The sequence below is a fragment of the Biomphalaria glabrata genome, chromosome 12 (assembly GCF_947242115.1).
Source record: "Biomphalaria glabrata chromosome 12, xgBioGlab47.1, whole genome shotgun sequence".
Taxonomy (NCBI): Eukaryota; Metazoa; Mollusca; class Gastropoda; family Planorbidae; genus Biomphalaria; species Biomphalaria glabrata.
Window position 1 is genome coordinate 36,084,102 of NC_074722.1, and position 144,179 is coordinate 36,228,280.

Below are 144,179 nucleotides of genomic sequence, written 5' to 3' on the forward strand. Positions count from 1 at the left end.
TATTTTTTTGTGCATGCAATTTGAGAATATGTTTTCAATGTTTATATAACATTTAAAGAAAATTTTTTTCTGATTTTATAGAACATTTTGTAATTAAAAATATTTGCATAACAATGGTTGAACGTCTTGAAGCTTGATGTGCAAGATAGATTTAGGAGTATTATAATTTACAGTTTAACAGCATCTTGAAATAATGAAATAAAACTTTTTTTTTTGTTAGCAGCCAAAGCTTCAACACAAGTTTCATGTCACATTAAACATGTTCAGAACAAGATTGTGTACAGCCTGTGGGTGAAGTGAAGGAGGATAGTCAACAGATTGTGTGTGGTGCCCCAACAGTCCAACAAAAGAACAGGTGAGGGTGTTGTGATGGAAAGTAGTGAAAAGATGATCAATTATTTTTTTTTCCAAAGACAAGTATTGCTTCAAATGGCATGATTTATATAATTTAGACTTTAAGTTTCTTTTGATGCTTGCTTAATAAAGAATAGGCAGGCAATTGGTAGATATAGATATAGAGAAGCACAGTAAGTAAGCTTTCAGTTTTTTTTACTTTGTATTGTTACTGCATGCTAATTAAATTTGTTTTTAATATTAACATAACACTTCGTATACTTTTCTGTTATCTTAGTTTTTGGTAACTAGTTTTAAATATATGCATGTTAGAGAAGCCTCATTACCTTGATGTATTATTTATGAGATAGGTAAACTCAGGTTTAGCCTTACTAATTTGGTAATAAAGTCAGTATTTTCAAAACAAAATCTTTCTCTTTGCAGCCATAACATTCTATCCACATTCTCATATTTTATAACATTTTCAGTTCCAAATGCAGTTTACAACCGAGTGATTTAGAAATGGAGCACAAATACAGATTGAGAACTAGGACTAAAAGACATCTGAGAACTATAAAGCACAATTAATCAGAATTGTAGCAAGCTTGTACCAAATTTTTCTTATGGCAAGTGGTCCTTTCCAATGTTACATTTAACTACTTTTAATTTAATTAAGTTCTTGTCATGTATGTTAAATAAGAACCAGTTTCTTACTACAGATCTATCAAAGCAAGTATATTTTTTCTATGTGTTTGTATATTTTGCATTTTTTTTTTTTTTTTTTTTGCTTTTTTTATTGCATGCTAATTGAAAATGTTTTAAATATTTTCCTATCAAAATCTCAAAATACATGTTTTCTGTTATCTCTTAGCCTTATGGTAATTAGTTTCAAATGTATACATAACAATAAAACTTATTTTCTTCACTTTAACATTTAGAGAGCTAGTTTTAATTGGGGATTATCTCATTATGAAGTTTAGTCAAAATCTCACTTAACTAAGACTTGTATTTGTGTTTATCAGCCTGTACACACTTTATTACAACTTTCAGGTTAAGATGCTGAGTATAGCTTAGTGCTCCTCAGATGTAGGTAATGAAAAAAACTACAAGTTATGGGGAACAGGAAAAAGGAGTGTAGCAAGCTTATCCAAAAGTTTTTTTTTAGTCAAGCCTATTTCATTCCTGTGGTTCTCTAGCCATCAAGAATTCTGGACATACTTTCCATTCATCTGTGTATTGAGCTTAAAAGGCAAGTAGTTCATTTAAATGTTAAGGATTTACCTTTTTTTTAACATAATGTATACTGAAGTGATAGGCAAATTATGAATATTGTAATGCTTATTTTTAAATGTTTCATTTGAATTCTATCTTTTTGTGTTAGTGCTTGCATTGGTGAATGCATTATCAATGTTAACAATTTTCTTTTTTTTTTAAGCATTTGTGCTTTTTACTAAGCTTTTTCATCATGGGTACCCTTGGGCTCAATATTAGATAACATTTTGAATATTCTTTGTCCTCTTGGTCTTTAGTAATTGCTTTGAAATTATTTACATAAAAACACTCATTTCTGTCATTTAGCATTTAGAGTTAGGTACATATAGTCATGATTATTGTAACAAGTTAAATACAATTATATTTTCACATTTTTCAGATTAAGATGGTCAATAGATCTTATTCAAGAAATGGAGTGCCAATACAGATTATGGAAACCATCTACAAGTAGTTAATATGAAGAGCAGGACTAGGAGACTTGACACAAGGCAACATATGTGATAGTACAACCCTGCTTTTTTTTTTTTCTGATCTACTTTCTTGTCTATTATATGTAATTATTTTCAATATATATTTTTTTAAATACTTTTTTTCCCCCTCTTTTTCCGTGGTCAAGACAAAGTTTATTCTGAATAGAACATCCTACTTGAAGCACAAATATTTCAAAACTATGAAACTACAGATATTGCCTTACAAGTGTATAGTGATTACTTTTAATCAATTTTTTTAGATTCAATTTATTTACTTAAATGCTCAGCTATTTGATATCTGGTTGAATTCAGATGATAACAATTGCCTCTTAATCTTTAATTATAAAATTATTTATTTAGCTTGCAGTGTTTTTTTTTAAATAGTTCAAGATTTTGAGTATTGATTCAATTTTTAGCCTGGGAGATAAATAGCCAAAGCTGTAAATAGACAGGCCAGGTAATTGAAACTAGAGGTAAACATCATGGGAAGTCCAATTATAAGGCAAGTATTTTTCCTTCATATCTTATTTAACATAATTAGTCAAACTATGTAATACTTATAGGCTTAACTATTGTTTCCATAGAAACGTTTTTTTTAAATACCATGAGATATTGTATTTAAGAGATATTCTAGCTCAGTATATGATGTTTCCATGTATCATCAGCTTAACAAGCACACATTCTCTGCTGCCAATAGTACCAATTTGTCAACCAAGCAACAAATATTCCTTGGTAATCTGCTATCAGATAACAGTTTTCTCGTTGGCATTTTTATGAATTAAAGCTTTCAAGGCTTAAGTAAGACTTAATTTTTTCTTTTCTTTGACTGCTAATTCTAAAATAATTTATCATTGCATGTTAAAAATAATAAAGAACTTTTTATACATATTTCTCTACCATTTTTCAGTGTTTTGGTCAAGTTTCAGATTTGTTTAGAATAATCCTGTACAAATGTTTGGTGTGTCTAGTTCATCTCTCTCACTATGAAGATGGCTACACAGTGAGTACAAAGTTTTATTTTCATTCTCAACACAAATTTTACTATATATAAAAAAAAAAAAAGCTATAGGTATTTAGTTTGCTAAACTAAACAACCTTCTTGTTATAGTGATCAAGTTTATTTGATGCATTACTAAGCCTTGGACAATGCATCATAACTAATATAATGTTAAGAGGCATTTATTAGTTTAAAACTTAGGTCAATCCCAATAAGATAATGTGATTTAAACTGTTTTCTGGGTACCAGCTATCTGCAATGCACCCCTATGATATACAAGTCTTCATTGCCAAGTCACTCTGCCAAACAGTGTGTACACCTTTCTTGCAATGGTAGTACTTTACTGTACTTCAATCACTTCAGGAGTCTGGATATGTCAGCCCAAGGCCAAGGAGATCAAGTTTGTTTCCAAGGTTACTTAGGTAATTCTCTAAGAACAATAGGTGAGTTGAATTCTAGTGTACTAGTCAAATATCTTATAGCAAAATGAAAAGAAAAAATTTTTTATGACATATAAAAAATCTATTATAAAGACACAATGTCTAGAGTTTTAGAGTACTCGATTCAGACCATCTGATCATAGGTCAGATAGTGTTAAGCTCAACTGTTTCTATGGTCAATGGTTAACCATGGGTTGTTTGGCCAGCAAATTTTCAGATATTGCTCTAGTTTTAGGTTCATAAGATACATTTTCTTCTAAAGGGAATCAATTAGGACCAAAATGTAAACTTTTATAAAGTGGTGTACTTAATCACTCAAGAGCTGCTTCACATTTACTGTAAGAATGTTTGAATAGTGCATACATTTTCATAACTTACCCTCTGATTTGTAAGGTTGACATTTTATTATATATATATTTTAGTTTTTAAAAAGTATGCTGTATTATATAAAAAGAGCATGCATTGTCCTATAATTCTATACCAAAATGTAACGTTTTCTGATTACAAACAAAAATGTTATTGAAGTTTAATCATAACAGGGTGGAATTGAAGCATTAACAATTCTGTCAGAATGTGGAAAATAATTACAGAGAAAAATTTATACACATGGGCAAGGGGAGTTACTCTGTTTCCTTTTCTTAAAAATATATTATTGACATTTTTCTTTCAATTTGTAAATTTGCTTCAACATTTCAGGTTTTTTTTTTTAAAGACAGACACTACATGTTGCTGATCTGTGGGTTAGTGGCTCAATCATTGTGCACTGATTCTCCACTGATGCCTTGATTGCCATAAGTTTATCTACTGACCTACAGATCAAGGTAATAAATATTTTTCTACTCTATAACCCAAGAGCTTCTTCTTTAGGATACATTTTTTTAACACTATGCGCCTAATTCTGTTGTATGTTTTAGGACCCTAGCAATAGTTTCTTAAACTTTCAGACAATCAGAGCTAGTTTAGAATGAAAGCACAAAACAAAAGCCAGATCTGTAGTGTTTTTTTTTTCTGAAAATGTTTTTAAAGAAAGGTCCAGATATAGCAGCTTATAAGGCCAACTTGGGAAATTAGGTATTTTTAAAACTTGTACTTATACTAAAGATATTTGAAGTATTTTTAAACTAGCTATGTTTTTCAAGTTTTTTATTTGTTTGTTTGCATTAGATTAAAATTTTTTTTATTGATTACCCCGGTATTTGAAAAAAAAATTAGTTGCACTATTTTATCAATACTGCATTATATGGTAATGCATTTAGATGTGGTATATATCTGTTAAACAGTGAGTTTTTTTCAACTCAGGGACTAAATGGTCAATTAAACATCAGGTCAAGGAAAAAGGATGAACATTTCAAGGCTGCAGGAGGAACATTAAACATCTCTCTCACTGTGAAAAGATTCTATCGATCTACAAATGGTCAACATGTTTTATCTAAAGTTCATCTGCCATTTCTTCAAATGGAGCCATAGTCAGAATAAGGTAAGAAATATTCTTATACTTCACAGCATTTATTTCTTTGTAAAGCGGTGATCCTGCATTAGTTGTATGTTGTTTGTGCATGTTACTTTAAATATCCTGCATTAGTTGTATGTGCATGATACTTTAAATATCCTGCATTAGTTGTATGTTGTATGTGCATGATACTTTAAATATCCTGCATTAGTTGTATGTTGTATATGTATGCATGGTTCCTGTATTTGTTTTGTATATTATGATGTCAGTAATTACTTCACAAACACATAACAACTTCACACACAACTTGTAAGTTCACCTGTCTAGTTAAAGAAATTTGTATTGTATTTGTTTTAGTAGTGTCTAGTTATGAAAGTAAACTGAATTTTCATTTGTTAAACTTAGTGATATACCATTTTAATTTCAGTTAAAATATGTGGATGTTCCTATTAGATTTTTCAGAAAAACTGAATTGCTCTGAAATAATTCCAACTGTATAAATGTAAATATATTTCAACAAATAATGGAATTGGATTCTTTGTCATTTGGATTAATTCAATAGTAATGTATTCTAAATATGGAATTCAAACACAAAAATGAAAAGTTGTGAATCACCATCAACTTTCACTTTGCCACTTGGAGATTGGGATGATTCAAGTTACTATTGTAGCAACTATGTGTTAATGTGCATGGTCTTAACACCCCAGTACTTAATTGGACAAAAAAAAAAAGGATCTACAATTCACAGTGATATGATGTACTATTGCATAAACAAGTTGACTTGACTTATGTAGATCTTTAACTAAATAAACTGTTTCAATTCTTCAGTATGTGATAGTGTGACCAAAAACATTCATGGTTTCTTGTGTTTATGTGCAATATAATGACATATTAAGTTGACTTGAATACTCTTAAACTGTTTCATTTCTAAGGTGTGGAAAAATGTGCATTATATTTTCATGGTGGGAGTTAATGTGAAAAAAAAAATCTACTATTCCATGTGATATGATATACAATTGCATGCAAAAAATCCTAACCCTAACACATTCAATGAACAATCAGTATGAACTTTTCCACCAAAGGAAATGTTGCCGCTCATGATGCATCTATTTATTTGGCTCCAGATATTCAACTGATGCACATTTGCAAAACAAATGTAAAAAAAAAAGATTTAATCCATTACATGTATATAATTGTACAGGAACATTTGGGATTGTCATTTGTATCATATTCATCTCTCATTCATTGAGACTCTACACTTAATGTTGTGATCAAAATGTATTTGCAATTCCCAGTGAAATCCTTCTTTGAGTGCTTAAAAAAGAAATTCATACGGATGTATAACTGTGTTAGACGTCTTCATTTATGTTCCAATTGAACGTTTGTAACATTAAATATAACAACAAATGTGTGATAATTAACAGGTCTTTGACCTCTGCACTTAATGTGGTGATCAAAATGTATTTGCAATTCCCAGTGAAATCATTCTTTGAGTGCTTAAAAAAGAAATTCATAAGGATGTATAACTGTGTTAGACGTCTTCATTTATATTCCGATTGAACGTTTGTAACAATAATTAAGTCACACTCAAGGAACATAAGAACCTGTCCATCAAAGGAAATATTGCTGCTCGTGATGCAACGCACACTAATCAACATTTGCACTTGCAGACCAACTAAATAGTTGCGGAGAAAACACATTTAATTGATGACATTACTTTTTTAGCTTAGGACTTTTCAAAAGCGAAGACTGGACTCTTTAGCCATCTTCGTGTTTATAGGAATGATTAATGGAGGAATTTTAAAAGCGAAGACTGGACTCCTTAGCCATCTTCGTGTTCATAGGAATGATTAATGGAGGAATTTTAAAAGTGAAGACTGGGCTCTTTAGCCATCTTCATGTTAAAAGGATGTAGTTGAGGACTTTTTCAAAGAAGATCGGTCTCGGTGGCCATCTTTGTACTTATAGGAAAGGATATTGTATTATGTTTTAAACATGAGGATTTTTAGCTGAGAACTAGATGTAGTAATATAGTCATCAATTGAATTGTTGATCCAAGACAAAATAGTTGGTTATGTCTGTGTGCATTTGTAGACAACCCAACAGTGCACATCCTTTTTCTTGTTTTGCTTTTTTCACGTGCTACAATGCCTTGGACAAAGCATCATCATAACTTGGAATGTTTAAAGGCATTATAAAAATATCATAGAAGAATGAGTTTGTGAAATAACCGGTTATTTCAGTTCAGTTGAATAATAGTTGGGACATAATTAGTTGAGTGCAAGCTTTGAGGCTGATTCAACTCACTCAACATTAGTTGAGTGCGAAGTTTGTGAGGCTGATTCAGCCCTCAAACCGGATGCTTGTAGACCACCTTCAATAGATTTAACACGACGCCATCGTAAAAATTCGTTGCAGTCAGTTTATCAAAATGAAGTTGTCGGTCGACAAGCTCAAAACAGGAGTCAGCCGAAAATGCAAGCCTGAAACTTTTTATTGGGCTCCAGCTATTCAACTGATGCACGTTTGCAAAACAAATGTTAAAATAAAAAAAGGATGAAAATAGAAGCCATCAGATATATGATGATTGTGCAGGAACAGTTGGGATTTGTGTCGTTTGTATCACGCTCATCTCTCATCCACTGAGACATTGTGAAGCGATGTAACCAGTGATGTTTCGAAACATCTCTATTTAATTGTGATGAGGATATCTACAAACGTTTGTGTACAAATGTGTGATAATTCGCAGATTTTTCATCTCTGCACTTAATGCGGTGATCAAAATGTATTTGCAATTCCCAGTGAAATCATTCTTTGAGTGCTTAAAAAAGAAATTCATAAGGATGTATAACTGTGTTAGACGTCTTCATTTATATTCCGATGGAAGGTTTGTAACAATAATTAAGTCACACTCAAGGAACATAAGAACCTGTCCATCAAAGGAAATATCGCCGCTTGTGATGCAACGCACACTAATCAACATTTGTACTTGCAGACCAACTAAATAGTTGCGGAGAAAACACATTTAATTGATGACTTTACTATGTTTAGCTTAGGACTTTTCAAAAGCGAAGACCGGACTCTTTAGCCATCTTTGTGTTCATAGGAATGATTAATGGAGGACTTTTAAAATCGAAGACTGGACTCCTTAGCCATCTTCGTGTTTATAGGAATGATTAATGGAGGAATTTTAAAAGCGAAGACTGGACTCCTTAGCCATCTTCGTGTTCATAGGAATGATTAATGGAGGAATTTTAAAAGTGAAGACTGGGCTCTTTAGCCATCTTCATGTTAAAAGGATGTAGTTGAGGACTTTTTCAAAGAAGATCGGTCTCGGTGGCCATCTTTGTACTTATAGGAAAGGATATTGTATTATGTTTTAAACATGAGGATTTTTAGCTGAGAACTAGATGTAGTAATATAGTCATCAATTGAATTGTTGATCCAAGACAAAATAGTTGGTTATGTCTGTGTGCATTTGTAGACAACCCAACAGTGCACATCCTTTTTCTTGTTTTGCTTTTTTCACGTGCTACAATGCCTTGGACAAAGCATCATCATAACTTGGAATGTTTAAAGGCATTATAAAAATATCATAGAAGAATGAGTTTGTGAAATAACCGGTTATTTCAGTTCAGTTGAATAATAGTTGGGACATAATTAGTTGAGTGCAAGCTTTGAGGCTGATTCAACTCACTCAACATTAGTTGAGTGCGAAGTTTGTGAGGCTGATTCAGCCCTCAAACCGGATGCTTGTAGACCACCTTCAATAGATTTAACACGACGCCATCGTAAAAATTCGTTGCAGTCAGTTTATCAAAATGAAGTTGTCGGTCGACAAGCTCAAAACAGGAGTCAGCCGAAAATGCAAGCCTAAAACTTTTTATTGGGCTCCAGCTATTCAACTGATGCACGTTTGCAAAACAAATGTTAAAATAAAAAAAAGGATGAAAATAGAAGCCATCAGATATATGATGATTGTGCAGGAACAGTTGGGATTTGTGTCGTTTGTATCACGCTCATCTCTCATCCACTGAGACATTGTGAAGCGATGTAACCAGTGATGTTTCGAAACATCTCTATTTAATTGTGATGAGGATATCTACAAACGTTTGTGTACAAATGTGTGATAATTCGCAGATTTTTCATCTCTGCACTTAATGCGGTGATCAAAATGTATTTGCAATTCCCAGTGAAATCATTCTTTGAGTGCTTAAAAAAGAAATTCATAAGGATGTATAACTGTGTTAGATGTCTTCATTTATATTCCGATGGAAGGCTTGTAACAATAATTAAGTCACACTCAAGGAACATAAGAACCTGTCCATCAAAGGAAATATCGCCGCTCGTGATGCAACGCACACTAATCAACATTTGCACTTGCAATTAAGTAGTTGTGGAGAAAACACATTTAATTGATAAATTTACTGTCATTAGCTTAGGACTTTTCCTTTGTGGGTGGTGAGTCCTTAATGTTTGGCTGCACACTTGGCAGGTTTTTCCTATCTGAGCTTGAGTTATTGCCATAAATGAGATAAGTGAAATTAATGTTTTAGTTTTTTTGTTACTATAAATAACTGACATTTTTCTGGATGTAAAGACATGCTCCAATGTGATTCCCTTTTTTGTAATTCATCTAATTTTCTTTGTAAAATTTCTGTATCTTCAGTTGTTTTTATTGTTTTATATATTATTCAATTGTCTAGAAACTATCTGACTTTTGATCCTGAACTTATGCAATTTGGTAAATTATTTATGTACATTAAAAATAGTACTAAACCTAAGACTGAACCACATTTCCATCGACATGAATATTGATCATATAATTGACTTTTTTTTTTTTTTATAATTATAAAGTTCCATTCCAGATCTTTTCATTTTTCCAGTTATGCTACCACACAAAAACTTCAGCTTCTTTCAGCCTTCTCAAGTTGCAGTGTTAACTTTTTATGTTCCTTTGTCTTCTTCATTGCTTATCTGAATTAGCTCTTTCTACTTTAGAAGTAAAATAACTGTTTTCTCTTACTTTATTTACAAATTCAAATTCATTCTTTAATAACATATAGCCTCTAATTAACTTTTAAAAAAATATTGTTAAAGGACTCTTTGGATTGCATCCAATTATCAATTCAAATGGAGAGTAGCCAGGAGTAGTTCTATCATCAATTCAGTAGTTATCATTGCCTTTGTAAGTGACCTCTAGCGTTCTCACTCTGAAGCTGCATGCAACCATGTGCTCTCTTCTGTGTCTTATAAATAGAGAGACTTCTTTTGGTCTGACAGTTATGCTGGGCAGGGCATGTATTCCATATGGGGGATGAACGTATGCCAAAAGAGGTCTTTTTTGGTGAGGTGAAAGATGAACATGGTAACAGTGAATATTTCCAATAATCAGGGGACAAACATTTTTCATCACCATAGCTGTGATTCTTTCTGTTATCCATGGGCAGTCAATAAATGCTATTGGACATGATATCTTGTTTTGCCAGCATAATTTTCTTACTGTTACCCATCATATTTTCTTAGTTTTACCTGTCATATTTTCTTAGTTTTACCTGTCATATTTCCTTAGTTTTACATGTCATATTATCTTAGTTATACCTGTTATATTTTCTTAGTTATACCTGTCATAGTATCTTGTTTTAACATGTTTATCATTTATAATGTCTGTGGTATATTTCACTAGTACACCATTAACATATGCTGGAAAAAATTCCAGTTTTACTTCAATATTATATACTGTAGGTTGGAACTTCATTTGTATTAACATTATTGCTTTGTTACCTATTCTGATTTCCAATTCCTTATCTATTTCTTGGTACATTATATTTTTGGAGAATTAGATTCTTGTCTTTGATGTTGATAATAAATTTCTCTTTGGTGATCTAGATTCCAATAATATTGCTTTTAACAGGATGCATTTCTTTCTTTGTTCTCTCTATTAATGAGTTATTAACACTCAAAGTCTTGCCTCTTAGTTTACATATGAATATATTAGAACAAGTATCTTCATTGTAATTGCAAGTTTTACAGATAGTCTGAAAATAACTATTTATTTCATCAGTTTCTTTAAGGTCCCTCATTTTTTGCCTATAAATATTCTCTATATGTTCACGCTTGGTAGTTTTTTTGTCTCCCTTGTTTTGAATTGCAGCTTTTATTTTTCAGTTGTTTTTTTTTTAAATTTCTGATTCTTTGTCTAGTTTTGCATCCTTTTAATTTCTTTCAGCATCTAGTTGCATTTCTCTCTTCTCTTTGTACTTTGTAAATATTCTCTATATGTTCACGCTTGGTAGTTTCTGTTTTGTCTCCCTTGTTTTGAATTGCAGCTTTTATTTTTCAGTTTTTTTTTTTTATTTCTGATTCTTTGTCTGGTTTTGCATCCTTTTAATTTCTTTCAGCATCTAGTTGCATTTCTCTCTTCTCTTTGTGCTCTCCCCAACTCTTTCAATATCAACTTGATTTTCTTTCCTTTCCATTTATGTCAAAACATCTTTCTTTTCTTCATCTTTAAGACCAAACGATTCAGCAACTTTCTTTAGTTCAGTATATCCATCCATGTATCTATTAATACTTATCAAAAGTACAATGGCATTCTATACTTTTTTATAGATAATAATGATATCTAATATCTTTTATAGTTTACAATCACTGACAATATTATCAAGCCAATACTATTGTGATTAACATAACACACTAAATTGTCAACAATCTAATAATCAATGTCATAATCAATTATTATGTTTTTACAATATATTATTTGGTCATATAGAAAGAGAAAACAAAATTAATAAAATATTATAATGTAAAAAAAAAATGTAACAAAGTTTATACCAAAATGTTACAATTATATAAATGATGATATGATGATGACTCAGTGCACTGAAAACTTTGATTAAATTGAGGAGCATTCGAGCAACACATTGACCTCACTCTCTTACCCTAAAGCACATCCTGTTCCAAAAGCAAGATTTGGTCAATATATAAAAACAAACAAGCACAGCAGGAAAAAAAAGACAGAAAATTTTCAAGAAATACTACATATACTTACAAATATAAATAAAAATGACTTAAAGACCCCAAGAAATTGTGCACAATATTAATACAATGTAAACATTAAAATAAACAATAGTCTAAACACAAAAATCTACTAGTGTTAAATCTGCGACCTCTAAAACCTTATGTTCTGATCATCTATATATATTTTTTTTACACATTGAAAAAAGACAAAATTTAACAAGGACACAATATCAGTGATACCAAATTTTGACAAGAACAATACTGTCAACAGCTTTCTAAATATAGAACATAAAAATTAAAAATGAAAATCAAAATTATCAGTAATATATTTCAATACTGATTATCTTCCTGTAATGTCATTGAATATTAGCACTGATATAGCTCATCACTTTGAAGAGTGCTTCTTAATCTTTTCACTGTCCAACTTCAATAGAATGTATATATAAATATATATACTTTTACTGCACAAAATGACTGACTATTACTTGAGATGTATAATATACATCAGCACAAAATTACTGCCTGTGTCCAAATTTACAATTACTGTCCAACTTCAATACAATTATATATACTTGTACTGCACAAAATTACTATTATTTGATGAGATATATAATATACACAAATGTACTGTCTGCCTGTGTCAAAATTTACAATTACAGTTCAACTTCAATGCAATATATATATTTGTACTGCACAAAATTACTGACTATTACTTGATGTATATAATATACATTTGCATAAAAATATTGTCTGCCGGTGTCAAAATTTATAATCACTGTCCAACTTCAATATACTATTTACTAATTAATTGTTGGTGCACCTGAAGTGTCTGGTCGATTTTTGGGGCACCTTTTTCATCCTTCAACTGTCTACGAGTGTTTACATACTATTTACTAATGAGATATAAAATATACACAAATTTACTGTCTATGGTGTCAAAATTTACAATTACTGTTCAACTTCAATGCAATATATATACTTGTACTGCACAAAATTACTGACTATTACTTGATGAGATATATAATATACATTGGCATAAAAATATTGTCTGCCTGTGTCAAAATTTACACTGTCCAACTTCAATATACTATTTACTAATTAATTGTTGGTGCACCTGAAGTGTCTGGTCGATTTTTGGGGCACCTTTTTCATCCTTCAACTGTCTACGAGTGTTTACACACTATTTACTGAGATATATAATATACACAAATTTACTGTCTGCCTGTGTCAAAATTTACAATTACAGTTCAACTTCAATGCAATATATATACTTGTACTGCACAAAATTACTGACTATTACTTGATGTGATATATAATATACATTGGCATAAAATATTGTCTGCCTGTGTCAAAATTTACAAGCACCTGAAGTGTCTGGTCGATTTTTGGGGCACCTTTTTCATCCTTCAACTGTCTACGAGTGCTTACATACTATTTACTAATGAGATATATAATATACACAAATTTACTGTCTGCCTGTGTCAAAATTTACAATTACAGTTCAACTTCAATGCAATATATATACTTGTACTGCACAAAATTACTGACTATTACTTGATGAGATATGTAATATACATTGGCATAAAAATATTGTCTGCCTGTGTCAAAATTTTCAATCACTGTCCAACTTCAATATACTATTTACTTATTAATTGTTGGTGCACCTGAAGTGTCTAGTCGATTTTTGGGGCACCTTTTTCATCCTTCAACTGTCTACGAGTGTTTGATTTGTGATAGGGCAAAGCAATTGTGAATATATAATATTAAAAATAGATTTTTATTAATTTATGTAAATGTTTACTATTTTCACCATCTGAGCTGTGAATGAATCTTGTTTTTAATGACCCAACTGTATAAAACTTAGCTCTTTAGCTATGAAGGGGGAATAACCCTTGAGAGATTATGGGCATGACATAGCCTTAATTGTGCTGATGTGCCAAAAACCAAAAATATCAATACCTTCCAACTGTTGGGCACCTATATGGTCATCAATTGTTGGAATACTTCATCCCTCATACCAACTGTTGGGCACCTCAAGTGTGTCCTGTCAGCTATTGGGGCACCACAAGTGTCCTAACGACTGTTTGGGCACCTCAAATATCCTTTAACTGTTGAAGCACCTTAGGTATCGTATCTATTGTTGAAGCACTTCAAATGTCCTATCATTTGTTGGGGCATCTCATTTATCCTAACAACTGTTGGGCACTTCAATAATCTTATTTTTGGGCACTCCAAGTGTTCTATCAATTGTTTGGGCACTCCAAGTGTCCTATCAATTGTTAGGCACCTCATCGATCATACCAACTGTTGTCCACCTCAAGTTTGTCCAATCAGCTGTTGGGGCACCACAAGTGTTTCAACACTTTTTAGGCACCTCAAATGTCCTTATAACTGATGGGGCACCTCAATATCCTATCAATTGGTAGGGCACCTCAAGTATCCTATCAATTGGTAGAGCACCTCTAGTGTCCTATCAATTTGTAGGGCACCTCTTGTCCTATTGTTTGGTAGGGCACTTCAAGTATCCTATCAGTTGGTAAGGCCCCTCTTTTTTCCTACCAACTGTTAGGTAACCACAAGTCTCCTCTTAACTGTTGGGGTACCTAAAGTATCCTATCATGGGGCATCTCATTCATCCTAACAACTCAATGGTCTTATTGTTGGGGCACTCTAAGTGTCCTATCAATTGTTGGGCACCTCATCCATCATACCAACTGTTGTTCACCTCATGTTTCTCCTATCAGTTGTTGGGGCACCACAAGTGTCCTAACAACTGCTTGTCCTTTTAACTTATGTGGCACCTCAAGTGTCCTATTAACTGTTGGGGCACATCAAGTATTCATTCAACTCTCTCTCTCTATATATATATTATATTATATTATGTTAGTTTTGATTACCATTATAAATAAATAAATAAATATATATGATTATGGTTATTATATATTATATATAATCTGCAGTGTTTTTACAAATGTGTAGTCCTGCTTATTACTCCCAGAAAGCAACATATGAATTTATATATTTGAAATGTTTAATCACACTTCTTTTTACTGAAGTTTAATTTTTTGTTAACAGATATCAAGCTACAAAATTAAATTCCAATTTTTTAGGTTCTCACCTATATCTGCAATTTATATCTATATATTAAGTTTTGTTACCTTGAACTCTTTCAAGTCTTTGTTACACAACTTTATATTTAAGATTCTTTTTGTTCTTCCTTAGGTTCAAATGTATCAGTTGTTTTTGTTGACAGATATCAAGGTACAGAAATAAGAATCTAATTTAGAGTTTTTTAAAGCTTGATTAGTCATAATATTTGCACTATTATTTCCAATATGTGCCAGAGTGTCTGCTAAATGTAACTAGTATGATTAAAAACATGGTCATTGCAAAGTCTAACATATGGACAAGTAGGATTCTTGGGGCTTGATTCAGTGAAAGAATGTTGGACAAGCAGAAGTGTTATGGAGTGTGTGTGTTTTTATGGTGACTGTGGTAAGAGGTAAGCGATTGGATGTGAATGATGCAAAAGTGGCATTGTCGTCACTGGGTCTTAGTTAGGGGAGACAACTCCAGAATGTAAGACTGAAAGGTTGTGTTATTGTAGTGAGTTAGATTATAAGAAATTTTATTACTTAAGTCTACTACATTTATTTCATGTGATCACAAGTATTATAAATGTTATATTTAGTTTCGTTCACTGGGAAGTTGTTCAAGTTCTTATTAGCTAAGATATATTATGCCTTTAACAGTTTAGTTGCCTACCAGCAGTTTGGTGCTACAAGTCAACAACAGTCAGACTAAATTAAATAAAGCCATGTCTATTTCTACATGATTTTGTTGCTACTAACCTGGTGTTACTAACAACTAACTTGAAAAGGGAGAGGAGAATTATCATATTATTCATGCTCTAACTCTTCAAATTCTATAGAATTGCAGAGAACTGACATGAAATAAATCATTAACAAAATGTGTATTATAATTGTCACTTTTCCTCTACTTAGCATTTTTTTTCTCCTAGATTTTCATAATTTTTTGTTGAAGTCATTTCAGTTCTCAATTATTTTGTGCACCAGGTTACAAGAAAAATTCAAGCAAGAGAGGTCACTACACTAAGACTTTGTCTTCTCATAAGAATGGATGGCTGCCTGGTCATGTGATATGTGCACTGGACTGTGTGGTCATCTTGATGCTCATATCTTGCCTGATGACATTTATTCTGCTGGACATTTGGTCAAGGAAGTAGATTCTCTTCAGCTCTTGAACATGTCAAACATTTGACAAGAATATCAAGCAAGTGCAGTGTACATGTAAGTAATGTTGAAACATTATCTGATCTCATTTATGCATTCTAGAGGACAATCTGCAGCCACTAAACCAGTTACATCAGATCTGGATAAAGTGGTCGCTTCCTCTTCATTAAGGCTAGAACAGAAAGATTTTATAACTCTTTTACTCCACTTTCTGTCAGTGTGTTTCATGGTCATTAGTCACATCACAAAGAGGTTTAGTTTATTAACCAGTGGTTGTGTATGACTGTGTCTTTGTATGTTTTGTGTGTGAATGTTGTTCCTGTTTGTATCTATATTGTCATTGTTATAGTGGTAATCCTCCGGGTAATCATAATCAAACTAAATTTTCATTTGTTTGGAACTTATCTGGTGGAAATTTTAAACTTAGTAATCTGCTCTTAGCTTACTTTTTGATTTTTAAGTACATTCTAAAAGAAATACAATAGATAAGGATAGAAAAAGAAGAGCAAACAATAAAGAGATTTGCTGAAACAATATAAAGTGAAATAAAAATATATATATAAAAAAAGAATAAACCTGGAGATTTTGAAGGAAAGATTGCTGTTGCCAACTCAACAAAACCAATGAGTTTGTACTGCAAGCAAAAGAACTTAGAAAGTTGTGATTTTATTTTGCTTGAAATGCACAAACTTAATAGCATAATTTTCACTCTAAATATTAAAGCTTTCTGTATTCTGTACACCAGATACACTACATAGCTAGTTATTTATTGTTTTCTGGCAAAATTGAAAATCTCCAATAAGTTCCTTAGACTTTAATGACTTAATTAACCTTAAAATTTTTTAAAACTTTATTTGTTTGTTATTCTTTGCTGCTGTATTAGATGTCTTGGGTGTATTTTTGTTTCTTAAAAGTTTATTCATAAAATACTAAGTTAAAACATAAAGTGAAACCTGCATCATCATAATAGTTTTGTTTAACATGAAAAGAAAAGCAACAAAAGAATTTTTTTTTTCCATTTCAAGGCAAAAGTTTTTCTTATTATTTGTTTTATTCTTATTTAGACCAACATGATGAAAAGGTAGACAAAACATGAAGATGTAGACCAACATGGTGAAGATGTAGACCAGCCTGAAGATGTAGACCAGCCTGAAGATGTAGACCAACATGATGAAGATGTAGACCAACATGATGAAGATGTAGACCAACATGATGAAGATGTAGACCAACATGATGAAGATGTAGACCAACATGATGAAGATGTAGACCAACATGAAGATGAAATGTAAACCAAAAAATGGGTCAAGAGATGTATGGAATAAAATGGTAAGCAATGCTGTGTATATCTCTTTATATTTTCTTTATACTAAACCTCTAAGTAAAGCTTTGCCAAGTTTTGTGTTTCACTGACTATAAAAATGTTTTTATCAAATTTTGTTCTCTTGTATTGACAGTGAACATCTTGAGAGGGAAAACAATTCCTAGAGGCAAAGACACAGACACACCGGATATATTAGAGATTTTCCTTTTCTACCATCATTTAGAGACTTCCTTGTGCTCTAAGGGAACCTGCCATTATCTTTTGATTGCTAATTGGCGTTGATGTTTTTACATTCCTACTGCGTCTGAAAGAAATGAATATTTTCCTAATGCTGCTTCAAAACCAGACCTTCTCAAGACAATCTTAGTGACCAAGCTACACTACAGGACCCAGTAGGAAACAATGAAGAATCCTCCCAACCTCAAGTTGAGTACCCATGCTCACCTACTAGAGTGGCGACACACACTTCTCCTACACCCACAGTTATATTTCCTGAACCCTGTAACCCAACCTCACAAGATGGTTACATTACTAGAAGTTGTCCTGAAGTTAGGAAAACTAACAGATACAATGAATAGAACAATCAGTTCTAATACAGATACAAGTACTCAAGTGATATACTTTGTAAGAACTATTTAGGTGGAATCACCATAATTGACTTGTATATTACTCTATATATAGGTATATCTTGACAATAAGTCCAGTCATTGTTCATTTTTAAAAAAATATTCGATATTCTTTCTTTAATCTCCTTGTTGTTTCAGTTAATTGTTTTTTTTTTATCTTTTTTTTTTGGTTATGGAATAGGGGCTGTGTGGTATATTATCATTATTATTATTGTATTAAGCAAACTTGTATATGTATATTTATTCATGAATACTAATAAAGAACATCACTTCCTATGGAAAATGTTGTAAACACTATACATCTTCTCTATAGAGTCAAAACACCAAAGCCTTGCTACATTATGCTTTTAATTCAATTTATTATCTCCCCTGCTTTTGTGTGCTATCGTATTAATGCTCATTAGTGTCACATCCCTGCACAATTTGTTCTATGCTTTTTATAGTGTGAATAGTAACCTGACATTATTTAGATCAATTATAATATGTTATTTTCTATGCCGTTATTAATATGAATGTTTTCCTATGAATGCAGTTTTGAGCTTTAGTCCAAAATCATATTGTTCTATAAATGAAGAGTCTATTAATATTTTCTATTTGGTATTGTCAGAATTCACTAAAGCATTGAGTCTATTTAAAACTTTCAAATACGAATTCACTTTGTATTATCTATTGGTGATCATGGGGGTATCCACTTTGTCATCTCCATAGTCTCTGGTGTGAACACTCACTGTCCTGTTTGAGGTTACAGCTAGGATGTAATCTCTATTTCTGATGGAACACATGTAAAACCAACAAAACAAACAGTAGACCTAGACAGGTCATGCAAACATTTTTTATAATTGTGAACTGGCGCTCCCAGAGCTATTTTTATGTATTTTTACTACTTTTGTAGGCTAGTGCTAAGCTGTATACTTATGAGACAAAGTATTGCCTCGGTGAGAGGCTGAGACCCACAACAAATTCAGGACAGGTTGTGGCGGATGTCAGGTGGCAGTCTGACAAGACGTGGTAGCACGACCATGTCCAGACTTAGGATTGGCCACACCTACATCACACACTCTTTTGTGCTGAAGAGAGAGGAGCCCCCACTTTGTGAGTACTGTGACTCTCGTCTCATCGTGGAACATATCCTCGTTGATTGACCCAGATACCAGGATATTAGGGGGAAATATTTTTAGAGCGCACAACTTAAAAACACAGTTTGATCGTCTCGACTCTGCGAAGGTACTGGGCTTTATCCGGGAGGTGGGGTTGTCTACAAAATTTTTTTGTAAAATTGTGAACATTATTTACAAAAGATTTTTACTAAATTATAAAATTGTTACTAGCTTTACTACTGTAACTGTAAATATAGACCTTGCTGTTAATGATTTAACTGTATGGAATTTAGCTCTGGTGATATGAAGGGAGAGTACTCCTTGAAGGATTACGGGCACAACATGGCCTAAATTGTGCCGATGTGCCCAAAACTCAAACTCTGTATACTTATACTTCACCTTTTTATTATATGGGTTAGGGCGATGTTGTTTCCTGTACTGTTGACCAGTGGTCTGTGTGTCAGTTTTAATTATTCTGTACTTGGGACTGCCTGTAAGTTTCAGAATTTTTATTTTTTCTACTTGTAAAACTACTTAATATTTTAGTTATATATGGTACATTATTGTTCTAATTGAAACAACTGTCAAAATAATAGGCAGTTTGTTTTTTCAAGCTTGTTTTAAAATGATGGCCACTTCTAATGTTTATGTACTAGATATTTTCCTTATGTTTTTGTATTTATAGCTGCAGTGTTTTGTAACTGCTGCTTTAGTCATTGAAATTAAAGTCTCAATTTATTTTTCTTGTCTATGTTTCTTGATTTCTTTTATCAAGTCCCTTGGTCACAGACTGAGGTGCACTGAAATAACCCACCCAGTAGGGGTTACCACCTGGCAACTGTAACTTCTTGTTAGCCCAGGCTAGACATGACCTTGGGCCCCGCCATGCTAACATAATACTAATATTCTCTTAAATCATTCTATACAGCATTGACATCACCCCTGTCCCTAACAATACAGAATAGCAAGTCTGGAGCAGCAGCCAAAATGAATGAGGCATTGTTTCCCCTTTCTACCTGCACTGTGAGGTTCAAATTTGGCCAGCAAGCAGTGCAGGATATCTGGCATAAACCACTGTCAAGGGGGCTGGAGTTAAAATCCTGACTAATTTGTTTTTGCTGAGCAAAGAAACACCAGAAATACCATTTCCCCATAGAGGCAATACAAAATAAATTTAAAAACAAAAATATTTAGCACAGATCAGTTACAATTTTTAAAACAAATGAAATTGTAAAATGAAGGCCACTTTAATACAAAGCTATTACACAAATATAAATATTAGTCAATCAAATCAATGAACAAGAGGCACAGCTTATTTAAAGTTAACTATCAACTTCTTGGAATGTCACAATAAAACTGAAACTGCTGCATAACTAACTGTTTAGTTCCAAACTAATGTTCATTGGTAGTCCTGATAGTACTTTTAGATAGTATTACTAAAACTTGTTTCATTCAGACATTTGATTTTATAAGGGAGACAATTCAATTAAAAGTTACACTTCATAGAAATTTAAAAGATTATAAAGACAATGCCTCTACTGTAGAAAGATACAGAGGGATAAAACTAAATATAAGTTGTTAATCTTAAATTTTAAAAAAAAAATTACATTTAACACATATTCTGTTCCAAAAATATAAACTTGATCTGAATATTTTATTATCAAAGATATTATTGTTAGAGTTGTACACCCTAAACCTCTTACCACAGATATTTATTGTCAAAACCATATTTTAGAAGCTAATCAACCTATGCATTCACATGGTATAAGATTCTGTCTGGTCATTATGACATAAACATTGTAGGCAACACCCAGGACTATACTTAGATATTTGATGTAATCTTGATAACATTGACACTACCAACAAGGTCAAATGTACAATGAATCTATACTCAATTTTAAAAATGACTATATAAAAACTGAAATAAAAGGAAATTAATGCTTCTAATAGGATAAATGTTTTCTACATTTATACAAACAAAACAAACTTAATATAAATTATCCAAAATTTTTAAAACATTAAAAAAAAATTATTAATTAAGTGCAGACACTAACATTAAATTTAAGATGTTTTGAGCATATATCTATAAAAACCTTTATGTAATAGAAAAAAAATGTCATTGAGCAATATTTCATTTACAAAACATGGTTGAATAAAGTCTAGTAATACAGCTGTAGAATATTCGAATTACACAAATAACAAACTAGTGTTTAAGAGGGAAGACATATTAGGAACTCCATTTATTACGTAAACACAAGCGGTGTTGCACTGACGCACTAGTGTGCAAATGTACATATAATACTGTTATGTTACATCTCTCTTCTTTAATTCAGAAAATCTATTTATCAGAATAACTAACAAACTAGTCAACTAAAAAGTCAAGTCAGTTCATCACAAATCAAGTCTCTTGGGTTTGTTAACTATTCTGCCTGAGCGTGTTACCTAAGGTTCATGTGGTCTAGAGGTGTTAGAAGAAGCAGTGTGTAGTGGCTGCTCTACACATCTTGGGCTCTCTAGATATTGTGGTTCTAGTTGTTCTGAGGTGTCATCTGGAAAGTCATAATTATTGTCACGCGCTAGTGTGCAAATGTACTTATGTTACAACAGCAGTGTTCAGTGGTAACATTTTCACAAAGAGCTACAGTTGAAAATGCAGATATTAACTCTTTCTCTCCTAACTGACGATACCAGCGTCGATTCAACCAGGTGTGGTAAATAATTACGGAGAGAAAGAGTTAAAAAGTAAATTAAGTGGTTTCAACTAAAAACATATCCTGTTATTATTTGTTCCTAAGTCTAAACACCTGTACTGGTACCCGTTCTCATGTATTGTATTTTATTCTTTAAAATTTCTTTAGCATTTTCCATTTTCGATGGAATCCTGCGATTGATTTTACCTGTGTTAATCAACCACAGGAGTGTCAGGTGGGTTTTGTCCTCGCGCTCATCTAGGGTATGATGTACTCCGCCGGGCTCCCCACCTGAGCAGTGTTTATTAGCTTTATGCCGGGGTTATAATTTAGCCTTGGCTCGTCTGCCTGGGCACCCCTAACAGTCTAGTAATCAATTTATGCAATACATATCTAGGAACGAATAAACCAAACTATTAACGTATACTAGTGAATAACAATATTGCATATAACAACAAAGGTTTAATGAGTTAATGATATATATGATATTATGAGGCATACATTATGAATAAATATCAATGGCAATTACAGATTACATTCAACGGGCTATAGCACACCTTAATCTCAGTGCCATAGTCAATCCGGCCTCACAACGCCAACCCAACGCCACGGGCAATAGTCAACTACCAAGCCTACAACTCAGACTTGACTCCAGCAGAGTCCCAAGCCTGCGTCCCTAGATAAGAAAAATACACACTCCTTTGATACCGCCATTCTCACGATTATTAAAGAAACGATTGTAAAGCTAGGACATGTAGAAGATAGTAAAATAAACTAACTTACCCAATACTGGGGAATAACACCACACAGATAACTCAATCTCAAGGCACACCAAGAGAACACAAAGAGACTCATCTCAAGGCACAACAAGAGAACAATGACACCAATATAGCGCATCCTTAGAAACAGAACTAATAAGACCTTATGGTGCTCAAACGAAAATACCCTACCAGATGCGCACGACATCCCCCCTCTCCCTCTAACTGGATCTTGCGAAAACAAGTCCAGTCTTCAAAAAATAAATTGAAAACTGAAGTATATAGACAGCAAAAGGAATTAGGAAACATTGCCAACATTGAAGCCGAAGAATACAACCTTCATAAAGTCAAAATTACATAATTATTCACATAGATGATGTCGCAAAGAACATCATCCATCATAAAACTATTATAACATTACAATGCATAATAAAAACAAGCAGTACATATTACATACATATTCATACATATCAAGCAATAGCTATAATAAAATAGTCTTCTTGTGCGAATCACACCAGTCTTGAGCACAAGTCTGCAAGTATATTGTCCTCTCCTTTTATGTGACACACGTCGAAATTGTAGTCCTGGAGCATCAGCGCCCACCTCGTAACACGGTGGTTCGTAAAGTTCGTGCTCCGGAGGTAAGCCAAGGCCTTGTGGTCTGTCTGAAGGTGAAACGTCGTTCCCCTAAGGTATCTGTCCAGTTTTCTAATGGCAAATACAATAGCCAAGCCTTCTCTCTCGATGATGGAATACCTCTGCTCCCGAGGCAACAATTTGCGACTCACATACTTGACGGGATGCAGAACACCTTTCACGCACTGACTCAGTATACCGGAGATTCCTTTGTCCGAAGCATCGGTCTGAAGAAAAAATGGCAATGAAGGATCAGGCAAACGAAGAATGGGGTACCTACACAGATACGCCTGCACCCTGCTCAAGGCCTCCGCGCACTCATGATTCCAGTGCACTTTAACAGACCGACCCCGACACAATAGATCAGTAAAAGGGTACACTAGATCCGAGAATCTCGGTATGAACCTGCTGTAATAATTCACCAACCCAATGAGGCTACGAATCTCCTTTTTTGTTGTGGGCGTTTTAAACTCTAGAATTTTCTTAACATTACTAGGATCAGGCTTAACAACCCCCTGCCCTACATTATGTCCAAGAAACTTAACATTAGTAAACCCCACTTCTAATTTGGCTGGCTTTAACGTAAAACCATTTTCCCTAAGAGCGCCGAAAACATTACGGACACTTTTCAAATGTGTATCCCAATCTTCACTGAAGATACATATATCATCGAAGTAAAATAAAACGTTTTGCAAACCTTGCAGCATACGTTTAACGACCCTATTAAAATGATTTGGGGCCCCACTTAACCCAAAAGGTAAATAGTGAAACATATAATGTTCCCCCAATACACGAAAAGCTGTGTATGGTTTACTTTCCTCACTAATGGGAATCTGCCAGTAACCTTTAGTAAGATCAACTAAAGTAAAATATTTGACCTTATACAATTTGTTAAACAACTCCTCCTGCTCAGGTATCACTTCAGCCGGGATTTGAGTTACATTATTAAGTTTTCTAAAATCTATACATGGTCTTAACGACCCATCTTTCTTTTTAATAATGACTACCGGGGCTGCATATGGCGAGTTCGTGGGACCAATTATTCCCAACTCAAGCATACTGTCAACTTCTTGCTTAACTTTATCCCTCATATGTATGGGAACCGCGTATGGCTTTAGTGCGATAGGCTTTGTATCTGTTAACGTAATAGAAAATTTCTCTACCTTTGCTCTACCAGGCGAATCTGAAATGATATCCCTAAACTCATTTAGAACATCATCAACCTGATTTCTCTGCACAGAACTAAGATCGGGGTTTATTTTGACCTGCGCCAAGATATTCCCGTCTGACTTCTGGCTAACTTCCAACGTTGGAATGTTAGGCAGCGCATCTTCCTTAGACAACCCTTCAGTATCTGCGTCTTCGTCGCTCACGACAGACACCATATTGGCTGATAGAAACTTATTTTCATCACCAATAGTATTAATACTAACTACATCATCTACTTTCCCTACCCGACAATGATACTTCATAAGCCTATTAATATGGTACATTTTCAGCTTCTCGTCCTTCTGTACAATAAAGTTAAACTTTGACATTTTTTTGACAACCTTATACGGGCCCTGCCAAAATACAGACAACTTATTTTCTCTTTGTGGTTTTAAAACCAACACACAATCTCCCGCTTCTATGTCCCGATTGGATGAATACTTGTCGTACTGGACTTTATATTTTCTTTTATTTACTTGGTCATTTTCACTAGCAATAGCGGTAACGACAGACAACCTTTCTTTCAAGTCCAATAGATAGCTAAATACATTTTTATACTCCGTTTCTTCTTCCCTATTTGTAAAAACTCGTTTTAAAATAGACAACGGACCCCTCATTTGTCTACCATAGACAAGTTGAAACGGAGACACACCAGTTGTCTCATTAGGAACTTCCCTAAATGCAAATAATGCGACAGTTATCTTTCTATCCCAGTCCCGTGGGCTATGTTGGGTGACCTTCCTAAGGAACGACTTCAAAGTCCCATTTAGCCTCTCAATTTGACCATTCGAGGAAGGGTGAAACACAGTAGAGTGCACCGGTTTAATTGAGAAGAACTCACACACCTGGTTATACAGTTCGGAGGTAAACTGACCCCCCTGATCCGACAATATTTCACAAGGCAGTCCGATTCGGCTGAATATGGTGGTTAGTGCCTCGATTACCGTCTCTGTATTTATATTACGTAGTGGAATAGCCTCCGGCCATCTTGTAGCAATATCCACCAAGGTTAAAATAAACCTGTTTTTATTTTCTGATAGCTCCAATGGGCCAACAATGTCAATGGCCACCTTAAAAAATGGGGTGGAAATCACATTCATACGACCCAGTTCCACTCTGTCACAACGACGTGGTGTTCTAGCTTTCTGACACACATCACACGATTTCACAAACTCTTTCACATCCCTGTCTAAACCTTGCCAAAAAAAATATTTATAAATTTTGCCTTTCGTTTTCCTTATTGAAAAGTGACCCGCTAGCATACTCTCATGCGCCGTTCTTAACACAAGCTCCCTCTTAGACGACGGTACAACTAACTGTCTCTCTTCCTCACCACATTCTCCCTTAAATACTCTATACAACAATCTATCAAATACTTTAAATTCTACACATCCATTCTTCTTATTATCCACACAGTTATCTACCTGCCGTTCCCAGAGATCTTTCAACGACGGATCACTCAATTGTTCACGTAAAAAGTCATCACTTGTACCTAGAACATCACGACAATCTTCCAGCACTCCACTGTCATTCATAACACTGTCATCATTTTCTCTCTCTTTCATCGCCCTAGTTACAGCAGCACAACCAAGCTGACTGCCACCGTTCAAATCTATATTCCCAATAATTAGGTCTGCCACTGGATCCCAAAAACATGCTACCACAAACTTACCAACAATATATTCAGTCTCAATGTCAACGCACGCTAACGGGTAATCTCTCACTGTCCCATCAACAAGTTTCAACCTATAACTTCCAGGAATCATATCATTCTTTCCAACTAACGAACTCCTAATACCTATCACGCTTGAACCAGAATCTTTCAGCACAGACACAACTTTACCATTTACTCTACCACTTTCAAACTTCAACTTGCCTACCGATCTGTCACGCAACGATTTATCCACATAAGATAATGTTTCTTTTTTACAAGGGGAAAAAAAATCAAGACCCTTTCCTAGGGAACAATTGCAACAATTTTGCACATCATGTGGACCACTCAGTCACCTGTATCTAATCGGTGGGCCAAAGGTTCTGTTGTTATAGTTGGGTCTCGGTGCGTACGCCCCTGTACCACCTGACCTTCCGTATCCGTTATCAGGCGGACGCCCCTCCACGTCATAACTTTGCCGTCTCGTGCTCGTGCCGCGGATTCTGCGCCCACTACCGTCAAATTGCCTCCGATAACGCCCTAATGAAACATTTCTATTTGGGTGAGAGTTTGCAGGGGTTGCGGGTGCTTTCTTAGACCTTCCATCCGCAACAGGGGTGGAGTTCGCTACTGGCGAACGTTGAGGGCATTCAACTGACTTGTGGCCTTTCATGCCACACCCGAAGCAAACAATCACTTTTCTTTCAACGGCCGGGCCACGATTCACTGCTTCGCCACACGCCGCCGCCACATAAACACTTTCTTCTTTAGCAAGCGACGCCCCCGAATTCGCGACTTTAAACCCCTCTATAATGTCTAACATGTTCTCCACAGTGTTTTGCTTGTTTAGAACAAGTTGTCGATAGACCTCCCCTGAAACATTTTCAAGTATCCCGTCTTTAATCAAGAGATCTTTGATCTCATCTACTGTCTTTCCTACCTCGGCCATTTTGCACCAGTTGTCCAGCGCGGTCCTCCGCTCAGTCACATACCCACGGAAGTCATTCTGCCGTGGTTTGACCCGGTGGAACCTTTTGCGGCATGTCTCCGCATTAATGTCTGCGTGGCGGAGAAGTGCCGTTTTGACATCCTCATACTTGTCGCTGAGGAACAGACTGTCCCTCAACATAAAGTTTTTGAGAGGTGTCGTCAGTTTGTAGGACAACAGTAGGGCCCACTCTTTACTCTCAATCTTACACCTTGCTGCCACGGCCTCGAAGTGCGTCAGGTACGCCAGAAGATCGTCCTCTTCCTTCATGCCTTGGAAGTTCTTGTCTAGCCTGTCCAAGACACTCGTTTGTCGCACCTCAACTGCCTGACCTACCACTGCACCTGCCTCTGGCGCCGACTTCTCTTTAAGCCGTGCCAACTCCAGTTCATCTTTTCTCTTGAGCTCCTCTCTAGCATCTCTCTCCTTCCACCTCTCGTGTTCCTCACGCCTGGCCCTCTCCTCTCGTTCATGTCTGGCGGCCTCATCTGCCTTCGCCTCTCTTCTCAACCTCTCTTCCTCCGCCTTCGCCTCTTTTCTCAACCTCTCTTCCTCCGCCTTCGCCTCTCTTCTCAACCTCTCTTCACGCTCAAGTCTGGCTTTCTCCTCAGCCTGCGCCTCTTTCCTTAATCTCTCCTCTTCTGCCTTCGCCTCTTTCTTCAATCTCTCCTCTCGCTCAAGCCTAGCCGTCTCTCGTTCAAACTCCTCCTTCTTGGCTCTCTCGTATTCAACCTTCTGCTCTGCCACATACCTCTCCAACCTCTCACCATCATACCCGAGAGCACGGCCGTCACTGATGAACTGGGCGGTTAGAGTCAACCTCGTCTCCATCACACAGACTATTAAATAATACTTACAGTCTAACTATCGCTAACAAAACCAAAGTTAGATCATAGAGATAAAAAGGAAAAAAATATATATATTATTTCTAAATTACAACGGGCTAACTGAAATCAAGGGCGCATCGACAAAAACAGGGCCAAGGACTTATCTGCTCAGTATCCCGCGTCGGAAGAAAATCGCCTCACTCCAGGCTCCGCAGAAGAGAAAAGCCACAGACAACCAAAGCCACTGGAGCAGACCAACGGTTCTAACTTCAGGACGGTTCCGGTACACCAGCCAGCAAGACACACAGTTTCCGGTCGATCCCGTCGACAGGCACTCGATCCACTCACACGTTGCCGCTCAGAGTCAGAGGATTCAGGCGTTGGTGACAATAAATAAAAGAACAGGTTACAATAGTTTCAAAGAGTAACTACACACTCTAAGTTTCTCGATACACATTGTGAACCAATCCCATTACGCAAAATACAACGAATGCCCGTCTAATCTATTTAGTGCTGCACAACAGCAGACCGCTTTAACATCATAAATGTATTTACTGATCACTTTAAAATATACAAAACATATCCATTATGTATCTGCATTTTATACTGGCCCTAGCGGTCAAATCAGGGACACAGAGGTCACAAAGTTGACATTTACATATTGTTTCCCAGAGCCCCCATTTCTGTCAGGTGGGTTTTGTCTTCGCGCTCATCTAGGGTATGATGTACTCCGCCGGGCTCCCCACCTGAGCAGTGTTTATTAGCTTTATGCCGGGGTTATAATTTAGCCTTGGCTCGTCTGCCTGGGCACCCCTAACAGTCTAGTAATCAATTTATGCAATACATATCTAGGAACGAATAAACCAAACTATTAACGTATACTAGTGAATAACAATATTGCATATAACAACAAAGGTTTAATGAGTTAATGATATATATGATATTATGAGGCATACATTATGAATAAATATCAATGGCAATTACAGATTACATTCAACGGGCTATAGCACACCTTAATCTCAGTGCCATAGTCAATCCGGCCTCACAACGCCAACCCAACGCCACGGGCAATAGTCAACTACCAAGCCTACAACTCAGACTTGACTCCAGCAGAGTCCCAAGCCTGCGTCCCTAGATAAGAAAAATACACACTCCTTTGATACCGCCATTCTCACGATTATTAAAGAAACGATTGTAAAGCTAGGACATGTAGAAGATAGTAAAATAAACTAACTTACCCAATACTGGGGAATAACACCACACAGATAACTCAATCTCAAGGCACACCAAGAGAACACAAAGAGACTCATCTCAAGGCACAACAAGAGAACAATGACACCAATATAGCGCATCCTTAGAAACAGAACTAATAAGACCTTATGGTGCTCAAACGAAAATACCCTACCAGATGCGCACGACAAGGAGGCGTGGTGGCTGAGCGGTACAGCGCTTGGCTTCCATACCGGAGACCGGGGTTCGTTCAAATCCTGGTTAAGACTGGGATTTTTAATTTCGGATCTTCGGGCGACTGTATTATATAAGATAAGATAAGATAAGACTCTGAGTCCATCCAGCTCTAATGGGTACCAGACATTAGTTGGGAAAAGGAAAGGCGGTTGGTCGTTGTGCTGGTCACACGACACCCTCGTTAACCTTAGGCCACAGAAACAGATGATCTGCCCTATAGACCATAAGGTCTGAAAGGGGAACTTTTTTTTTTAATCAACATATCCACAGCATTCCATCAATATCTCTTAATTTCTTTAAGGCATATCTTGTTGAAAAGTACAATTAGCTGTGTCAACTTTCTTTCATGCCTATGGTCTTTGACAAATATAGGTTAAAGAAATCTTTGTTTAATTCCTAGCCTAAAGTCAACAGTCAAAGTAAATGAATAGTAGGTACCTGGTAAATTAAAAAAAAAAAAAACAATATTGTAAGTTGTTTTTTTCTCTACATGTTTTACAATTTCAAATTCAAAGATAAAGTAAATTAACTTGTTCGCCTACATTTGTAAAACAAATAGAATGGGTAATGTTTTTAAACTCATACAAATAGAATGGGTAATGTCTTTAAACTCATACAAATAGAATGGGTAATGTCTTTAAACTCATACAAATAGAATGGGTAATGTCTTTAAACTCATACAAATAGAATGGGTAATGTCTTTAAACTCATACAAATAGAATGGGTAATGTCTTTAAACTCATACAAATAGAATGGGTAATGTTTTTAAACTCATACAAAAACACAAGGGAAATGTAACAGCGTCACTGTAATTTAAAAACAACAAACTCCAATTAACCTTTGACCTTATCTTTCTTGGACACTCTCTGCATGAAAAAAAAAACTAAACCATTCATGAACATCATTGTCTTGAGCATAAAAGTTGTAAGTACTACCTGGTGATTACAACAAGTTCTATACAATTAATCTCAATGCACATCTTTCTGCTAGACAAGCCAGCAATGGATTTCAGATCTCCCTCACAGCTTCTGGGGTTGAAATAATTCCCAGTAGAAAAAAGCTGCTTAGAATAATATCTGTTGTGTTTGATCTTTTATCACTAAATGGATGCACATCTTTCTGCTAGACAAGCCAGCAATGGATTTCAGATCTCCCTCACAGCTTCTGGGGTTGAAATAATTCCCAGTAGAAAAAAGCTGCTTAGAATAATATCTGTTGTGTTTGATCTTTTATCACTAAATGGATGCACATCTTTCTGCTAGACAAGCCAGCAATGGATTTCAGATCTCCCTCACAGCTTCTGGGGTTGAAATAATTCCCAGTAGAAAAAAGCTGCTTAGAATAATATCTGTTGTGTTTGATCTTTTATCACTAAATGGATGCACATCTTTCTGCTAGACAAGCCAGCAATGGATTTCAGATCTCCCTCACAGCTTCTGGGGTTGAAATAATTCCCAGTAGAAAAAAGCTGCTTAGAATAATATCTGTTGTGTTTGATCTTTTATCACTAAATGGATGCACATCTTTCTGCTAGACAAGCCAGCAATGGATTTCAGATCTCCCTCACAGCTTCTGGGGTTGAAATAATTCCCAGTAGAAAAAAGCTGCTTAGAATAATATCTGTTGTGTTTGATCTTTTATCACTAAATGGATGCACATCTTTCTGCTAGACAAGCCAGCAATGGATTTCAGATCTCCCTCACAGCTTCTGGGGTTGAAATAATTCCCAGTAGAAAAAAGCTGCTTAGAATAATATCTGTTGTGTTTGATCTTTTATCACTAAATGGATGCACATCTTTCTGCTAGACAAGCCAGCAATGGATTTCAGATCTCCCTCACAGCTTCTGGGGTTGAAATAATTCCCAGTAGAAAAAAGCTGCTTAGAATAATATCTGTTGTGTTTGATCTTTTATCACTAAATGGATGCACATCTTTCTGCTAGACAAGCCAGCAATGGATTTCAGATCTCCCTCACAGCTTCTGGGGTTGAAATAATTCCCAGTAGAAAAAAGCTGCTTAGAATAATATCTGTTGTGTTTGATCTTTTATCACTAAATGGATGCACATCTTTCTGCTAGACAAGCCAGCAATGGATTTCAGATCTCCCTCACAGCTTCTGGGGTTGAAATAATTCCCAGTAGAAAAAAGCTGCTTAGAATAATATCTGTTGTGTTTGATCTTTTATCACTAAATGGATGCACATCTTTCTGCTAGACAAGCCAGCAATGGATTTCAGATCTCCCTCACAGCTTCTGGGGTTGAAATAATTCCCAGTAGAAAAAAGCTCTGTTGTGTTTGACCATCACTTAGGGCAGGGGTGGGCAACTTTTTTTTCTATCGAGGGCCGCATTAGAAAAATTTCGTGACGGGGTGGGGGCCGCATAAATAAAATATGTACTTACAACTTTTAAAAATATACTATAGCTAACTGTGTATAAAAGCTTTTAATTCATATTTATACTGTATTATACATTTAAATTTCATTTTCTTGCACTCCCAAGTGAGAAATTACAACAAGAGTTAACAATATCTTGAACTATTTTTACAAATACTTGTTATTGTCCATTTACATCACATGATTTGACTACACAAGTACAGCTGTAAATAATTTGAAGTATTTAACTGTTTACATCCGCGCATAATGTTCCGAACTGTGGAACTAGCTTTCTAGTTGTTATCTTTGTGACTGCTGTCAAAGTGCAGTCAGTCATCAACGGCCTGTTTTTACACTTATTTATTTTCAAACAAAAAAAAAAATACTTGCTCACAGATGTATGTGGACCCAAATAATGTGAAAGTTTAGCAGCAAAGTTTTTTTTTTAAGTCTGGAAGTACAGCTTCTGGCCGCCATAAAACTCTAAGAAAAGAGCTGACTTGAGCTTCTCTTTCAGGTAATAATTTCTTTGGAGGTATGTCTCCTGCAGCTGAATTAATATGTATAATCTGTGGGCACACCTGATTTCTGTAGGTGTTCGCGGGCCGCATAAAATACTCCGGCGGCCCGCAATTTGCCCACCCCTAGTTTACATGATGAATGTGATTAGACGTTGAAATATAATGTACAAAAGACTTCTCAAGATCTACCAACCTTCACCATTTAAAAGTTAATTAAGGCACAGATATTTATTATACAATAATTAGATCGACTGGTGTAGTTCATATACAATATCAGCAGGGTCGGATTGACGTCGGTACGGCCACCCAGGGCCTCACATTTAATGGTGAAGGATTGGTCCACAAACTAAAAAAACAACATTTTTTTACTATGCATTTTAAACATGGATAAAGAAAAAAATCAGTTACAGTTACAGATCCCCTAAGTCTTAAAAAAATGACGTGTTTTTAGATTTAGATTCTTATTATTCAATGCATGTTTATTCATGCATTTTTATTGATGCATTTGAAAGAGAGTAGACTCCCTTTACTTGCTTCAATCCGGCCCTGAATACAACCAGAGTCAACAAAATAGTTACAAAGGCTAACAATCATTCTTAAGTACTATGTAGTCAACTCTTGTGTTAGAATGTGGTGAGTCCAGTTAGTCAAATGTGTCAGTCTGGGGTTGATAGACAACCCCATAGTGAAATGTGTCGGTCTGGGGTTCTTAGTCAATCTGGAGCAGTGCCAGAAGCAAGATGGCGTTAAAAAGGGAAACATATAGTTATGGTCTTCCTTTACTTTTCCATAACAGCAGATACATAAAACACTGAACCATAATTTACAAATAGAAAAACAAAACCTAATGAAATACTCAGAAAGACACAAGGCACATTTCTTATTCCATACGGGAAAACAAATTCGTACAAGTGCCTCTTCTTGCCTTAATCAGCCAGGAAAACCAGTAGAGTTTAAGTCATTGATTAACATGCAGGACTAGTGACACGTGAAATGGGTAGGACGTAATTATCTTCTTTTTTGAAGTAACATCTGCAATATATAAGATAAGATACACCTTCATCTAATCTTTATTCTATCCAATCGTTGGGGCGCCACACGTAATCTGTCAAATGTCTTTCTCCATTTCTGTTGTTTTTTTGTTTTGTTGTTTTTTGGCCTTGAATAGAATCTTGTCCAATGAATGGTCCCTCCATTCTTTAATGTTATCGTCCAATCGCTATCTGTTTCTTCTTTTTTTTTTCCTCGTACTGTTCCATGAATAAAGGTCTCTGCTAGCCATGCAGAGCTTGTGGTCAGTGGCGAAGCTAGGGTGGGGGGAGGAGGGGAGAGAATTTGAAAATCCCCCCGGGCCCCCACTTGAGAGGGGCCCCCAAATAAGTGTATTTACATTAAAAATTAAATGCTATGGAAAATGCAGGGGCCCCAAAGAGGTCAAGCCTCCCCCCAGGGTCCCCAAACGATGGAAAATTCCTAGCTACGCCCCTGCTTGTGATGTGGCCATAGAGTTTTAGTTTGCTTTTTTTTTGTCTGTGTTTTTTGTTTTTTTTTTGCGATCCTGTTTCGAATCTTTGAGTTTGTGACGCTGTCTTTGTAGGTGTTACCTAGTATCTTTTTAGAGTATCCCCATTTTATTCCCGGGTTCGTCCTCTCTAGTTCTGTAATTGTGACAAATAAAATATGCTCATTGAGAATTTATCAAATCTCTTTTTTTTTTTTTAATGTGACTAATTAGGGGTATCATAAATTAAGTTTTCCTTTAGGAGCTTATCAAACAGAACTCAGCTTGAGCTAAAACCTCCAGGTTTACAATATCCAAGTCTTCATCTGAGTTCAAACCCACAGTACGTCTGCCAAGAGGCTTTAGCCACAAGCCGGAACAGAGTCAAAGTAAAAAAAAAAAAAATGACAGAATATGCAAACAACATCAGAAATAACAAATATTTGTGTTAATGACGACACCGTGCGAGATGGAAGAAACAGTTCACATAAAGTAACACGTCGAGAGAAGGAATTGTGTACCTTTTTTTTATAGCGCAACTTTCATGCTTAGAGCATTCTCCGTGCGCTATGATCTTTTCTAGGCCAGTGGGAGGAAGAGGGCTATCAACAAACACAACTCAGCTCAAGTCCGGGATTCCAAATCCCTTGTTTTGTGGCCAAGCCAAGTTCAAGCGTACTTAGCGCCTCGGCCACACATCCCACCGGAAGTGTCACTTAAACTAGTGCTATGAATAGCTAATGCTAATAATACTGCTCTAAATAGGGGATGTATCACTAATGCTTATGATACTGCTCTAAATAGGGGATGTATCACTAATGCTTATGATACTGCTCTAAATAGGGGATGTATCACTAATGCTTATGATACTGCTCTAAATAGGGGATGTATCACTAATGCTTATGATACTGCTCTAAATAGGGGATGTATCACTAATGCTTATGATACTGCTCTAAATAGGGGATGTATCACTAATGCTTATGATAATGCTATAAATAGGGGCTGTATCACTAATGCTTATGATACTGCTATAAATAGGGGATGTATCACTAATACTTATGATACTGCTATAAATAGGGGATGTATCACTAATGCTTATGATACTGCTATAAATAGGGGCTGTATCACTAATGCTTATGATACTGCTATAAATAGGGGATGTATCACTAATGCTTATGATACTGCTATAAATAGGAGATGTATCACAAATGCTTATGATACTGCTCTAAATAGGGGATGTATCACTAATGCTTATGATACTGCTATAAATAGGGGATGTATCACTAATGCTTATGATACTGCTATAAATAGGGGCTGTATCACTAATGCTTATGATACTGCTATAAATAGGGGATGTATCACTAATGCTTATGATACTGCTATAAATAGGAGATGTATCACAAATGCTTATGATACTGCTCTAAATAGGGGATGTATCACTAATGCTTATGATACTGCTCTAAATAGGGGATGTATCACTAATGCTTATGATACTGATATAAATAGGGGCTGTATCACTAATGCTTATGATACTGCTATAAATAGGGGATGTATCACTAATGCTTATGATACTGCTATAAATAGGGGATTTATCACTAATGCTTATGATACTGCTATAAATAGGGGCTGTATCACTAATGCTTATGATACTGCTATAAATAGGGGATGTATCACTAATGCTTATGATACTGCTATAAATAGGGGATGTATCACTAATGCTTATGATACTGCTATAAATAGGAGATGTATCACAAATGCTTATGATACTGCTCTAAATAGGGGATGTATCACTAATGCTTATGATACTGCTCTAAATAGGGGATGTATCACTAATGCTTATGATAATGCTATAAATATGGGCTGTATCACTAATGCTTATGATACTGCTATAAATAGGGGATGTATCACTAATACTTATGATACTGCTATAAATAGGGGCTGTATCACTAATGCTTATGATACTGCTATAAATAGGGGATGTATCACTAATGCTAATGATACTGCTCTAAATAGGGAATGTATCACTAATGCTTATGATACTTCTATAAACAGGGGATGTATCACTAATGCTCTCGATATATCAGAAAAGAAACACATTGAGTTAGACTTATGGCTTATCAAACTCCAGGCCAATCGTGAATCTACTTCTAAATAAAATAAATAAAAATAAATTATAGCTTTCACATAGCTTTTTCATGCTTATAGAATGCTCAAAGCGCTATGGCCCAATCTCATTTGTGGACCAGTTGGGGGAGGGGGTATCTGGGAGTAGGTTTTTCATGCTGCCTTTAGGCGCTCAGTAAACACAACACTGCTCGAGTCAGGTATCGAACCCCCTTCATAGGTCGCCAAGCCAAGTTCTAGCCTCTCGACCACGCATCCCACTACTTATCGTTGAGTGTTAGGGTGTCTGAAGTGTCTGTGCTGTTATAGCTACTCTGTTTAGAGCTTCTTATCAAAGCTGTGAATGGACTTGGGGAAAGTGTCAATTTTCTTTGCTTTAGATTGGCATCTGTTGAGCTTTCGGTGTCTAAAGGTTCGCCTGATATTAATTTGATAGTGGCCCCTATAGACTCGCTGCTTTTAGGCCCACTCGATGTTATCATGGAATTAGATAACCCTTCAGAGCCTATATGATTGACGTTGCAAGAGTCGTTATCCAGAAGAGTGGCTTTTTCTGAAACGTTTTTATGACCTGGGAAATGGTCAAGCTTTGATAGACCTTGTTCGGAGTAGGTCAGTTTGATAGCGCTTTCAGTATCGCCTAATGCCACGTAGTTCTCCAAGAACCAATCTTCAGAATCCGCCTGGCCCCGCCGCGGCTTCCAGCACTGACCTAAGTACTGTTTCCTTTTCTCACGCTGCTCCCTGGCGACCAGTCCGTTGTAGTACGTGCCAAAGTTAGACGCGATGATGGCAATGGGCATGGAGAGCAGCAGCAGCCCGGACAGAGCGCAGAGGACGCCCACGAAGTAGCCGGACACTGTGGTAGGGTAAAAGTCACCGTAGCCCACGGTGGTCATGGTGACGATGGCCCACCAGATGGCCTGCGGAATGTTCAGGAAGTTGTTGGCCTTCTCTAGCATCTCAACGTAGTAAATGACAGTCGCGTACATGATGACGGCGATGAACAGACCCAGGAAGAGGAGAAGCAGCTCCGCCATGCTGGCTCTGAATGTCAGAAACAGAACCTTCATCTTGGAATATCTGCGAAAAGAAGCAAACAATTATTCAACTTATGACAACCATTTTTCTATCAATTCACTGAAAGCTCTTAAACATTTTTTTTTAATATCCTTAATCAGATAATTAGTGTTGTAATTCTTAGAAAGTTTAACTTTCTTTGTTTAGCCTGGTATAAGCAAACCAATATTGCGAATAGAAAAAGTGTATAATGCATTCTCAGCAAATTACACCTTATGTTAAGAAAGACTACTCAGATTTATGTCAAATTTTAATACAACAAAAAAAAAAACTTGATAAATGATAATGCTCAAGCTAAAAAATAAAGAAAAGAATGTACAAATAAATACAAACAAAATTTACTAGGAATGGCTTGAAAATAACCCAGATTCTTGGCATTAATTCATGGGCGAATGAGAGTCATTGTAGTTTCAACTTTTAGTAGCGAAAACATTGGATAACAATAACGAAGTAATTCTAATCGAGAAGTCTACAACAAGAGCTACATTGTAATAGTTTCTCAATTATATCATAGTAACTATCTTAAGTAATGCTATTAGAAGATACACACGAGTACGCCTTAGTTGCCAACTTTTGTACCATTTAGCCTATCAACTTCCCAGTCTAAACTTCCCGCAGAACGACAGAGGATGGCAGCAAGAAAGGTATGAGCCCGGGACCATTGAGACGACAGTCCAGCGCACACACCGCACGTGTGAATAAAAGGCGGTGTGGGGGGAAGGGGGTAATTTTTTTTTAAATACAAAATACTGCTAACTGCTAGCCTCTTAAGTAGAGGGAATTCCCATTCACTGTCTACTGACTCTAAATCTAGCGGCTAGTGTGTACATGTGCAAGTGAGATATTAACTGAACAAGCTGGAAAGGTCAAGGATAGAACTATACAGGGCCGGTCTCGTCCACTGCAACCTATGCGGTCATAGGCCCCGCACTAATACTAGGTGTGATTATTAAATTTCAAATATATACGAAAAATTCCCGGAAATCTGAATTTATTAAAATCTCCTGAAACCTCGTACTAATCTCCTGAAAAGTTGACAAAATTGTCATTTGTGGGTGTCATTCATTATGGAAAACGCCAATCCTACGTGTGATAAAAGAAAAAAAAAGGATTGTCAGCTTTCATGTAATAAAATTTAATAATCGGGCGCATTTTCAACTTAATCGGAAGTTCCAATACTTTATTTACTTTTATTTTCTATTGGTGCCCAAGTAGGCCTCTATTGGTGCCCAAGTAGGCCTCTATTGGTGCCCAAGTAGGCTTCTATCGGTGCCCAAGTAGGTCTCTATCAGTGCCCAAGTAGGTCTCTATCAGTGCCCAAGTAGGCCTCTATTAGCGCCCAAGTAGGCCTCCATTAGCGCCCAAGTAGGCCTCTATCAGTGCCCAATTAGGCCTCTATTAGTGCCCAAGTGGGCCTCTATCAGTGCCCAAGTAGGCCTCTATCAGTGCCCAAGTAGGCCTCTATTAGCGCCCAAGTAGGCCTCTATTAGTGCCCAAGTAGGCCTCTATTAGCGCCCAAGTAGGCCTCTATTAGTGCCCAAGCTCTAGCAAGCTAAGTAAGTAACAATACTGACTACTTAAGAACAACAAAGATTTTAATGGAAGGTATTAGTGTATGGTCGAATCTCTACTCTGGTGGATAATCCGAAGTTCTGAATCAGCTCTGAAATCGAATCTTTCGTAAGGAGACTAGGCAACTGACCTAAATTTGTCAACCGCACGTGCATTATTGGTGCGTGAATCTAAACACGTGACGCTTTTTTATTAACAGGTGACGTAGCTTTCTGCTTCTTAAGTGCTAATTATGTATGTCCTATTTTCTTGTCCACGGTGGGGCTTAGAATGGAGGGACGTTATAACGAGCTAGATTTGAACCCTGGCATTGTGTGTTACTATTTAAATATTTGGACATCAATGTAGTATAAAGGTGCTAAACACCCTCCCCTCTCCACTTTTTACCATCCAGGCCCCACTGCTGCGATCGTCTATCCAAACGCATTTGAAAGTTTTGGGCGTGTAGGGAGAGGCAGAAGGGCCCACATGTCCGAGGCCCAAATATTTCTTGCGGCGGGACCTGTAACAGGCACATTTTTATCTATCTTATCCTCAAAAAAAAATAAAAAAAATGATGATTACGTCCTACGCGTCATGCATTTAGTCATGCATGTTAAATAAATGACCTAAATTCTGCTAAGTCACTGGTTTTCCTGGCTATGTTAGGCAACCCACTCCATGCTCTAATAGCGCTAGGAAAGAAGGAGTATTTGTACAAATTTGTCCTAGCATATGGGACGAGGAATGTGCGTTTATCTTTATGTCTTTCTGAGTATTTTATTAAATTTTGTTTTTGTATTTGAAGATTATGGTTCAGTGTTTTATGTATAATTGCTACTTTACTTTTGAGTCTTCTGTCTTGAAGGCTTTCTAAATTTAGTGATTTTACTAAAGGTGTTACTCTAGTCAAATGTGAATATTTGTTTGTTAGGAATTTCACTGCTCTATATGGTGTCTGTTCCAGTTTCCTTATGTTTTCTTGAGTTGAGGGGTCCCAAACAGAGGATGCCTATTCCATTATTCTACTAATTGAACAGTATCCTCAAGCTACACATTTTAGTTTACTTATAAAAACTGTACCAGAATGGCTGCCTGGTCGTGCGGTTTGCGCGCTGGACAGTCGTTCGGATTTATCGACGGTCGAGGGTTCAAACACTGCCCGCTCCCATCCCCCGTCGTCCTGCGGGAGGTTTGGACTAGGAAGTAAACTATCTTCAACTCTGAAGGAACATCCGAAACATGTAAAACATTTTACAAACAACCTTCTAATTACCCATTTTAGTCTACTTAATTAACTGTACCTTCTAGCCACGTGAAATATACGAAACACGCGAAGGCTGAGGAGGGCGCGCAGGATTGCATGCGCCACTCGGGCGCTCTCGTGTTTGATCAGGAACCCTTCATTCCACTCCATAATGAAGCAGGTCCAGTGATCCACGGCCAGGAACAGGTCAAGAAGGTTTAGGGCCTTGGTCAGGTAACGCCTGAAGTTTGGGGAAACACAAAGGCGGACGATAGGCTCGATGGTGAAAAAGACCAATCCCATTCTGAAATCATAATTTTATAATAATTAATAATAATTAATAATAATAATAGCCATAAATTATCTCCCCCCTTAATGATAATTGTGTTTTGTGTAATATTAATTAATAATATTAAAACAATTTGCCCTCCCAGTGTGGGTGGAGATCATTATGTTGTGCGTATTTGTATTAATAAAGCAAGATTTTCCATAGGAGATGTATTATTGTGAGGGGATGTAATAAATTAATGTAAAACGAATGAGTTAGCTCCCCTAGCAAGGAGTGGGTGGTGGATTCTGTGTAGCCTATAATAAAATGCTTAGCGATAATTACATGTGACATGAGTAAATGTGACCTTGACCCTAGTCACTCCAAACTTTTATTTCAAACTGAATGAACTAAAAACATAAACAAAATCCTAAATTTACAGTGAACGCAAGCGCTTTGCCACTCTGCCATCTGCAGTCATGTTATCAATCTTAATGGAAATGAAGTGAATAGCAAAAGAATGAAACTAAAATAGGCTTGACCTAATTGTACGCCAAAATTGAAACTCATTACACAAAAGAGGATCTATACTACTATAATACTACAGACCGTGACTTTGAATTAGGCAGAGAATAATGACTTTGATTTAGGCAGAGAATAATGACTTAGATTTAGGCAGAGAATAATGACTTTGATTTAGGCAAAGAATAATGACTTTGATTTAGGCAGAGAATAATGACTTTGATTTAGGCAGAGAATAATTACTTTGATTTAGGCAGAGAATAATGACTTTGATTTTAGGCTGTGCTCTGAGAATTACATAACTTTGATTTTGGCAGAGAATAATGACTTTGATTTAGGCAGAGAATAATGACTGTGATTTAGGCAGAGAATAATGACTTTGATTTAGGCAGAGAATAATGACTGTGATTTAGGCAGAGAATAATGACTGTGATTTTGGCAGAGAATTATGACTTAGATTTAGGCAGAGAATAATGACTTTGATTTAGGCAAAGAATAATGACTTTGATTTAGGCAGAGAATAATGACTTTGATTTAGGCAGAGAATAATTACTTTGATTTAGGCAGAGAATAATGACTTTGATTTTAGGCTGTGCTCTGAGAATTACATAACTTTGATTTTGGCAGAGAATAATGACTTTGATTTAGGCAGAGAATAATGACTGTGATCTAGGCAGAGAATAATGACTTTGATTTAGGCAGAGACTAATGACTGTGATTTAGGCAGAGAATAATGACTGTGATTTTGGCAGAGAATTATGACTGTGATTTTGGCAGAGAAAAATGACTTTGATTTAGGCAGAAAATAATAACTGTGATTTAGGCAGAGAATAATGACTGTGATTTAGGCAGAGAATAATGACAGTGATTTAGGCAGAGAATAATGACTGTGATTTAGGCAGAGAATTATGACTGTGATTTAGGCAGAGAATAATGACTTTGATTTAGGCAGAGAATAATGACTGTGGTTTAGACAGAGAATGATGACTTTGATTTAGGCAGAGAATAATTACTTTGATTTTAGGCTGTGCTCTGAGAATTACATGACCTTGATTTAAACTTAAATCTGAGAAGAAGATGACATGACAGCTAGGCTCCTGAGTTAGGATTAATGTTGTAATACTTGTACGCTAAGTGTCATTTAAAGTTTCTGCATGTCTCTGCATATGAAGAATAATCTAGAAAGCATCATGACACAAGAACACTTGCAGCGATTCATATTTAAGGCTGATGGTAAAGACGCTTCCAAAAAAACAATGATGAATTCAAACATAAACGATCTGTCAGTGAGACGTTTGCGAGCTCCTTCTTATTTCTTGAATGTGGATTATTTAAGTTGCTAGAATATTTAATTTTCTTCCTTTTAAAATTGTGTTTTTGGTTATTACTTCAAAGTAACCCAAACATTCCACATGTCGGTCGAAGGGAAGGGGGGGGGGAAGGTGTTACGGCAGGCAAAGTTCAAACCCGGGACCATTGAGACGAGACTCCAGAGGGCTAACACACGAATAGGTAGCCATCAAGTGTTTTGCTTAACTCCTTAAGTATCCAGTATGGGAGACGAACGTATGCCAAAGGCAGTCTTTTTTGGTGAGCTAAAATGGTGGTCGACGTAACAGAGGCGCCCCACGGAAACGCTTCAAAGACCAGTTTAGGCGTCAACTTTCCTTGGCTGACATAGAAGAGAGCACCTGGTTGCATGCGGCCTCAGAAAGAGACAGCTGGAGGTCACTCACGAAGGCCGCGGGATACACATTTGAGACCAAAAGAGAATCCGCTGCCGAGGACAAACGCAGACGGCGAATGGAAAATCTAAATCGACCACCTGCGGACAATGGTTATACTTGCCCTGGATGTGGCAAACTATGCAGGTCACGGGAAATACTGCATTCCTCACTAATCTTCGGACTCCAAGACAAGCCTTATTATTATTATTATTAGTTATACAAAAAAATCTAATAAGTTTATTAAGAATGTGATTTCACTGTAGATTTGTAATTACTTTTTAGTACACATTGAGATTTCCTACAGCCCTTAAGTCTATTTACATGTACAAATTAACTCTTTCTCTCCTAATCGACGATGCCATTGTTGATTTGACCTCATTAAATTGTTTAATTTTATAAACTTGACTTTGTGTATTATATAAAAAGAGCTTGCATTCCCCTTTACTTTTATACCAAATAAAACATTTTCTGATAACAGTCAACTGTTATTGAAGCTTAATCATAACAGGGGATTGAAATAGTAAGGAACCAAATGAAAAAGTCCTTCGAAACGTGGAGAGAAAGAGTTAAATACGTTCTGGAAACGTTTGCTAATATACGTGCACTTCTACGCATATCATAGTGATGTGCAATCAAGTTGTGAGCCGAATCGTGTGGTAATGCCCTGGCCGATTTAGACACCCAGTCTGCCCCTGATCTCAAGGTCGCAAAGTTGAACTTCACTGGTGGGAAGCGTGGTCGAGAGGCCAAGTGCGCTTGGCTTGGCTACCTAGAAGTGGGCTCGAGGTTCGAGCACATAGTGATGTGCAATCAAGTTGTGAGCCGAATCGTGTGGTAATGCCCTGGCCGATTTAGACACCCAGTCTGCCCCTGATCTCAAGGTCGCAAAGTTGAACTTCACTGGTGGGAAGCGTGGTCGAGAGGCCAAGTGCGCTTGGCTTGGCTACCTAGAAGTGGGCTCGAGGTTCGACACCCGACTCGGGCAGAGTTGTGTTTACTGAGCGCCTAAAGGCAGCACGGAAAACCAACTCCTAGATACCCCCTCCCCCCCACCGGTCCACAAATGAGATTGGACCAAAAGCGCTCTGAGCATGCTATAAGCATGAAAGTAGCGCTATATAAAAGCTATAATAATAATAATAATAATAATGACATCATCAGGGCTTTGAATAAGTGAGATGAAAGCCTGGGCATTGTTTATGGTCGGAACGATGTCGCCCATACAGCAGTTCCCCCCTCTCCGCGCAGCTGATGTGACCAAAGGAACGGAATATCCAATACAGTTTGGGGTCAGTAGCGCCGCAGGATTTGCCAGTCTTTAGCACGGTGTGCCACCAGCTCCTGATTTTTCCTCAGGGTTGTCTCCCGAAGCCTTTCTTGCAAGGTTGTTAACGCCGGAAGTGGTAATGGTCATTACCTATAAAGTGCTTCCAATGGCATGCGTCTCAAATAGCCTCTGACAAGCAGTCCATCTCCTGGCCTTCACGTGTGGCTCAGTTACTGAGCCTGGCGGAACCGTTACCACAGACAGGAGAAGGGGCAAAGGCGAGCAACTGGCGCCTAAACCAGTAAGCTTCGGGCAGGAGAGGCTCGTTAGCCTTGGTTGGCTACCCATCTAGGAGAAGAAAAACTATGAATCCGCTGCCTTGCGGCTACTGATGACAACTGTTACAGCTTTCTAATTTATCTATATTTCAATCTCGCTCTAGAAACTTACCGAAAGCGATTGTCCTTTATTTCAAGAACGTGATATTCAAAACCGATGTTGGATCGAGACCTAGATTTAGTCTCTGGCCAAAATACATTTATTTTTTTTTACTTTGAACAAATTATAACGTTCAAAGAAAAGTTTCCCAATGTGGCCAACGAGCTAGTGATTCTTTTCTCAGCGATATACATCAACTGTTCAATGTATAGGGAAATCGTTAGAGCAATACTCGAGAATCGAGTCCACCCTGGTTCCATGAAGGAGCGACTTGAATAGAAAGTATTGTATATATATAAAAAAAAAGGTAAATTCATAGCTGCGTCTTATCGCTGTCTCTTTCCAGACATCAGGCTTTTATTGGTCTGGTTGTGCGACGCCTAGTGCGATGATGGCAAGGGCTCGTAAACTGTATTTTGTTAGACTCATTCACCTGCGCCGACTCTGGGGCACTATTGCGGTTAATGTGTTGGTATTTAATAGTGTTGATTAATGATAAATTGAATGCATTATGACCCGAGCACTTGAAACGCGAACACACACACATTCACGTGCACGCTCCACTTCGTTGACATTTATAAATGACACGTGACTAGTCGTGGGCAGAGTTCCGTGAGGTTAACTTGAACAGTTGATAATTCGACAGCGGTTCTCAAACCTTTTTGTTTTCGCTAGTAGCCAACTTTTTTTATAAAAATTCTTTCCTTCCCAAGTACACATCAAGCACATATAAATCAAAGTGCCCCCTTCACAATCATGTTCTGCTTTTAGCCATTGTGATTGGCACTAAGTAGCCCCCCGGAAACGAGTTCTCTAAGTTGAGAGACGCTGAGCCAGTTTCTGTTTTCCAACGATCATTGATATGAGCAGTCGCTAATAGAAATAGCGGTCTGGGATTGCACGTGGGAACATGATCACGTGACAAAGATTAGGTTTAGAATAACCTGACCTATTTAAAAGTGAAAGTCAAAATAAAAACACAAATATCAGGGCCGCCGCGAGGGTTGTGGCTGCCTGCTCGCCAAATTCGCCCCCCCCCCTTTTTTTTTTATTCTAGAAAAAAAATCACTAAGACTGAGCTGGATACTATACCAGCGTCCTTTGATTTAAATCCATTTTTATACACCGCACTATATAGAGAGAGACAGTGACCAAGAAAGCTATGGACAGTGAAAGAACATGGGTCTCAGCTCAGGTAGAAAAACGTACAATCCGAAAAACGGCCAGCTCCCCTACCACCGAAGCAAAAGCCACCTTAACCTGCGCTATTCTGTGGACCGGGGTGTCTCTCCAAAATAGGGCTCCACAGCCTCAAGAGGAAGTGTGCTCTGAGATGAACCATTGTCGTTCTACGACTGAAGGAGGCCAAATGATATCGATCATTCCTTTTATATTCGCACCGTTGTCGTATCCCTCGTGCCCTCGGATGTTTTCTTTACAATTTCAACATTTCATTTTTGTTTTCTTCTACGATGTCACAAAGTCCTTCTCCAGTTGTCTCGGTAATTGGGCGAAATCCCTGAAAAATGTTCATGTATTTCAACATGAGTTTATAAGGACCAAAAATGCAGTAACTTGAAGTACAAAAGCCATTGATGGTGAGTCTTTTTCAGCGTTCCGTAATTTTTTATAATGATCATTGTATTTGGACAAAAGGTAGAGGCGGCTCTGACAAATATATTGTTACAATGGACCTCATTCTCCAATCGTAAACAAACAACATTTAGTAAGTGGTGCTCTATCTCTTCTATATAATTTACGATCTCATGTTTAATTCATGATGGTTGTCACGTGACAGTTTTTTTTCGTTGTTTTCTCAATAAGATCACGTGACTAAATGTTTGTTTACGATTGGTGAATGAGGTCCATTCTCTCTCCTAATCAGGCCTTCTGTAATTGGAAGCACAATAAACTGACTACACTGTACATCGCCGTACAGCCGTACGAAACTCTACTGTCTCTCTATCTTGCTTCACTCGAGGACTCGTTCCATCCGGGATTGACTTCACGGCCGACTAAGAGTCCCAGTCTCATCGCTGCGCTGAAATGAAAACTGTCTTACACACTGCCTCTGTTTCTCATGAAGGCTTTCGATCACATGACCAATCAAGGGTGATTTTTGCGTGTAAGGGTCATACTAGTACTGCCCCTTGTCCATTGACACAGTTGGCTGCCATGCAGCACTGGACATTGCTTGTGCTACGTGTGTCAGTTGGTCACACAGAATTAACTCTATCACTCCGCCAATACAATTACAACAATATTGTTGCTTTTTTTTTTACTCCGAGACGCATTTATTATAATAAATGTTTAAAATGCAAAAAGTCAATTGCGTGCTTTAAGTGAAAGCGTGTAAGAAGGTGTTTCAAGATCATTAGACTGACAGGGGCGAAGTTCTAAAAGATATAGCTGTCCATAGCCCTTAGCACAGTGGTTCTCAAACTTTTAATTTCGGCGACCCCTTTTAACAATCCCCAACTCTGCCGCGACCCCCTCCCACACACACACACACACATACAGCAATAGAAGAGTAGACAATAACAATCCATATTTTCGATGGTCTAAGGCGACCCCTGGCAAATGGTCAATCGACCCCCAAAGGGGTCGCGATCCACAGGTTGAGAACCCCTGCAAGGCTTTGCATGGGATATACCTGCGTGCCACTGTTGAAGCAAACGTCTAAGTCTGTTGATAATATATATATTATAATGATATATATATATATATATATATATATATATATATATATATATATATATATATATATATATATATATATATATATATATATATATATATATATAACGAGAGTGTGGGAGTGGGTGGTGTGTATCATGGATGGTTATCGCCTCAGCCACGCCCCAACGCTGCACGAGCATTTAGTAAATATTGACTGGTAGACACGTTGACACTATTGACTGTTTGCCGCTAATATTTCGAAGTTTATTACAATGTATTGATTCATTTTCTCCGGCCGAGCGCAATGGGTGTTTCAGCCGGACGCTGATACGGAGAGATGGAGAGAATGTGAGAGAGAGAGAAAGAGAGAGTGATATAGATCGAGAGTGAGAGAGAGAGAGTATGGAAGAGAGAATAACAGAGAAAGAGAGAGAGAAAGTGGGAGAGTGAGAGAGAGAGTGGAAGAGAGAGTGTTATAGATTGAGAGAGAGAGAGTATGGAAGAGAGAGTAATAGAGAAAGAGAGAGAGAGAAAGAAAGTGGGAGAGTGAGAGAGATAGAGAGTGGAAGAGAGAAGAAGAAGAGAATACTATGAAGAAGAAGAGATTATGGCTGGAGACTTTGCCGAAGACAAATATAGTATAAGAATCCATTCTTATGGAGTGCTTTAAAAGAATACATTTAACCTACTACCGAAGAGATGAACAGATGAACCAAGCAAGCACCATATAAAATATCCTTTTAAAAACCCTTATCTAAAGAGGAAGAACTCCGTCCTTAAAACTATATCTACCAATAATGTACAAGTTATTTCCCTCATTCAATATCAAACAAAATTATTAATTACCAATAATTAATTGACTAATTGAGCAATTTTGTTAATTGGTTCATGTTTTGTTCAATACAATAAACAATTGTTTACAGTATCAACTTGATCGGAGATTGCCTGAGGGAGAAATAGCGCTAACAATTATTTAAGCGGACTAAACCTTACAAATTTAGCCATATATGTGAATAGTGAAGTATTAGTTTACCTTGTTGCTATTGAAACAAAATAATGAATAACCAGTAATTAATTGTCTAATTGGTTACTACTTTCATATTGATTCATGTCTTGTCTATGTCAATGAATACTTTTTACTAGACATACATACAGACAGACAGAGTTGATATAAGCTTTCTAAAAACGTGATGAGGAAACACTGTAAAACATTGAGCGGTATCTGAGACAAGATGAGTGAACGGTTCCTGACAAGAGTTTTCAATCAAATGAAATTAAAGCATGCAAGGACACACAGGAGAGTGTAAACAAATCTAAGAATCATAATTATACATGACATTTACATGCAGCCTATTCTAATATCAGGGTCTTAATAGACAAGGCTGAGGACTTCGCCAGCGTCAGATTGTATTCTCGTAGCCACGTATCTGCATTAATTAACGTTCGTGCACGTCGACATTCGCCTTTTTATTATTATGTTAGAAATGAACGAGTAGTCATTCTCTGGCGCTGCCAGGGTCGAGTTTCGCTAAAGAGAAACAAAATTCATCGTAGTCCCTTTAACAGTTTCCACTGAGGAATTTTCTGGTGATGTGGCAGGTCTGCAGCAGTACCGCCTTCTGACAGGCAACGAAGATGTTCCTAGGAATGTTAAGGGCCTTGAAGGTGTCTGTGAGGTCAGTTGTTATTATCCCCTCGGTTGATATAACAATGGGGTATATTGTTATTTTGGACAATTTCCATAGACGCTTAATCTCCAAGCCTAGGTTCCCATATTTTCTTTGTTTTTTTATCTCAGTTTTTCTTAAATTATGAGACAGTGGTACGGCGATATCGATAATGGCTGTTGCTACTGCTGCTGCCTTATTATTATTATTGTTATTACTATTGTTATTGTTGTTATGGTTGTTGCCGCTGCTGCTGTTGTTGTTATTATTATTATGTTAGAAACGAACGGGTATTATTATTACCACCCGTATTATTATAAAACGTGAGACATAGATAAAATGGACACTATAAACCAAAACAACAAAGATGGCGTACAAATATGAGAGAGATAGAATTTTGAAGAAGGAGCCGTGGTGACTGAGTGGTTAAGTGCTCTGCGTCCGAACCTGGAGTCCTGGGTTCGAATCGCGGTGAAAACTGAGATTTTGGAATTTTTATGGCGACCCTGAGTCCACCCAACTCTAATGTGTACCAGACTTTAGTTGGGGTAAAATAAAGGCGCTTGGTCGTTGTGCTGGCCACACGAGACCCCGGTAGTTAACTTTTGGCTAAAGAAACATGCATCATCTGCCCAATGGACCGCATGGTTTCAAAGGAGAACTTTACTTTAAATTTTCATGAAAGCACTTTTAGCTGACTGGCCCCCTCTGGTTAACACAGGTGCAGCGCCAATGTCTACGAGGACGTCTCTCTTTGCATTTTTCTCGTATTGGCCTTCATAACAGTGCTACCGTTGTGGTACGCGATTCATTCTGTCGGAAGACATGTCCCACAAACCTCATGCGACGCTCAATCACGACCTTATTAAATGGTCGATTGCCCGTTCGGATTCGGATTTATTTGTTTGTGACCCGATCTCTGTAAGGGACCAATAGTTCTGTATTTCTCACCTCTGCTATGCCACATTTAAGCTTCTCTCTCAAGAAAAACTTGGGAAAACATTGTTATGAAGTGCGCGTGTGTGTGTGTGTTTCTATGGTGACGGTGTTTGTTTGTAAAATGTTTTACATATTTCGGATGTTCCTTCAGAGTTGAAGATAATTACTTCCTAGTCCAAACCTCCCGCAGGACGACGGGGGATGGGAGCGGGCAGGGTTTGAACCCTGGACCATCGATAATTCTGAACGACAGTCCAGCACGCAAACCGCACGACCAGGCAGCCATCCCATTCCCTGCTATTAGGAGTCAAAATGGAGATTTTGCTTTAACAAAACACTGAAATAAAATGATATTCTGTTCAGAAACAGGTTGAGAAGGACTTGACTGGAATCTGGTTTAAACTAAACAAAAAACTGACGAAATCACTAAAAGTAAAAAGTAAAGTTTCCCTTTCAGACCTTGTGATCTATGGGGCAGATGGTGTAAAGGTCAACTGTTTCTGTTCACTGTTAACGAGGGTCTCATGTGGCCAGCACAACTGTCAACCGCCTTAATTTTCCCCAACTAATATTAGGTACCCGTTAGAGCTGGGTGGACCCGAAATTCAAAATCCCAGTCTTCATCAGGATTCGAACCCGGCACCATCGATTCAAAAGCCAATCGCTTTACCACTCAGCCACCGCGCCTTCACTGAAATCACTGGTCACGGTTAAATGAAAAGGGAAAAAAAAAGTACTCACACATCAAACACAAGTATCGTGGTGCACAGGTCACTGTTGAGAAGATTGTCTAACAGTGTCTCCTCCGTGCCGTTGACAGGACCTTGCCCAGTTCTATACACACGGAAACTTCTCACTGACGACATGGCCACCACCACAATAGACATGGCAATGAAGGTCATGTATATTCCAAACCAGATCTAAATCATAAAATGAGATTTTTGTTAGTTATTTTAACAATAATATAATACAAAAATTGGTTTACTTGACAGGTTGAGACAGTTACAATTTGCACTTGCTGTTTATATTTCCAATTTCGAATTTAATATGGCTATTCTATTTCATAATCGATACGACGCTAATAAACTGGAATAGTTTCTAATTTCAGATGAAGGAACCAAACCTGAACTACCGGCCAGAATTGCACAGTCTACAGCATCACTTGCAAAACTCAAAACAATATGGACAGACAAAGGCTTAGCCCTCGGCACCAAAATCAGAATGATGCGCTCGATGGTCATAACAACATTTTTATATGCTTGTGAGTCTTGGACGCTGACTGCAGAGCTAGAGAGGAGGATCCTAGCAATGGAATTGAGATGCTACAGAGGGATCTTAGGTATCAAATACAAAGACCGCATCACAAACGTAGAGGTTAGAAACAGGATCGGCAATGGTGCCCCATGATCATCTGATGACTACTGTCACAAAAACGCAAACTAAAACCTTATGGTCATATTACAAAGTCCCCACAAAGACCTTCCTTCGGGGAACAGGACCAGGAAAAAAAAGAAGAGACAGACAGAAAGCGATGGGAAGACAATGTAAAAGAAAGAATGTCATTGAAAGAGGCTATCCAAGGCAAGAGACTAAAATGGAGAAAGACAGTCGTCAGATTATGTGTAGTGCCCCAACGGTTCATCAGACTAAAGTCAAGATGATATTCACACTAAGGCAAATACTATTGGATTTCACTAAAAAAAAAATAATAAGAGGCCTGGTAAGTGAATCGCTTAGTAGAGTCAAGGCCCTCGCGAAATACGGATCAAGGCTATTACATTTGTTTATATTTAAATGTTACGCTAGTCTTCCCATTCTGTAGAGCCCCTTTTGTAATAGAATATTATTTAAAAATCTTTCATTGTATTACGGGTCATTGCTTGAAGTCCATGCGACCTTTTCAAAGTCGGCGCACCAGCCTATTTGAGTGTTACATAGGCTTTTCTTGAATACATGGGCTACTCTTGATTTCCTTGGGCTATATCTGAATACATGGGCTACTCTTAAATATAAGGGCTACTTCTAAATACATGGGCTACTCTTAAATATAAGGGCTACTTCTAAATACATGGGCTACTCTTAAATATAAGGGCTACTTCTAAATACATGGGCTACTCTTAAATATAAGGGCTACTTCTAAATACATGGGCTACTTTGATTGCATGGGTGAATCTTGACTACATGGGCTACTTCTGAATACATGGGCTACTTCTGAATACATGGGTTACTCCTGAATACATGGGCTACTTCTGAATACATGGGTTACTCCTGAATACATGGGTTACTCCTGAATACATAGGTTACTCCTGAATAGATGGGTTACTCCTGAATACATGGACTACTCTTGATTACATGGGCTACTTTTGATTACATGGAATACTCTTGATTACATGGGCTGCCTCTGAATAGATGGGGCTATAGTTGATTTCATGGGCTTTCTAAATGTATGGGCTACTCTTGATTAAATGGGCCACTTCTGATTACATGGGCTACTTCTGAATATATGGACTAATCTTGATTACATGGGCTACGCCTGAATACATGGGCTACCTCTAAAGTCTTTATTAACCTTGCTTAAGAGAATCATTCAAACCAGACAAATCTTTTTTTTTTCAACGGAACTACTGAAGACCCTTAAGAAGACAGCAGATCACAATAGGACTTGTTAACAATAAGCTCTTAACAGTTTCCACTGAGGAATTTTCTGGTGATGTGGCAGGTCTGCAGCAGTACCGCCCTCTGACAGGTAACGAGGATGTTCCTAGGAATGTTAAGGGCCTTGACGGTGTCTGTGAGGTCAGTTGTTATTATCCCCTCGGTTAATATAACAATGGGGTATATTGTTATTTTGGACTATTATTAATAGCCATCACGTTTCATGCTTTTGGATCAATTTTATAAAGGCAAAGGGAGGTAACAATGCAACTAAACTAACAACTAGAGTTACTTGCCCATGAACCAAAACTGTGGCCTGGCCTCTCCATGGTCAACCATATCTGACCACTAAGGCTGTCCTTGGCAACGCTGTCCGTTTTCATGGCGCTGTCAAGCTCCTCTACGATGAGGACCTCCCGTAGCGTTTCCTTGAACCGCTTGAAGCAGCACTCGGAGATAAGTCTGCTATCTATACCCCAGTACCTGAGCACAGTACACAATCAAACTTTATGACTCATCATTGTTAGTACATTACTGTCTTCTAGATTTATTTTTTTTTAAACATTTGTGTTCCATATTATTTTATTTTATACCAGGGGAGGTTAGCTGGAATGGGCGAGCAACTCTAATGATTGGTTATAAGGGCTAAGAGTTATCTTATAAACTACGTTCCCTCAAAAAAGACGATAATATATATATTATCCACGTATTGATCTAGTCTTCTGTTCATCAGACTAAACTGAGGACTGGATTAGACTTGATTAAGCAATAAGCTATCTTCTTATCTTATATAATACAGACGTAACTTCAAAAAGAAGATGATTACGTCCTACGCGTCATGCATTCAGTCATGCATATTAACCAATGACTTAAATTCTGCCAAGTCACTGGTTTTCCTGGCTAACTCAAGCAACCCATTCCATGCTCTAATAGCACTAGGGAAGAAGGAGTATTTGTACAAATTTGTCCTAGCATATGGGATGAGTAATGTGCCTTTATTTTTGTGTCTTTCAGAGTATTTTATTAGATTTTGTTTTTGTATTTGAAGATTATGGTTCAGTGTTTTATGTTTAATTGCTACTTTACTTTTGAGTCTTCTCTCCTGAAGGCTTTCTAATGGGGCCCCTTTTAAATGAATCCACTGTGTAGGCCTTCGTTGTTTTCATAAGGCAATTTATTTTTCCTTTGCTTCGTCTTCAAAATGATTGAAAATATCACGTGACCTTTTTTTTTTTCGGTGAGGGAGGGGAGAGAGTGGAAGCCCTAAGCTATAGTGTTGCCAAAAATTAAATCTAGCACAGTTTAAATCTATAAAGTCATCGATTTTTTTGACTGTTTTAGGTAACTTGTATTCTCTAATGGCACTATGAAGAAAAAGCACTCATACGAATTCGTCCTAGCATATGGGATAAGAAATGTAACTATGTGTCTTTTATTAGGTTATGTTTTTCTGTAAGAAGTTATTATTCAGTTGAAGGAGATGTATGTATTCTAAAATAGTTTACGTTTCAGGGGTCAAAAATGACCTTACTCTGAACAGCCCTCCCCTACCTGCTACAACTTTCTTCTCCGGTCATCTTATACCCTGGATAAGTAGATCAAACATGCAGTCTGTTGAATTTGTCCATGTCACGCCTTAGACATAAAACATAGCTTACCTCAGTTCTCTACTGATAGCCACTCCACACATGTCCCCAGGAGAGACATAAATATAGCTTACCTCAGTTCTCTACTGATAGCCAGTCCACACATGTCCCCTGGAATGTGAAGCTCCCCAGTCCTGTACAAGTTCAGTATCGGATTGACCATCTTCGTGTCTCTCTCGAACTGGTACTTCCGGCTGCTGTCTCCGGGTTTGTGCTGCAGTGCCAAGTGGCCAAGTCGGGTTTCCGGCAGGCTCAGCAAGGCTGACCTAGATATCCAGTACGTCTTGCCCGACACCACCAGCTGTAGCTCTTCGTCATTAGGAGATGCTAGAGTTCTCTTCCCGCTCACTAAAGCCCCAGTAGTCTCCTCTTGCTCGTGACTCATGGTAGATCTAGATCACTGGATAAGCCTCAATGTAGGTCACAGCCAGGACTACGTGGCAACGTGAAATCCTGAACCCCTTCTTAACCTCGAAGACAACCCTCATTTCACTATTAGCTACTGCTGAAGAAAAGAAACATGTTGTTATCTTATTTTATGTATTACAGAGGTTACTTCAAATAAGAATATAATTACGTCCTACGCATTTTGTGTGTCAATCTAGTCATTCATATCGATCAATGACATAAACTCTGCTAATTCGTTGGTTTTCCTGGCTGACTCAGGCAACCCATTCCATTTTCTTATGTTAGTTGTTATAAATTTGAGAACAGCTGAAGTGTCCAACATCAAGAAGTCAGTCCGACCAACGACGCACGGATTAGTCTCGATATCCTAAAGGGGGGGGGTAGCTGAACAGAGAAAAGGGGAGGGCAGGGGAGTTGAATTATTTCGCAACACAACGCAATACTTTCATGTTTTTTAAAGACCTGCTAAATAAAGACTAATCGTTATTGGAAGCCTCAACACTGACTTGCGACTCCGCAACCTGTGGGCAGTTTAAACCAATAGCTCGTTGCCACGTCACTGATCGTGACGTCAGACCAGTGGAGAGCTCTTTTTTTTTTCTTCACAGCAATGCAAAATTATGTCTGAATAATTGAACACAATGTAAACCAGGTGACCGCGCCTCGCTCTGTTGAATGATTTGGGAATTATATCTAGTCGAACTCATTTTGGAAACATTTTTGTAAGGATGAAAAAGATCAAGCGCTCGGGAAACGACTACCCAGCCTGAAGAGGCGATTTTATGTTCCGTTAGTTCTAAATGTCACTGTACATAGCGATCATAACAGAAAGTTTGTTAAGTCCCCTGTAAATTGATATGTTGGGGGGGGGGGATGAAATGAAATTCGTTAAGGTTTGTTTATGGTTTTTGTGTGTTGCCTGATTTATAAATTGTCTACACTTTGTGACATTTAATTTAATTTTGTGATAAGGCCAATAGATCCTACAAAAAGATGGTGCGCAAATGTTTAATTAGACCTATTGATTTGTTAAGACTTGTTCAGGTTTACAATTACAAAGAAATATTTCAGAGTACTGCTGTAAGCCTAGCCTAAACACTGAACCATAATCTTCAAATACAAAAACAAAATTTAATAAAATACTCTGAAAGACACAAAGATAAAGGCACATTCCTCGTCCCATATGCTAGGACAAATTTGTACAAATACTCCTTCTTCCCTAGTGCTATTAGAGCATGGAATGGGTTGCCTGAGCTAGCCAGGAAAACCAGTGACTTGGCAGAATTTAAGTCATTGGTTAATATGCATGACTAAATGCATGACGCGTAGGACGTAATCATCTTCTTTTTTGAAGTAACGTCTGTATTATATAAGACGTAAGTGGTGTCAAGCTTTAGCCTTTGACGTCTATCGAAACCCTTTCATTCATAAAAAGATGTCTAGCCAAAACTAATTTGACGATATATACATACAAGAATTGCTCGGTTAAAAGTATAGATCTCGTAAAGTCTTAATTAAACATATAAATAAAGATTTTCAGGATAAGCTAAACAATGTCAAGGGAACTAAATTAAATGGCGTAGTTGCCAACTAACTACAGAAAGGATTGAGCTAGGATTTTAACAGTATCTATTTTTACCGCTAGTTAGTTTCCTTTTTGTTTTTAAAAAGAGTTTCAAGCCATACAGAGAAAGTCTAATGCTTCCTTTATATTGACATCAGGGGCGGCCTTAGCAGTGCGCGGGGGCCTGGGCGAGTGTCTTGTGTGGGGCCCTAAGCAGTAACCCTGAGTAAGGATAGACTATATACACCGTACCATATCACGCTGATGGGCTAATCCGTCTCAAACGATGTAACAATAACAATACAGTATGTCGGCCTCTAAGCTGTGGGCCTTATTTTTGTTGCAAAACATAGAACATTACATAGGTACTGTTGGGCCTACTATTGGCCGCTGAAGTGCGTTATATACTGTATTGTAATTGTTCTGCATAAAAGATTTTTCTTTCAAGTTAATTTTTTTTTAAATACTCCCATGGTCGCACGATGTCTATGAACAATAGCCTATAAAACTCTTAGGCTGAAGCAGCCAATCCAAAGAGGTTATTTTGTAGGCCTATATAAGCAACGACGTCCAATCGGATTTTATCAAGAAAATGTGTAGTGATCAAGTTTGTGATAATAAAATCTCCGATCGCGGAGCCCCCCTCATGCGCGGGGCCCGGGGCGGTTGCCCCACTTGCAACCCCCCCCCTAAGGCCGCTACTGATTGACTTATCTTGTGTCTACAAACAAGAGGAGCTTAAAAGTTTTGACTCCACGGTGCTAAAACAAATTATCATCTCCCTTTAAAAAAAAATAACTTATCGACACTTTCTTTATTTTGTACACCGGATGCACCAAAAAAGCAAGCTATTTATAGTTTTTCTGTCATGTAAGAAAATCAAATCTCCAACATCCAAACTTCTCTTCGATTTTATTTAAGTTAAATAACATTATAGACAGTCTTATCACATGACCGATTTCTATTTATACTGACAGAAATACGGCAGAAAATAATTGTTGATAAAGCATTTGTCCTGAAAATAGAAAATGTCTATTTGCACACTTAGTTTTTAAGATGTTTTCTTTGCCATCTTGCAATCATTAGTCACGTGACAGGGTCAATGTTCAGTAGGCTAGACTATTAAAAGTAAATTAATTGATGGACAGTTTGCAACATAATCAATAAGTCGGCTAAATGTGGTGGATTTCCCTAGTTAGAAATTTGCTAATTTTCTTTTACATACATCTAGAAAGTTCCATACTTTACATACAAGAATCTAGAATGTCCTATACTTTACATACAAGAATCTAGAATGTCCTATACTTTACATACAAGAATCTAGAATGCTCCATACTTTACATACAAGAATCTAGAATGTCCTATACTTTACATACAAGAATCTAGAATGCCTCATAATTGAAGCATATTTATTCGGTTTCTGTAGAACTTACATTTGCAATGTATTTTGAACCCATGATGTTGATATTAAGTTTTGTTTTTAATTATAACTTAGATAGGCCTACACATAGGCTACTCAATGTATTATTTCTGGTTTAAAACAAAAGTTAACCATTTGTTTAGAAAATAAGTAGCCTACATAACCAATCACGCTTAATTTAGTAATGTAAATATGTGTATACTGTATAGCATTATTTTAGAATAAAACATAACTCTTTACATATAGGCCTAAAAATATAGACATCAGTTTCCTTATTAATATGGTCACCCGAGATTGTTGTTGTTGCTCTTTTTTTTTTTTAGTATTAGGCCTACTAGAGAATAGTTGCAGAAATGTATTTTATGAAAAAAAAAATGCTTGCATAGTTTATTTTACAAATTAAATTTCTTTTCAGAAAAGAAAAAAATCCATTGCATCAGAACTTTGCAAGATCTAAAATACTGTGATGTCGTTTTTTTTCCAGCATCTTTTCTAGTGTTTTTTTCCTCCGATCTAAATTATATGGACGGACGGACAGATGGACGACACAAAATCAATATCGGGTAGCCTGTATTTGGGGACTTCTACCTTGATACAAGTTGTAGCATTTAAGAACATCTTCGAAAAGTTTGAGAATTATGACATCATCACTCATAATTATTGTTATATTAATGATATAATAAAAATAATAACATTAAGATATCCTCGAAACAAACAGATTTATAGTATAAGTCTTTCTAACACTGCCTTAGAGAGTGTTTAGTGTTTCTGTCACAAACCGCTGTGAGCCCACACCGGTTTGTATGTGTGTAGCAGAACAACAACAGTCCACTGCGGGCCTGGCTAAGGTATGTTGACCTAGTCTACAACGAGGGCGGAGTGACCTGGGGAATTTGGGGACAAAGGGGCAGTTGGCGTGGGTTCTGTAGAGCGGACGGTCGTATTTCCCGCTTCTTCTTGTTTTCATAATATTATTCTATATTCTATATTAATAAAGTGAGACGCTACATGTCGTAACTATTATTCCGGCGTTTAGTTTTATGTGTTAATTGTATACACAAACACCTAAATCGCGACAGGGCTAAAGCAACAAAAGACCACTACACAGTTCCAGCGTCAACAGTCGGGCCTCCAGAATCACCCTGGACAACGCCCAGTTAAAGCAGGCGCCTGCACTCTGCTAGCGTCTTGTGACAGTTACCATAATTAAGGTTCTAGGTATATATAAAGCCAGCTTTAGGATGTATGTATTTATGTACGTATCTAGTCTATGCAAATATGTTTATTATAGAAATTCGTACCAATTGACCAATCTTGACGAAATTCCTCGTGAAAATTCTGTTAGTGACTCAGTCAATTTTAAGTTATAAATGTGTGTGTGTGTGGGGGGGGGGGTATGTCTGAGAGGCTTAATTATTAAAGTATGGCTACCTCTTGGCTACCCAAACAAGGGGGCTAGAACTCGAATCCAGACTCGAGCAGACGTATGTTTGCTGAGAGCTGAAAGGCAGCACGGAAACCTCCCCCCCCCAACTGGACCACAAAATAGATTGGACCATAGCGCTCTGAACATGAAAGTTTCGCTATGCAAAAGCAATTAAACAAAAACAAAAAACTAGTTAGAAAAGAATTTAAAAAAAGCAAAACAAATGGGGCGTAAAATTGCTTACGTTGGCCAAAAAAATAGTGTTTATGTTTGTCCTAATAAGGGCTTAGTCTAAACATGTTGTAATGGCACATTACTGAGCCATAACTTGTATTGATGTTTGCTGTATGCCCACATTTCTCGAGTCTTTTGGTAACAGACCACCAAGTAACAGTTTGCCTAATCTAAAACATAACATCGATTCAACTGACACGCTGAACTTCCCTTGCTGTCTGCTTCGCGGAATCAATCACTTTCTAATGGAAAGCTAACATAAATAAGTAAAACTGGTTGATTTAAACTTGACCATATGAATTCAAAAACTTTAATTCTCAAACTAAAAAACGTGAAAAGACTTAAACACTTTTTAACAAAGTTTTAGTTAAGATAAAATAAGATAGGTTTATTGGTCCAAACAAATCGAAATGCAGTCTGACTACAATTCTCCACCTCAGCATAACTTCTATAGTAAAAAAAAAAAGTAAAGTTTCCCCTTTCAGACCTTGCGATATATAGGGCAGAAGATGATAAGGTCATCTGTCTCTTTGGCCAACGGTTAACGAGATGGATGTTATGTGGCCAGCACAACGACCAACCGCCTTCACTTTCCCCAACTAAAGTCAGGTACCCATTAGAGTTGGGCGGACTCCCGAAATTCAAAATCCCAAGTCTTCACCGAGATTCGAACCCAGGACCTCAGGTTTGGAAGCCAAGCGCTTAACCATTCGACCACCGCGCTCCCATAACTTCTATAACAATAACAATATACATGTAAATATGAACAACATTCACAGACGAAATACATTACACACTCTTACTTACAACCAGCGTTTTACGAATTAGACTTCCATGTTCTTGTCGGTAACGACAGATGACCTTGCAACACTCTGACCGAAAGTGGGATAATAGAATTTTAAATCTTTCTGTTTTAGTCCTAATGGAAAGGAGACGACCACAGATCTGATGTACATCCTTTTTGCCAACCAGATTGTTGACTAGTATGTCTATGTCAAATTCATAAATGTCCTAATTGTATAACTGAATATTGTTCCTCCTGTCTAAGCAAGCCATTTTATTTTAATGTTCATGGATGTGTACATACTCTCAGACCTATCACTTCAGTTGCGTTACATAAGCGCACATTCCTCGTCCCATATGCTAGGGCAAATTTGTACAAATACTCCTTCTTCCCTAGTGCTATTAGAGCATGGAATGGGTTGCCTGAGCTAGCCAGGAAAACCAGTGACTTGGCAGAATTTAAGTCATTGGTTAATATGCTTGACTGAATGCATGACGCGTAGGACGTAATCATCTTCTTTTTTGAAGTAACGTCTGTATTATATAAGATAAGCGCATTATGCTGCTTAATTTTGGAAAGTTTTAGTTCTCATTAAAACATTCAATGCAACATTTTTTTTCCCTTGTATTTGAGTTTAAGGCGGAGTTGTGAATTTTACTCCAGGTCTGAAATCTAACATAACTCTTCTGAATCAATGAACACACGCAATAAGTTTGTAAGTCAATGCCTGATCTTCACATTCAAGAAATTAATTAACTTTTTACCCAATGATTGTACATTGTGAATTCTATACAGTAGGCACTATATAATGTACAGTAACGTACGGTATGTACATGGAAACATGTCACTTAACTTACCATAGTTAAATTATAACTTCGGTTTAATATATACTTACCATAGTTAAATTATAACTTCGGTTTAATATATATATTTTCCTCAATTCTTCTTTGTCACACTAAAAAGACAAATTGTTCAGAGTTAAATTAACAAGCTCCTCTGAATATACTCAAAATTTGTTTGGAAATGTTCCTATAATAGAAACACGGAAAAACAGGTACAACTTGCATATTGACTAATCCACCGCCCACTTTAATAATAGCTGTGGCCAGTTTACCGAAGTACTTAATTATTACATGGAAAACATTTGCTGTAGATAGGCTAGGTATCTAAGACAAACATTGAGACAGAGAGAGAGAGAGAGAGAAAGAGAGAGAGAGAGAGAGAGAGTCGTGGGTTGAGCGAATACTACAATAAATGTGACGAGAGTTCTTGTTGATCACCCCCCCCCCTTTTTTTTTTTACTCGATCGAGCCAGATGTGAGTAATGCTACTCTTTTGATGACTCCAGCCGTCGATTAAATGACTTGCAACAGTTGTTAGGGGTCAACATACTTCAGCGGTTCTCGTGTATATAAGATCTGGGACACACTAATTAAATTTGTCCTCATACGTGGTGGAAACACTGGTGCGTGTATCAATCTAGTCATGTATGTAAATTATTAAAGACTTAAACTCTGTTAGGTCATTGGTTTTTCTGGCTGATTCAGGCAACCCGTCCTATGCTCAAATAGCACTAGGGAAGAAGGAGCTCTTGTCGAATCGGTCCAAGCATATAGAGTAAGAAATGTCCCATTATCTCTGTGTCTTTCTGGTGTAGGTTGTGGGTTTGTATTTGTAACTCATGGTTCAGTGTTTTGGGGTATTACTTATCTTATAAATATAAATTATCTTATAAATCACAGATGTTCCTTCAAAAGATAATCACGTCTTACGCGCTCCATGTGTTAAATCTGATTTGAGGTCTGACCTAATGTCTCAGAAATCATCCCTGGTCTTAGCCGAAGAAGAAGACGGCTGGTCGTTGTGCTTAGCCACGCAACATACCTGCTAACCATGTTGCCGTAGTAACGGATTAACATCACGTGCTCGATGATAGACCATCGTGTCTCAAAAGAAAAATATTTTGTTCAAACTTTTTTTTCTTAAATGTCACCCATTGTTAAGTAAACATTCAAAGCAGAACCAAAAGTCACTGGTGACGTAGGAAATAGAGAGAAGACATTGATCATGTTTGAAAGGCTTAATGATAAGGCTTGTCTTACGATTTCGAAGATTAGTGAGGAATGCAGTATTTCCCGTGGTTTCGCAGCCCCAGCTGTGACCTACATATTTTTCCACATCCAGGGCAAGCATAACCATGGTCCGCAGGTGGTCGACTTAGATTTTCTTTTTGTCGTCTGCGTTTGTCCTCGGCAGCAGATTTTCTTTTGGTTTCAAATGTGTAACCTCCAGCTGTCTCGTTCTGCGGCCGCATGCAACCAGGTGCTCTCTTCTATGTCAGCCAAGGAAAGTTGGCGCCTAAGCTGGTCTTTGAAGCGTTTCAGTGGGACGCCTCTGTTACGTGGACCACCTTTTAGCTCACCAAAAAAAGACTGCCTTTGGCATACGTTCGTCTCCCATACGGGATACGTGCCCTACCCAGCGTAACTGTCGGACCATAAGAAGTCCCACTATACTGTCCATACCGGCGTTCGCAAGGACATCGCTGTTTGTAGTGCGGTCTTGCCACCGTATGTCCATGGTGGAGCGCTAGCATCTTTGGTAGAAGCGCTCAAGAAGTCTTAGATGTTTCCTGTATTGGTTGAAATGCTTAATGATAAAATAATAATAATAATCTGTATTATTCGTGAGGAGATTTTTTACAATTGGGTAAGTACTAAAGAAGATGCAATATGCGTCATGTTTATTATTTTGACAGCTGTCAAGACATCTCAAATTAGCGTTACTTTGATGCGGAATACCCAAAGAAATAGCAATAGGAGAGCTACTTCTCCTTCACCTATCCCTAAATCTATTTCAGTTTTGGGGCATCTTATCTTATCTGATATAATACAGACGTTATTTCAAAATAGAAGATAATTACGTCCTACGCGTCATGCATTCAGTCATGCATATTAACCAATGACTTAAATTCTGCCAAGTCACTGGTTTTCCTGGCTGGCTTAGGCAACCCATTCCATGCTATAATAGCACTAGAGAAGAAGGAGCATTTGTACAAATTTGTCCTAGCATATGGAACGAGGAATGTGCCTTTATCTTTGTGTCTTTCTGAGTATTTTTATCAAATTTTGTTTTTGTATTTGAAGATTATGGTTCAGTGTTTTATGTATAATCGCTACTTCCCTTTTGAGTCTTCTGTCCTGAAGGCATTCGAAATTCGTTTGTTATGAATCTCACTGCTCTATTTTGTGTCTGTTCCAGTTTCTTAATGTTTTCTTGAGTTGAGGGGTCATCACACATGATCTGTCTACTGTCTTTCTCCATTCCTCTCTGTCTTTGCCTTAAATAGAATCTCTTTCAATTGCAGGGCCGTCCTTTCTTTTATATCGTCTTCCCATTGCTTTCTCTATCTCTTCTTTGCCCGAGCCATGAGGACCTTGTGATGTAGCCTTAACCCTTAAAACTCGCATTTTAGTTAAGCCTCTAAACATCAGATTTGTAATTCCATTTTGTTTGCACTCACTGAGAAACTGCTCAGCACTTTAAGGATTAAAGTTTCAGTTTGCGTTTTTGGACTTAACTTAGCGGGTCACCGTGGGCCCCGGGCCCGTTAACGTTGTGATCCTGCCTCTAATCTCTACAATTGTGGTGCGGTTTTTTGTGGGCTATACATAGGATCCTTCTATAGATTCTCAATTCCCTTGCTAGGATCCTCCTGGCAAGATCTGCATTTAGCGTCCAAGATTCGCAAGCATACGAAAATGTGGCTATGAAAAAGAAGCGCATCAGTCTGATTCTGAAGCCAAGGGCTATGCCTCAAATCTGGAGCCATTTATGGGTTTTCATATGTGTGAGAACCAAAAGTCAGCAGCAAATAGTCCAAGTAAGGAAAAATCACGATTTATCTTTAAAATATATTGGTGGTGCTTCCAATAAGACACTACTACCTATAAGAAGTAATAATTGAATCAAGCGCAATATGACATTATTACTTAAAAAAAAAGCAAAAAAAAAAAAGAAACAAAAAAAAAAACAAAACAAGGTACACTACTTGCATTGAAATGTCTTTTGGTAAATGTACCGATACATACAGGCTACTCGATTTCTTTGCAACACACTAAATTTGTCCTAGGGGGGTTGGGGGGGGGCACCAAGTTCAACATATTCTTGAACCCGGGCCCACGGGCACCTTGCTACGCCACTGTACCTAGGACGATGCAGTTTAAAAGTTTTGCTTAAACTTTCTCGGAAACTTTTCTCAGTTGCAAAAATAAATGTAAAAACAAGTATCATTAAAAAAAAAAAGAATAAAAGGTGTTGATTCGTGTGTTGCTAGTGATAATGAGAAATTTTGCAAAGTTTCAACTTGAATCCGCCAACGATAAACCCTGAAGTAGCGAGGGATCATATTATATATATATATATAATATAAAGTATATAAAAATTAAACACTTAACCCAAAAAGTAAGCAGACAGTTGCAGAGTGAATACATAAACAATGTAATATCTAAAGATAACAACAAAAACCTATGGTCATACATTAAGTCTAAGAAAATGGAAACAACAGGCGTAGCGCCATTAAAAGATGAACATAACATAATACATAATGATAATGAAACTAAAGCAAACATTCTAAACAAATACTTTGCATCAGCATTCTCAACCCCAGGAGACAAAGACATATTACTGAATTTGAACCAAGTAGACAACATAGAAGATATAGTAGTACAAGAAAATGGAATTCAAAAACTATTAGCCAACACCAAACCAAATAAAGCTTCTGGACCTGATGGTATTCCAGCTAGATTACTCAAAGAACTAAGTAATGAGCTAGCCCCAGTGTTCAAAATACTCTTTCAGGCTTCACTTAACCAGGGCAGAATACCAAAGGACTGGAAAGAAGCTAATGTCACCCCCCTATTTAAAAAAGGAGAAAAATCTGACCCAGGGAACTACAGACCAGTATCACTTACCAGCATCACATGTAAAATCCTAGAACACATAATAGCCTATGTAGCAACATCATAAACCACTTAGACAAACATAATGTCCTCACACCATACCAACATGGCTTTAGGAAATATAGATCATGTGAAACACAACTAATAGGACTAATTGATGATTTTTCAAAAGGTTTAGATAATAGTGAACAAATAGATGCTATCTTACTAGATTTTTCTAAGGCTTTTGACAAAGTTCACCACCATAATTTGCTTAAAAAATTAAAATATTTCGGCATTAATGGTCCACTGCATCAGTGGATTAAAGACTTTCTGATAGGGAGAGAACAAACTGTAATAATAAATGGCTCTAAATCAACACCGATAACAGTAAACTCAGGTGTACCTCAAGGTACAGTCTTGGGTCCACTACTATTTTTAATTTACATAAATGATTTACCAAATTGCATTAGTTCAGGAACAAAAGTCAGATTATTTGCAGACGATTGCATAATATATAGAACAATAAAAACAACACAAGACACAGATATTTTACAAAGAGAATTAGATGAATTACAGAAATGGGAATCAAATTGGAGCATGTCTTTCCACCCAGAAAAATGTCAGTTGTTAAGAGTAACAAAAAAACTAAAACAAATTAATTCCACTTATCTTATTCATGGCAAACCAGTATCACAGACTAAAAACGCAAAATACCTAGGTGTTATAATAAATGAAAAACTATCATGGAATCCACATATTGATGAAACTACAAAAAAATCAAACAAAGCATTAGGATTTATTAAAAGAAATTTCTATAAATCAAATAAGAACATAAAACTAAAATGTTACTTAACCTTGGTTAGACCAATAATAGAATATGCATCCTCCGTTTGGGACCCCTCAACTCAAGAAAACATTAAGAAACTGGAACAGACACAAAATAGAGCAGTGAGATTCATAACAAACGAATATTCACATTTGACTAGAGTAACACCTTTAGTAAAATCACTAAATTTAGAAAGCCTTCAGGACAGAAGGCTCAAAAGTAAAGTAGCAATCATACATAAAACACTGAACCATAATCTTCAAATACAAAAACAAAATTTAATAAAATACTCTGAAAGACACAAAGATAAAGGCACATTCCTCGTCCCATATGCTAGGACAAATTTGTACAAATACTCCTTCTTCCCTAGTGCTATTAGAGCATGGAATGGGTTGCCTGAGCTAGCCAGGAAAACCAGTGACTTGGCAGAATTTAAGTCATTGGTTAATATGCATGACTAAATGCATGACGCGTAGGACGTAATCATCTTCTTTTTTGAAGTAACGTCTGTATTATATAAGATAAGAAGATAAGATATATAATATATATATATATATATATACGTCTGTGACCTTATCATTTTACTTTTTCTAAATTATATAGATCAGTGTATATAGTACATAATATAATCTCAAATCCACTTAACATGAAAAAAATAGTAATATTCAAACTAAATGAAGATATAATGTTTATAAATATATATTAAATAGATAAATATAAATATCTTAAGATGTTATTGCTTCAATATTGAATCTGCCTGTTTTTATTAATATTATCGCATTGAAGAGTAGTTTGTAAGAATTCGACGAGATTAAAAATAAACCATAGAAATGGCTGCCCTGTGCAGATCTGTTCGGGCTTTCAACATAAATAATGCCTTTGCAGCGCTAAATAAACCTGCATCGTTAATGACAAGGTTATTATTTAAAGCTCTCTGTGAATATTTAGTAATATTTTATTTAATTGCATTCAGAATATTTGATTATTATTAAAAATTAGGCATTTATGAAAGTTTGTTTACTGTTTTTGCTTAGCCTTCATACTGACCTTGACCTTTTTAAACTAAGAGAAAGATAAGATACTAGAGTGTAACAAGAGTCTAGATTAGCATTTTAAGATTGCAAAAACAACTAAGACCAAAACAAAATAATTTAAGTTTTATGCATAGATCTGAACTAAAAATACATTGTCCACATTTTAAATATATCTAGATTTAGTTTAGCTGTTAGATTCTCATTCTTACTTATGATGATAAAATGATGGTGTCGTTAAGCAGTAAGAGTTAAGAGTAGTAAGGTTCTATACTAAAAATAGATCTAGTAAAATTTAGATCTAGACTCTGCAGATTATGAATATTAATTTTTTTTTCAAAAAAGGGCGACTTCAGGTTATCAGTATCAATCTAAAATTATTCTCTAAGTCTAAATATACTAGACTCTACTCACTGCTACTGGCTCTCTATTTTTTCACTATCATTTAAAACAGAACACAATTTTTCTACACTAGATCTAGAACTAGAATATAATATACTCTTTTGATACTTTAACATACTTTCTTAGACCTCTTGCCTTAGGTCCTCCCGATTAGGCACATAGGTCAGCAAGCAGTCTCCACAGAAATCAGTCATCAGCGACTTCCATAGCCTCCTCATTGCCCACAGATTTTATGTCCAGTTTACCGCATTGGTGCAGGGTCCTTAAGTTCCATGTACCAATTAGGTTGGTTTACTTGCATTGAAAGATTTACCATGCATCAATATTGGATGTCTTATCAGATTTGTTCTAACACCATCTTCAGGGATTGGCTGCCCTCACAGCGTGTTAAATTATGTTTGATGTTTGACATTTCTGAGTGACTTGAGGTGTCTCAAGCTCGAGTCCTGGTGAAGAATGGCTTTTGAATTTTGGGATTTTTAGGGTGTCGCTGATACCATCCAAGTCTAAGGGGTACCTGACAATATTTTAGGAAAAGTAAAGGTGGTTGGTCGTTGCACTGGTCACATGATACCTCCGCTAGCCATGGGCCATCAAAACAGATGACCTTTACATCATCCACCCTATAGATCGCATGGTCTGAAATATAATAAAATTGAGAAAAAAAAAACATTTATAAAGTATTGCTTCCTTTCTGCTATACATGTATTATTTCTTTTTTAAATCTTTCACTAACTTTCAATTCTTTTAGTGATACAATGAAAATATTTGACATTTTATATATATACATTCAAAGAGATGCAAATGAAAAGTTAATCTCTTGTTCAAATATTTCTAGCCGAATTTGTGCTTACTGATCTCCAATTAGGATATGAGTTAGATAAGATCTACAATACAGTGGGAAGCGTGGTCAAGAGGCTAAGTGCGCTTGAACTTGGCTTGTTTTGGCTACCTAGAAGGGGGTTTGACACCCGACTCGGGCAGAGTTGTGTTTACTGAGCGCCTAAAGGCAGCACAGAAAACCAACTCCTAGATACCCCCTCACCCCCCCCCCCCCCCCCCCACTGGTCCACAAATGAGATTGGACCAAAGCACTCTGAGCATGCTATAAGCATGAAAGTAGCGCTATATAAAAGCTATAATAATAATAATACATAAAGTAGAAATATATTTTTTGTTTTATTTCAGATGTCGAGGTTTGCAAACTTCATCAGCTTCACTTAGAGCCCATGACTCGGACGATGAAGACAGGGGTAAAGGATGGTTTAGCAGACTCAGAAAAACAGCTCAGCCTGAACAGTCTCACTCGATGGCATTATCAAGTAAAGAGACTGTCTATGAAATACAGTGTAAGTCTTATTTTACATTAAACAGAGGGCTAGCCTTGACTTGACTTAATCTCTTTGATTCTTTGGAGCTTAACAGTGCCCTAACAGTGCTTTGCCTTCGGACTCTGGCCAATGCCCTTCAGTTAAGTCCTTAGCCATCCTGACATTTTGATCTCTTGCGATCTCCTTCATGTTTGCTTTGACCTCACATCTTTTCCCTTCCCCTATGGTGTACAGCATAGAGCCTGTCTTGCATTGTTTTCTGTTGCTCTTTGGATTGTGCGCCCAACCCAGTTCTATTGGGATCCTTTGACTTCTTCTCCTCTGTGTGTTTGCTGAGCCTGTATGGCAGGAAAATCACCTTCTATTACACTGATAGTAGTCTTTTGAAGATTAGTATATATAACAACAGCCTTCTTTATCACAACTCATTTAAAACCTTAATTTCATTCTAAAACTTACTTAACATGATTTACTAACGACATTGTCACAAGTGAGGTCACTTCACTACTATTACACCTAAAGACTGTTAACCTTTTTTTTTTTTAAATGGCTGTTCTAAGTACTTCCCCATTAATGTCTGGTTTTGATCGTCAAGTATATAAATAAAGTTTTTTGTTTATAGGCAAGTGACATGAAAGTAAAATCCTTACCTGGTGGTCAATAAGAGACAGGTTATTATTATTATTATAATAGCTTTTATATGGCGCTACTTTCATGCTTTTGCACAGAGCTCTTTTGGTCCAATCTCATTTGTGGACCAGTGGGGGGGAGGAGGTATCTAGGAGTTGGTTTTCCCTGCTGCCTTTAGGCGCTCAGTAAACACAACTCTGCCTGAGTCTGGTGTCGAACCTCGAGCCCCCTTCTAGGTAGCCAAGCCAAGTTCAAGCGCACTTGGCCTCTCGCCCACATTCCCACTTCCCACTAGGTTTGCTAAAGAGCTGGTTTTTAGAAGAGAGAGATAATTAGATATAATTGATAAAAGACGTTTTTTGTCTGCCATGAGTTTTAACATGAGTATCTGTGATACTATTTCATGTATTTAACCCACTTGCACCTATTGCGGTAGGATATGTGTGATTTACGGGATTAGCCCAATGCAGCATCCCCAGTGTATAAGCCCCCTCCCTGGAAATCAAGTATTTTTTAACATTGCTTTCTTTTTTTAAAGGCTTTAAATGTATATATTATTTGAAACTAGACTTAGTTATCTATAATTTAAAGTTGTTATTTGATTATTGTTCTGTATTATATTTTTATAATATTCATATTACAAAATTACTTTTTTTTTTTCTTTTTTTTTTTTTTAAATTAAGAGTTACATTCCTCTTGATATGCAAATTCCCTGTATTTTTCAAAATGGCAGTTATGGGTTAAGTATTTTTTCAAGACATGGGTTGGGTATAGAAGAAGAATGGTAAGGGAATATTCTTCTATTTTCAATTTAAATATTTTCTTTGGAAAGTTCACTTCAATGTACCTTTTTGACAATTAATTTGTCTAGAGCTCATCACTGAAGTTTTAAAGTTAAAATCACTCCACGCTGTCCAGCAGTGATACATACAACCATTGAAATGATTCTTGAGTGGAGCAGTAATATAATCTCTCTTCTTGACTTGACAGCATGACTTCCTGAGTCTTTGTTGATGGTGGCTGTTTTCTCTATGCATCATTTATTTACAGAATTTCTTTAAAGTTGCCCCATTAGCAATAACAATGTTAGTAGATATTGTCTTATTTAATAGTTTTATTTGTTGTTTTATGTGTTTCAGTTCATGCCGTGAAGCCAGAGTACATGGAAGAATATATTAATCAGTTGTAAGTAGGCATTGCCTTTTTCTTTTGGTTTATTGTGTTGCTTTAAAGAATGTAAATGATTAAAGCAGCCAGCTTGCTGTCCTTATCACCTATCTCTTGGACAGTTGGGGCACCATGCAAGATCTGTCAACCAACTTTCTCCATTCCTGTCTTTTGCCTTGGATAGAACCTCTTTCAATGGCATGTTCATTCTTTTAGGTTCCCATCGCTTTCTCTGTCTTCCTCTACTTCTTTTTCCTGGTACTGTTCCCTGAAGGAAGGTCATTGCGAGCCCTGAAGACCTTGTAATAAAGGCATAGAGTTTTAGTTTGCGTTTTTTTGTACAGTAGTTAGCTGGTCATCATGTGGTCCAATTGCTGTCCTCATAACACCTCAGAAAATAGACTACTGGCTCATCATTATCTTTCCATTGCTTTCCTCGTGGAACATAGGGCCTCAGTAAAAACACACCACTCTCCACAGTCACTTGCTACTGGGCAATCTTCACATATTAAAAAAATGACAATTTCAACTGTTGCAAAACAAAAAGACAAAACAACGAAAAAAAAAAAGTCTTCTTTCACTGAAAAAAAAAGTAACAAATTTTAACAATGACAAGATTCATACCATCACTTCCATGAGACTTTATTTACTTAATTTTGTTTCTTATCAAAAAGCTTAGCTCCGGGGAGTTGCATATAAAAAAAGAAGAAGCTCAAAAAATAATATTTTGAGGAATTTATATTTGAAAACAGAGAGATACAGGATGACACTGACCACTAAATCTCAAATAATGCTGATATTTAAGTAATTCTATTAGGGGATATCTTACTATGTCTCAATAATTAAGTCTGGGTTGTTTTGAACCTTTGAATTCATATAATTGAAATGGCTTGAAGATAACAAATGCAGAAAATATTTAAATAATTCACATTTCGTATTTTAGTTGGTATATGTTTTTTGTTTTATTATTTTTTTTTTTTAATTAAAAATTGTAATGTTTTCATTTATATCTTTAATTTCTCTCAATTGTTTGTTCCAGTTCAACATTTCAACAATTAATGAAAGAAAAAGATACGGGAGCAGAACTCGTAGGAAGTTTTACTGTAGAAATTGGAGACCAGGATGAAGCAGGTTAGATATTTCTAAGTTTCTTTTAAGCAATTTTTTTTTAGTTTTTGTGTGCACTAGTTTAAAATTAAATCTTGTAAAAATAAATCTGGGCATTTTAATTTCCTGATAGAACCCATGACTTCTCGTCCTTTCTAGAGTTTGTAGACAACATTGAGAGACATGGTCTCAATGTCAGAATATATTTCATCTACTCCTTTAAAAAATTTCTAATGTCAATCTTACTTTTACTCATCTATACATCCTAGCTTGTTTTTCTGGGATACATAATGACATAAGAACTTATCATGTGAGGCTGAAGATTAGCACAATCTCTTTCCGATGGACTTAAAGGGAGCGTTGCTTTGAAAAGTTGACCTCATTCAGTGCACTCCGGGTCTGTTGCCTGTTTTTCCTCTTAGTTTTCTTATTGATCTCAGTTCTTGGCCAGCCTCTTTGCCTTGTAGAATAAAACATTAAAAACATTGACATTCATGGCTCCACTCTATGAGGGGTGATCATGGGCAAGCATTTCCTGGTCATGGATGTCGATTCCACATGCCTTAATCTTAATACCTCTTGTGTTGATCCCCTTGAGAGTGCTTTCCAACACGAGGCTCCCCATAGAAAAGTTGTTAAAGGAGGCCATAGTAAGGCATGTGGACTACGTGTCATGTCCAGCCCATCCTAGTTGTCAGGCTGTAAAAGAAAACTTAACTCTTTCTCTCCGTAATTATTTACCACATTCTGGTGGAATCAACGTTGGTATCGTCTGTTAGGAGAGAAAGAGTTAAGTTTTCTTTTTAATGCTTGTTTTTTTTTTTTTTGTTTTTTTTTTAGGGATTTGGATGTAAAAAAATCTTGCTCAGTAGCATAGCATGACACAATGAAATCATTTTATTTCAGTACACTTATGGTCTTACTCTGGAGGATATCCAGTTTTGAATAAAGCAAATACTATTTACAGAACAGATGCTGTAAGTTTTGACCCATTCCAGAAATATTTAATTTGATGGTTTAGAATTTTATGTTAATTTTGAAAACATTTTTGTTTTAAAAATGAATTAAACATTTTGTTGAAATAGTTCCAACTGAAATTATATTGACTTAGTTTAACCCACATTATGTTACAATGTTAAATTTTTAAATCTGTTCAGTTTTTACTTTATTATATATCTTTATTATTATGAAATATGTGTTTTTATTATAAATAATATTTTATTTTAAAGTGTTACGCATCTGAAGGATATTAACTTCAAATATTGTTACTAAAAATAATAAAAGATTATTATTCTGAAATAATGTTTCATTCCTAATTGTGATTAATCGAATTTTAATTGGGTTTATCTTTCTTTTTTTATTCCCCCTAGGATTTCCTTGAGTTTCGTAAGAAAAGAAATATGATGTTGCGTTCAAGGCGTAATCAAATTTTGTTAGCTTTTAGTTTCTGGCCACCTATCCAGCCCAGAGAACCCAGCCATATTTATGAGCTTAGAACCTACACACTCAAGGTTTGTACAGTCGTAAACCAAACATTAAATTTAATATTACAGAGCATCTAGCCTTTAAAGATTTTATCTGTATCCTATATTGAATTTTTTTTTTCTTCCAGCCAGGGACAATGTATGAGTGGGGTAATTGCTGGTAAGTTAACGTTTCTGGAATTTACAGTTTAGCACATATATAGAGAAATACCGAAGTCATCCAGCAGGACCTGGCTACTTTTACTTATATATTTTGAGCAATATTTTCATTGCTAAAGACCTATTTTTAGTTTATTTAGGGGTCTCAAAATGTGCTTTTTCCTGTATTGTATGTATTTTTTAAATATATATTTTACAAATAGATTTCAATTTCAAGTAATTCAAGTAAATTGTGAAGGGATTTAATTGCTGTCTGTATGTGGATTTGTAATATTTTAAAAAACAGCAACAGTTTATAATTGATCATTTCCCTTCCTTTCACAAAGTAGGCTCTCAAAATCATGACTCCTATTATACTTGTAGGGCAAAGGGTATAAAGTATCGCCTATATAATAATGAACCAGTGGCTGGATTCTTTAGCCAGATTGGGGATTTATCTCGCTGTGAACATATATGGGGTAAGTCTGGCCTGCCTTGGGCTTCGATGGACCAGCCACTTTGATGTGCAAGCTCTCTAGAGACTTCTTCAGCTGGCTCTGAGTTTTTCTTTTGCTCTTGCATTCTTCTGAAAGACTTTATAACTCACATAGTGTTCTTCTTAGTATTAATGTACTAGACCTAGCTCTCTAATATTTTTTGTTTGCTGTTTTTCTTTTGGTATGAACTTTTTTCTGGTTTTATCTCATATGCTAGCATGTTAAGATGATGTGTGTGAAGTGCTGCACTATGATGCACTACAGACATTGACTTAAGAATTACTAAAGCAATCTTTTCTTAGTACATCAGATTTTTTAACAGACGCACAATTTTTTCTTTATTACTGTTTATCACAAAAAAATATTTTTTTTACATATTTAAAACTTGAAAATAGTTTGCTAGATTTTTTTTTCAAAATTTAATTTGTTGATAAATTTTCAAGAACTCTTTGGTTTTGCAATGTTTAGGTTGGGCTATATATAGCTCGTCATAGAAGTTCTTCCCCATCTTTCACCCTTCACCCGTTATCTTTCTTTCTCCTTTACCTACCATCTCCTGCCCCCTCTCCAGACCCCCCCCCCCTCTCTCTCTCCCATTTTGTCTCCCTAACCTTGTCAACCCCACTGTCAAACCTTTTTTTTTTTAGAAGTGTTGAAGAAAAAAAATTATCACCAAAACGTCATTTCTTCCTGCATGCAATGAAAATCAGGAAATCACAGTTCCATAGATACCTCCACTGAATGACACATTTAGTTGAAAATATAATACACTGGCTCCGCTCTCATCCCTTTCTCTTGCTTGCATTGATATTTGGTAGAGTTTTGTTTTTTTTGTTGTCTCCCAAAGGATTAAGGGACTACAGTATAGGAAGACAGACAGGAATGAGCCAGTTGCTGGATTGTTTTCACAGATAGGTGAACAATACACAGTACATCATATATGGGGTAGGTAAACTCACTTTTAGGCAATAAATGAAATGAATCATCTGCATGTGGATTAAACAGAACACCGATTAGCAAACTAAGTAACTTCATGGTCTTAGTCAAAACTAGTGCTGTGGGTGTCTCTGGTAAAGGCCTTGGATTCCGGACCTAGGGATCCAAAGTTCAAATACAGTTAAGTTAGGATTTGGTTTGAGAGTTTTAGGATGTCCCCGTATGCTTGAACTTGGCTACCTATGTAGGGAGCTCAAGGTTCGACACCCGACTTAAGCAGAGTTGTGTTTACTGAGCGCCTAAAGGCAGCACGGAAAACCTTCTCCCAGATACCATCTCTATAAGCATGGAAGTAGTGCTATATAAAAGCTATAATTTATTTATTTATTTTAATGGGTATCTGAAGCATCAGAGAAGTCAGTTAGATTTGTGCTGGCCATATGGCAGCCTGTTAACTGTTGGCCACTAAAACAAATGAGCTTTTCTTTATCTGCCCCCCTAGATCACAATGTCTGAAAGGGAAACCTCTCTCTCCATCTCTCTCTAAGTCAAAATTGTAACTAAAAATTAAAAAGGTAAATGGTTGTTGTCCTTGATCAAATATGGAATTTTGAAACTAGTTGCTATTCTTAATCTGCTTTTACTTTCAGACAGATGATTCCTTTTTTTTTTTAAACTTTTGTCTGAATTCTGAGCCATTTCGACATACGTGTTTCACTCATTGATTTGGAATTGAATTACTGTGTAGTTTGTGTGTGCCTGTTAGATTAGTCCAGCGTCTTTGCTTTGAGTTTCCTATAACACTTAGATCACTCTTTAGTCTCATAGTTTAAAGTCTCTTGTTAACTCTGCAGTGGTTATCATTTTTATTTTTCTAGTCTTTATTTCTATGAAGACTAAGACAAATATCTATAAAATGCTAATTTTATTGTATGGTTGTGAATATAGCTGTAGAATAAGGACATGATGAAGCAAACTTAAAATTAAAAAAAAAACATAATTGTGGTTATTTTTGTCCTAAATATAAGCATTCTCTATTGAAACCATTCTGAAAAACTTCCTAGTTGTCATGCTGTGGTTAAGGTAGAAATTCAGAATGTCAATTTTTAGGATACATTTTTAAGCAATGCTGAAATACCTTTCTATAGATTCACTGGAATAGTAGTGTAATTAATGATGTGTTCATGTTATGATGTAGTGATTAATGAGATGTATGGGGGATGTTATGATGTAGTAATTAATGACATGGTGATGTGTGATGTATTAATGTTATGAAGTATTCTTGTTATGATGTAGTAATCAATGAGATGTAGTAATGTAATGATGTGGGGGGATGTTATGATGTAGTAATGTGATGATGTTATGATGTGCTGAAATGATGTCAAGATGTGATTATGCAGCAATGTAATGATGTTGTTATGTTATTCTAAAAAAAAGAAAAAGCTGCTGATTGAATTTTATTTAATACAGGGTTGTTTTTTTTTTAAATTATGAAACTTTGTTGTGTTTAATTAACAGCTTATAAAGATCTTCAGACCAGAAAGGAAACAAGAGAGGCTGCATGGAACAGGCCTGGATGGGATGAATGTGTTTCATATACAGGTTAGTATACAACTTAAAGGGCATCACTTTATGGCCACCAGAATTAAAAGTATATAAATATTATTTAAAGACAGCTTACTGAAAAGTGAATTTTTCCTCAAATTTTAGGTCTGTACTTCTAATTTCTAGCTACCAGGGTAAAATATCTTCAACATTTGAAACATTTCTTAGGTTTAAATGAATAAGTACGCTCTATTTCCATTTATAAATCATTAAAAGCAGAGTTTAAAATATCCATAATACTTAAGCTTTGAAAGTAGAAAAGCAACATGTTTTAGACTTTAACATTGGCCGTTGGATTATCTTCATGCTTGACAGACATCCATTATGCCATTCAGTCACACATTGTTGGAGTTACAAAACCTGGTGGAGGCAGGGGACATAATATTCACATTTAGTTTTTTTTTTGGTTGGGGGGGGTCAGCAATTAGGTGTACTGAGTTGAGTAGGTTAACTTAGGAACTTATTTTTTTTTTTAATTTCTTAGTTTGTGCTAAAAAGTCATTGATTGATAGGGATCCTTTATTTCCTATTTCAGTGCCTCTGATTCGACACATGAAGTCCAGAATTCTGATCCCCACACCATTCTCACCCTTACAGTAAACAGTCTGCGTGTGCTTGAAGTGTTTTGTGTCCCTGAGATACCAACTAGTTGATCTGCTGGACTGATTGAGATTTTACAAGGTCTTCATTTACTGAGATTTATCTGTATCTTAACTTCACTAAAGGATTATGTCACCAACTAAGAAGTGTAATTTGTTTTTTAATGACTTTATTTTTTTCGTGACAAGGTGGAGAGTGAATTTTTTTTTCTTCTAGAGAACTAAAAAATCAACACTCCTTATTTTATTCTATTTTGTTTCATTATCTCGTATAAATTTCAATTTTTTTGATAATCTTTTTTCTTGTACCCAACTGGTTTGTGTTTTCTCTGTTGAATTCTATGTTTAGTCGTTGTATAGGCACAGATGTACAAAGGAGTCTCTGATCCCCAGTCAATTAAAATGTTAACAATAGTACAATAATTTATTGAGCAGCTCTATCTGGTGGGGCTCCCGTGTGGGATTCTGTTGTTGCACATTGCCTTTTTGTCTAGAGAAGTTAATTGTATACATCTGTGATTTCTTGGTATGTTGTTCAAATGTGTTGATGGAAGAAGTGTGATTTCATGTGATTGCTTTAGCAAAAGATTTATGTTCTGACTCTACCAAATGTTAGAATAGAAATGTTGATGAAATTGTATTTTAGATTCATGTATTTTTTTTTTTGGAAATGTTGCCAATAAATGGAGACTATACATTATTACTTCGATGTTTGACTTAGTTTTTAACATGCAAATCGCTTACCAAGTGCGTCTATTAACATTTTAGTTTTTAACAAGCACATCTCCTACCAAGTGCGTCTATTAACATTTTAGTTTTTAACATGCACATCTCCTACCAAGTGCGTCTATTAACATTTTAGTTTTTAACATGCACATCTCCTACCAAGTGAGTCTATTAACATTTTAGTTTTTAACATGCACATCTCCTACCAAGTGTGTCTATTAACATTTTAGTTTTTAACATGCACATCGCCTACCAAGTGTGTCTATTAACATTTTAGTTTTTAACATGCACATCTCCTGCCAAGTGCGTCTATTAACATTTTAGTTTTTAACAAGCACATCTCCTGCCACGTGCGTCTATTAACATTTTAGTTTTTAACAAGCACATCGCCTACCAAGTGTGTCTATTAACATTTTAGTTTTTAACATGCACATCGCCTACCAAGTGTGTCTATTAACATTTTAGTTTTTAACATGCACATCTCCTACCAAGTGTGTCTATTAACATTTTAGTTTTTAACATGCACATCTCCTGCCACGTGCGTCTATTAACATTTTAGTTTTTAACAAGCACATCGCCTACCAAGTGTGTCTATTAACATTTTAGTTTTTAACATGCACATCGCCTACCAAGTGTGTCTATTAACATTTTAGTTTTTAACATGCACATCTCCTGCCAAGTGTGTCTATTAACATTTTAGTTTTTAACAAGCACATCTCCTACCAAGTGTGTCTATTAACATTTTAGTTTTTAACATGCACATCTCCTGCCACGTGCGTCTATTAACATTTTAGTTTTTAACAAGCACATCGCCTACCAAGTGTGTCTATTAACATTTTAGTTTTTAACATGCACATCGCCTACCAAGTGTGTCTATTAACATTTTAGTTTTTAACATGCACATCTCCTGCCAAGTGTGTCTATTAACATTTTAGTTTTTAACAAGCACATCTCCTACCAAGTGTGTCTATTAACATTTTAGTTTTTAACATGCACATCTACCAAGTGCGTCTCCAGGTGGCAGATAGGGGAAGGACTCCTCTGGAGGATGAGGTGGAGTATTCCATTGGTTAGAATATAGTCTTTACAATATGTACAAAATATCCAGGGAAATGATTGCTTTGATGTTTGACTTGCTTTTTTAACATGCACATCTACCAAGTGAATCCCCAGGTGGCAAATAGGGGAAGGACTCCTCTGGAGGATAAGGTGGGGTATTACAGTAATAAAGATACAAGTCTTAAAATAGCTATAAAATCCTGGGAAAGGATTGCTTTGATAACATGCACATCTACCAAGTGATAGGGGAAGGACCTTAAGATATAAGGACCCTCTGGAGGATAAGGTGGGGTATTACAGTGATTAAGATATAGTCTTAAAATTTCTACAAAAATCCTGGGAAAGGATTGCTTTGATGTTGGACATACTTTTTAACGTGTACATTATAGTGTTAAAATCAATTAATAATGTTATCAGGTAACAAAGATGTAATAGTAATAACTATAAGCTGGTCTAAACCAAAATATAACTAAGATAAAAAAATAAAAAAAAACTTTTTTTATGTCATTATGACCAACACACACTCTCATGCTTTTTTGTTTTATATTTCCAAGTGTAAAAGTCATTATGACCAACACACACTCTCATGCTTTTTTGTGTTATATTTCCAAGTGTATCTTTTGAATGGAAGGACAGGGTTCCAGTGACATTGTATTAAGCCTCAGCCATATAACAAAAAAGTGATACAAGTTAAATTTATTGTACCGGTACTGTGAATGATTATATCCACAATGAAAATAATGTTTAAGGAACATCTGTAAAAGATAAGTCAAGATAATCTTCAGATAACAGACTGCTTTATGATCCATATTGGAAGATTGTTGTTGATTTCAAGGAGACTTAAAGAAAAGACACCACACATCAAGAGACACGGACACAACAGACAGAGAAGTTCATTGAGTGACCACATACAGACGTCTTCCTGTTTTCTAGTCCACAAGTAGTCCACCAGTAGTGTGCTAATACAGTCTGACAAGAGTAAGGGGAAAAAGTGGACGCGTTTTGTTACCACTCGGTTCTAGTCTTGGTGGACAGAATTCACCCACTTTGTAAGATGTGATGTGGTTATTATGAAGCAGGTGGCAGTTGTCCTCAAACATTTTGCCGAAACATTCTTGCTGAAAAAGTTCATTTAAATATGGTAGCGACATTTTTGTTTAAAGAAATGTTAATATGGTAGCGACATTTTTGTTTAAAAAGTTCATTTAAATATGGTAGAGACATTTTTGTTTAAAAAAGTTCATTTAAATATGGTAGGCATTTTTGTTTAAAATGTTCATTTAAATATGGTAGAGACATTTTTGTTTAAAAAGTTCATTTAAATATGGTAGAGACATTTTTGTTTAAAAAAGTTCATTTAAATATTGTAGGCATTTTTGTTTAAAATGTTCATTTAAATATGGTAGAGACATTTTTGTTTAAAAAGTTCATTTAAATATGGTAGAGACATTTTTGTTTAAAAAGTTCATTTAAATATGGTAGAGACATTTGTTTAAAAATTTCATTTAAATATGGTAGAGACATTTTTGTTTAAAAAGTTCATTTAAATATGGTAGAGACATTTTTGATTAAAAAGTTCATTTAAATATGGTAGCGACATTTTTGTTTAAAAAGTTTATTTAAATATGGTAGAGACATTTTTGTTTAAAATGTTCATTTAAATATGGTAGCGACATTTTTGTTTAAAAAGTTTATTTAAATAAGGTAGAGACATTTTTCTTTAAAAAGTTCATTTAAATTTGGTAGTGTCGTGTGTGTGGATTTTGACACTCCTTTTATACGTTTGTTCAAGCATCAAGTTATTGCCTGCTCAGCATACTTTGCATTGTTGCACTGTATAAATTAGCCAAAATCTTTTGTAGTTTCAAGCTGTAAAGCTTGTCTAGGGAAAACAGATCACATGAAATATTAACAGAGAAAAGAAGTGTCTAGTATAATCAGGTTGCCTGCAGTACAGTGCTCATAGGATTAACAAAATTAAAAACTTCTGTTAATGAATAAAACAATTCCTAGTATACAAATATTTTATTGAACAAAAAGAGTTGATGAGCACTGTCTTTATTTCCTGCTACCACCTTACAAATACTGAATACATTGTTGATTGACTTGTTTCAACATTGAAGAGTTCACACCTTGGTTCTTGAATGCTTTAAGAAATTCCAACTCAGCATTAAAACAAAACTATTTCTTATAATATTTAAATGATCACATTCTCAAATTGTTTTAAAAGTCATTTCAAGTTGTCACTTGGAGATAACAAACGTTGGAGAGGACATAGTTTAGTTCAATCATTGTCCAGTCGAGAGTAGCTTGTACATTCATTAGTAGTGGTCTTTGATCATCGACCAAACTAAAACATTATGTGCTTGACTGCATGGGCAGCTTCAATAACAGTAGCCGGGGCTGGCCGTCTGACTCTAGGGTCTGTCACTGGTACATGCAGTCTAAATGGAATAAATAAATTTAAGTTGACATCATTTGTAGTTTTTAATTTATAACTTATTTCAGAATGGCTCACTTTACACACAAAAAATGTATTTGTAGAGAAACCCAACTTCATTTAAGAAAATGAAACAATTGGTGCCATGGATTAAGTGGGAGCAGATTGGCTGTTGAATGAAGTCTACAGCTTAAGCTGACTTATTCCAACAAAAAATGAATAATTGTTTAAAACAGCATTTCTTTATAAGATTTATAACGCTGGCAGAAGAAAAGAAAAGCAAGGCAAACGACACTAGCTCCAGCTGAAATAACCTGCCCAGTGTGCGGCCGAACATTCCGAGCTCACATAGGTCTCACCAGCCACATGAGGAGGCATAAAGCCCCAGTGCAAAGCCCTCAGCCCCCTGGATGACAAAGTGGTCATTATCGAACCACGATGGACGAACTATATATATATATATAAGATTTAAATTGATTTATGACATAGGCCCAGGTTTTCTTCTTTATCCCACATACAACCAATATGTCTGCTGTATCTTCAAAACCTACAGTTACAGTTATAAATATTATGATATAAACCCTGATCTTTTCAACCCAGGATTGTTCACCCATTAGAACATAGAAAATACTTACTTAAGGTTGCTCTTATTGTTGACTACAAACAGTGGGTTGACTTGGCTCAAGATTTCATCGTTAACTGAGATACCATCCAAATATTGTTTGAGGAGCATCCTCAGCTGCTGGTTCTCTAAGCCGAGGCTCTGTTTCTCCTTCTCCAAGGCAAGTTTGTCCAGGAGCACTTTGTTGTATCTTTTCCAGAAGTTTTCAAGAGATGCATACTCATGCATGGCCTAGGGAGCATACATATGACATATTAAATACATCAAGATATGCATACTCATGCATCGCCTAGGGAGCATACATATGACATATTAAATACATCAAGAGATGAATACTCATGCATTGCCTAGGGAGCATACATATGACATATTAAATACATCAAGAGATGCATACTCATGCATCGCCTAGGGAGCATACATATGACATATTAAATACATCAAGATATGCATACTCATGTATTGCCTAGGGAGCATACATATGACATATTAAATACATCAAGAGATGCATATTCATGCCTCGCCTAGGGAGCATACATATTACATATTAAATACATCAAAAGATATATACTCATGCATCGCCTATGGAGCATACATATTACATATTAAATAGCCGGGTACATCAAGAGATGCATACTCATGCATCGCCTAGGGAGCATACATATTACATATTAAATACATATATAAATGCCGCACTAGGGACCAAATTTTTAATGAGAGAAAATGATGAAATGCATTGAAAGAAAGGACAGTCCTGACCAGGACATGAACCATGGACCCTCCAATTGGACATCTCCACCTAGCAGCAACTCAATAGACTCCCAAAACATAAACTTTCTGTTAGCTTCACATTTGTAATGCCTAGGTAGGGGAGAACAGGAGTTAGATTTGGAAAAGTTTCTGCAGGTAATACGGAATAGAAATAATAATAATTATAGCTTTTATATATATGGTCCAATCTCATTTGTGGACCAGTGGGGGGGAGAGGGTATCTGGGAGAAGGTTTTCCCTGCTGCCTGTAGGCGCTCAGTAAACACAACTCTGCCCCACTTCATAGGTAGCCAAGCCAAGTTCAAGCGTACTTAGTCTCTCGACCATGCTTCCCAATCAATTGTGTATGTTAGCTGTTTGCTGGTAATTTGGTTTAAGCAATTACTTAAACTTCAATAATATCACCCTCATGCTCGACTGTAATCATGTGTGCTGACCAGCAGGGAAAACAAATGGACCTCATTCACCAATCGTAAACAAACAACATTTAGCCATGTGGTGCTCTATCTCTTCTATATAATTTACGATCTCATGTTTAATTCATGAGGGTTGTCATTTGACAGTTTTTTTCATTGTTTTATCAATAAGATCACGTGACTAAATGTTGTTTGTTTACGATTGGTGAATGAGATCCATTCCAGATAATATTTGAAAGAAGGGTCAAGATCTAAAAAATTATTTCAGGGTGACTATAAATGGAAGACAAGGCAAGATATAGCAATTCATTAACAGTACATCGTTTATTGTAAGCTCATTGGAGGTACACTATAGTTAACTGAGACTATCAATCACATCATACTTTTGGTCAAGCTGCCTGGTTACATAGTTAACATATTCAATTTGTTCATCATCGGGTGGGATTGATTGTTCATAGGATTGACTTTATAGTACTAAAAGTACTTAAAGATATATGCATTACTTTAAGAGACAACAAAAACTAGCATAAAACAAGCAACAGAAAAAAAAACTTTTTAAAACAAAGCTAATCAAAGGAAAAGAACTGTTAATTACTGCTATGTACTGAAAAATACAGAGTTTAGCTCCTTTTCTGCTATATAATTGGAAATTAATTAATTAGTACTAAATGATAAACCAATTGCTTAAATTTTTGGATTGATGCATGTATTGTCATCAACTTAATAATTAAGCAAAAGTTCAGCTAGATCCGAGAATGGAAAGTAAGAGAAAAAGCATGTCAGAACGTAATAAAGGAATTAAATCCATATTTACATACACATCTGGTTAAGTAGCATTTATTCCACTTTTTTTTTATATCAAACAAAATAGTTAATCCCCAATAATTTTGTTAATTTTATTTTATCGATCCATGTCTTGTCATGTTCAATGAATAATAGTGCGAAGCTTTAATTTGATCAGAGAATGGGAAATAAGAGAAACCTTTTACCAGACAGATCGACAGACAGAGCGAGTTGATATAAGCTTTGTAAATTAAAAAAATAAAATATCTCAAGTCTCAAAATAAAACCATCCCAATTACCTTAGCCATTGGTTCTGACGGAGGTTCCAGGACTGCAGCATTTACATCTTCTTCTTCTTCTTTAGTCAGGGATGAAGCATAAAAGGGAAGAACTTTTTCTTCTTCTGTCTCAAGCTTTCTACACATTTCTGATAGCCTCAGAATCAACTCCCCCTGATTGTACAAATAAATACAAAAAAAGTAATTTACTCTTAGCTAAAACAGGGCATGGTGGTAAAGTATTTGATTTCAGAACTGAGGGATCTCAAGGTCCTGGTGAAGAATTAGATTTTAAATTTCACAATTTTCAGGATGCTACAGAGTCCTGCCAATTGTAATGGGTACTTGATATATTTTGTCATTGAGCTTGACACTTAACACTCTCGTTAGATGTCACCTAATTCAGTATCAATGACCTCCATTGGCAATACTATTTTATGACTGATACCACTAAAAGTCAGTAGATTAATTTAACATCTATAAAATTTAGTTTTGTATGACCTGCAGATGTTTTTTTTGTTTCACATATTTCAAATGTTCCCAAACCTCCCACAGGATGGCCAAGGATGTTGGCGGGTAGGTTTCGAACCCAGGACCATTGAAATGACAGTCCAGAGCGTATATCACATGACCAGGTATCAATCTTATTGCCTATCTGTGTGTAGAATATTTGTAACTTTAAATTAATATCATGGATTACATTCTGCTTTTGAAAGAGTGAACTGAGTCCTAACCATTTGTTGTTTTGACTTACCTTCTCCTTCTGTCTTTTGATTTCCTTGATGGCTGCATTGCTTTCCAGCGTTATCTTAGTCAGCTTGTCACGCTCAATCTCCCGAACTTTATTCATCTGCGCTTTAAGTTCATGGAAGTGACGCAGCATTTTTTCTCTTTCCTGAAATAAAAAGGAACAAAACATTTTTTTTTTCTATTCCACTGATTTTAAAAAAAGGAATTCTCATAAAGAATGTTCAGTTTACAGTATCAAATTCATGATATTAATATAATGTACATTTCATTCTTATGTCATCAAACAATATATTAATAAAATATTAATGTGCAAATGTGGTCATTCTTTTTGTTATGGAATAAAAACAAAACAAAAAGAGAAAATGAGGCTAGAAAGAAAAAGAAAAACTTGGAGTGTAAAATAAAAAGGAACAAACTGATAATTTTTAGAAACCAGAGAAATGCAACGCGAAACAAAATGGGAAGGATAATTAGGTTAATTCTCGAACCAATTTTCAAAGGAAACAAGTGACGTAACAAACAGATCTACCTCTTTTGTGAACACATCCTCTTCATCTTCCAGCTAGAATATAACCAACATTGAAATTACTATTAATCTATGCTAAGGTCACATCCTTAAGAAAAGTTAGTCTTTCTCCAGATGATCAGATATATAATTTGTTTCAATTATCTGTGTCAGTGACTTACAATAAAAACTTATACTACAGTTATTTTGGATGAATGGTAGCTAAAGTGTTGGTCATAAAGGAAGGCAGAGACTGCGCCATTCAAAGATGCTGTAAGCTCCACAAAACATTTAAATAAATAGTTTCAATTGTAGCTCAGAGCTTCTTTGTGTGTTGGGTATATCAGTAGCCAAGAGACTAACATTAATTTTCTTTTTTCATGAGAAGTTGCGTAAGCAAACTGACTTTTGAATCTGAACTCTAGCTATAATTATTTGTGACAAGAAAATTCTAATGAAGCCTTTTTAAGTTTTTAATTAAATTATAATGTAGAATATCTTATGTGATGAATTTCTAACTACCCCAGCAATCCAACTAATTTCCCACCAGCCCACACCTAATCAAATTATCAAATTATAGCATTGGGCACCTGTTGAGATTGCAAAAAATATGTAACAGCCATTTAGAATTATTTCCCTTGGTAATAGAGTTAATAGTTTAATGTTGTGTGTTAGGTTTTTGTAGAATTCATTTATAAAGCTGGCTTATAATGTTAGCTTTGCTTATATGTCTACCTAGCTTATTGTAACTAACAAACACCGGTCATTATATCACTGTATGTGCTTTTTTTTTTTTATTATTCCCTTCATTTAGTTGGTCCTCAGATTAATAATAATATAAATAATAATACAATGTTTTAGAAGTAATGGAACACAAACTTTGTGACAGCTAGGATTTGAACTTCAGACTCTCAGTGCAAATGCTAAGTGTTTTGCTTTGCTACTTTGACACAAAATAATCTTCACATTCATAGAAGATTGACAAACTGTAGACACCATCCAGATGAGAAAAGCTGGCGACCAATCTTGATAGAGATAACTAGCTGCCTATCACACCAAACAGTATAGGAGGATCTAAGTCTACGATTTCATGGAACATTCAACATTCATGGAAATTAAAAAAACTGTAGACACCAGATGGAAAAAGGCTGAAGTGCAATGATCTAATTTGTTGCCCATTGAACCAAACAGGATCTAAGTGTAATCATAATACACTGTAATAGTCTATGCCAACCCCTGAAATGTATGTGGTAAGGGCATAAGAGTTTCACAAATCTAACAAAAGCATAATACTAAATTGCTATTTAACTTGAGTTAGGCCAATAGATCCCTTGACTCAAGAAAACATAAAGAAACAAAAACAAAACAGAGCAGTCAGATTCATAACAAATGAATATTCAAATGTGATTAGAGTAACTCTGTGGCATTTTTTTCTGTGGCATTTTACGTCTCGTGAGACGATCTTTTCCCTTTGCAACTTCTTGTGTGACTAAAGAGGCCAATCCTTGATACACAGCTGCGATCACAGGTTGGGCATATAAAATCACCAGGCGCCATTGCATTTTAACCCTTCTTTCTGCTTCTGTTGTGATTAGAGTAACACCATTAGTAAAATCACTCAACTTAGAGACACTTCAGGACAGAAGAATAAAAAATAAAGTAGCAATTATGCATAAAACACTGAACCATAATTTACAAATAGAAAAAATCAACTAATGAAATACTCAGAAAGACACAAAGATAGAGGCACATTTCTTATTCCATACGCTAAAATGAATTCATACAAGTGCTCCTTCTTCCCTAGTGCCATTAGACAATGGAATGGGGTGCCTGAATCACCAGGAAAACCAACGACTTGGCAGAGTTTAAGTCATAGATTAACATGCATGTCTAGATTGACACATGAAATGCGTAAGATGTAATTATCTTCTTTTTTAAAGTAATGTCTGTAATATATAAGAAGATAAGATAAGATAAGATTTAATGTAACATTGACATCAATGTTTCAGTTACCTCTCTTAAGAGTTTGTTTTTCTCCTCACTCTCTTTGGCGTTGGCAGAAAGTTTGGCTCTCAAAGAGGCAATATTCTCCTACAGATAGAAACAAAATACATAGGTCTGTTTAAACAATATTCTCCTACAGATAGAAACAAAATACATAGTTCTGTTTTAACAATATTCTCTGTAATTATTGCTGACATTTCCGTCAATAACATCAGAATAACAAATGACAGAAAGTTTGAGCATACAAAACAGTTCAACTCACTGATATATATATATATAGAAAGTGTGTGCATACAAAACAGTTCAACTCACTGATATATTCTGGAGCCTCTTCATTTGCATCTCAATCTCTTTGGCACTTTTCTCATCTTTAATCTTCAAGTTTTCAAAAGTGACTTTCCTCTCCTCGTTGGTGTCATTGTAGTTCTGCAGAGCCTGCTTAAACTGGATCCACAGCTCCTCCACTTTGGACTCTAGGTTTATTCTCAGAGCATGCTTTTCCTCAAGGTTCTAGACAAGAAAGCAGCAAAAATTAATAGGTCAGTGCCATTTCTACACAAGGGAGATAACTGAATACCAAAAGTCTTAACTTTTTTATACCAGTGTAAAATGCAATTAATTTCTCCCTGTATATTTTTCGTTTATTTTAAAAGCATACAATGAATAGTAAACTTCCATACAGATTAATGATGAATATGAATTCTGGTAAAACAAACAAACTCTTGTAGAAAATAGTTTTAAGTTTTAACTTTTTGACTGCTCCATGCAGTTTAACTAATATTTTATCTTCTAAATTACAAATTTTTAAAGCCATATATATGTTTATGCTACAAATACTTATGATACTTTAATCATTTAAAACTTAAATTGTGCCAATTATTTTTTCTGCTAATTTTTTTTTAGCTAGTTAAAGCAACCCATTCAGTGCTTGAATGACACTTGAAACTTGAAAGTGTAATTTGCTTTGTTCTAAAATATAAAACATTTCCACATTATGTCTCACTAACTTAACATTTACAAAAAAAACTGGACTGAGGTTTTTAATATACTCGCTAGCAATCCAACCCCTAGACAGATGCCCCAGTATAACTATTTCAAAGCAACATATAGCTGCCTGTTTATGCGGTATTCGCGTGGTCATCTCAATGGTCCCTGATTTCATACCCTCCTCGCTGCCATCTCCTGTCATCTTGCAGGAGGTTTGGGCTAAAAAGTAGATTATCTTCAACTCTGAAGGAAAATCCAAAACATATCAAACATTAAAACAAACATACAGACGCGTGTTTGTGACAGGATCGATTGGACCAATGTTGTAGTATCCCAAATATTTAAGTTTACATTTGGCCAATGAGAAGACATTATACTAATGTAGACATATGCTGTCAGGATTCTTACCTTATTTTTAATCTCATCCCTTAGTGACTGAAACTCCGCCATGGCTTCATTCTCTCTCTCCTGGTAGTTCTGATCCATAGCAAACAAAATGTCCGCTATGTCGTTCATCTCCATATTGTGCTGTTCCTCCAACATTTTCCTCTCCAGATCAAACTCTTCACAGATAATTTCAAGCTCGTAGTAGTACTCTCTGATTAAAGTGTCCAGTCTGGTTTTTTGTAACTCTGTTGTAAAATGATAAAGACTTTTAAGCATACTGTATTTTCATGCATAAAACCCGTGGGTTATACACGTTTTTACAAATGAATGGCAGCTGTGCAGGGTATACAAAGCTGCAGGTTTTACAAAATTTATTTTACTCATTATCATAGCATAACAGAAACTATGGATATACTAGTTAACTAGGTCAATGACTTTCTGTGGAAACATACTACAGACACGACCATAGGCTCGTATTTCACATGAGGGTTGCACTCTATGTATGGTTTGTTTAAGCAACTGGAGCATGATTGTGTCTAGAAGGAAAGACATCTGATGAGCAACAACTTTATGTTAACCGGTAGTTTACAGCAAGCCATGCTTTGCCAATGCGGGGTATTTAAGTGTGCGGGTTGTATGGTATATAAGTGTGCTGGTTGTATGGTATATAAGTGTGCGGGTTGTATGGTATCTAAGTGTGCGGGTTGTATGGTATATAAGTGTGCGGGTCGTATGGTATATAAGTGTGTGGGTTGTATGGTATATAAGTGTGCGGGTTGTATGAATTCGTTTTTACTTATTTTGCAATTTTTGCGGGGTATACTTGTGTGCAGGTTATATAAGGAAAATAAGCGTGAGAATATGAAGTTTATTTCAACAATAAGTTAAGCCACTCTAAGTATACTTATTGTCCCTTTAATACAAATGGAATGATGGGATGGGTGATATCAACTTCAGTTGTTACGCAAGGATGTCATAATACAAGAACTTAGTTCCTTTTTCCAAACTGAAGGACAAACTAGTATCATAACATGGTAATTTGAGAATCCCAGCTTAAATTGGATTTTGAACTAGAGCAGGGGTTCTCAACCTGTGGGTCCTGACCCCCTTTGGGGTCGATTGACGATTTGCCAGGAGTCGCCAATGACCATTGAAAAAATGGAATGTTTTGTCTATTTTTCTATTGCTGTGAATGTGAGCAAAGGGGGGGGGTCACAGCAGAGTAGGGGATTGTAAAAAGGGGTCGCCGAGCTTAAAAGGTTGAGAACCGCTGAACTAGAGAATCCACATGGCCACCACAGTTAAAATGAAGTAAAGGTACCCCCTATGAAACCTTGCAAATCTATGTGGTAGATAATGCCAAGCTCATTTACTTCTATGGTCAATGATTTTGGTGACTCGGGAGCATCCTGAAAATCACAATCACAGTCTTTACCTGATTTTAACTCAAGTTCAGAGGCCAAGTATTCTACTATGCAGCCATCACACCCCATATATGGCCACCACAACCCACAATTAACTGACTGGTGAAATTCATATTTCTATTTGTATTTTTAAAATTCATTTGAATAAATTTTATTGATATTTTTACTTGTTTCAGAAAAAAAAAGATATTTAATTTTCTTTTCTTTTTCTGTGCGGGGTGGGGGGTGAAGAATATTTAGCCTTTACAAAATTTTTTCTTAATTTTTTTTCTTTTATATGTACCAATTTGATTGAGGAATTAAGCCTTGGGGGGGGGGGGGGGGGGGTGGGGGGGAAGGGCAATACTTATTTATATTTAAATACAGATTTATAAAAAGGATTCTTAAAAATGTTTATAGATAAAAAATGTTTAAATTAAAATATAAATAGTCAGCTGATATCAAGAAATTGTTGAAAAATGATCACTAAAAACTTAACCCTTACAGCAAAAGCCTACTCAGAAACTCTTAACTTGACTCTAAACATTTGTCTTATCAGGCGACCCACTTCTCGACGCTACGAAACAAGTTGTGCCATTATGATACATGTTCACTTACCCAAAAGATTATCTGAATTCTGTATGTGACTTCGCAAAGCCATGGCGTACTGCTCCTCAGCCTCGGCTATGTCCACCATGAGAGACTTGATGACAGCGTCCTTCCTATCGATGACTCGCTCAAAGGTCTGGCTCATAATTTCAATGTCTTTCTTGAGCTCTTTAGACTTTGCTTCTCTCATGATTGTACGCCACTGATGGTTCAGTTTGTGCAAGTTATAGTTGGTAGCTTTCTCCTCCTTAGCGAGTTTGTCCTAAAACAATGGGAGTGCATTCAAAGAGTGAAATTTCTTTTTTTAACGCAGTGCTACATGCAATCATTTTGTAATGCTTTGCTATATGTAATGCACAAATCGTAAAGCGAATTTCCTCAAGAATAATAAAGATCTTATTACTATTATTATGTTTTTAATCTTTTGTATTTAATGAAATATCCATAAATAATAATAAAATTATAATTAGTAAATTAATGACAAGTTGTATTATCACAAAGTTGTTTCTTTAATTGTGCCTTTCAATAAAGCTATTGATAAAAAAAAAGTTAAGTTTCTCTTTCAAACCTTGTGGTCTATAGGGCAGATGATGTAAAGGTCATCTGTATATTTGACCAACAGTGGCCAGCACAACAACCAACCGCCTTTACTTTTTCCCATTAATGTCCGGTACCCATTAGAGCTGGGTGGACTCAGAGACGCCCAAAAATCCTGAAAATTAAAAATCCCAGTCCTCACCAGGATTCGAACCCGGCTATTGATAAGCATAAATAACTCTCTGAACCATGCTCATAAACTATATATACATTAAAGAATGTTCAGGGAGATAACTTAGAATGTACTAGACAATAAAAGGAAAGAAAAAGAAAAGCAATTAGAAAACTTGAAAAAATTATTAAATATAAAGTATAAAATATTAAGAAAACAAAACTCAACATTAATTTTAGAAGAAAAAACATATAAAAAAGTCAATTTTAAGGGTAGCTTTATCTTTGAAAAAAGTTTCTTATAATATATTGTCAATGTTCATGACACAACCTCTTTTCATCTGTTAATAAATGTGATAAGTTAATTTTAATTTTTGTTAGCAAGATTGGAAACAAAGTAGGTCTTCGAATTTTTCAGTATTGCTTTGAATGTCAACAAAAAAATTTAACATATTTCCCGATTTACACCATAATATTTGTTATAGATTTATGTAGAAATGTTTCACTTTCTATAGAAATTCAAAAGAGATTGTATTATCACAGTGATATTAAAATAACTCAAAAGGTCATCTATAAAACAATACTGCGGCTTACAGTTTATTTAAAATGTTTTAATAGTTGTCGCCTCATTTATCAAGACCGAAATGACAACAAATAAAAAGAAACATATTTTCTTCTGGTCAGCTTTACCAGCCAAATTTATATGGATGTCCAGTAAGAGTCATTTCAAAATATAGCGCAGTCTCTTTTTTTTTCAAACTTGGCTAAGGTGTTTATAAATAAATGTAAATGAAACTTTATTTCTGAAAATATTTTCAACAAGTGTCTTTAAAGGAAAGGGTAAACAAAAAATATATAATCTAACAATGAAATAAACCATTCACAATAAAAAGAACTCTGGCCAGCATGTCTGCTGTACCTTCATATATTTTCTCAATATTATCTCCCTTTTTCTTTGCAATTCTTCTTCTGCAAATCTTTTCATCTCCTCGTAAGCAGCTTTCTCCTCCTCAGTCATTCCTTCGGTGGAATCCCTTCTTTTTTTCTTCGGCATTGTGGCTTAATTTAGATACCTTCTAATTTAAACTACTGAAAAAAAAATGCATGCAGCTACTTGAAGTATTTAAGGAATTAAAAGCACAAAGGGGAAATAAAATGAGAAGAATATTATCAAGTCCTTGCCAAAACCTCCTGCAAGATAGCAGGGGATGGCAGCAGGCAGGGTTCAAACTCTGACCATCGTGATAGTAGCGCATACCAAATGACCAAGCAGCCATGGAATATATAATAATTACTGTAACATGTAGTCAAAACTGAATAATTTATTTTATTTTTTGGGGTTCAAAGATCACAATAACTGCATGTGAATCAAGAAATACATCTGTTTGCTAGAGTTAGGTCAGTCACTCTGTGTATTGGACAAACAAACTTAATCATTAGAAATAACATTGTAGAATTTCATAGCAGAATAAAGTTAAAACAATTTAATTCTAACTAGAATATCCTTTGCTTAGCACAATTTCCTTATGCATCGTTCTAGCTGCACTAGTAATAAAGAATTTACACCACTTATAAACAATAGAGAAGAACGGAGAGAGATGGTCAAAGGATCATGTTTGATGCTTAACTAATGGACGGGGAAATTAAAGTCTACTATAGTAATGAGATTGTATTCAAGTTCAATGATTGATAAAGATTGTAGCATTTCAGGTGGCCCAGCTGCAGCCTATTAATTTAGTTATTTTATGGATTACAGATGATACATTAAAAGAGAAGATAATTATGTCCTATGCATTTCATAATCTAGTCATGCATGTTGATCAGTGACTTAAACTCTGCTAAGTTGTTGATGTTCCTCTCTGGTTCAGGCAAACCATTCAATTTTCTTAACGGGGCCCAAATGCACATTTCTTATTCCATATGATATTACAAATTCATATAAGTGCTCCTTCTTCCCTTGTGCAGTAAGAGCATGGAATGGGCTGCTTGAATCAGACAGGAAAAGCAATGACTTAGGAGAGTTAAAGACACATGCATGGCTAGATTCACACAAGAAATGTGTAGGATGTAATTATCTTCTCTATTGAAGTAACATCTACAAGAAAGATGATGCTTACTATAAGCTATCCCGACAAGACCAACGTCTAATCTTTCGACTCAGGACCGGACACAGCAGAATGCGACAACACATGTTCCGGAAGCTCAAAATTGGAACCAGTGAAATCTGCCCATGTGGAGTATCACCAGAAAATGCCGACCACATCCTCCAAAACTGCTCTCTCTACCAAGAGGCCCGTATAAGACATTGGCCCCAAATCACCCCAATAGAAAGAAAACTATATGGAGAGCTCCCTGATTTGGAAACCACTGCGCAGTTCATCTCATGTATTGGTCTAGTCATATGAACACTCCAACATAACAATGAGAACGATGAAGAAGAAGAAGAAGAAAAGAAGTAACATCTGTATTTTAATAAGATTATAGATAAGATGAGAGGGGCAAGATCTATATAAACAAAATATAAGATGAATAATAAAATGAATCTAGATTTTAATTTCACTACAAGATCAACTTAGTGTTTCTATGTTAGTGTTTCTATGGTTGTAAAACAGTTGTCACAAATCACATACAGAAAAAAACAAACAAATGCAAACTCTTCTTTCAGTTGATTTCTCCTGCAAGATAACACTTAGTGTGAAATGAAGCATCTAATGACTGTACAGAAAGTATTTCTCTGATTGCAGTGTGCACCCATGTTCACTAGCAGTGCTTTGTGATGCTTGAAGTTGAATGATGCTATTTTTTAAAATGTATTTTTAGCATGACATTGTACATATTACAGATTTTCATTACTTGCTGAACAGCTATCAACAATGAGTTTTTTTTGGTGTATTCAAACAAAGGAGGTGTTGATTGATAGGCTGTTCCTTTTAAAAGGTACATGATAATTACTTAGTCCTTTTTAGCACTGCAGAATAAAACACAATCTTCTAAGCTTTGTAGTACACAATGGTTTCAAAATAAAGAAAGCATTCGACTTTCACTCTAAGACTTAAAAACTCATTTAGAAACAAACTAGCAACTAGCTAGAGAATCGATACAAGGACAAAACTGCGACACATTGGGACATCTTCTTTATTTAGTTGGTAACAGTTCAATTCAGCATCCTTGACATTGTTCAGTTAATTGTGAAAAAAACCATCTATTTGCTGATAAATTTAATTGCTATTGATCATAATGAAAACTTTACTGTAAACACTTGGTTTATTGTTTTGTTTTTATGGGACAGAAACAGTTATAGGCTGTTCTTTTGTTTTTATGGTATTTCTATTGAATGTTCTAGTTTGTAATCGAAAAAAAAAAGTCCATTCAATCACAACACATTTCTAAATAAGAACCAATAAAGCAGTCTAAATCTTAATTCTGTATTTTTGCCTTGTAATGCTATTTTTTTATATTTCCTATATGTTAAATGGTTAGAAAATGTAAAGTAAAGTTTCCCTTTCAGACCTTGCGATCTATGGGGCAGATGATGTAAAAGTCCTCTGTTTCTGTGGCCCACGGTTAACCAGGGTGTTATGTGGCCACCATAATGACCAACCACCTTTACTTTTTCCCAACTATTGTCAGGTACCCTTTAGAGCTGGGTGGACTCAAAGGCACCCTACAGATCTTGAAACTGAAAATTAGGGTCTTCATCAGGATTTGAACCTGGGACCCCTCTGTTCAGAAGTCAAGGGCTTTACCACTCAGCCACCACAATTAGATTTAGAAAAGCAGTTGCAGGTAAACCTACCTTTAAATACTGTGTCAAGACATCTTCTTTTTTCTTTTTCATTTCCTCTTCAGCAAATCTCTTCTGCTCTTCATAGGCTATTCTCTCCTCATCACTCATGGACTTTTTGCTAGATCCCTTCTTCTTTTTCTTGGCCATGTTGAGTGGGAGAGTTCCTCTGAGTTCTAGCAAAAGTAAAGTAAATTTAGAATTACTTCCCTTAAAAAAGTGTAGATGTTGAGAAAGCTCATGTGGATTTGTTGCATATCCAGATATGATGTGTACCAGAGAAACAAAATACCCAGGTAGATTAAACTCGAACCTGTTATAAATCTAGAATTTTTATATTACTTTATTCAAAGATAGCTACTCTTTAGTCTAGACGATGGGTGGGCAACCTTTTTCTACCGAGGGCCGCATTTTAAAATTTTGGGGACTGGCGGGTCGCGTACTTTTTTTTTTTTACTCCCAAGTGAGGAATTACAACAACAGTTATTAATTTCTTGAACTAATTTTACGAATATTTTTTTTTTAATTTTGTTATTGTCTTTTTATATTACATTTCACCACAAATGTACAATTGTACATAGTACTTAATGTGAAGCATTTAACTGTTAACATCCGTGCATAATGTTCTGTAACTGTAGAACTAGCTTACTAGTTGTTTTGTTCTTGCGACTGCTGTCAAATTACAGTCAGTGAGCATCGACCTGTTCTAACACTTTATAATTTTCAAACAAACAAAATAAAGCGAGTTCACATGAATTAGCTTCCGAATAATGTGACAGCTTCACAGCAAAGTTTTCTTAAGTATGTGAATACAGCTTCTGGCAGTCATGAAAGTTCTGTGGAAGAACTCACTGGAATTACTCTTTCAGGTCATAATTTGCTTGGAGGTATGTCATCTGGAGCTAAATCAGCTTCCGCATTAAATGGTGACCTGATGGTATTGAAAACTAGTTCCAATTTCTTGACCTCTTAAAATCTGCTTTCAAACTCCACAATTAAGGAAACCAAATAAGTCTTGTACTTTCAACCATTTCACTAGAAATAGTTTCACCTTTCAGCTATGGAAAATGATAAAACCTAATTTCACTTGCTGGCTCGAGAAATAGAATAACTTTGTTTGAAAAGATTTAAGATGCACATACATTTCATTTGCAAACAAAACATTGCAATGTTTTGATTGATAAACATGAAGTCTGTCTTCAACTCCTCTTCATTAGAAATATTAGTAACAAAGTCACAGTCAATGTGCTTCAATGAACCTAACTATTTCTTCCTTGAGATTCCATATTCTTCTAGGCCAGCGGATACTACTGTGTAACCAAACATCGGAATGTTTTGTTTCAAATCTTATCTTATCTTATCTTATATAATACAGACGTTACTTCAAAAAAGAAGATGATTACGTCCTACGCGTCATGCATTTAGTCATGCGTATTAACCAATGACTTAAATTCTGCCAAGTCACTGGTTTTTCTGGCTAGCTCAGGCAACCCATTCCATGCTCTAATAGCACTAGGGAAGAATGAGTATTTGTACAAATTTGTCCTAGCATATGGATCTTTAAGTACTTCTCTCGGAACTGCTAGTCAAGGCCATTGGAAGCCCTTGGCAAAGTGAATTTGGTGGACTCAAATAAAATAAAATAGTTAAAAAAAAACAGTAAAATTATTAAATTTATAAAAAACCTATTGTACTTCAATAATAACATTGAGGACAAGATTCAGTATTTCTTCTCTAAAATAATAAGACCGTAGTTAGTGCAAGGCCCTCACCAATTGGGGACCCTAAGCAGTTTGTGTATGCCTAAGGCTGACACTGTGCCAATAATAAGATCATTGAGAAATCAATTTCAACAATATATTTGATATTCAATGCTTTATTTTATTAAAAAATCTGTTTTTCTTTGTCAAAGCACGAGCTCCATAAGTTGTTACACATGCCATCTTGTACAAGCCAACCCAGCTCTTTCAACACAGTTTTTGATAGAATTGAATAAATACTGGATTCTGTTTGTCTTTGACTGAATGTTTTGAAATATTGCCAATAAGAATCATCTTCGTTTACTTTAAACTTTTTAGAATGACGTTTATAGACAATGTTTCTTTAGTCTCTTCATGATAATTGATAAGAATCAAAAGTTTCAATAATTTCTAGATCTATAGATATTTAAAATTATATATTTAAACATATTTGCATTTTTATATGTGTAATGTGTGGGAACACCTGATTTCTTTATGCGTCGGCAGGCCGCATAAAACACTTCGACAGGCTGAATATGGCCCGCGGGCTGTAATTTTCCCACCCCTGGTCTAGACTATATATATAGAGAGAAAGAGAGAGAGAGACTATATCTATAATATAAGAGAGGAGTTGACTACAAAGAGTTGTCTGAATCAGCCAGGAAAACCAACAACTTAACATTAGCAGTCATTGATTAAATGCATGACTAGATTGAGTATTATAGAGTGACTATTATTATAATTATAGAGTTCTAGACTTGAAAATGAATCTAGATCTGTCATAGTCTATGTCAGACTATTTCATTCACTTTTGTGATTGTGTTGTGTGGTCTAAAATGCCTAGATCTAGACTAGTAGAATCTAGATCTAGATTCTAAAAAGACTTAATTGTCTAAATCTGTCTTGATTAGATAATATAAATAAGATATAGAATATAGACCTATTATATATCAAAATCATTCATATAATATGTCATATGATATAGTTCTAGGCATCTAGGTCTATCATCTAGATCTAGACTAGTCTAGACTTAGACTAGTTTTAGACTAATCAAGTCAACTTCATTGATGATTGAGTGATTGAGTATGATTGAGATCTCTCAATCTGGATTCTATTATAGATTGACTTGATTTAGTTTTCTAGTGATCAAAAAATGAGACAAAACCCAGATTAAAGGTGCTTATATCTGCTTGTTATGTACAAAAAAATGATAAGAAAAATGTAATGTAGAAATTTCACACATTACCTGTTGTTTATGTTTTTCTTAAAGGAACTCAATATTATTATTTTTTTTTACAGAATGTTTATTGGTTGTTATAGATACAGGAAGTAGAAATGAAGGTGTTTACATGAAATAATATTTTAATTTTATTAAACTGGTTAAAAATGGAGATTGAAATAGACCTATGCAATATGTTTCTATAGATAGCCTTTTTTATTTTATACATTGTGTGCTCTATTATCGTAGTTATAAGGTCTAGATCTAAATCTAGATTGTATAAATCTAGATATTTACTAGGGCTACATTCTTGAAAATACGCTGGTTTTAGTTTTAAATGAACAATCACACACCTATGTATTCATTTATTTCTGTTCGAAGAACACAGACCTATATTTATTTCTATGTCTTTTGAGTGGAAAACGCGTAATTATCTCCCTTGTCTGCTATACCAACCCATGACCTGTTTCAGATGTCCTTAAGGTCCGAGAACTTCCGGTTCCCTTTTATGGACCTCTTGACCAAGGAAAGGATTTTATCCATGGCCAGGATGAGGCATCGGCTCTTCACCAATCCCTCTGTCCGAAATCCCACCTTATCCGAAACGATCATGTACTCTCGTCCGGTATGTCGCAGGACACGGCCCCCTTGAGCCCCACACGAGTATCCCCCTCTCGTGCGAGGCCGGAGGCCGAGCCGCGTGGGGGCCTTTCGTATGCCTATTATGTCCCACCGAACCCGTGCGAGGGTCCATCACAGCGCGTATGGCCCCCGATGGGGAACGAATCGGTGGGGTGTTGGACGGGTTAGCGAGCCTTTGTTACATCCCTACCACGTGCTGTGTACAGTCTCTCGACCGTACGTGTGGTAACTCACTGAGAGCTATGTGTGCTACCGTACTTTGCCTATCCGTTTCCCCGGGCGGACGTTTCCACAGGAGGGCCACGCTGAGGCGACGGGAGCATCCTCCTCCAACCCATGACCTACCTAGTCTAAAAAGTTTCAGACTAATAATTTTTATTTTTCTATACAATTTTCTTTTTTATCTATGCACTTCCTCCAGAGATTCTAAAAATATTATTTAACTTCTTTCTCTATAAAACAGTTTTTACTAAGGTGTTTGTATTATATAAGATCAAAACCTCTGCCGTCCGCAACTTTTGATTTTTCGTTTAGGAAATAGGCTTGTATGTCACTAATCGTGTAGGCCTATCTAATGGCAACGTCTTTTAGATTACAGTCGTTACATCAACGGAAACGATAATTACGTCCGACGTATTTAATGAGTTAATCTAGTCATTGCATGCATGTAATTCGGCTACTTTACTCAAAAGTAAATTAGCAATTATAGGCCCTACATAAAACACTGAACCATAATCTTCAAATACAAAAACAAAATCTAATAAAATACTCAAAAACACTCAAAGATAAAGGCACACTCCTCGTCCCATATGCTATGACAAATTTGTACAAATGCTCCTTCTTCCGTAGTGCTATTAGAGCATGGAATGGGTTGCCTGAGCCAGCCAGGAAAACCAGTGAATTAGCAGAATTTTAGTCATTGGTTAATATGCATGACTAAATGCATAAGGAGTAGGACGTAATCATCTTCTTTTTTGAAGTAACTTCTGTATTAAATAAGTCATAATATAAGATAATACTTGAACTTTGCTAATTTAAGGTTAAGTCGTTGGTTTTCCTGGCTGATGGCAAGCAGTAACCCATTCTATGCACAGGGGGGTCATTGTTTGAAATTTTTATTTTGCACAAATCTAGATAGATCGCGATCTAAATCTTTAAATCTATATATATAATTTGACATATGCAAAGAAATATATATATATAGATCAGTGGCGTAGCAAGGTACCCATGGGCCCGGGTTCAAGAACATCTTGGTGGGCCTGGGTTCAAGAACATCTTGGTGGGTCCCCCAGCCAATAAGACAAATTTAGTGTGTGACAAATATGAGTAATCTAAATGCAAAGACATTCCAATGTAAAGATCGTACCTTTTAAAAAAAAATTTATTCGAATGGATGGTTTTGAGGTCATACGATGTGAACGTGTGGGCATTGGCATCGTATTGGTTTCAAAATCTACCACCGCAAGAAAACAAAGAAACAAATTTCAAATGGATGGTTTTGAGGTCATGGGATGAGAATGTATGGGCATTGGCATCGTACTGGTTTCAAAATCTACCACCACAAGAAAACAAAGAAACAAATTTCAAATGGATGGTTTTGAGGTCATAGGATGAGAATGTATGGGCATTGGCATCGTATTGGTTTCAAAATCTACCACCGCAAGAAAACAAAGAAACAAATTTCAAATGGATGGTTTTGAGGTCATAGGATGAGAATGTATGGGCATTGGCATCGTATTGGTTTCAAAATCTACCACCGCAAGAAAACAAAGAAACAAATTTCAAATGAATGGTTTTGAGGTCATAGGATGAGAATGTATGGGCATTGGCATCGTATTGGTTTCAAAATCAACCACCGCTGGAATCCGCTATCGGAATAATTTAAATAGGCACTCGCTGAACCTCCAAGAAAACATTTACCATCTATATCTCATTTAGCATGGGGATCCAATCCAGGACTTGAGTGACAGGCTCGAGCTAAATGGAAGATGGCATAAACACGGCTTGGTGTTAGACCGAATTGATGTTGGAAATCAAGTACCAGTGCTTCTTGTGACTGAATTAATAATAATGCTAGTCTTCGAGTCCGAAGATTAGTAAGGAATGCAGTATTTCCCGTGGATGCGCAGTCCCAGCTGTGACCTACATATGTTGCTACATCCAGGGCAAGCATAAACATTGTCCGCAGGCGGCCGATTTAGATTTTCTTTTCGCCATCTACGTTTGTCCTCGGCAGCAGATTTTCTTTTGGTCTCAAATGTGTATCCCGCGGCCTTGGTGAGTACCTTCCAGCTGTCTCCTTCCGACGCCGCATGCAGCCTGGTGCTCTCTTCTGTGTCAGCCAAGGAAAGTTGACGCCTAAGCTGGTCTTTGAAGCGTTTCCGTGGGGCGCCTCTGTTACGTCGACCACCCTTTAGCTCACCAAAAAAAAAGACTGCCTTTTGCATACGTTCGTCTCCCATACGGGATATGTGCCCTGCCCAGCGCAACTGTCGGACCAAAAGAAGTCCATCTATACTGTCCATACCGGCGTTCGCAAGGACATCGCTGTTTGTAGTACGGTCTTGCCACCGTATGTTCATGATGGAGCGCAAGCATCTTTGGTGGAAGCGCTCAAGAAGTCTTAGATGTTTCCTGTATAGTGTCCATGTCTCAGAGCCATACAGAAGGGTTGAGAGAACCACCGCCTGGTAGACACTGATTTTTGTAGGCAGGCGGAGCGATCTGCGATAACCGCCTGCGACTGAATTAGAGACAATATTATAAGCGCACATTCTTAAAAGCACGGGATACAACGATATTATTAACTAATATCTATTCGTTTTAAGACACATTAGGAAGTAGGCCCTAATATGTAAGCATGTAGTTTAAATATTGGACTATTAGTGTTAAGTTAAATTTTAATTTAGTTGATTGCCATAGACTGTATATGTATACGATGTAACCACTGCCTGCTACACAAGTAAATATCACCCCAGTATTGCGAGGACTATAGGACGTAACCACTGCCTGCTACAGAAGTAAATATCACACCAGTACTGCGAGGACTATAGGGCATAACCACTGCCTGCTACATAAGTAAATATCACACCATTACTGCGAGGACTATAGGACGTAACCACTGCCTGCTACAGAAGTAAATATCACCCCAGTATTGCGAGGACTATAGGACGTAACCACTGCCTGCTACACAAGTAAATATCACACCATTACTGCGAGGACTATAGGACGTAACCACTGCCTGCTACAGAAGTAAATATCACACCAGTACTGCGAGGACTATAGGACGGAACCACTGCCTGCTACAGAAGTAAATATCACCCCAGTATTGCGAGGACTATAGGACGTAACCACTGCCTGCTACAAAAGTAAATATCACACCATTACTGCGAGGACTATAGGACGTAACCACTGCCTGCTACACAAGTAAATATCACACTAGTACTCCGGGTTCAAGAACAACTTGATGGGCTCCTCTCCAGCCAATAAGACAAACTTAGTGTGTGACAAAAAATGAGTAAACTAAATATATAGACATTCCAATGTAAAGATCGTACCTTTTTATTTAAAAAAGTAATTATGTCATAACGTTTGATTCAGTTAGGACTGCATATAAGTAATAGTGTCTTAAAAGTCAATGTTTTTACAACTTCTTAACAGAGTTAAACTACTTAAAAGTGTTTCAAATGAACAAACAAATGTCGTTCTTCCTAAGTTCTAATGTGGGCTCCACTGGCCTTGAGGCATGGGCCCAAGCGTAATTAGCTCCTTCGCGCCATGGTTGCTACGCCACAGTTGTGGGCCCTTATTGCTTGTGGGCCCGGGTTCATTGAACCCCTTCGCGCCATGGATGCTACGCCACTGATATAGATCTAGATATTTAAGTTTGTCTTTTTACACATATCAAGATAAAAATGAAATAGTTATCACAGACCTATATTTATATATATATATATATTTACACTATATACTATTATATATACTATATATAGGTATGTGATTGATTACTAGATTACTGTCTTTCTGTACAGAAGATCTATTACGGATTTGTTTACGATTTGCTCACTATGTCAAAAAAAGTTGGAATAGTTGGTTTCGGACATTTAGGTAGAATTGAAATCTAAATTTTAATAAATCTAGCTAAATAGATCTGAAGCAAATCTTTTTTTTTGATTTAACTTAAAATGTAACCCACTACTAGACCTAGACTCTAGTAGTAGTAGACTAAGTACTTTAAGTAGTTTAAGTAAAGTAGAGTTTTCAGTTTAGAGTTTTTTAGTAGAAGAACTAAGAAGTGAAGAGGAATTACAAATTTTATTATTTATTAATTTTATTTATATTTTATTCTGGACATATTTATTATGATATTATAATTAATAATAGTATTATTTTAATAGATAACACTATCACTAACAGTAACTAATAACAGTAAAAACACTAATAGTACTAGACTCTAATAGATATTAGGATTATCAGTCACTAATAAGTATTAGTATTATATTAAATAATATATTATTATATAAGACTTAGACGAATCCGAACAACTGGATGCTTTGTGACTTATTGTCACACACGTCATTACATCTTTATTTTGATATTTAATATGAAACTAGCGCACTTTATTATATATATTTATCTGGCTCCTTTTGTCTCAAAAGGCCAATGGATGTGCCCAGATGAGTCACTGGTTTTGGTTTAGTGACCAGTTTAGTCTTGAGAATATAAATGAGATGGGGCAGAATCTGGTGTGGCTAATCAGGCCAATTCTGGAGCGGCAGACTTTGCCACAATTAATACATGTATGTGTATCATGTATGCATCTGATTCAGGGATAGCGGGCAGGGCAGCTTTCTTTTTTTTTCCCTCTTGATTAAGGTTGCTTTCATTTCTTTTGCTCTCAGCGAGGATTGTCCCAGCATGCACAGTCTGTCTCCATGCACTCCGGTCTTTGGCTATTTCTTCCCACATATACTTTCGTTGATGTCTGTGGCTCTCATGTCTCGCTTGCAGACATCTCTGTATGTTAGTCTTGGGCAGCCCTTGGGTCTGACTCCCTCCATAAGCTCAGCATATAAGATATCTTTCGGGATTCTACCATCTTGCATGCGGCTGACATGTCCGAGCCAGCTTTGTCTTCTTTGTGTCAGGAGAGCATACATGCTGTTCATATTAGCCAATTTCAAAACTTCCTGATTTGAGCAAAGAGAAAATCATTTCTGTTGTAGATCCACCTGCCCTAAAGCCACACTGTGACTCTGGATAAACATGTTCTGCCAAGATCTGTAATCACCTTTCCAACTATGCTAAGCAGTGAGATGCCTCTATAATTGTTACAATCAGAGCGGTCGCCTTTATTTCTATAAAGTGTAAGTATGTTGGAATCTTTCAATTCCTGGGGGACCATTCCTTGTTCCCAGCACAAGCTTAGCAGTTCATGGAGTGGCTTAATTAAGGCATGTTTTCCAGCCTGAATGACTTCAGCAGGAATGCCATCTCCTCCAGGTACTTTCCTGTGTGCAAACATGTCACTGGCTAAGCTCAGCTCCTTTACAGAGGGCATTTCGTCTAATTCCTTCAAAACTGGATGTGATGAGAAGTTGGAAACAGCATTTGGTGAGATGGCGTTTTCAATCTGCTAGAGTTCTGCATAGTACTCTACCCATTGCTCCATTTGCAGTGCATGATCACTGATGATTGATCCATCTTTTGACTTGAGTGGAGCACACTTGCTGGTGTGAGGTCCAAAGGTTTTTCTCATGCCCTCGTATAGTCTTATGTTTCCACAGTCGGCACAAGATTGAATATCTTCACATAGCTTCTGCCAGTATTTGTTAGCGCACTGTCTCGCTATTCTTTGGGCATTGTACCTTGCAGCTCTGAGCCTTTTGAAGTTGCTTGGGGTGGGATCCTTCTTTTAGATTAGCATGGCTGCTCTCTTGTTCCTAGTGTCAGTTTCCATATCTGGTAGATTAGCTTCAAACCAGTCCTCGCTTTTCTTGGTTTTGTTTCCAAAGACCAGTGATGACGCATAAACGTCCAGATTTTTTCTACCTTGATCTGCTGCAATAATTCTGCTTCTTCTATCAGCCTCAGCAGTGCATTCTTTCATTCTGGCTGCTCTGCTAGCCTTGTATCTTGAGACACTGACACTCACAGCTTTACACAATCAAGAGCTAGTGTTTCCCAGCCGTGAATGTCAATATCACACTCCTTGACAATGCTCTTAAGGATGTCTCAGTAATGCTTATGTTGACTATTTTTTGTTGACCCACCTGGGCAGCCTCCACCACAAGGAAGGGCAGTCAAGGTACCATTAAGATTCCTCTGGCTTTTTGGGACCTGTCCCAGCACTCAAACCACTTTTCCATTTCAATTTTTAAAAATTATTACTGCCAGAGTTTGATGAAAACTCACAATAAAAAAATAAAAAAGTAAAGTTTCCTTTTCAGACCTAGTGGTCTATAGGGCAGATGATGTAAAGGTCATCTGATGCTGTTAACTCTCCTTGTGGGCAAAGGAGTCAGCAGTGGTGTTGTCAGTCACACCTTTGTAAGTCAGTACCCACTGCATTATTACCAGGGTGCCATAGCATTGGTTTATTTATCTATCAGGTAACACATCTCTTTTCTCAACTTTTTTTCTCTCACACACTCACACACACACATCTATGTATATATTTCTATCTATTTTTTCTATCAATTTCATTTTCACTTAGAAGAAACAACAAAAGTTTTATTATTCACTGAGATTTTTTTTTTTTTTTTAAATAGTATTCTTTCCAATATTCCTTTTAAATATTTTATCAAATCACTAAATATAAGTCTTATTTCAGTAAAAGCAACTTGGCAAGGCACAGATATATTCTTTAATTGTTTTTATATATTTGTCTGGTTCCTTTTTATTGCTTGGCTCGTTAGGGGTTACTTAATAAGAACAATTAATACTGAATATACTTCAACTCTAACTCCAGCTATCCATGAATAACAAAAATACTTTAATATCAAGTAAAGCACACAATTATTTCACTCTCACGAGATAATACAAAACACCAGTCCAGGAAGTGACTGTCCAACCTTCCTGGACCGGGAACAAGACCTCACTAACTAACACACTCTCTCGCACATTCAAGGAAGTCTAAACCATTCAGTACACATCACGTGCAAGACTATTCACATTCATAACCTGGTAGTACACAAACAAGGGGATATAACTATCATACCATAATATTAAAGTAACATATTCACTCTCGCCATAACCCCCTGACATTATTGATTCCTTATAAATATAAGTTTTCTTCAATTCATCTGTTCAGGCCAGTTCCTGTTTTCTGAAATTAAGAAAAGAAATGACCTGGAATTGGTCTTTGTTTGGAATCGTACAGCGGCAGCACTAACTGGGCATGTCCCCGAGGAATTAATACTCCATGACCTCAATGACTTCAAGAACAGGTTGATAGTATACGGAACATTTTTTTTTTTCATTACCATAGTTAAACCATAGCTTAAAAGGCAAAATACCTAAATAAGTTTTTATACAGGTAACTCTTGATGTTCATCTGGGATGCTGTGAACTTGTGGTTTGTCTTTGCCCTATTGAGGGGGTGGGGGTTGGGTCCAAAACTTCATGTACAGGCACAAAATAGAGCAGAGAGATTCATAACAAATGAATATTCACATATGACTAGAGTATCACCTTTAGTAAAATTGCTAAATTTAGAAAGCCTTCAGGACAGAAGACTCAAAAGTAAAGTAGCAATTATACATAAAACACTGAACCATAATCTTCAAATACAAAAACAAAATTAAATGAAATACTCAGAAAGACACAAAGATAAAGGCAAATTCCTCATCCCATATGCTAGGAAAAATTTGTACTAATGCTCCTTCTTCTTTAATGCTATTAGAGCATAGAATGAGTTGATGAGCTAGCCAGGAAAACCAGTGACTTGGCAGAATTTAAGTCATTGGTTAATACGCATCACTGAATGCATGATGCGTAGGACGTAATCATCTTCTTTTTTGAAGTAACATCTGTATTAGATAAGATAAGATACTGAAGATGCCAACAAATCTTTGGCAATATGCCTTTCCAAAACACGCACATCTTTTAAAGGCAATTAGCGCCCATTTAACCCCAGATACATCAGATCTGGATAAAGTGGTCGGCTCCTCTCCATTAGGGCTAGAACAGAAAGATTTTAAAAACCCCCTTGTCCTACTTTCAGTCAGGGTGTTTCAAGGTCACTTGTTGTCACAGAGAAGTACATAGATGCCTAATTCATAAGTCGCTGGTCATTTGTGTATGTGTGCATATTACATATGTGAATGTTGTTCGTGTTTGCATCTATATTGTTATTGGTATAGTAGAAATGCTGAGGTAGACAATTGTAGTAAAACTGAATTTATATTTATTTGTACCTATAAAATTTTCTTATCTTATCATAATCATAAGTTTGAAGGTTAATAAAATGTAGAGCTGCATCATTCTGAAATCTGAAAACTTATTGTATGTTCGTAGAGTTGGTTGAATGTCATATCTTTCTAGGGAGACATGGTGGCTGAGTGGTAAGGCATTTGGCTTCCAAATTGGGAGTCCTGGGCTCAAATCCTGGTGAAGACTGGGATTTCTACTTTCGGGAATCTTAAGGTGCCTCTAAGTCCTCCCAACTCTAATAGATAGGCCTAACTGAAATTATATGGGTAAAAGTAAAGGCAGTCTGTCATTGTGCTGGCCACAGGACACCCTTGTTAACCATGGGCAATAGAAACAGATGACCTTTACATCATCTGCCCCATAGATCACTAGGTCTCATAGGGGAACTTTACTTTACATATCTTTCTAACTAATGGGACTTACCAGAAGAGCTGCGATGTTTTCAGCTATAAATTAATGCTGTAATTTTACCCACTTCACTTTAACTAGGTATTATACTTTATTAAGTTCATTGTTTTAAAATAATAATTGCATCATACTTTCCTTGTCCTGTAACTTAGATGTGCAGACCTGATTGTAGAGGTGGCCCACCCAACCATAACACAAGAGTACGGCCCATTGTTTTTACAGCATGCAGACTACATGGTATTTATACCTACAATCATTAGAATTTGCTATATCAGCTATTAACTTAATGAAGTGAAGAATTGTAAATTACCTTACTCTGAGTGTGTGTGCATCCACGAGTGTGTAGGTGTTGTTGTTTTTTTTAGTACATATTTTGACTTATTTCCTTTTGTTTGTAAATATAAATATAGGAATATATAATATAGTGAATATATACATATATATATATATTTAATATTTAAATATAGTGTGGGGGCCGGGGCTAGCTGGGGCATGTGACCATTGACCACTGGGGTGGTAATTTGCCTACGGGTGAAGGAATCTGGACCAGAGGAATGTTTTTTTTTTTCTTAGACATTCCTACGGTCTAGAGCAGTGTTTCCAAAACTTTCGACCTACGTGTTTCCCTATTATAATTTTGTAATGCCGAGTACCCTTCACCACCACCACCCTCACACACACACAAACTTTAATTTATTAACAGAACATAATAACTGGGTATTTTTTTTTTAAATCAGCATAGTTACTGAGGTGCAACGCGTACCCCCTCCAAAGTCTTCCCGTACCCCTGGGGGTACACGTACCCCACTTTGGGAAACACTAGTCTAGAGGTTAAATTAGCTTTGGGGTGTGTTACTGTAGGTGGTGCCGTCATATCCAGGGTCACTGGTTCCAGCCTCAGTCCCTTATTTTCTTCACATTCAATTCACTACTTTCTTTCATTCAATTCACTACTTTCTTTCGTTCAATTCACTACTTTCTTTCGTTCAATTCACTACTTTCTTTCATTCAATTCACTACTTTCTTTCATTCAATTCACTACTTTCTTTCGTTCAATTCACTACTTTCTTTCGTTCAATTCACTACTTTCTTTCATTCAATTCACTACTTTCTTTCGTTCAATTCACTACTTTCTTTCATTCAATTCACTACTTTCTTTCATTCAATTCACTACTTTCTTTCGTTCAATTCACTACTTTCTTTCGTTCAATTCACTACTTTCTTTCGTTCAATTCACTACTTTCTTTCATTCAATTCACTACTTTCTTTCATTCAATTCACTACTTTCTTTCATTCAATTCACTACTTTCTTTCGTTCAATTCACTACTTTCTTTCATTCAATTCACTACTTTCTTTCGTTCAATTCACTACTTTCTTTTGTTCAATTCACTACTTTCTTTCGTTCAATTCACTACTTTCTTTAGTTCAATTCACTACTTTCTTTCGTTCAATTCACTACTTTCTTTCGTTCAATTCACTACTTTCTTTCATTCAATTCACTACTTTCTTTCGTTCAATTCACTACTTTCTTTCATTCAATTCACTACTTTCTTTCGTTCAATTCACTACTTTCTTTCATTCAATTCACTACTTTCTTTCGTTCAATTCACTACTTTCTTTCGTTCAATTCACTACTTTCTTTCATTCAATTCACTACTTTCTTTCATTCAATTCACTACTTTCTTTCATTCAATTCACTACTTTCTTTCGTTCAATTCACTACTTTCTTTCATTCAATTCACTACTTTCTTTCGTTCAATTCACTACTTTCTTTCGTTCAATTCACTACTTTCTTTCGTTCAATTCACTACTTTCTTTCATTCAATTCACTACTTTCTTTCATTCAATTCACTACTTTCTTTCATTCAATTCACTACTTTCTTTCATTCAATTCACTACTTTCTTTCATTCAATTCACTACTTTCTTTCATTCAATTCACTACTTTCTTTCATTCAATTCACTACTTTCTTTCATTCAATTCACTACTTTCTTTCATTCAATTCACTACTTTCTTTCATTCAATTCACTACTTTCTTTCGTTCAATTCACTACTTTCTTTCGTTCAATTCACTACTTTCTTTCGTTCAATTCACTACTTTCTTTCGTTCAATTCACTACTTTCTTTCGTTCAATTCACTACTTTCTTTCATTCAATTCACTACTTTCTTTCGTTTAAAAACTTGGTCCCTGGTGCTGCTCTTATGTTTAATATGTATGTATTATTGTTTGTAAATATGCTAACATTTACCTTCAGATTGGAAAGTAGCATTAAAAATTCCAAAATCCTGATTATCTTTAATGTTAGAATAAATACTTTTTTTTTGTTGCTCTTTGGAGATTCGTTCATGTTTAGATTTATTAGTATTAAATCTCAAAGTTCATATGCTAGTGAAATCCTGTCTGTCACATTAATCTTCTGTTTCTACATTTGCTTGAGAATATTTTCAAAGCTTTCATTGCAAGTGGTAAAAAAAATTTTAGATTTTTTTTTTTGGGGGGGGGGGGGGAATGGGGGGGAGAGAATCTAACAGTCATTAGGTTTTAAGAGCAAAATAATCGGTCTATAACAACGGTTCTCCACCTTTTAAACTCGGCGACCCCTCTTTACAATCCCACACTCTGCCGCGACCCCACCCCCCCCCCCGCTTAGACACACAGCAATAGAAGAATAGACAGAACTATTCATTTTTTCGATGGTCTCTGGCGACCCCTGATAAATTGTCAATCGACCCCTAAGGGGGTCGCGACCCACAGGTTAAGAACCCCTGGTCTATAAGATATATAAAGGAATTAGTCCTTTCTAAAAAGTATCATTTTAAAAGGTTTTTTTTTTGAGAGTGTGTTTTTATATTTGCTCTTAGTAAATATTTATTTTGTTATTTGTTTTACTTTAACAGATTGGCTCCCCTACAGCTCTGGCAGATACCCGATTAGAAACCAGCCTTCGATCAGCTGCCACAAAACATGGATTGTACATTCCACAAGGAGCTTTCTGGGGTGGTGAAGATATCAGAAAAATGGCAGATAGAGGAACTCTCCAGGTAATGTGCCGTCTACATTTACGAGATGTTATTTTTTTTTATAAATCTTCTGACTGCATTCATTAACAATTTTTATCTTCTTAAGATGAAATTTCAATAATTGAGATTTTAAATTTCAAATCTTCCTTCTTTGTTGTTGACTGCCAGGCTTTACGAGTCACAATGAAGAAACATCCGTCCTGTTTCCTGCTGAATGGAGAGATTGAGGTGTTAAACAAAACTGTCACAGACACGCCAGTCAGGTTATATGAAGGCAGGTTTTTACTTCATTTGTTAGTTTTCTTGTACAAAATGTCCGGGAGGTGGGGTTGTCTACGAAGATCTGATTTATGAATAGTGAACATATAATATTTACATAACATTTTTTACCAAATTATTAAATTTTTACTACGATACCCTTACTATTTTAACTGTGAATAGACCTTGATTTTAATGATTTAACTGTATAGAATTTGGCCCTTGTTGTGTAGAGAGAGTGGTCCTTAAGGGACTGCAGGCACGACATGGCCTAAATTGTGCCGATGTGCCTAAAACCAAAACCAAACCAAGACCGTGTTTTTAATGACTTAACTGTATGGAATTTAGCTTTTGTAAAGGAGAGTGATCCTTGAGGGATTACGGGCACGACATGGCCTAAATTGTGCCGATGTGCCAAAAACTCAAACTCAAAACTCAAAATGGGAATCTGGAAGACTGACAATAGATCATGAGACAGAAATAGATTCTCCTGTAAACATTTCATTCCAGAAACAATTTACACATGACGACATGTGTCATTTAGATAATATAATATAATATACAATATAATAGTTTTTCATGAAGAATGTATCAATTGCTAGATTTTAGCATGAAAATAAATATTTACTGGCTCCTTACACGCTTTGGATTCATCTCTGCCAGCAACAAGCTAATCATAGTTCTATGAAGTAAAATATTTTTTTCCATCTCAACTCCAGAGAACATTAAGAAACTAAAAACAGAGCATTCATAACAAGCAAATATTGACATTTGATTAAAGTAACACCTTTAGTAACATTAAAAACTCTTAAGGATAGAAGACTTTAAAGTAGCAATTATACATAAAACACTGAACCATAATCTTCAAATACAAAAATAAAACATGATAAAAAAATACTTAGAAAGACATAACAGCACTTTTCTTGTTCCATATACTGGGATAGATTTTTACAAATACTCCTTCTTCCCTAGAGATATTAGAGCACAATGAAAAAGACATTTAAACTCTCACTATTATTTCATTTATTAATACTCTTTTAAATTATACATGTATTTATTGTCTTAATATTGATGCAAAATGTATTGAATTAGAAAACTTTTATATCTGTTTCATGACTTTTATTTCTTTGAAACTTGTAATTAAAAAAAAATGTCATCTCCTGTAAAGGAAGTGTTGGTGGTTTGTGTCCCCTGGCTCCTAACAACGTGAACACAATGGCAGCCGCCGCTTTGGCTGCGCACAATTTGGGCTTCGAAAAAGTTCAAGGAGTTTTGGTGTCGGACCCAAGGTAGAAACATTTCACCATTTACATTATAGTGTGATTTAGGAATGTTTAAGAGATTTCGTTTGATTGAGTGAACAGCAGGTGCTCTCTTTGTGTTTTAAAAATTATTATATCTCCACATTTAATCATTTGTTATTTTATTTCTACATCTATATAGCTGTATTAATGTAATCTATTGTAATAAGTTTGTCTTGTAGCTGTAAATGGCTGTCTGACTTCAACAGATTTACTCAGAAGATGTTTGAGTATCTTGTACGGGTGTTTTACTTGCAATCTTGAACTAAACAAAACAAAGCCTATCACAAGAATAAGCAAAACTTAATACAAAAAGGACACAGTTGGGTCTTTGTCTGTAATACGATGATGTCATCTTGAAATCCTAACACTAATTGATTAATATTAACATCAACAAGCTAAGCCCCACTATCTGTGATAACATAAATGTTGCGTTCAAGGTCCCTCGTCGACTATGATGCTTTACTATACCAAGTGCTAAACACTATTAATATGAAACAGGTTTTATTTGTTTTTTTAAGTGATAATAACTTGGTGGTGGGTATTATAATTATTTTACAGTAAAATAAAAAATAAAAAGTTCCAGTCTTTGTTTTGTTATTAAATACACAAACCTTAATTGTAATCTTTGAAAAGCGAGTTTTTAATTTTAATTCTTGTTTTTAAATTAGGAAGTTTGTATGATTAAAAAGAGCTTAATCGTAACCAAGACATGCATGACTAGATTTGACACATGAATATGCATTAGGACATAATTATCTTCTCTTTTGAAGTAACATTTGTAATTTATAAGATAAGATAAGATAATAGTTTCCTCACAATGTATTCTGAAAAATGTTCATGAAAATCATTATCTAAGTAGGAATGTACCAACTTCTGGTATATTATTCCTGAATTTTTATATGTAGCTTATTTCACAAAGCCAAGTTTACAAACTAATGAATTAGTTCCATCAAGAATGTTGATTTTTTTTTTGCTGGATGTCGCAATACTTACATCATTGCTCGATTTGCTTAATTAACCAGTTAAAAACCTGCACTCTTCATTAAATATTCAAACTCAAAGACAATGCTTTATTATCAAGTAAGGAGTGTGCATACTTCTTTTCCAGTCCAGGTTTTATCTTTTTGTAATTTCAATCAGGATTCAGGTATTAAAAGGGAAAATTGCCAGGGGTTGTTTTCTTTTCTTTAAGAAACAAACTTTTTGGTTGAGTTATTTCCCATTGTCTTAAAACATGTTTTTGAACTAAGAAAAGTTTAAAGTAAATAGTTCAGTGTTACAAGGAAATGCTCTAGACTTACAAAGTGAATGTTCTAGACTTAAAAAGTGAATGTTCTAGAATTAAAAATGAATGTTCTAGACTTCAAAGTAAATGTTCTTGACTTGAAAGTGAATGTTCTTGACTTCAAAGTAAATGTTCTTGACTTGAAAGTGAATGTTCTAGAATTAAAAATGAATGTTCTAGACTTCAAAGTAAATGTTCTTGACTTGAAAGTGAATGTTCTAGAGCTATTAATCTCTTTGGAAAATTCTGAATCATTCATTTCCTAAGTAACTCATTTCTAAAATATTTGGTATTTTAATATTTTAAACTTTCTCTGTTCCAATGTGTTTTTTAATATCCACATTTCCAGTTTAACTAACTGGCATATTGTTGAGGTTGAGGTCTGGGGACCTGGAGATATAGAGGCTGACAAAACATTTTACTGCAAGACAGTTCGTCGCAATCCCGCAGCCTTAGGGGCAGTGACTGGTTCAGCGACATATGTTTCATTCCTCAGCAGTGTATTAGGTGAGGAGCAAAAGTTCTTTTTCAAATTAGAAATCTAAAGTTCAAATCAGAAATCTAAAATTCAAATCAGAAATCTAAAGTTCAAATCAGAAATCTAAAGTTCAAATCAGAAATCTAAAGTTCAAATCAGAAATCTAAAGTTCAAATCAGAAATCTAAAGTTCCAATCAGAAATCTAAAGTTTCAGATTAGAGCAAATGTTTCGGTTAATTGTGATGTACATGTAAAAAAAAAAAAGATTTGCAAATGTTATGAACAATGTTTACTGAGTCTTAATGTCTGTCACTCCTAAAAAATGCTGTTAGGAAATAGTAAAGTTCGTCTTTCAGACCTTGCGATCCTTAGGGCAGATGATGTTAAGGTCATCTGTTTTTTTTGGCCAATGGTTAATGACCAGGGTGTCATGTTGCCAGCCCAATGACCAACTGCTTTTACTAACCCTTTCCCCAACTACCCCAGGTATCCATTAGAGTTGGATAGACTCAAGGGTGACCTAAAAATCCAGAAATTTAAAACCCAGTCTTTACCAAGATTAGAATCCAGAACCTTAGGTTCGGAAGCGAAGAGCTTAAGCACTCAGCTACTGCGCCCCCCCCCCCCCCCCCCCATTTAAGAAATAGTCTTCTTGTTACATTTGAATTGATTTAGCTATAATAAATTTGATTTTTAAAGCTAAATTTATTGTCATAAAAAGAAATTATTTTATGAATGGCTTATCTTTTAAACATTATCATGAACTCATTTTATTTTCACAGGTGCTCATGGCAAAGGACCAGGTGTTCACTTATGTTAGGGAGACGCACAAAAGGAGCCAGTATCTGCAACTTGAAGAGATTTTTCTTGGATTGAAAAGAGTTTGTGACAGGCTAGAGGTCTTCCGATGTTTTTCTTGGACCAATTCCTCCTTCAGATTTGAATGCTACAGAGGTGATGGCTAATAACTAGCTTACCATGTCAATGTTCTGTACCTTGCATAAGATCATAGAGTATATTTGGGACTGGGGTTGTCTTCATGCATGGTTCAGACAGGGCTGTCACAGGATATAGGACAAACATTGTGTTGACTCTGCTGTTATTGTTCTAGTCTTCCACTTGTTCAGTGCCTACATTTTTTATTGTTATCTTGTTCAGCAGAGTTTTATTTACTAGGATTAACCATTGTTAATGTAATGCAGGGGTTCTCAACCTGTGGGTCACGACCCCCTTGGGGGGTCGATTGAAGATTTGCCAGAGGTTGCCTAAGACCATCAAAAATATGGATTGTTTTTGTCTATTCTATTATTGCTCTGTGTGTGTGTGTGGGGGGGGGTCGCAGCAGTGTGGGGGATTCTAAAATGGGGTCGCCGAGCTTGAAAAGTTGAGAACCGCTGATGTAATGTATATAAAGATATATTTACATTTGAGTCTACTTAACAAACTTCAGTTCTCCTTGTTTGTTGAACTTGACCCAAATACAGAAATCAATTATTGGGGACTTTCACGTTGAACTAACTAATCAAGGACCTGAAATTTCACTATTGCCAACTAGAATAAAAATATAATTTGAGATACTAACAGAAAAGTTTTTAAAATGTAATTTTGCAGTGCTAAAAAAGGTGCTCACAAATTATCATATAAATCTTTTTTTTTAATTTAGCTTACCAACACTTCCTTCATTCTGTACACTGGATACGCTAAAAAAACTTGATATTTAAAGTTTTTTCACACATTGATGAAAATCTCTACTTCCGGTACTGACATTTGAGACAATGAACTCTTCAAATTTTGTGGAGAATAATTCTTAAAATGTAATTTTTCATTTCTTCATTGTTTTTTTTTATATATTTAAATTTAACATTTCTAATTAAGTCTTATCAAAATTTTTCTTGAATTTTTAAAAAATAGTGTATCAAAAAGCAAAGAAGCACATAATATTGATAGCTATAGTAGTGCCTTCTAAAGTCCTTTTTTCAACCTCTAAACTCAAAGTCTTGTCTTTTATGGTCTTCACTTTTCTCTGTGTTTATATTGTTTAGAACATTTGTCTGGTCAGGAAAGTCACTTTTATTTTAAAGTACTTTCTATCTTTTCTATCTTTAGGTCATCAGTTTCTTTGGCCAACAGTTAACGAGCAGGGTGTCATGTGGCCAGCACAATGACTAACCAGTTGTTTTTTTTCCCCAACTTAAGTCAAGCACCCATTAAAGTTGATATTGACTCACGGTTGTCCTTAAAATTTTGAAATTCAAAATCCCAGTTTTCACCAAGATTTGAACCCAAGACCCCAGGTTCAGAAGCCAATTGCTTAACCCCTCGGCCACCACACTCCTATAAAACAGATGACCTTAACCTTTGCCCTATTGATTACAAGGTTTGAAAAGGAGAACTTGTTTATTGCACAACCCTACAAATAGTTTTGTACTAAATACTTCATTTCATTCAATGCACATAATGATAGATATAAAAGAGTTCTCTTGTATTACTCAGAAAGATTTTAATTCTATTCTATACAAGATGCTAATCTTACCTCCTTGGAAGTGTTCTATATGATAGAAGTTTTATTTGTTTCATATGAAAATAAACTGTCATTCGAAGACTATTGTGAGTTGTTGTTTTTTCGTTACCACATTTGACATTGTTTAGTAATTTGTGGGTGACATTTCAGTGTTTTGATGTAAACCCCACAAAGCTATGATGTAAACCACACAAAGCTATGATGTAAACCACACAAAGCTATGATGTAAACCACACAAAGCTATGATGTAAACCACACAAAGCTATGATGTAAACCACACAAAGCTATGATGTCAACCACACAAAGCTATGATGTAAACCACACAATGCTATGAAGTAAACCACACAATGCTATTATGTCAACCACACAAAGCTATGATGTAAACCACACAATGCTATGATGTAAACCACACAATGCTATGAAGTAAGCCACACAAAGCTATGATGTAAACCACACAAAGCTATGATGTAAACCACACAAAGCTATGATGTAAACCACACAATTCTATGATGTAAACCACACAAAGCTATGATGTAAACCACACAATGCTATGAAGTAAACCACACAAAGCTTTGATGTAAACCACACAAAGCTATGATGTAAACCACACAATTCTATGATGTAAACCACATAATGCTATGATGTAAACCACACAAAGCCTGTAACTGAAAAGCACATACAAGTTTCTCTAAATTCAAAAGTGAATGATAATTCTTAAGCAGTAACAAAAATGTCAACAAATCTTTTTTGAAACGCCAGCATATAACTAGTAGTTTCAATGTAAGAGAAGGAGATTAGTTTCCTACATTTCAAATGTACTACAATCCTGTCTCAAGTCTAATTGTATAACTCTGGTTTGATAGGAAACAGTTTCCTTTCTTTTTGTGGCATATAATTTACATAATAGGCATTTAGTATAGCGATGCACCATAGTTTACTGACTTAGAACACAGGATAGTGGAATATGGCTTGCTGATGTTAATATTAGTTTTATGGTGTTATGACTTCAGGTTGACAACATCGTATTACCGACAAAGACTTGACTGTGGCCTTTACATATTAAAATTCGTTCAAGTTATTCAACAGTCTGGACTTGTTCTTTGCTTGTTATTCTGATCGTGATTGTCTGTTACACGCACTCGCAATAAGCTTCTCTGAAAGCGTTCAGCATTGACCCCAGCCACCTGGGAGACAGAAGCACATGGCAGAGCATCATGGCGTCGCGCTGTGAAAACTGGCGCACAGGTTGCTGAGGACAAGAAAACAGCGCTGGCAGAAAAAACAAAGCGTCAGAGAAAAAAAACAGAAGAAAAGCAAGGCAAACGACACTAGCTCCAGGTGGAAAAACCTGCCCAGTGTGCAGCCGAAAATTTCGGGCCCACATAGGTCTCACCAGCCACATGAGGAAGCACAAAAGCCCATTGCAAAGCCCTCAGCCCCCTGGATGACAAAATTGGTCATCATCGAACCACGATGGACGAACTATATACCGGTACTCGCAAGAAATACACCCGTACAAGATTCTCAGACATCTCCTGTGTCATTTTTGCAAGTCAGACTTAGGGCCTACATCTGCAAGACAGACCTATTACAATACTGGCATTGAAGGTGGTACATCCATTAAGCAGGATAAGAAGATTTATATTTTAAGGACAAAGTCTTATATACGTTCATAGCATGTTTGTGCTATACCAAACATATTTTGATGTCAGAACAAAGTCATAGCATGTTTGTGCTATACCAAACATATTTTGATGTCAGAACAAAGTCATAGCATGTTTGTGCTATACCAAACATATTTTGATGTCAGAACAAAGTTATAGCATGTTTGTGCTATACCAAACATATTTTGATGTCAGAACAAAGTTATAGCATGTTTGTACTATACCAAACATATTTTGATGTCAGAACAAAGTCATAGCATGTTTGTGCTATACCAAACATATTTTGATGTCAGAACAAAGTCATAGCATGTTTGTGCTATACCAAACATATTTTGATGTCAGAACAAAGTCAGAGCATGTTTGTGCTATACCAAACATATTTTGATGTCAGAACAGTCATAGCATGTTTGTGCTATACCAAACATATTTTGATGTCAGAACAAAGTCAGAGCATGTTTGTGCTATACCAAACATATTTTGATGTCAGAACAGTCATAGCATGTTTGTGCTATACCAAACATATTTTGATGTCAGAACAAAGTAGGAAGAAACAAAGACACATTCCTCGTCCCATATGCTGGAACAAATTTGTACAAATACTCCTTCTTCCCTAGTACTATTAGAGCATGGAATGGGTTGCCTGAACTAACCAGGAAAACCAGTGACTTGGCAGAATTTAAGTCATTGGTTAATATGCATGACTAAATGCATGACGCGTAGGACGTAATCATCTTCTTTTTTGAAGTAACGTCTGTATTAGGCCTATATAAGATAAGATAAAAAAGTTTAGCAAAAGTCATCTGGATGGAATTAACTTTCTGGGTTTCTCTTTCGCTAGTTTCAAGAAAGGAGGCACGGTGGCTGAGTGGTAAAGTGCTTAGTTTTTTAACTGGAGGTCCTGGGTTCGAATCTCGTAGATTTTTTTCAATTTTGGGATCTTTTGGGCGCCTCTAAATCCTCTCAGCTCAAACAGGTCCCAGGTTCGGAAGCCTATCGCTGTACCACTCGGCCACCGCGCCTGTGAAGAAGAAACCTCCAATATTCAGGTTATAACCTTTTTGTACTATCATTTTCTCTCCCGGTTCAAAAAGTTTACACTTGTCTCCTCCCCCAACACGTTCAGGTCAAACTTGAATAGTAGGTCAACTGTGTAATCTCGAGCCTTTTGCAACATGACCTGGTTTCAAATTTAGCCAATCATTCGATTATTAGCCCTATTTACATTAAAAGGCGAAATAAATATTTTTCCACTGCAGGTGATAAATTTATGATGGTAATCGTACCAAGACCAAGTTGTTTGTTGTTATGCATATATGAGAGAGAGAGACAGACAGAGAGAGAGAGAGAGACAGACAGACAGACAGACTATAGTCTATAATTACAGAATTATTGATAAAAATAAAAAGAGAAACAAAATAAATCTTTCTTCTAAAATTGGTTTATAAACAAAAAAATGTAGAGAAGTAACACCATCTATCTCTTTTTCTCTCTCTCGATTTTTTCTTTTTTTTTATCTTATTCCCCCAATCTCTCTTTTCTCTACCACTTTCCTCGTTCTCCATTTCCCTCTCTTTCTCTTTGTCTCTCTTTCTCTCTTTCTTTCTCATTCTATTTATCTATCTCTTTCTCTCTCTCTCTCTCTCTCTCTTTATCTCCATTTTTTTCTCTTCTCGTCTATCTTTCTCATTCTCTCTCTTCCTCCCTCTCTCCCTCTCTCTCTCTCTCTGCGTCTCTCTCGCATGACATTATAACATCAAGGATATTACTTTCAAAAGATAAATGAGCCAAGTCAGAGGAACTGAACTTATGAGCTTTATAATGCAATATGGGCCAAGTCAAAGGAACTGCACTTAGGATCTTTATAATGCGATATGAGCCAAGTCAAAGGAACTGCACTTAGGATCTTTATAATTCGATATGAGCCAAGTCAAAGGAACTGCACTTAGGATCTTTATAATTCGATATGAGCCAAGTCAAAGGAACTACACTTATGAGCTTTATAATGCAATGTGGGCCAAGTCAAAGGAACTGTACTTATGAGCTTTATAATGCAATGTGGGCCAAGTCAAAGGAACTGTACTTATGAGCTTTATAATGCAATGTGGGCCAAGTCAAAGGAACTGTACTTATGAGCTTTATAATGCGAGTGGGCCAAGTCAAAGGAACTGTACTTATGAGCTTTATAATGCGAGTGGGCCAAGTCAAAGGAACTGTACTTATGAGCTTTATAATGCGATGTGGGCCAAGTCAAAGGAACTGAACTTAGTATCTTTATAATGCGATGTGGGCAGTGGGCCGAGTCCAAAGAAATGCCCCTTAGGGAAAAAAAAAAGCTTTGAATAACTTCTCCGCCTCTGAGCAAAGTGATTGTATTTAGCCTCAACCTTGCACTTGACTGGATATATTTTTCCTATCGTGCCCTTCAAAGCCATGGAAAAAGACTGGAAGAAAATGGCACAATAGAAGCTTACGTACCTTCTTCAAAAGAGAGCTCAGAAATAAGGGCGTGGCCTAAGAGGACAAAGCAGCCGATAGATGCAAACACGTGACCAAACAATGGGACACCTATCTCATATTATTTATACGCTCTGATTAACTCAGGTGTTAACAATCTACATACCCCACTCACCCACTCCTCCCCCCTTTTTTTTTCTCTCTGCTCTGTTAACCAGACAAAAAGTGTAAAAATGGCTCCTCGGGGCGTGATCTCTCCCTTGGTCTACTAGTAAACGTCTTGGCAGCAGTTATGTCCAAATACTAGCTCCTGATAATGACACCATGACGACACAGTTGTGACTGACAGTCATTAGAGGTGAACACACCCCCACCCCCGCCTCCTTGCATACCATCTAAATCAGCGGTTCTCAACCTTTTAAGCTCGGCGACCCCTTTTTTACGATTCCTCACTTTGCCGCGACCCCTCCGGGGCCCCTCCTCCTTACACACACACACACAGCAATAGAAGAGTAGACAATAACAATCCATATTTTCGATGGTCTTAGGCGACCCTTGGCAAATGGTCAATCGACCCCCCAAAGGGGTCGCGACCCACAGGTTGAGAACCCCTGATCTAAATGTATACATTATTATAGATGTCACGGATAACAACAAACTAGATTGCCTACGATGTCGTATGCCAAAATAATAATATTTTGTAGATAATGTGGTGACACGGTCGTTGGACTATTGGCGGCTATAGCCACAGACATCTAGTCCAATGAAATCGCTGTTGGCGTGTTATTGTATTATGCTAATATACTAAACTTGAATTAAAACGTAAATAAAATTCTTTGTAAACAGAAATGAAATTAACTTTAATGGACTGAACGAAATTAAATAGGGACCTGGTGGCAGAGTGGGTAAAGAGTTTTGCTTCCGAACCGAGCAGTCCGAATTCGAATCTCGTTTTTTTTTTTTTATTTCCGGATTTTTAGTGCAGATGGGCAAGACGTGGGGACAGTTGGGGAGACTCGCCCAGAACCGAGATGCCTGGAGGAAGCTAGTTGGTGGCCCATGCCCCAGAAGGGACCACAGGCAGAGATGAGATAAGATGATATAAAAGTTGACTACGAGTTTTCGCGATGTGACCAAAGAGTTGAGAATTCCTTCTTATTACCTTGAAAAGTTTAAAAAAATTGTTTTCGAAATAAAATGTACATATAACAAGAACAGCTCGCTTAAGAGTATAGGATTGTTTTTTAAAAGAATTCCTAAATTTTGAAGTGTAAAGTAGTTTGATCTTATATATTACGTAATAGAAGCTGGACGGAGTGATGGCAATCACTACAAGTTTTAAATGATGGCTGCCTGGTCGTGCGGTTTGCGCACTGGACTGTCGTTCAGATTTATCGATGGTCCTGGGTTCAAACCCTGCCCGCTCCCATCCCCCGTCGTCCTGCGGAAGGTTTGGACTAGGAAGTAATTATCTTCAACTCTGAAGGAACATCCGAAACATGTAAAACATTTACATTTACATTTACAATTGTCTAATGTTTTATTACACAGGGTCGGATTTAAGCTTGTGGAGGCCCTTATACTTTTTTCGAAAGCTTTACTTACTAAAGATCCACTTATGAATGACAATACTTATATCTAAAAGCATCGCACACTTTAGAAGAACGATATAGAATTTTTGTAAACTTAATTTCCTTTGCATATCTTGTCGGTGCGTAGGTTATGGTATTATAGCACCAATGTTTATTAAGTGCACAATTGTTGAACGCACTTTCTTTGTTGCCTTGCTGCTTGTAGTCTTATGGAGTGGGTTTTGTTATTATGCTGGTGTAACGTTTGTTGAGATTCTTCTGTGTTCCCCTGTTTAGGGTGAGTACCTAAGGCATGACTGCATTTCGCAGTTGTTTCGATGCCATAGTATACTAGACCTTCTTTTTAGTTTGTCTTTACTCTTGTCTCTACAGGGAGTTAGCTATGGAATTATCAAGATTACATTGGAGCTTGTTATCGGCAGGGTGCCAGTGTTGAACGCACTATTGCGTTGTGTGATAGCAAGGTGTGGAATTATTGTTTGATTACTTTAACCACAATATTCGAATGTCTTAGATTCAATGTCATTACTCCATCAGTTTGTCATCCTAACTTATATTCATATCATTAAACAATTACATTGTTAACAGTGAGTCACTAATTTATTGGGAGCACCAAGGTGCCTGTTGAATGTCAGGGGCCCGAGCAAACGAGCTAAGGCCTAAACACAACCCTGAAATACCTCTATAGCAAAAAAAAAATTACTTTTAGTATCTATATTTTAATTTTTTTTAAAGCGTATATTTTGAGTTTGTAAAATTTGCATATTACGAGCAGGCTACGAGCGGAGACTTCCTAATCACGACAGCGTTGCCAACCGACCTAAGATTTAAAGTGTTATCGGTAAAACAAATAAATAAATAAATATATATATATATAAAGCTAAAAAAAAATGTACATGTTTCTGATCCGTCGAAATTCTGATAAATTTTTTTTTATCTTTTGTGAAGGCCGCTTTCTTGCAGATTCCCCCGGGCAGTAGCCCCAGCTGCCCTTACTTAAATCCGGCCCTGGTTTCATCGAGACGTAAATGTTTTGCAGACTTTGCCTTATCGCAAAAAAAAAAAAAAAAACAAATCAAAGAGTATCGAAGTGCATTATGGTTAAAGATGAACTCGTTTATCAAGCTCTTAAGAAATATTTGATGATTCTCACACAGTCTTCCTCTTTATGTCCTTCGTTTATCTTTGCGTTTTATTACAATAAGGCTTGTGTTCAAGTCCGAAGATTAAGGCGCGGAGTGCAGTATGTCACGTGGCTACGCAGTCCTAGCTGCAGTGCCGGATTTAATCGTGATACGACCCTAAGCTATAATTTTGAAATATGGGGATCCTTGTAAGGCAATTTTTTTTTCTTTGCTTTTTCTTCCAAATGATTGAAAATATTCCTGTAACAGCTGTAGGGGACCCCGGGCAAGCAGGGTGGGGGGGCTAAGGTATGACTTATGTTACCTGTAGGTAAATCTAGCACTGCCTAGCTGTGATCTACCTGTCTTGCCACATCCGGCACAGAGATAAATGTTGTCTGTCGGTGTGCAAGTCAAGTTCTCCTTTGACCGTCTTCGCCTGGTCTTGGCAATAGGTTTTATTATATCACCCTCACATTTCTCTTTATCGACTTATCTTCTTTTTATATGTTATTGTAAACTAAAGACTGTGCGAAGCCTGAAAACACCTATTACTATTGGTCTAGTACTAAATAGAAAACGAAACATTGGTTGACCTAGATAGCTGTTATTGTCTGACTAACCTTGGCCTTCACCTTGAGTAGCTAAGTTATATAGGGGATAATAAAACCAGTTACCCGCAGAGAACTATTAATAGTGTTTAGGTACTTAAATGTTAATAATAGTCTGGAGTTGTTGTTTTTTTCTAGCAGTCTGTGGCTACCTGGTCGAGTAGAATGCTCTCTGGGCTGTTGTCTTAGTGGTCCCGGGTTCGAACCTTGCACGTTGCCATCTCATGCCTTCTATTTGGGAGGTTTGGGCTAGGGTGTAATAACGTTCAACCCGTGAAGGAATAGCCGAAAAATTACACACATTTAACTCATTTAACTCATTTAACTCATGCAACCCTGGGATATACACTATTTGGTGGCAAACCTCATGTGAGAGACACAGGAAGTACAATGACTTCATTGTCTTAAGGTCTCACAGATAAGTCATGCCATGATTCAGTTTAGTTGGAAAGGTGTGTCTTAATAATAATTTTATTTATAAAGCGCTGTTAACAAACAAAATGTAGGCTCAAGGAGCTGTGATAACATTACAAACACAAACACGACAGCTAAAATGACAAACTAATCTAAAAAAAGTTTTAAACAAGATAGGTCTTAATGTTCTTCTTAAAAGTGGTGTAGCATGTTGTCTGTCTGAGATCAATGGGTAGTGTCTTAAGATAATTTGTTAACAGAATATGTGTGAGTGAGAAAGTGTGTGAATGTGGGCGTATATCAGCGTGTGTGTGTCTTAAGATAATTTGTTAACAGAATATGTGTGAGTGAGAAAGAGTGTGAATGTGGGCGTATATCAGCGTGTATGTGTGTGTGTGTTTATGTGTGTGTGAGGCTTGGTGTAAGGTAAGAGAGAGAGAGAGAAATACAAACAAGGAAAACATTTCTAAAAATCATTAAACAATGAAGACTTTTCTAAGGAAAAGAACTCTAGACTTACACCGGTCTCTCTCAATAATGTAGAAGTTATTTTCCTTATTCGATATCAAACAAGATAATTCATTACCAATAATTAATTGACATTTGGATAATTTTTAAATTGATTTGTGTTTTGTTAGGTACAATAAATAATTTTTTAAAGTTTCAACTTGATCCGAGAATGGGGTCTGAGAGAAATACCTTGTTCAATTATTTAAACAATTCCAAGGGGACGAAACCTCACATATATAGCCGTATTTGTGAATATTAATGGATTAATTTCCTTTATTGGTTTCAAAGAAAAAATTTAATTACCAATAATTGTTTTGCTACTTGGTTAATTTTTACAAAGCTTATATCAACTCACTCTGTACGTCTAGTAAAATTTGTACACGTTTATTTCTCCCATACCCATTCTCGTATCAGGTTGAAATTTTGCACAATTATTTCATTTACCAGACAAAACAAGAGTCAATAAAAAGGATTGCATTTTGATTAATTACACCTAAACCCAGGGATACTATGCGAAAAAATACAATGAACTTTCATCACCAACAGAATCTCCTTTCTCTTTTTATTTTCTATTTTAAGGAAGTTTTTAACAGAGTCCGAGGCTAGGGCACTCTTGGTGACCATTGGGAAAGTACAATATTAATAAAAACATAATTAAAGCCATCCAGAACGTTTCCACGAGTGCAGCAATAACAATGGGGGCCGCTTGGAAACCTGAGTTGGCTGCCTGGTCGTGCGGTTTGCGCGCTGGACTGTCGTTTGGATTTATCGGTGGTCGAGGGTTCAGATCCTGCCCGCTCCCATCCCCCGTCGTCCTGCGGGAGGTTTGGAATAGGAAGTAAACTATCTTCGACCCTGAAGGAACATCCGAAACTTGTAAAACAACAAGGCTGCCTGCTTTCATCAACTCATTAGAATATCTTTCTTGGCATAATAATGGAAGATGCTCTTGAAAGTTATGAAGGTACGAAGAGAAATTAATAACTTTCGTTTTGCGGATGCTATCGATCAGGGGTTCTCAACCTATGGCTCGCTCCAAATATTGATGTGATAGATCATTGTAGGCCTAAACTCAACTCATCAATTAGTGTTTGCATTTATGCATTACATTTTAAATTTGAATTATTTTTTTTTTAAATGCATGAAATTTTTATAAATTTAAATGGTGTGTTCGGCGCCAAATTGTATACAGGTCCAAAAGAACATTAATGTGACCTTTTTTCCACATCACCATCGGAGAAACCTCCACAAGTGGGCAGAGATGCACCGGCTTCCAGATGTTAAACTGTCATCAAGCCAGCATTGCAGTGAGCTCGTGAGGAATTTAGTGGACTAGATATATGTATATTACGAATAGTGGCGTAGCATCCATGGCGTGAAGGGGCTCAATGAACCCGGGCCGACGACCCTTAAGAGGCCCACACGTAACAACCATAGGGCCAGGACCGGATTTACATATATGTATCATAAGCTACAGGTTAGGGCCCCTAAGAAATATTTAGTACATACATAAAATATCTGCATTTATATGGGGGCCTCATACTCAAACAGATTAGGGACTTTTCTATTCTAAAGACGGCACTGCATGACGCATAGGGATTTCATTGCACCTGGGCCCATGACTAATGACCAATTGTGGCCTGACCCACATGAGCCCTTAAGGGTGACAACAAAGTGAAAAAAAAACCTTGCTATTTCGTTAAAAAAAAATGGTTAAAATATCCTAAAAGTCATAACATTAACCTCGTGTTTTTCAGCTAGAGTCAGTGTACGGCTTGGACGGCTTTGATGCGAGGAACTACTTTCATCAGGTTTATTGTAATGCGGTGCGTGGGTGATGGTGTTTGTGTCCCATTCTTTCTTTTGGTTTTTCCATGTTAATTAATTAAACCTTTTTTTTCCCCTGCTTTTTTTTTCTTTAAAGTAAGCATCTTAGTTTTATTAGACCACAACCACAGACATAACATTAGATACTCAACAAGCAAAAGAAATGTATGTTAAATCCATAGATGTTGAGGTGCTTATGATAATAAAAGACTTTACAGTTATCTAATGCTAGATTCAAACTTTTCTATCAACATAATATAAAGTGGACTAATTCAACTTATATCACCTTATACCTTTCCCTTGTTCGAGACACCAAACAAAATAATTAATCAAAAATAGTTAATTAACTAATTGTTTTTTTTTTAATTCTTTTTTTTTGTGAGGTAAAAGAAATAATTGTACAAAATTTCAGCTTGATCCGAGATTGGGTGTGGGAGAAACAACTTTACAAACTTTTTACCTGAGTGAGTTGATATAAGCTTTGTAAAAAAAAAAATGAAATGCCTACTAATTAGTTAACATCATCAACAAGCTTGCCAAACATATAGACAACATGAAAGACTGAGAATGGCGGATGATGTAGGCCCGGGTACGCTGTTCGGCCTCACCGTGGCACCCGGGTGGAAACGGCTACTTGAGGGAGTAGCTAGGCTAAATGAATGGCGAAACATAACTCCCGTGGGGATGCCCAAGGGTAGACGAGAGTCCACTCATTGCACTGGCGGGGTTGCAAAAGAGTCCCCATAAACCTGTCACACATCCATGCGCTGTCCCTCAAGGGACCGTTACATAAATGGCGTGTCCCCCACGGTTAGCTTGGTATAACGAAGGAAAATGGCGGAGGCTCCCGGTGTCCTCGGCCTTCGGCCATGTGCAGTCAAGCATGCGTCGGGGGCCAAAGGCATCGGAAACAGCAATGCTTTACATAGGCATCGACTCGGGTCTCTCTCAAACAGAACTATGTTCTCACAGGTTTTTTTTTTACTGTTTGGCGTCCAAACAGGTTTTTTTTTTCAAACTTTGAGCTTGAAGAGCCTTCGGCTCAGTTCATAAGACGATCAAACGGATGATGTAGGGCCAACATAAGCAGCACATTGAAGAGGTTGACAATTACAGACTGAAAGTAATTCATCGCTTAGTGAATGTTATTTTTTTTACTTAAGCATACAACCGCCTTCCATTAAGTGGTCATCGTGAAGATTATCATTTAGGTGACACAAGTAACAACGACAATTTTTTAGCAGTACATAAATTCTTAAGAAATCAAAAACATAAGCCTTTACCTCGACCCACAGATTCAAAAAGAGATACTAGACCTGTAGGGCAATGCAATTTTAGTATGAATTATACCGGAGATCCAATATGCGTCACTTTTTTATATCGTGGTTGACAACATTCAAGAAATATTTCAAGTTGATTAAATTTGCATTATTTTCTGAAATTGTTTTGTAAGTTCTGATGACGAAATACCCAAAGATATCTTAATCACAGAGTCTTCTTCTTCTCTTCTTCTTCTTTGTTCTCATTTTGTATGTTGGAGTGTCAGACGACTAGACCAATACATGAGATGAACTGCGCAGTGGTTTCCAAATCAGGGAGCTCTCCATATAGTTTTCTTTCTATTGGGGTGTTTTGGGGCCAGTGCATTGTACGGGCCTCTTGGTAAAGAGAGCAGTTTTGGAGGACGTGGTCGGCATTCTCTGGTGACACTCCACATGGACAGACCTCACTGGTTCCAATTTTGAGCTTCCGGTACATGTGTTGTCGCATTCAGAATGCAATCAGAGAGTCGTTTGTAGGTTTTCAAATTTGTGAGCACCATAAGTCTGCAGAACTGGCTGTACAAATACTCCAATAAATAAACAATCACAATCTTTCTTTAAATTACGTTCAAGGTCAATGCTATGATGAGTGGACAGTACAATGGCCTTCAGGCATTATTTCTACAAAAGCAGTCGCTTGCGCCTTTTGTTCTGTGATAAACCAGTACTTAAACATGGTCTTAAATCAGGGGTTCTCAACCTGTGGTTCGCGACCCCCTAGGGGGTCGATTGACGATTTGCCAGGGGTCGCCAGAGGCCATCGAAAAAATTATTAGTTTTGTCTATTCTTCTATTGCTGTGTGTCTGAGCCGGGGGGGGGGGTCGCGGCAGAGTGTGGGATTGTAAAGAGGGGTCGCCGAGCATAAAAGGTTGAGAACCGCTGTCTTAAATGATTCTGTCCTCTGTGTTGATGAAGTTTGATTAGAATGTCTTTTAGTAAATGTACCGATACATCATACATTACAAACTATTCGATTTCTTTGTTACACTCAAAATTTGTCATATGAGAGGGGGGGGGCATCAACATATTCTTGAACTGGGGCCTTCGGGTACCTTGCTACGCCACTGATTATGAATACAAGCATGTCAGGTCTGGCGATAGGTTTTCACCCAATGTAACCCCCGGGACAACTAATCTTCACCAGTTGACACTCTGAGGTAATGGGGTTCTGTTAGAATCACCACAGACTGAATAGATAAAATATAACATCATTGAGTAATCATAATCGCATTTTTAACCAGGTGACTTGATCTACAGATCTGCACGACCAGGGTCTATCAAATTAAAAGTGAAGTTCCAAAAATATTTATTTCAAGTTTTTAGTTAAAAATTGTGGTTTGTATGTTTTTCTTGTATGTCCCTAGCAGGGACAGAAGAAGAACTAGCTGACCTGGTGATGCGCATTGACAAGACTTCCGCAGCCTATGGCATGCAAATAAATGCCGAAAAAACTCAAATTATGACCAATAGCCATCAGGGCTTTAAAAGAGGCATCAGTATTGGAGTTGAAAAGCTAACTAGTGTTAACAGCTTCAAATACCTCGGAGCTATTGTCTCAGATGAGGGAACAAAACCCGAACTATTGGCCCGAATAGCACAGTCCACAGCAGCCCTTTCAAAACTTAAAATAATATGGAAAGATAAGGGCTTAGCCCTCGGCACCAAAATTAGACTGATGCGCTCTCTGGTCATGGCCACATTTTTATATGCTTGTGAGTCGTGGACGTTGAATGCAGAGCTTGAGAGGAGGATCCTAGCAATGGAATTGAGATGCTACAGAAGGATCCTAGGCATCACATTCAAAGACCGCATCACAAACCAAGAAATCAGAGACAGGGTTACTGTAGCGATCGGAGCCCATGACGACTTGCTTACTATTGTGAAAAAACGAAAGCTTAAAACCTTTGGCCACATTACAAGATCTACGGGGCTCGCAAAGACCTTTCTTCAGGGAACAGTGCCAGGGAAAAGAAGAAGAGGCAGACAGAAAAAGCGATGGGAGGACAACATTAAAGAATGGACAGGCCTGCCATTGAGAGAGGTTCTGAACAAGGCAAAAAAAAAGGAAGGAATGGAGAAAGACGGTCGACAAATCTTGCCTGGTGCCCCAACGGTCCACAGACTAAGGGATAGGTAAAGGTAAAAAGGTAATGTTTTTTTTTATTTCTAGGAAATAGAATTTTTAAGTTGTTTTATTTAGAATGCAACTTAAAAAGATATGTGCCATAGCTCGAATAAGTATAAGCTGCTCCAATTACAATTCTAGGGACTACAGCTACAGTTACGCAACGACATAGGCCAAAGGATCACTTACATGTATGATAATAGTCTCCCTTTCTATATCTTAGTCATAGAAGGTCATCTCCAAATTGTTCCCCTGTCTTTTATTATCAGCAAAAGGTCTCATATCCTGTATTTCTATAAATAAAACAAGGACAGAGAACCTAGCGCTAACTTGCAATTCGAATCATGTTCGACGCTTTCTTTTGTAGACTAAAAAAAAATATATAATGAAGCTTTTATTCAACATATCGGGTTAATATATAAAAATTTCCATGACCTAGATTTACATATTTCGTGTTCTTAGTTAAAAATAACTTTGTTCCGTTCAATGGGCCTAAAAATTACTCCTGTTTCATTCTCTGGGTCTATCGCAGGGGTTCTCAACATGTGGTCGCGACCCCTTTGGTGGTCGGTTGACCATTTGCGAGGGTCGCGTAAGGCCATCGGAAAATTGATTTTTTTTTGGGGGGGGGGGGCTATTTTCATCGAAAGTTTATATATATATATATATATATATATATATATATATATATATATATATATATATATATATATATGACTTATATATGGCCTCCTTCAGTCGCGAAGCGACTATGGATCATCTCATGGAAATGAGATGAATGCCTGGGCATTAGTTGTGGTCGGAACGATGTCCCCCACACATCTGTTCCCCCCACTCCACTCAGCTGATGTATCCAAAGGAACGGCTGTGTCGATACAGTTTGGGGCCAGCGGCGTCGCAGGTTCTGACAGACGCGGGCACGCTGCCCTGCCTCATCGTGGCGCCCGCGTGGAAACGGCCATTTGAGGAAGTGGCTAGGCGAAATGGGTAGCAACACAGGACTCCCGTGGGGATGCCCATGGGTAGACGAGAGTCCACCCCTTTCACGGGCGGGGTTGTAACAAAGTCCCCACAAACACGTCACCAATCCATGCGCTGTTCCTCAAAGGGACCGTTACATAAATGGCGGATCCCGCACAGTTAGCTTGGTACATTGAAGGAAAATGGCAGAAGTCCCCGGTGCGTTCCCGGCCTTCGGCCGTGTCTCTAGTCCACGTGTCGGGGGTCGAACGCATCGGTAAACAGCAATGCCTTACATAGGCATTGTCTAGGGTCTCTCCCAAACAGAACTGTGTGTTCACACAGGTTTGTTTTTTTTTACTGTTCGGCTGGACGACCAAACAGGTTTTTTTTCAAACTTAGAGCTCGAAGAGCCTTCGGCTCAGCTCTTAGACATCAACAAGGTTCTGACAGACGCGGGCACGCTGCCCTGCCTCATCGTGGCGCCCGCGTGGAAACGGCCATTTGAGGAATTGGCTAGGCTAAATGGGTAGCAACACAGGACTCCCGTGGGGATGCCCACGGGTAGACGAGAGTCCACCCATTGCACGGGCGGGGTTGTAACAAAGTCCCCACAAACATGTCACCAATCCATGCGCTGTTCCTCAAAGGGACCGTTACAAATGGCGGATCCCTCACAGTTAGCTTGGTACATTGAAGGAAAATGGCAGAAGTCCCCGGTGCATCCTCGGCCTTCGGCCGTGTCTCTAGTCCACGTGTCGGGGGTCTAATGCATCGGTCAACAGCAATGCTTCACATAGGCATTGTCTAGGGGCTCTCCCAAACAGAACTGTGTGTTCACACAGGTTTGTTTTTTTTTACTGTTCGGCTGGACGACCAAACATGTTTTTTTTCAAACTTAGAGCTTGAAGAGCCTTCGGCTCAGCTCTTAGACGTCAACAAGGTTCTGACAGAGTGTAGCACTGGTTGCTGCAAACTGCCTTAGGGTCGCCAGCTCCTGATTTTTCCTCAGGGTGTACTCCCGAAGCCTTTCCCATGATTGGGTAAAGCTGCAAGGCAACAGAAGTTTGAATTCAGAGTTTTCCTTCTCCTAGGTGGGTAGCCAGCCATGGCTATAACGAGCCCCTCCTGTGTGTCTTTAACGTGTCATAACAAGCATATTTATGCTCTAGTCGATATACATTGATTACATTTATATTCTAAACACCTAAGAATTGGAAAAGTATTCAGATTATATTATTATTAAACAAATTATGAAACGATCGTCAAGTATCAATAAAATGAAAAGTGGGAATAACAAAGCTAGATCTAAGAATCTAGGAAAATGAACATATAGCCAGGAGATAAGAATGACACTATAAGTGAATGTATCATCATTGAACGAATACGTGATTTTTAGTGGTGGTTCCTTTTTTCCTTTTTTTTTTTTTTATAATTGTTATTCGAAAATATTTGTTGCGGACCCCATCTTCGTTGTTGCAGAATACTTTTTCAAAAACCGAAATTACTGTCCATTTAATGTGTCGTAACGCCATTGCGGGATGAAACATTTCTATGGAGATGATCTAATTACGTAATGAAGAAAATTTAACACTAGCTAAATCACATTTTCCAAAGCCAGTGAACGAAAAAGATTTTATGGTTGGGGGTCGTCGCCTAGTTTACAATTGTATTAGGGGGTCATCGAGGTAAAAAAAAAGGTTGAGAACCGCTGGTCTATCGTATTAATTGGAAAGTTGTATTATCGGACGACTCCAACATCACAACCTCATTGGTTGTTATAAGTCACATGACACATGGTGTGTCTGAATCAGTTTCTATTTATAGTCAGGCCCACACACAAACTTCATCAAGGCACAAGTGGAAACAATGGCGCGAAACAGATAATAAGGGCGGCGATCGAAAGTTTGCAGTGTCATTGTTTTGTTTTGCTATTATTGCACTAATTAAGTACAATTAATCTTTATAAAGAAATCCAGCTTATCATTTTTTTAAAAATATGCTACAAAGTAGCAGAGCCAGGCAGAGGCGCAGCTAGGAATTTGCCATCACTTAGGGACCCGGGGAGTGGACCTCTTTGGGGGGGGGGGCTGCATTTTGCGTAATATTTAATATTTAATGTAAAAAACACTCATTTGGCGCCCCCCTCAAGTGGGGCCCAGGGGATATTTTGGGAAGATTTTCAAAATCTCCTCCTCCTTCCCCCCACCTTAGCTACGCCTCTGGAGCCAGTGCAAGATTTGGGGTGGAGCAGACGGGGATACGACCCCAGGCACCCCCAAAACAGAATGTCCTCCACTATATAGATTAAAAAAAAAGAATTCGTCCGGTCAGCAACTTTTTTTCAAACATTTTGTTTTTCGCATTATTACTGGCAAATACTTGTCCTATAGTTGGCAACATTTTCTTGGGACCAGTTATAGTTAAGAAACGTCCACTTGTGGTATTCCCGTAATATATAAATGTAGCTCCGGGTTTACGGTAGTGTATCGACCTCAGAGGCGTAGTTAGCAAATTGTGTGCCATAGGTAAGAAACATTATTGGCGCCCCCTACCCCTCCACCTATTTTCCATAAACATAGAATTATAGGCTTTTAAATAAAAAGTATTTAATAATAATATAACACAAATATCCCTAGACTTTATTACCTAAAATAACTACAGTAATTTTTTTGGCGCCTCTCTGCGTGTGGCGCCCGGGGAATCGTGCCCCCCCTCACTACGCCTCTGATCAACCCAGAGCCTTACCCTCCACAAAATAAAAAATATACTCTTTTTTAAATACTAAAATATGCTATTAGAGCCTGGTATGGGTTGCCTGATCCAGTCAGGAAAACCAGTGACTTGGCAGAATTTAAGTCATTGGTTAACATGGATGACTAGATGCATGACGCGTAGGAAGTTATATAAGATATATATTTTATATAAGATAAGATAAGATAATATAACATTTAACAAATGCTATGTTCACACTTTGGTGTATTAAAGATAACAGTAGTAGGCTATTATTATTAAAAAGTGGATTCTTATTCAAGCTTTCGAAAATGGGCCTACACAAGAACACACTGCCAAGGGCAATCACTCTAAGGTACCTATGGGTCTGAATGCAAGAAAATAACGGCGGGAATTCTCCTTGCAGATTTACAGTTTTAAAAAAATAGTAAAAATCCGAGTCTCTCTGTATGCAGACTTATTGCATTTACAAAAGGCATTTCGCGTGCAGGTTCTCAACACAGCCCTAGATCAAGTTGGCCAATGAGTGTCATTAGACATAATTCAGTTAATGACTTATATTACCAGTGATAATAAATTCGATACATTAAAATTCTTAGATTCAAAAATTATTTTATGCTGTTTTTTTATTTTTATTTTAAAGTGGTCTTAATGGGCCCCTAATAGTAATTTTTTTTACGCCACTGTTTGTAATGAAATGTTGGACATATATAATAGAATATACAAGTAAGAGAGAAATGCCTCTTTCCGACCCTGCGACCTATAGAGCACATGATGTAAAGGTCGTCATGTTACCAGCACAACGACCAACCTTTGCTTTCCACAACTCATGTCAGGCACCCTTTAGAGTTGGGTACTCAGAAAGACACAAAGATAAAGGCACATTTCTCGTTCCATATGCTAGGACAAATTTGTACAAAAGCTCCTTCTTCCCTAGCGCTATTAGAGCATGGAATGATTTGCCTGAGCTAGCCAGAAAAACCAGTGACTCGGCAGAATTTAAGTCATTGGTTAATATGCATGACTAAATGCATGACGCGTAGAACGTAATCATCTTCTTTTTTTGAAGTAACGTCTGTATCATATAAGATAAGGATGGGCTCGGGGCGTCATAAAACTCGTGAAATTCAAAATCCCAGTCTTCAACGAGATTCGAACCCGAGACAGCTCGGTTCGGAAGCCACGCTCTTTACGACTATCTCCCCCCCCCCCCTCCCTTTTAGAGAATGCGCGTTGACTACAAAACGAATCGCGCTTTCCTCAACCATTTAGCAGCAGACGACGAATGGAATAGTTCATACTCTGACATCAAAAATATGACCCATTTATCGACTACTTTTGACACTCGTCTTCTGCTCTTATCTTATATACTACAGACGTTACTTCAAAAAAAGAAGACGATTACACCCTACGCGTCATGCATTTAGTCTTGCATATTGGAGGGAGGGCGTATCTGAAAGGCGGTTTCTATGGAATGTTGTTGTTTTTAATTAAAAGTAGAGTCCCTTTATTAGATTATATCCAGTAGCATTAGCCCCTTAGTTTAAATATTTTAAGAAAAATTATGAGCTTCTGTTGTATGCTGAGAGCCAGTTGACTTACAGAAACTGTCCAGCAACCAGAGTCTCCACTCCTTCAACTTAAGTGTACAGAGATTTCGACCGCACCAAAAAAAAAAGTGTATTATTTAGAAGAATGTTCAAACATCATGGCTTAAAAGAAATATATTTAAAATCTCTTCTTTTTTCTGAGTAAAAAAAAAAAGACTTTAGAATAAAAGACTCCATGGCAACGCAAAACTGTTTCATGCTGTACTTAGCCCCAGTTTGATAAGATTGTTTTAAATTGTTTGTCCGCGTTAATCCCTGAATTTTGCTTAAAAATACTAAAAAAAAAAAAAAAAAAAACATATATTATCTCTCTCTTTTTCAATGCAGCCATAGACTACAGTGACCTGATCTACAGCCCGACCATTAACTCCCCACCCCCCTTTTTGTTTTCCTCCAATGGAAGTAAGAACAATCTCTCTCTCTCTCTCTCCCTCCCCCACCCTCTCTCTCTGTCTCCCCCCCCCCCTCTCTCTCTCCCTCCCTCTCTCTCTCCCTCCCTCCCTCTCTCTCTCTCTCCCTCGCTCTCTCTCCCTCTCTCTCTCTCATTAATGTAATCACGAGAAACTAGTTACCGCTTCTTAGAACAGTGGTTCTCAAGCATTTATCAGTATGTGGTCTGAAACTGCGGCTTCTAAAACTTTAAATACATTATTTTAGCCCCACTTTTTTTTCTCTTGATTTCAATGATAAATACTGAACCCTTTTTGTTTTGTACAAATCTTATATGAACTCCCTCTGTCTGTCTTTCTGTCTGTCTTTCTGTCTGCCTTTCTGTCTGCATTTCTGTCTGTCTGTCTTTCTGTCTGTCTTTCTGTCTGTCTTTATGTCTGTCTTTCTGTCTGTCTGTCTTTCTGTCTGTCTTTCTGTCTGTCTTTCTGTCTGTCTTTCTGTCTGTCTGTCTTTCTGTCTGTCTTTCTGTCTGTCTGTCTTTATGTCTGTCTGTCTTTCTGTCTGTCTGGTAATACGTTTGTACTCGTTATTTTTTCCTCAGCCCTTCTCGGATCAAGTTGAAACTTTGCACAATTATTCATCGGCGTAGACATGAATAAAAATTTTTTAACCAAATAGTCAACTAATAACTGGTAACTAATTATTTTGGTTGATAACAACAAGGAAATTAATTCTTCAGTATTCCAAAATTTGGCTAAATTTGTAGAGTTTAATTCCTTTAGATAATTGTACACGCAATTTCTTCCAAACACAATCTTGGATCTAGTTGATACTTTAAAAAAAACACTTATTTATTGTACCTCACAAAACATGAATAAATTTTTAAAGTCAATACATTATTGGTAATTAATTATTTTGTTTAAATTTGAATAGGGGAAATAAATTTTACATTATCGAGAGATATAGTTTTAATTACGGAGTTCTTCCCCTTAGAGATATGTTTGTTTTTTAAACAAGAAAATATTTTTTTTAAATATTTAAAAAAATAAACAAAGCTTATATTAAGCATAGTTGTATCAATTAGTTTGTCTATAGCAGCGCTATTTGATATTATCAGACAGGAGCGTAGCTAGAAATTTTCAATCATTTGGGGGCCCGGGCGGCTTGACCTCTTTGATGGCCCCTGCATTTTGCGTAATATTTAATGTAAAAAAAAATTGGGGGGCCCGGGGTGAATAGTCAAATTCTCCCACCTCCCCCCACCCTAGCTACGCCACTGTTTATCAGAATACATTCCATTTATCTTCGACCCCCCTTCCCCATCCCCAAGCTAGTCCACTAAATATATTTTGTAGAAATACTTCTGAAGAGGAATCCGGATCTTGACCTGATTCGTTCGCAGAGTTTGAGGCCTAAGAGGGCAACGAGTTTGTTTTGAAGACATCGCAATGGAGAGAAAAAAAAATGAGGATGCACCTGATAATGCCATATTAAGCCTGCAAATAATAGTAGTGCCATAAAAATAATGTACTGCCCGAGCGTCATGTGACACAACCAGAGTCTCACGTGACTGGGCTACTTTTTTGTTTGTTTGTTTAGGTCATGATGTCGCACGATCGTTTGACCTAAATCTAGATCAACAATCTGCATCGCTTAGAACCAGCTCATTTTAATCTTTATCATCTGTATGTCTGTCTCTCTGTGACTCCTTCATCCTGTCTCCCCCCCCCCACCCCCAGGGTCGGCCTTAGGTATAGGCAAACTAGGCAGCCGATTGGTTGGGGCCTAGCACATGACTCAAAAAAGACTTTTTACAGAAAACATTGTGAAACATGGATCAAACCTCAAACATAGCAGAAGATGTCTATGGCTCTATGTCTACTAGCCTCGTTCTCAACATAGCAGAAGATGTCTATGGCTCTATGTCTACTAGCCTCGTTCTCAACATAGCAGAAGATGTCTATGGCTCTATATCTACTAGCCTCGTTCTCAACATAGCAGAAGATGTCTATGGCTCTATGTCTACTAGCCTCGTTCTCAACATAGCAGAAGATGTCTATGGCTCTATGTCTACTAGCCTCGTTCTCAACATAGCAGAAGATGTCTATGGCTCTATGTCTACTAGCCTCGTTCTCAACATAGCAGAAGATGTCTATGGCTCTATGTCTACTAGCCTCGTTCTCAACATAGCAGAAGATGTCTATGGCTCTATGTCTACTAGCCTCGTTCTCAACATAACAGAAGATGTCTATGGCTCTATATCTACTAGCCTCGTTCTCAACATAGCAGAAGATGTCTATGGCTCTATGTCTACTGGACTGTCGTTCGGATTTATTGATGGTCGAGGATTCAAATCCTGCCCGCTCCCATCCCCCGTCGTCCTGCGGGAGGTTTGGACTAGGAAGTAAACTATCTTCAACTCTGAAGGAACATCCGAAACATGTAAAACAAACATTTTACAAACAAGCTTGGCGCCCAAAGATCCCGAAATAGAAAATCCCAGTCTTCACCAGGATTCGAACCAGGCACCCCCGGTTCGGAAGCCGTGCGCTTTACCGCTCAGCCGCCGCGCTTCCTTTTTTCGAGTCTGGGGATCATGAATTGTCTATGAAGCCTATTCGTGCTATCGGCGCTACAGGTACTCCCTATTGGATTCGCCTTGGTCCTCCCTATTGGATTCGCCTTGGTCCTCCCTATTGGATTCGCCTAGGTCCTCGCTATTGGATTCGCCTAGGTCCTCCCTATTGGATTCGCCTAGGTCCTCCCTATTGGATTCGCCTAGGTCCTCCCTATTGGATTCGCCTAGGTCTTCCCTATTGGATTCGCCTAGGTCCTCTCTATTGGATTCATCTAGGTCCTCCCTATTGGGGTCGCCTTGGTCCTCCCTATTGGATTCGCCTAGGTCCTCACTATTGGATTCGCCTAGGGCAGTGACGGACAAAGTACGACCTTCTACGTATATTATGGCCCGCCAATTTATTTTCTTTTCGTTTTTGGCCCGCTGTGAAAAAAAAAGTTTGTCTGGCCATAAGCTGTACACGTTTTTTCTCCGTTCTTTAAATACGTCTTTCAGTATTTGGAAACAACCAAACAGCTCTTTCTGAATTTCTCCACCGCTCCTTTTATGGTCTGAAATTAACTTGCCGTGAGGCAAATATTCAACCAATGAAAGCATTAATAATTTGTTATTCTAAATCGCCTCGCGCTGCAGGAATGTAAAAATAAACTAAACGCAGCAGCTGCTTTATATTACATGACACTACTATTACGTAATAATAAAACATAAAACGCTAAACCATAATTTACAAATACAAGCAACCAACCTAAAAACAAATGCTCAGAAAGACACAAAGGTAAAGGCAGATTTCTTATTATGCTAAGACAAGTTCACATAAGTGCTCCTTCTTCCCTAGTGCTATGAGAGCTTGGAATGAGTTGCCTGAATCAGTCAGGAAAACCGACTGAGCAGAGTTTAAATGTTTGTAAAATATTTTGCATGTTTCGGATGTTCCTTCAGAGTTGAAGATAGTTTACTTCCTAGTCCAAACCTCCCGCAGGACGACGGGGGATGGGAGCGGGCAGGGTTTGAACCCGGGACCATCGATAAATCCAAACGACATTCCAGCGCGCAAAACGCACGACCAGGCAGCCATCACGGATTAACATGCACGACTACATTAACACAGGGATACGCGTAATTATCTTCTGTTAAGACGAAAAGTCTGTAATTTATAAGATAAGATGAGACATTCTTTCTTATTCATTTTTCAATTAACCAGAATAGAGTTTAATGTAATTTGACAACAATCAAATCAACGAATCAGGAAGTGTACACACACAGTCATATACCTCGAACGGATTTAGTTTTTTTTTTTTTCAAAGATTGACGCATTTTATTCGAGTATGAACCCTGGACCCGTAGCCTTCTGGCTAGTTAGCAGTAGCGGCCTTAGGGGGGGGGGGGGCAAGTGGGGCAAACGCCCCATGCACCCGCGCACTGCTAAGGCCGCCCCTGCTAGTTAGTCACAGAATAGAAAAAAAAAACATAGTAAACATACACATGTCAACCGTTCTCCTGTTTCGTCTGTCAATAGTTTCAATTTACTGAACAAATCAACATACAGGATTACATAGGAATGAAAAGAATACTGATAGTCATAGGCGGCGTCCAAGTGTGCAACAGACCAATTCTGAGCCTAACGATGTTTTATATTTTTCTCTCTTTTGGGTGTCCACCCAAATCTTGACCACCTCTTTTTCACCGAGGTCACGTGTCATCGATTTCCCCTTACACCTCCCTTCCCCCATTCCGACGTGATTTCGTATACACGTGACCTATGACAGCGACATGACAGTGACCATCATCTGAACTCAGTGACAGAACCAACATTATTCCTGAGGTCACGTGTCAGTACAAAAACGTCTCGTCATGGTGGCCTGAGATGTGTCCTGACATTAAGGTAGAGAGATATGAGGTGGTTGTTTGTTTTTTCTTTTCTTTCGAGTCTCTTTTGAATTGCACCATGCGTAATCGGCTGAAGGTCAACGTGTGAATCATTCAAGAGTAGATATGGTTCCCCTTTAAGTTGTAAAACTCTATGGATCATTTTATGGGCTGAATTGTGGACAAGTGTTAGCTATCAAAGGTCTCGTACTTTGGTATCAAAATTTTTTTTTATTTTTTTTTAATTTGAATTGATCAAGCAAGACCAGTATTATGTATGCATGGCTATTTCTGGACTCTTTGAATATGTCAATAATCTTAAAATAAAACAGTCTGTACCCATTGATTTTAGTTAACATCCATTTATTACAAAGCTTATATCAACTCTGTCTGTTTATCTGTCTGTCTGTCTGGCCAAAAGTTTGTACACGTTATTTCTCAGACACCCAATCTCAGATCAATTGAAATTTTGCACAATTATTTCTTTAACCTGACAACACAAGAAAAAAAACAACTATTGGTAATAAATTACTTTGTTTGGTATCTCAAACAAGGGAAAGAAACAGTACTTGACTGAAGTGGTGGTATAAGCTGAATTAGTCTCTTTTATATATTGTTGTCTGAAGCTTAGTGAACACACATGAAATAAAAACAATAGATAACGAAACAATCTTCCATGTTCATAGAGACTCTTCGCTAGCAGAGTGGTTACAGTGATGGTTTGAGAATCCTGAGAACTCTTTAGTCCACAAGCTCGAATTCAGGCCGTTCCCTTTAAAAAAAAATACATTTAAAAATCGATCACCCAGATACCCCTCTTTAGTGCCGCATGGATCAAAGACGCCTGACATAGTTGCCTGGTCAGTTGTTTCTGTTACTTGAATCTTTATTGGGTTATTGGTACATACAATATTATATCTGTATATATATAATTCGTTTGCGTCGCCCTACCATGCGGGACACTACGCACGCACGCCGACTCTCTAACACACTTCCGCCCCCTCCCGCCCGCACCCACGCCTTTCTCGCTCTCCAGGCATGCGCACACAGTCGTTTGCCCAAACCCACCCCATTTGGACAACTGTGTCTTTCAGGAAGTGTTCACCCGTCACTAAATAGCGGCGTATGCTATGCCGCGGGTCGACTCGTAAGTAATAAATCTTAGCTGCAACCAAAGTCTACAAGAAGTATACATCTACCAGACCCTCTGCTATTCTAATGCTAGGCCTTTAGATCTAGGCTTAGGAGACAAAATGTACCTGGTCATTAATTTATTAAACTCGTGAATGAATAGGGTCTAGATAAGGGAATACCCGAAGACGTGTAGTCTGTTCAAAGTATGTACTTTCTAGCTCTCTAGTCAAATATAAATTTATTTCTTCATAACGGTAAAACCAGAGTTTCCAAAGTGTGGCCAACGAGCTAGTAATTCTTTTCTCAGCGATGAACATGAACTGATAAAATCTAAGGAAAATCGTTAGAGCCGTTTTCAAGATCCGTGTACAAACCAGATTTTTGAAGCCCATCCAGAAGGTTGTAATATCCACGAAGGTACGAGTTGAAAAGAGGTATTGTATAAAAAGACATTCCAGCGTATGTCCTGTAATGACACAAGACGCGTAGAAGTTGAGGTTAATCGGGTTTTTCCTTAGTGACGTGACGAGTAATTAAAAAGTAGGATTACGAACTAGGGAAAGTAACGGACAAGACGCCATAGAGGACGACGCTAGGTTAGCGACGACAGAGGACTGTGCCCTTTTTATTATCCATTAAATTGTTGGAAGTTATCAGCCTGCGTTATCAAATATATTCATTGTTATTCTGTTGTTGTGTCTTCAACGAACTCGCATGCAACATTAACATCTATAATCATCAACAAGACAGACCATCAACAGTTCCGACTTTTACATGTAACAGTGTCCTCTCACTCAGTAACGGTAACATCTTTACAAGCCATAACGTCAAGGCACTCAATGCTCACACGTCTTAACTCTTTCTCTCCGCAATTATTTACCACATTCTGGTGGAATCAACGCTGGTATCGTCAGTTAGGAGAGAAAGAGTTAAAAATATTACACGACTTATCTTTCGCTGACCCCTTTGACTTGTTGGTGCAGGCTCGGTGAGCCCCTTAGCGCCATCGTAGCTACGCCACCGGCTTCCCTTTCGCCATCTGGTTCCCCTGCCGCTAATAACGCCTCTGTCTACAGATACTGTCTGGACGACTAGTGTTGTAATGAACTGGCCTACTCGCCCCGGTATTTCCCAAAATCGCTAATACAAAAAAAAAAAATTAAATCTGGATTAAACCAAACTAAGCTGGTCAAAATTTCACTATCAAGGTTAACAGAATACACTCCAAACCCACGATCACACATCCAAACACGCACACACACTCACACACACTAACGCAGAGTGTATGTGGGGAATAAAAAAGCGGTACAAATAGGTGGCCATAAAGCAGGTTGTTTTTTTTCTTCTGTTTGAAGACATACAGCGCTTTTTTCCCCATTAAATCTGGGGTTTCTTTTCTTAACTGGGTTACTAAATACGGGCCTAGTATTTAATTTATAGAGGGGAAAGTGGTTTTCGTCATAAAGCAAATAAGGTTGCTTTCTCTAGCCATAAAGTAAGGTTGCTTTCTCTAGCCATAAAGTAAGGTTGCTTTCTCTAGCCATAAAGTAAGGTTGCTTTCTCTAGCCATAAAGTAAGGTTGCTTTCTCTAGCCATAAAGTAAGGTTGCTTTCTCTAGCCATAAAGTAAGGTTGCTTTCTCTAGCCATAAAGTAAGGTTGCATTCTCTAGCCATAAAGTAAGGTTGCTTTCTCTAGCCATAAAGTAAGGTTGCTTTCTCTAGCCATAAAGTAAGGTTGCTTTCTCTAGCCATAAAGTAAGGTTGCTTTCTCTAGCCATAAAGTAAGGTTGCTTTCTCTAGCCATGAAGTAAGGTTGCTTTCTCTAGCCATTAAGTAAGGTTGCTTTCTCTAGCCATTAAGTAAGGTTGCTTTCTCTAGCCATAAAGAAAGGTTGCTTTCTCTAGCCATAAAGTAAGGTTGCTTTCTCTAGTCATAAAGTAAGGTTGCTTTCTCTAGCCATTACGTTTGTGGTCACAGACCATTGGGCGAAAGCATAGGAACTGTGAGGCAAGCAGCCATTCTTATAAAGTCGAAGTCGTTTATTATGACTGCAATCGCAAACTATCGGTCACTTTTTTATTGACCACTTCCATAAATACATAAACTTCATTTATAAACGAAAAAAAAAAGGTTATTTTTCTTAACTCTTTCCCTCCGTAATTATTTATCACATTCTAGTGGAATCAACGTTGGTATCGTAAGTTAGGAGAGAAAGAATTAATGGAGTGGAGTGGCCGCTATTAATTAACTGTATATCAGCTTTTTTTTTTTTTCGTTAATTATTTTTAGAAAAATATTTTTCTTGTTAACTATTGATATAGGATGTAATTGTCACATCTAATTTTTAACTCTAAGCCAGTGTTTCCCAAAAGTTTTGACATATGTGTATCCCTTTGATAATTTTTGTAACGCTGAGTACCCCTCGTTCTCTTTAATGTATTAACATAACATAATAAAGCGGTATTTACAAAAAAAAATCAGCATAGTTAATGAGGTGCAACGCGTAAACATTCCAAAGTCTTCCCATACCCCTGTGGGTACGCGTACCCCGCTTTGAGAAACACTGCTCTAAGAAATACACCAGTGTCATCTTAATCGACCGCTCTATTTCCTCTTTTCCTGTAAAAAATGCTCAAAACAATTTCACGGAACAATTAAAATACAAGAAACCAAAAAAAGGGGAGACAATCTGGCATAAACATTTCAACACTTTCACATAATGTGATTGGGGCCAAGCGCCGTTACTATTGCCTTGATGACAACAGGGCTTTATATTGTAGCAATGTTTATAGCCATGTCGCTGGGGCAGAGGGGACGGTACCATTGAACGTTTGGGCTGGTGATATAAAGTACAGTTTAACATTTGGATATTTGGACAAAACTTCTCGCATCCATCTAGAGACGCCACTGGTATTGTAAATAATAAACTGTATTTGCTTTTCAAGCTATCTCCACCTCTCTCTCTCCCTCTCTTTCTCTGTTTCTGTCCTTCTCTCTCTCTCTCTCTCTCTCTCTTTATCTCACTCTCTCTACCACTGTCGTTTTCTCTCTGTCTCTTTCTTTCTTTCACTCTCTACTTCTTCTCTATCCTTTTCACTCTCTCTCTCTCTATTTCCTGCTCCCCTCTCTCTTTCCCTTTCTCTCTCTCTCTCTCTCTTTCCCTCTCTCTCTCTTTCTCTCTTAGACATATACATACACATACATTTCTCTCTGACCATTCTCTGCAGCCCCACAGCTCGGTCTTCTCCTTATAATTTTCCAATAAGCTGGGATCTGTCCTCGATTCGTTTTTCTTCAAGTTCTTTATGATCTGTGCACCCAATTCTATTTCAACATTCTGTCCAAATAGTTTATTTCATCAACAAAATAGACTTCCACTAAATACCATTGTTTGGTAATGTCTTAACTGATCTAAGTTTTTCTGTGTTTTTTTTTGTTTTCCATTGACGTGAGGTGAGTCCACTATTTCAGCCAATGATTTAA

General features: G+C 36.8%; 5 protein-coding genes and 1 long non-coding RNA gene across 14 annotated transcripts; 3 read left to right on the forward strand and 3 right to left on the reverse strand.

Moving 5' to 3' along the window:
* The first annotated feature begins 2,741 nt into the window (after positions 1–2,741).
* On the forward strand, positions 2,742–18,671 carry LOC129922172 (uncharacterized). Of its 3 annotated transcripts, none has more exons than XR_008774151.1 (9): positions 2,742–2,873; positions 2,983–3,075; positions 3,322–3,515; positions 4,209–4,333; positions 4,812–4,989; positions 15,205–15,243; positions 15,735–16,292; positions 17,300–17,561; positions 17,690–18,671. It is a non-coding gene; the product is annotated as an uncharacterized LOC129922172 (long non-coding RNA). The 3 variants fall into 3 exon arrangements; XR_008774153.1 differs by having other exon boundaries at positions 17,397–17,561; XR_008774152.1 differs by having other exon boundaries at positions 4,225–4,333.
* Positions 18,672–26,575: 7,904 nt separating this feature from the next.
* LOC129922144 (myosin-4-like) lies at positions 26,576–28,042 on the reverse strand. Of its 2 annotated transcripts, none has more exons than XM_056006856.1 (2): positions 27,789–28,042; positions 26,576–27,722 (listed from the first exon to the last, which is right to left on the reverse strand). In XM_056006856.1, exons 1-2 carry the CDS (start codon positions 28,040–28,042, stop codon positions 26,576–26,578), a joined length of 1,401 nt encoding a protein of 466 aa, XP_055862831.1. The 2 variants fall into 2 exon arrangements, with proteins under 2 accessions (XP_055862831.1, XP_055862830.1); XM_056006855.1 differs by having other exon boundaries at positions 27,756–28,042.
* Positions 28,043–35,845: 7,803 nt separating this feature from the next.
* LOC106052238 (potassium voltage-gated channel subfamily C member 3-like) lies at positions 35,846–60,749 on the reverse strand. 2 transcript variants are annotated; one of them, XM_056005111.1, is made up of 6 exons: positions 60,442–60,749; positions 53,785–54,215; positions 52,361–52,547; positions 50,151–50,329; positions 39,961–40,206; positions 35,847–37,108 (listed from the first exon to the last, which is right to left on the reverse strand). In XM_056005111.1, the coding sequence occupies exons 2-6, from the start codon at positions 54,093–54,095 to the stop codon at positions 36,286–36,288; spliced, it is 1,746 nt and encodes a 581-aa protein (XP_055861086.1). In that variant the 5' UTR covers positions 54,096–54,215; positions 60,442–60,749; the 3' UTR covers positions 35,847–36,285. The 2 variants fall into 2 exon arrangements, with proteins under 2 accessions (XP_055861087.1, XP_055861086.1); XM_056005112.1 differs by lacking the exon at positions 60,442–60,749 and having other exon boundaries at positions 35,846–37,108; positions 53,723–53,838.
* A 5,337-nt stretch (positions 60,750–66,086) lies between these two features.
* Positions 66,087–76,945, forward strand: LOC106071148 (protein NipSnap-like). Of its 2 annotated transcripts, none has more exons than XM_056006634.1 (10): positions 66,087–66,231; positions 67,937–68,097; positions 69,849–69,894; positions 70,916–71,007; positions 71,890–71,960; positions 72,354–72,494; positions 72,596–72,627; positions 72,990–73,084; positions 75,557–75,640; positions 76,179–76,945. In XM_056006634.1, the coding sequence occupies exons 1-10, from the start codon at positions 66,146–66,148 to the stop codon at positions 76,241–76,243; spliced, it is 873 nt and encodes a 290-aa protein (XP_055862609.1). In that variant the 5' UTR covers positions 66,087–66,145; the 3' UTR covers positions 76,244–76,945. The 2 variants fall into 2 exon arrangements, with proteins under 2 accessions (XP_055862609.1, XP_055862608.1); XM_056006633.1 differs by lacking the exon at positions 72,990–73,084 and adding an exon at positions 73,950–74,047.
* Positions 76,946–80,069: 3,124 nt separating this feature from the next.
* Positions 80,070–97,746, reverse strand: LOC106071139 (dynein regulatory complex subunit 2-like). Of its 4 annotated transcripts, none has more exons than XM_056006327.1 (11): positions 97,457–97,746; positions 94,484–94,647; positions 89,989–90,241; positions 87,989–88,212; positions 86,906–87,103; positions 86,603–86,680; positions 84,614–84,646; positions 84,089–84,229; positions 83,356–83,508; positions 81,103–81,320; positions 80,070–80,471 (listed from the first exon to the last, which is right to left on the reverse strand). In XM_056006327.1, exons 2-11 carry the CDS (start codon positions 94,619–94,621, stop codon positions 80,378–80,380), a joined length of 1,530 nt encoding a protein of 509 aa, XP_055862302.1. In that variant the 5' UTR covers positions 94,622–94,647; positions 97,457–97,746; the 3' UTR covers positions 80,070–80,377. The 4 variants fall into 4 exon arrangements, with proteins under 4 accessions (XP_055862302.1, XP_055862304.1, XP_055862303.1 ...); XM_056006329.1 differs by lacking the exon at positions 97,457–97,746 and adding an exon at positions 91,607–91,776 and having other exon boundaries at positions 94,484–94,624; XM_056006328.1 differs by lacking the exons at positions 94,484–94,647; positions 97,457–97,746 and adding exons at positions 91,607–91,776; positions 93,318–93,447.
* A 4,347-nt stretch (positions 97,747–102,093) lies between these two features.
* On the forward strand, positions 102,094–115,865 carry LOC106074121 (aspartate dehydrogenase domain-containing protein-like). The gene is made up of 8 exons (XM_056007206.1): positions 102,094–102,178; positions 105,384–105,519; positions 107,065–107,149; positions 109,812–109,955; positions 110,103–110,212; positions 111,365–111,481; positions 113,131–113,288; positions 114,043–115,865. The coding sequence occupies exons 1-8, from the start codon at positions 102,139–102,141 to the stop codon at positions 114,078–114,080; spliced, it is 828 nt and encodes a 275-aa protein (XP_055863181.1). The 5' UTR covers positions 102,094–102,138; the 3' UTR covers positions 114,081–115,865.
* Positions 115,866–144,179: the final 28,314 nt, after the last annotated feature.

Excerpts from the sequence above, each read along its gene's own strand:
- LOC129922144 (XM_056006855.1), bottom strand. The coding sequence starts at position 28,042 with ATGGAGACGAGGTTGACTCTAACCGCCCAGTTCATCAGTGACGGCCGT. Across the intron at positions 27,723-27,755 it reads GCGAAGGCGGAGGAAGAGAG|GTTGAGAAGAGAGGCGAAGG; the intron begins GTTGAGAAAAGA and ends GGAGGAAGAGAG.
- LOC106074121 (XM_056007206.1), top strand. The coding sequence starts at position 102,139 with ATGTCAAAAAAAGTTGGAATAGTTGGTTTCGGACATTTAG. Across the intron at positions 109,956-110,102 it reads CAGATAGAGGAACTCTCCAG|GCTTTACGAGTCACAATGAA; the intron begins GTAATGTGCCGT and ends GTTGACTGCCAG. Across the intron at positions 111,482-113,130 it reads GTTTTGGTGTCGGACCCAAG|TTTAACTAACTGGCATATTG; the intron begins GTAGAAACATTT and ends CCACATTTCCAG.
- LOC106071148 (XM_056006633.1), top strand. The coding sequence starts at position 66,146 with ATGGCTGCCCTGTGCAGATCTGTTCGGGCTTTCAACATAAATAATGCC. Across the intron at positions 71,961-72,353 it reads CTATTTACAGAACAGATGCT|GATTTCCTTGAGTTTCGTAA; the intron begins GTAAGTTTTGAC and ends TATTCCCCCTAG. Across the intron at positions 75,641-76,178 it reads TGAATGTGTTTCATATACAG|TGCCTCTGATTCGACACATG; the intron begins GTTAGTATACAA and ends TTCCTATTTCAG.
- LOC106071139 (XM_056006327.1), bottom strand. The coding sequence starts at position 94,621 with ATGGCCAAGAAAAAGAAGAAGGGATCTAGCAAAAAGTCCATGAGTGAT. Across the intron at positions 90,242-94,483 it reads TCTTGACACAGTATTTAAAG|GACAAACTCGCTAAGGAGGA; the intron begins GTAGGTTTACCT and ends CCATTGTTTTAG. Across the intron at positions 87,104-87,988 it reads GGGATGAGATTAAAAATAAG|AACCTTGAGGAAAAGCATGC; the intron begins GTAAGAATCCTG and ends TTTCTTGTCTAG.
- LOC106052238 (XM_056005111.1), bottom strand. The coding sequence starts at position 54,095 with ATGAGTCACGAGCAAGAGGAGACTACTGGGGCTTTAGTGAGCGGGAAG. Across the intron at positions 40,207-50,150 it reads ACGATACTTGTGTTTGATGT|AATGGGATTGGTCTTTTTCA; the intron begins GTGAGTACTTTT and ends TTATGATTTCAG. Across the intron at positions 37,109-39,960 it reads ATATTTCACGTGGCTAGAAG|ATATTCCAAGATGAAGGTTC; the intron begins GTACAGTTAATT and ends TTCTTTTCGCAG.